Genomic DNA, 144,179 nt, shown 5'->3' on the forward strand with positions numbered 1-144,179 from the left:
CCCCCCTGCACACTGCAGCACACAATTTCATTTCCCCTTTTAGAAAAGAAGGGTTCTGGGTTTGTGGGCCCCATATTCCAATCAGCTGTGAATTTTGAACTTTATTTATAAGTCCATAAGTTTAGTTGTTTCCAGCACTAGGATCACTACAGCTAAAGGCAGGTAGAGAGGACAGGTGAACAGAGAAGATTGGAATATAATAGGAATTTATCTAAAATGAGAAATTATGGGATCCCCCCTTTCTGCTAATTCGGAATCTGGCATTAAAAAAGGTTGGAGAGAAGATGGAAGGAATAATCCAGGGAACCGTCAGGGGGGCAAGAGCTAGACCAGACTAAACATCTATTCCAACACCACAGACTCCCGTGTGCAGGTGCCACACTGGGCCTTGTGGGGACAATGACAAGCTAAACACCTCTTGCTGTTGGATATGGGGGCACCCAGAGGAGGAGATCAGCACTGAACACAAAACAAGCATAATTCCTGATAAAAATAAATAACCAGAAAATGGCAGCTGAGGGCCTGAGCCTGGGCTGACTCAACCACATGAAGTCCTTGCTACCCAGGGTCCTGAAGACAGACAGGCTCAGGTGGTGTCTGAGTCCCTGTGATCACAGGTCCTGCTGGGACAGGTGCTCCTGAGGGACAAGGACAAAGGGACAGAGAGATGACCCCTGAGGAGTGAACACTTCAAAGCCCACGATGCACTGAGCCCAGACTGGACACAGGCCTCGTCCCCCTCGGCTCCTCACAGCCTCTCCTGCACAGACCTAGCACAGGAAACATTGAGATCCTGGATGGTTCTCAGTGCTTCCTTTCATTCTCTAAAAATTTAATATTCTCTTCTTTAACCCAACAGCCCCAACTTGTGACAAGGATTTGAAGAAACAAACATATATACACAGGTTTTTTTTTTTATTGTTGTGCTTTTCCTTTTTAATTAAAGGTCCCTTACTAGTCCTGCCTCCATGAGTGGCCATGACCAGGGGAGGGGGGAGGGGAACCAGGCGGTGTGGGGCGTGGGTCATCTCTACAACATCCCATTTCTACACAGAACCAAACAGACAACGCTATTGTGGTTGAAAGGCGGCAGCACAGAAGGGGAGGAACAGTGAGGGCTTGGGGTATTATTTAAAAAAATATACCCCAATATACCTCTTGCTGCTGGAGATGGGGGCACCCAGAGGAGATCAGAACTGAAAATGAAACAATCATAATTCCCTTGGTGGGGAATGTGATCTGCTTAAACCCAAGAGGGATCAGAAGATCAAAAGTGGTTTGGGCAGGCCAGATCTGTCAGGGATGGAGGGAGGAAGAAGGTCTGGGGTTGGGGGCGCTTTTGGCAACTAGGCAGAGGCATTGTCCTCCCCCTGCTGGGATTCCCTAGCCTCTCTGGTCTGTCAGGAAGGGGGCAGCCTGCAACCCCTGTGGGCAGGTCTGGGGCAGCCAGATGCTTTAGGCATTGTTGGGGGGAAGGGGCTTGCCCTCCAGGGAGATGACAGTTACCCCCAGCTTCTCTGCCAGGGTATAGGCTTTTTTCTCTTTTTTTAAATTATGCATGCAAGAACTAGGGTGCAGGCTAGAGGTGCTGGGTGGGGATTGAGAGGATTCACCAGAGACAGAGTGGGGAGCAGAACAGGTAGATCTACTGAAACATAACTGCTGAGGGGAGCAGCGGGCGAGTCAGGAGAGGTCTGCTGCGCCATGTGGGTCAGCTCCCTGGCCGGGGATGGAACTGCTCTGCAGTGACTGCCGAAAGCTTCATAGTACTGAGACATAACGCCTTATGCCACCAGGGAGGCCCCAGCAGTTCTTAATTCATACTTGATCCAGGTCAGCTTCTCCTTGGAGCTGGCTTAGATGATTTTGCAATTAAGGCTGCACACCCAGGGGCCCAGAAGATAAACATCGGGTCCTCCTCCTTGCTCTCCTTGGTCTCTTAGGCTGCATCATGGAGGGCACAGTGCTTGTCTGGCAGCATCTTGACAAAGGTGGGTAAGGGTTGTTCATAATCTGGCCCACATTGCTCACCAGGATTTCTTTGCCCTCTGGGATGATGTTCTTCCTCTCCTCACTCGGGCAGAAGAGCACCACCTTCTTGCGCTTCTCCACTTCCTGTGGCATTGATGACTTACGGACCTTCATGTCATTGGACACTTTTCTGACACCTTCAGAGACAGCCACACTGGAAGCCATGTTTCCCAAGAAGCGAGGAGAGCCAGAAAAGACAAGAGCTGCTATGGCTGCTGCCAGAATCTGACTGCATGTGGTTTTTTCCAGCCCTTTCTGTTTAGTATCAGATTCTATTTAATAAAGGAGAAGCTGCATCTCAGGGCAACAGAAGTTAAGACAGGGATGAAGATGACCGAGCCGCGCCTCTGCTGGAGCAGGAAAGTCATCAGGGAGAGACACAGGTCCGTGTGGGGAGGGGCCTGGTGGGCAGGGCTGGGCCAGTCTCCCACCTCCCCACATTGTGCTTATAGGAACACAGACAGACACATGCAGATGCCCTTTGCAACAGAGAAGTTGGGTGGTCTTCAAGTCACAAAACCGAAGTTTGAACACATTTTACATCACTCAGTCCTCCACAAGGGCAGGTAGCTCACCACGGGAAAGAATGTCATGAACAAAGCAGTTCACAAAGGTGATGACAAGCTCAACAGCCCACTGCGTGCTCAAAAATGTCCACATTAATCCACTGCCTTACTTGGTCATGTCCTGTCTGCCCCTTCCCTCCCTTCAGGCTTCCAGAGTTTCACTTTAAAAGCTGCTTGGGGCAAAATCAGAAAACAGAATCTGTTTAGAGTACCCAGGAGATGAGACTAAAGGAGCAATTATGGGGTGGGTGAGCTCCCCCATGGATTCCATCTACACTTTTCAAAGGGCCTTCCTACCCCAGACTTAGTATTTCTCTCCTTCTCCACCTATAGGAAGAAAACATTTTGTGAGAGGCCAGGGAGGAGGCAGGAACAAGAAGTCCTGAGAACTGGCCTGTCCTGGGCTCCAGGACAGGATCAGGGAACATGAGGAGAGAGCACGTGTAGGAGCTGCGCCAGCCTCCTCCATCCTTAGCAGGGACATTTCCTTTTGACCTGCCACTGCTCAAGTGAGGTCTCCACGACCAAGTCATCAAGTTGAAATATTTGTCCTTCATTTGTCATACTAAGGAGTCTCATGCGATTTACAAAAAAGTGTCAGCAAACCCGGCTCTCAGCTGAGAAAGTGCATGTGTGTGGGATCATGCCTCGCAGTATCAAGCAGACATTAGAGAAGAAATCTCAGACCTCATATAAGGGTTTCTCTGCCTGAGCGCTTCTTCCTCCAAATCACAGCTCCAGTGAGCACAGCCCCAAGGAGAGCCAGGCCAGCAATGATGCCCACAGTGGCGATGGAGGACTGAGGAGGTGGCTCTGGAAGGGAAAAGAAGGTGAGACACTAACTTTCTGGCCTTAGTCCCCATCTTGCTAAAGGTCTTCAAAGGGCTCCCGATGCCCCTGAGATAAGCCTCTGTACCCATGACCCCCTCCTTACCCCATCTCAGGACTTGGGGCTCCAGCAGCCCCTCATGGTGCACATGGCACGTGTATCTCTGCTCCTCTCCAGAAGGCACCTCCACAGCCGCCCACTTCTGGAAGGTTCTGTCCCCTCCAGGCCTGGTCTCCACCAGCTCTGTGTCCTGGGTCAGGTCTTCCCCATCTCGCTGCCAGGTCAGGGTGATGTTCGTGGGGTAGAAGCCCAGGGCCCAGCACCTCAGGGTGACCTCATGCTCAGAGGTGGGGTGGTGAGTCACAAATGTCTTTGGGGGTTCTGAAAATTTATACTTTGGGTTACTTTCATAGGCCACTGAAGCATCCTCATGTGACCATCCTGAGAATGGACAGGATAATTGCACTGGGTAGACAGAGTGCAAAACTGAGCACTAGCCTGGCCTTGGATCACTGGGATGGTCTCCTAATCCTTGGAAAGTTCTAGAATCAGGGTGCAACAGTTCAGGGTAGCAGGCCGCTGGGCTCTGAGGGAGAGACTAGAAACTTCTCATCTTGACGTGGATAGAGGCCCAAGTGACTCAGGAAAGTTGGAGTCAGAATCTAAGACCTCTGAGAACCAGATGTGAGCAAGAAATACATGACTCACGAGAACACCGCCAGGATCAGAGAGAATCAGTTATTTCAGGACTGTTCCTCACCTGGAGAGAGTGCATTCCTTAACTGATCCCAGGAAAGGCTGGCACTCCAGGGTCACTTTCAGGGATCTGGACACCCAGGCATCTCCTCACCTTCTGGGGCCATAGGAGGGTGGTATCTGGCCTTGAGCCCACTTTGCTTCCCTGTGCGGGACTCTAGCCTTGGCCCAGGGGAGGCCCCGAGGCAACTCTTACTTGTACGCAGAGTCCAGTTCCCTTTCTTCAGTTGTCTTTGGAGCCAGGGGCCACACTCCTGTTCTAGGTGGCGAGTGTTGAATTCAAAGGCAACAACCTTCTCCCACTCATCCTCCAAGGTCTGCACCTCCATGCCCGCTTGGGTCCTGGCACGCAGCTCCTCCATCAGGGTGAGGGAATCAACGCCATCGTAGGCGAATTCATTGAACAGGCTTAGGCTACCGTCCAGGCCCACCTGACAGCCATTCCTTACCTGCAAGGTGTGAGACCCTGGCCAACCCCACCAGGTCAGCAGCGCCCACTTAGCACCTCCCCCATGCCCAGGCAAGCACAGCTGTTGGTGATTTGTAATAAACTAAAACAGAGAGGACCTCCCTGGTGGTGCAAGGGGTTAAGCACGGTACTGTGAAGCAATCTGCAGGCTCTGCAGCATGAGTTTGATGCCCGGCCAGGGAGAAACCCACATGGTGAGGCAGACCTCTCCTGTCTTGCAGGCTGCTCCCCTCAGCAATACATTTCAGTCAGTCTACCTGTTCTGCACCCCACTCTGACTCTGGTGAATCCTCTCACCCCCGCATCTCTCTTGTCTACTCCAGCTCTTGTAAGCATAAATAAATAAATAAATAAATAAATATTTTAAAAAAACCCAAAAAACTGAAACAGAAACAGGGTAAAAGTTCCAAGGCCTCGAGGGAAAGCTTGGCCCCAGAGACTGGAGGGTAACTCCTGCCCGTAGGTGGGGATCACACACCTGTTCCGCTCTGGTTGTAGTACATCCGCAGGTTGTTCAGTCGGAGTGTGGCAATGTGGACGTGGCTCGTGACAATCCGCTTTTGGCTCTCCCAATACTCCGACCTCTCTAGCTGCATCCACGGCACTGTTGCCTCCATTTTTGGACTCGGGTCTTTGTTGTCGAACCGCAGGAACTGCGTGTCGTCCACGTAGGCCACGCAGATGAAGCGGGGCTCCCCGGGGCCGGGCCGGGACATCGCGGTGTGCAAGTACATTACGGAGTGGGAGCCTGGGGGAGGGGAGGGGCTGAGACCCCAACTCTCCTCTGGGGGCCAGTGTCTGGGTCCGAGGATGAAGGGGCCGGGCAGGGGGAGAGGGCGAGGGTGCTAGTGAGACCGAAAAGGGGCAACAGGAGAAGGGCGGGGCATAGGCGTGAGTGGAAGGGAGGAGCAGGATACCCCAGGTGACCAGCCGGTGTTGGGGTTTGGTGCAGGTTGAGGAGAGGACAGTCGAGGGACCCTTCCTGGGTCCTGTGCTGCGGGGCGGCCCTCTCGCTCCTCCTGGCCCAAGCCATCCCCTCCAAAGTTAGCACTCACCTGCCCAGGTCTCAGTCAGGACCAGGGCCCCCGACAGCAGCAGCAGGAAGGTTGGGGGCGGCATAGCCCGGATCCTCCTGGTCTGGGAAGAATCTAAAACCCAGTGCAGACTTTGCACCCGGAACGCCCTGACACTGATTGACTTATCCGGACAGTCGTGTCCTGGAATTAGAACTGGGCGTGTACAGGGTGAAGGACTTGGCACAGCCTGTGATAAGGCAAAGTGGAGATGAATATTCCCTTTGCTTGGCTCCCCACCCACTCACTCACTGGACTGAGGCCAGAAGTCCTGAGAACCAGGCCTGAGAGCTGGAACTGTGTCCAGACCCTCCTGCAGGTGGCTCTTGGCTCTGGCGTTTTTTTGCTTCTGCATTGAGTGGCCTTTCTCACACCGTCTCTCTGAGTCCCAGGGTCTGTTTAAATCAGCGATTCTTGAAATTTTTGTCTTTATGATCTGTACACACTCTCACAGATGAATGAGGATCCTAAAGATAATTTTGTGCGTTATATCTATCATAGCTATCAATTTTTGCCATACTAGAGATCGAAAGTTCAAAAATACCTCTTCATTTAGAATATTAACAACCCTACATGTTAATAGGAATAATATATATATTATTTTATATACATCATTTTTCATTTTTGTACAATGTATGCATTTTCATCTTGGTTATAGTCTCATAAAATTCCCACCACCCTTGTTTTGATGCTACTCTCCCCCCCGCCCCATCTCTGGTTTATAGTTGCTTGTTGATTTTGATTTTTACTCTATTATAATTAGTCTTCTTCCTTATCCCTTATTTAGGTTTTCTAAATTCCTGCTATGAGTGAGACCATCCTGTATATTTCTTTTTCTTTTTGGCTTGTTTCGCTGAGCATGATCCCTTCCAGCTCCATCCATGTTGCTGCAAATGGCATGAGTTTATCTTTTTTGATTGCTGAGTAATAGGAATAAAATATTTTTATGAAAACTATTTTCCAAGAGAAAAAGTATAGTGACAAGAGTGCATCTTTTTATATTTTGTCTTTGCAAGTCATTTTCTTCTCTGTCTCATTAGAAAATGACTGAATTTTCTTATCTGCTTCTGCATTTATTTTAAAGAACTTGAAAAAATTCCAGCTACACAATTCAGCTTCACATTTGTACACAAGGTATAAATAACCTTTCAGATAACTGTGAATGTTCATCTTTGATAATAAACAAACTGTACAATTAGTATCTTCTTTAGCTTAGTTGCAGTGTGGAAGTGAAACCCTATGGTTGGACATTTTAAATTGTTATATTAAAACCCTTAAGCATTTTGAATGAAGCATCATACTAAAGCATGGTGTTTTCAAAGTAATGCACTCAGTTCACTAAGTTTGTAGATCTTTCAGTGTTGACATACTTAATGCAAATAATTTAAAAACACTTTTGTTGTAGTATCACATATCCCATTGGAAAAGTATTAGGACTCTATTAGGATTACAGTTCTGGATACAAGTTTTCCAAAATGCTGTTTTCTCTTGAGAGTTTACATTTTGTCATTGGCAACAAATAGTCAGTTTCTTTTTTTTTTTAAAAGAATTATTTATTTATGCATACAAGAACTGGGGTATAGGCCAGAGGTGTGGGGGGTGAGAGGATTCACCAGAGACAGAGGGGGGAGTAGAACAGGCAGATTGACTAAAATACATGGCTGAGGAGAGCAGTGGGCAAGACAGAAGAGGTCTGCTGTGCCATGTGGGTAGCTTCTTGGTCAGGGATAGAACTCATGCACAGTGGCTGTGGACAGCTTCTTAGTTTTCTTTTCTTTTTCTTTTTTTTTTTTTTAGAGGCATGCTTTATTTATTTATTTTATTTGTTTGTTTTTTGTTTATACATGCACTGGGTACAGTCAGAAGCGCGGGAGGGTGAGAGAATTCACCAGAGCCAGAGCGGGGAGCAGAGCAGGCAGAAGGACCGAAGTACACTGCTGAGGGGAGCAGCGGGCGGCAGGAGAGGTCTGCGTGCCATGTGGGACCCTCCTCCGGTGGCCGGGGAGAAGCCGGGGATCGAACCGGCGCTGCAGAGGCTGTGCGCAGCTTCGTAACCCAGCACTCAACCGCTGCGCCACCGGGGAGGCACCTTAGTTTTCTTTTTAATCCCTTGTGCCACCAGGGATGCTGTCAATTTATTTTCTTGAAGGCTTTAGTTTACTTTTTGAGATAGTATCTACCAAATAACCAACTCAAAATAATAATGGTTTCCCAAACAGCCAAAGGTCTCCTGAAAAAAAAAAGAAGGGAATGGAGGCATCACACTCCCAGACTTCAAACTATACTACAAAGCCATAATCATCAAAACTGCATGGTATTGGAACAAGAACAGACACATGGACCAATGGAACTGAATAGAAAATCCAGAAGTAAACCCACAGATTTATGGTCAACTAATCTTTGACTAAGGAGCAAAGAATATGCACTGGAGCCAAGAAAGTTTGTTCAATAAATGGTGCTGGGAAAACTGGGTTGCGACATGCAAAAGAATGAAACTTGACTACTACCTCACACCATGCACAAAAACCAACTAAAAATGGATTAAAGAACTAGACATAAGACCTGAAACCATAACATATATAGAAGGAAATATAGGCAAAACACTACATGACATGTACCTCAAAGACATCTTTATAGACACCTCACCAAAAGCAGGGATAGTGAAGGCAAAGATAAACAGCTGGGACTACATCAAATTACAGAGCTTCTGCACAGCAAAAGAAACAGTAACCAAAACAAAGAGAAACCCCACCGACTTGGAGAACATTTTTGCATACAACACTAATGATAAAGGACTGATCAAAAAAATCTACAAAGAGCTGATGAGACTCAACAAAACAAAGAAAATAATCCAGTCAAAAAAATGGGCAGAAGAGCTAAAAAGAAATTTCTCTGAAGAGGAAATGCAAAGGGCCAACAGGCATATGAAAAAATATTCAACATCACTTGTAATCAGAGAAATGCAAATCAAAACCACAATGAGATACCATCTTACACCAGTGAGAATGGCACATATTAAAAAAACTAGCAACAACAAATGTTGGCGAGGTTGTGTAGAAAAAGGAAATCTCCTGCACTCTGGTGGGAGTGCAAACTGGTCCAACCACTATGGAGAGCTGTGTGGCGATTTCTTGAGCTACTAAACATAGAGCTTCCATATGATCCAGCAATTCCACTCCTAGGTATTTACCCAAATGACACAGAAACATTAATTCCAAAGGGCATCTGCACCCCTATGTTTATAGCAGCACTATTTACAATCGCTAAGCTATGGAAACAACCCAAATGCCCAAAAATAGATGACTGGATCAAGAAGATGTGTATATATATACAATGGAATATTATTCAGCAATCAAAAAATATAAACTCATACAATTTACGACAACATGGATGGAGCTAGAAGGGATCATGCTCAATGAAGTAAGTCAGAAAGAAAAAGAAAAATACCGGATGGTCTCACTCATAGCAGGAATTTAGAAAACCTAAATAAGAGACCAGGAAAAAGACTACTCAATACTAAGTAAAAATCAAAATCAACAAGCAACTATAAACCAGAGACACAACATGGGGGGGGGGGGGAGGAGCAGGGAGAGGAAGGACTAGGGTCAAAATAAGGGGGGGGGGGTGCAATTGTATGGGGAATATAATCAAAATGAAAATGCATACATTGTGCAAAAGCAAAAAATGATGTAAGAATTATATAAAATAAAATATTAAAAAAATAAAATGATCCAGAAAAGTTTTATAATAAAAGTTAAGGAAAATAAAAAAAAAAAATATGGTTTATATGGTTTGTCATTCATTCTTTTTTTTTTTTTTTTAAAAAAGGTTTTATTGGGCCTCCCTGGTGGCGCAGAGGTTGAGCGCTGGGTTGCGAAGTTGCCCGCAGCCTCTGCAGCGCCGGTTCCATCCCCGGCTGCTCCCCGGCCACCAGAGGAGGGTCCCACATGGCGCGCAGATCTCTCCTGCCGCCCGCTGCTCCCCTCAGCAGTGTACTTCGGTCCTTCTGCCTGCTCTGCTCCCTGCTCTGGCTCTGGTGAGTCCTCTCACCCTCCCGTGCTTCTGACTGTACCCAGTGCTTGTATAAATAAATAAAAATAAATAAATAAAAAAAAGGTTTTATTTATGCATACAGGAACTTGGGTACAGGCCAGAGGTGTATGTGTGGGGGCAGTGAGAGGATTCATCAGAGACAGAGTGGGGAACAGAACAGGCAGATTGACCAAAATACACTGCTGAGGGGTGCAGTGGGCAAGTCAGGAGAGGTCTGCTGTGCCATGTGGGTAGCTCCCTGGCAGGGATCGAACTCGAGCTACAGTGGCTGAGGATCGCTTCATAGGTTGCATCTTAACCCCTTGCGCCACCAGGGAGGCCCCTAAATTGCCTTTTCACCTTTGCCAAAATGATCCACACATATGTGTGGATCTATTTCTCTATTCTGTTCTGTTGATCTATTTCTTTATATTTACAGTAATACTATACTGTCTACTATAGCTCTTTATAAGTCTTGAACTCTATTCTTTTAAATCCTCCAATTTGTTCTTTTCAAAGTTTCATTTTGCAATGAATGTATGACCTTTAGTGTCAAAAAGAAGACCACTGGGATTTACATTAAATCTAGAGAGAAATGTTTCAGAAGAACTGACAGCTTAATGGTATTGAGTCTTCTGATTAATCACCACCATGGAGCTCTCCATTTATTTGGGTCTCACTGTAACTTTCAGTAGCTAGGTCTTTAATAATTTTTGTCAGATTTATCTCTAAACATTTTCCATCATGATGATATTGTACTTGGTATTGGTTTTGAATATTAATTTCCCATTGTGTGTAGAAGTACAATTTCTATTCTATAGAAATACAACTATTTTTTACATACTGATTTTATGTACGTAAACTCTTGCTAAACTCACTTTTTAGTTGTAGCATCTTAGATGTTTTAAGATTTCCTATATAGGGCCTCCCCGGTGGCGCAGCGGTTGAGCGCTGGGTTGTGAAGCTGCCCGCGACCTCTGCAGCACCGGTTGGATCCCCGGCTGCTCCCGGCCACCAGAGGAGGGTACCACATGGCGTGCAGACCTCTCCTGCCGCCCGCTGCTCCTCTCAGCAGTGTACCTCGGTCCTTCTGCCTGTTCTGTTCCCCGCTCTGGCTCTGGTGAATTCTCTCACCCTCCCGCGCTTCTGACTGTACCCAGTGCTTGTATAAATAAATAAATAAATCTTAAAAAAAAAAAAAAAAAGATTTCCTACATAGGGCCTCCCCTGGTGGTGCAGCGGTTGAGCGCTGGCTGCAAAGCTGCCCGCAGCCTCTGCAGCGCTGGTTCGATCCCTGGCCGCCGGGCGAGAGTCCCAAATGGCACGCAGACCTCTCCTGCCACCCGCTGCTCCCCTCAGCAGTGTACTTCGGTCCTTCTGCCTGTTCTGCTCCGTGTTCTGGCTCTGGTGAATTCTCTCACCCTCCCGCGCTTCTAACTGTACCCAGTGCTTGTATAAATAAATAAATAAATAAATCTTAAAAAAAAAAAAAAAAAGATTTCCTACATAGTTGATCACATCCTGCAAATAAAAATAATTCTATTTCTTCCTTTCCAATCTGGATGTCCTTTTTTCTTTGTCTTGTTTAATTGTATTGCCTAACTGCATTGGCTAGTTTAGCTAAATCTAGAAATGGTAAGAGTAGACAGTTTGTCTTTTTCTGAATTTTTGGGGAAAGCATTCAGTTTTCACCATCAAATATGTTGCTAGTTGTAGATTTCTCATAGATGTTCTTTTTTTTTTTTAATAAAGATTTATTTTTGCATACAAGAACTGGGGTACAGGCCAGTGAGAGGATTCACCAGAGACAGGGTGGGGAGCAGAACAGGAGGATCTACTGAAAAACACTGCTGAGGGGAGCAGCAGGCAAGACAAGAGAGATCTGTTGTGCCATGTGTGTAGCTCCCTGGCTGGCTGGGGTTGAACTCATGCTGCAGAGACTGCAGAGAGTTTCACAGTGCTCTGCTGTGCTTAACCTCTTGGGCAGCCAGGGAGGCCCTCAAAGATGTTCTTTTGAGGTTGAGTAAATTTCCATTTATCTCTCATTCACTGAGAGATCTTACTAGGAATGAACATTATAGTTTGTCAAATGCTTTTTCTACATTTATGGAGATTATTATATATGATTTTTTTGTTTATTAATATGATGACTTATCATTCTGTGTAATTTTCCTTTGAAAACCAAAAATATTCCCCGAAATTTACCCTCACTGACTCTTTTTTTAAACAAATTTTTTTTCTTTTTTTTAAAAATTAATTAATTTATTTATACAAGCACTGGGTACAGTCAGAAGCGTGGAAAGGTGAGAGAATTCACCAGAGCCAGAGCAGGGAGCAGAGCAGGCAGAAGGACCGAAGTACATTGCTGAGGGGAGCAGCAGGCGGCAGGAGAGGTCTGTGCGCCATGTGGGACCCTCCTCCGGTGGCCGGGGAACAGCAGGGGATTGAACCAGTGCTGCAGGGGCTGTGGGCAGCTTCACAACCCATCGCTCAACCGCTGTGCCACTGGGGAGGCTCCCCCACTGACTCTTAAATGACTCAGAATCAGGTACTTACAGAAATAAAGAGTTCACTAAAATAAAGACTGCTTGAAGGAATTTATTATTATTTTTAAAGATTTATTTATTTATGCATACAAAAACTGGGGTATAAGCCAGAGGTGTGTGTATGTGGAGGGATGGGGGGTGAGAGGATTCACCAGAGAGTGGGGAGTAGAACAGGCAGACTGACTGCAATACACTGCTGAGGGGAGCAGCAGTGAGACAGGAGAGGTCTACTGTGCCATGTAGGTTGCTCCCTGGCCAGGGATCAAACTCATGCTGCAGTGGCTACTGATAGCTTGATAGTGCTGTCTTTAACCCCTGCGCCACCAGGGAGGCCCTGCTTGAAGGAATTTAATAAACAAATCGATTTTTAGGTCCTATTCCTACTCTAACTACCCTTCCTTCCTTGTAGCAGAAGGAATAAAATCTGAACATTAAAAAAGCAAAGTCCATTACTTGGAATGCCCAGCACTGTTTTTGGGAAATAAGTACTGCTTACAAAATAGGAATTATAGGGGCCTCCCTGGTGGCACAAGGGGTTAAGACGCAGCATTGTGAAGCTATCCTCAGCCACTACAGCACAAGTTAGATTGAGTTTGATCCCCAGCCAGGGAGCTACCCGCATGGTGCAGCAGACCTCTCCTGACTCACCTGCTGCCCCCCTCAGCAGTGTATTTCATTCAGTCTGCCTGTTCTATTCTCCACTCTGTCTCTGGTGAATCCTCTCCTCCACCCCCACACCTCTGCCCTGTACCCCAGTTCTTGCATGCATAAATAAATAAATCTTTAAAAAAAAGAAAATAGGAATTATAGTGACCATATGCATATTGAGCTATGAATGATAATTCCCTTAGAGTTTTTCACCTTTTAATTCATAGATGCTAGCATGTAGAATTCTATCATTCAGGCAAAGATTCAAAAATATTCTTGGGAGGAATGTGCAATTAATTGGTAGGAAAGACCTTATAGTCCCAATATGGGGAAGTCAAATCATCTTATAGTGAAACAGAAAGTTGATGAGCTCCTCTACAATAATTAACACATCAATGATATTCCACTATACCAGTGAATTACAACTGAGAGAATTGCAACACACAAATCTACTTGAAAGTATAAAAGCAAAAGGGGAAAGGAAAAAAGCAATCTAAAGGAAACTGAAGCACTGGCATAGATGGTTTCAGCAAACATTAAACACAACACAAATCTATTCAGATCAAAATAACATTTCACAATAAAAATCCAGATTTCCTTAGTTCCTATTATCTGCTACATCATACTTACCGTTTTTGTTGTGTGCTCCTGGGCCCAATGCAATAGGGTATATGGATGGTTCCCTACATCAACCAGCAATTCTTGGATACCAGCAAGGTGCCTGGAGAATTCAACTCAGTTCTGACGCTATCTCCCTGGAATTAGTGTCAGATTACACAGGTTAAGGGCTTAGTGTTCCAAGACTGCTCTCCACTGCCTGAAAACCATAGGCACACCCAGGCAATTACTGTGCTTCTGACCAACCGGCTATTAGAGATTCCCATGACTCCTTCCTCAGGTTTCAGGTGCCTGTTGTAAGCCCAAATTATTATTTATGCTTCTGACTGATTGGCTATCTATCAGAGATTCTCGTGACCTCCTCCTCAGGCTTTATTAATTTGCTGGAATGGCACAGAGAACTCAGGAAGCCTGTTACTCACCAGATTACCTATTTATTACAAATCACATTATTTGGGAACCGCCAGATGGAAGAGATGATCGATCATGGGCTGGGGAGAAGGCACAGAGCTTCAGGCTCTCTCTAGGAGCACTGTTCTCCCCAGCTCTTCACACACCCACTAACCCAGAAGCTCTGCAATGTCCTTCCTTTTGGGCTTTTGTAGAGGCTTCATTACATAGCACAATTAACACATTGGCCATTGATGACTGAACTCAGCCACCAGTCCTGCTTACCTCCCTGGAGGTAGTGAACTAGAACTACAATACATTCCAACCCTATAATCATGTGGTTGGTTCCCTTGGCAACGAATTCCCATCCTTAGGTGCTTCCACAAAAGTCACCTTGTTGATATAAGAAAAGACAACCTTAATACTCTCAATACTTAGGAAATGCCAAGGCTGTCAGGGGAATTGTGAGACAGGAATTGTGGATGAAGACCAAACACGTATGAAAAATGTATTTTGGTCAGGGCCTGCCTGGTGGTGCAGTGGGTTGAATGCTGCACTGTGAAGCTGTCTGCAGCCTCTGCAGCATGGGTTAGGTTCACGGCCGGCTAGGGATAACCCCACATGGCATGGCAGACCTCTCCTGCCTCATCTCCTGCTGCCCTCAGCAGTGTCTTTGCCTGTCTGCCTGTTCTGCTCCCCGCTCTGTCTCTAGTGAATTCTCTCACCCTCCGGTGCCTCTGACCTGTACCTCAGCTATTGTATAAATAAGAAAATAAATAAAAAAAATAAAACTTTTAATTTATTTACTATGATGATGGAGTTCAATAGATGCAAGTTTGGATTTCATCTACAAAGATGATTTGGCTTGCAAGAACAGGCAGACCAAAAGCACTGCTGAGGGAAGCAGAGGGGAGCAGCGGGTGGACAGGAGAGGTCTGCTGTGCCATGTGGGAATCTCCCTGGCCAGCAGGGGGAATCTGCCTGGTCGCACTTACAAATGCTGCAAACAGCTTCACAGCACTGTGCTCAACCCGCTGCACAACCAAGGAGGCCCCAAATTAAAAAAGTTTCAGAAGGAGGACAAGGACTCTAATCTCTATAGATGAACCTACGTTGATGAAAACATAAAAGAGATGAATAAACCATACTCAAAAGTGAACCATAATCCATTTCATCTGCCTTCTGATTCCAAGGTGTACCACATGTATCACTTAATGATTCAGTCATGAAATAAAAACTCAAAGTCCCCTCACTGGTATCCCACTCTGGGTACAGTCAGTCATGTACAACTATCATCAACTCAAAACAAACTCGGCCAAGAATCGGATTTAGTGTGCAAGTGCCAGTGAACTCAGAACTGAGACTCATGGGGGAGCCAGGAAAAGCGAGCTGAGATGAAAAGGCCTCAGGTCTGCATAGAGTACACTTTCAGGCTATGTTTTTTACTCTGGGCTACTATAGTTGGCGCAGGTAGGCACTATATCCAAAAATAAACTGTCAAAGAATAACTCAGAAACTTAGTTATTTGCACACTGTTTAGTATTTTCCATGCAAATGACTTACTGACATGTGACAGAGTCAGTGGAAAGTCGGACACAGGCATAAGGAGGATGTGGTAGGTGCCGCACTGCTGGCCTCCAGGGAACCAATGACCCTCCCAGCATGTCCACCTCAATGAAGCCCCTTCCACATGGAATGTGAGCTCGTCTCATCATATGTTTTGGTCATGGGGATAATAACACAGGTGACAAGAACAGAGGCTTGATAAGAACTTGTACCTTGCAGCTTGTCCTCTTGGAACATTCTTTATGAAAGCCAGAATCCATGCAAGAGTTCCAAATACCCTGAGACAATCATGCTATGAGCATGTCAAAACCTGTTACATAGTGAGGCCACATGAAGAAGCAATGAGGTGTCAGACATGCAAAAGAAGCTTCATGGGTCTTCCAGACCAGGTACTGACCACCAGCCAAATGCAGCTGACTCCAGCTGAAGCCACATGGAACAGAAGAACCACACAGTCAAGTCCTCTCAGAATCCCTAGCCACAGACCAGGAGTAAATCATTATTTCAAGCTATAATGTTTTAGAGATTTTATGCAGCAATAAGGCTATATACAGTACAAGCCAGAGAAAGGGAAGACAGGAAACTGCACTGGAAAAGTGAATTTTTATACTTTTCGGGAAACTGATAACTAGTATCTAGCAATGAGGTGGGTCTGAAATTCTGTCATTAAATTTTCTTGGGATAGCAAAGAAAACGATTTTCATTGCTTACTGATTCTCAAGAAAATTCTGAGGATTAACCTAGAGCATACTTGAATGTGAGGTCCACTAGCATCCTTTCTTATTTATTTATTTATTTATTTTTAAGATTTATTTATTTATACAAGCACTGGGTACAGTCAGAAGCACGGGAGGGTGAGAGAATTCACCAGAGCCAGAGCAGGGAGCAGAGCAGGCAGAAGGACTGAAGTACACTGCCGAGGGGAGCAGCGGGCAGCAGGAGAGGTCTGCGCGTCATGTGGGACCCTCCTCCGGTGGCCGGGGAGTAGCTGGGGATCGAACCGGCGCTGCAGAGGCTGCGGGCAGCCTCTCAACCCAGCGCTCAACCGCTGCGCCACCAGGGAGGCCCTCTCTAGCATCCTTTCTTAAGCTTCCTTGACCTTATTAGTTCAGGTTTGTATTATTTCCCTTATTACAATTTTATAGATGAAAACTGAGCTTGGGGAAAGATGAACTCTGAGTGGGTCTGGAGGATTTGAAGTCCTTCCCCGCAACTTCTTTTCCTCATTTAAAAACAGCCTAAGTTGCATCGGCCCAGACTCTTAAGTCAACAACTAGAGTTGCCATGTGGTGGAATGCCCTAAGGCAGCTTCCACCATAGGCAGGAAATGTCCCACAGAAGCAGGGAAGAGTATTTGAGTCAGGGTCCTGTAAATGGGAGCTGCCCAGTGAGACCCACTGGTTTATGGTAATCAGTATCTCCCTGAATATGGGAGGATGAGAATGGTAAAGATGAAGAACAAAAAACTAAGGGGACGTTACAGATAGAAACCGAGGAAAATAGAAGAGCTGAAATACTCACAGAACAGAATCATACAAAGCGAACTGGTGATTGGTGCTTTGAGGCTGCACTTCCTCAGGAAGGTGGCCTGGAATGGGGTGGGCTGTGTTCGGCAGAGGCTGTGCTGGTCTGGGATCTAGGTAGACAAGCAGAATTAGAGCTGAAGGCTTTGGCATCTCTCACACCAGCCCAGAACTCGTCTATGCTCTTCAGCTATGTCCCCCATCATCCTTAGCCACTGGGTATATCCCCCATTCTCCTCTACCACCTCTCACCTGCTTGGTTTCCCAGCTGGGCCTCAGGCCGGTCTCCCCAGAGCACATATCCAGGATTGTTAAGGAACCGCTGGCTTCGCCGGCATGTCAGGCAGGTCTGCACTGTCCAGCGCTGTCCCCTGCTGCCTGGAGTGAAGGGCAGGAAAAAAAGAGTGCCAGGAACAAAGCTCTCCTTTTAGGACGAAAAACGGTCTCTACATTCAGTTTTGCCTCCATTGCTTTCCAGCAGGAATTCCATCCCTTCCCTAATGGAAGCAAATTCGATGGGGTTAACCACCCCTCCGTTGTGCCAATTTTGCCAGTTTCTTGGGACTCTTTGAGATAAAGCCCAAACTCCTTCACAAGACTTTTTTTTTTTTTTTTTGATAGAGGCATGTTTTATTTATTTATTTATACAATGGGTACAGTCAGAAGCGCGGGAGGGTGAGAGAATTCACCAGAGCCAGAGCGGGGAGCAGAGCAGGCAGAAGGACTGAAGTACACTCCTGAGGGGAGCAGCGGGAGGCAGGAGAGGTCTGTGCGCCATGTGGGACTCTCCTCCGGTGGCCGGGGAGCAGCCGGGGATCGAACCGGCGCCACAGAAGCCGTTCACAAGTCTTTTTAAGATCGGTCGTTTCCTTCTTCAGCTTCAAGTCTTGCCCCTGCCTACCTCAAACTCCAGCCTCCTGAATTCTTATTTCCTTGTGACAGCCCAAGTTTCTGAGTCTTCACACATTCCTAGAATTTCCATCTCCTACTGCCTTTAGTTAACATGAACCTCACCACCACTAGCATAAAGTAACACAGCATTCTACTCCCCCAACCCCTTAAAGCATTTCCGACACTCTTAATTATTTCTACTTTAGTCTGTCCCCTAAGACTATAATTTCCACGGGAAAAGTGAATCCAGCATAAGATTTGACACATCTTAAAAAAACCCTGTTGAGTGAGTGGGGTGAATGGAGCGCGTGAGGGAATCCTGTCCTCCAAGGGACAAATCACACGCGTCTAGGTGAGCGCGGAGGCAACACCCTGCTCACCTACTCAAGTAGGGAGTAACAGTCAGGCTCCAACCTTAGTCTGTGCGAGGGCAGTTAGCAAAGCTGGAGAAAAGCCTGCTCGCGCAAATCCCTCGCCACCGCCCAGGTGAATCCAGGCCGGGGCCGCTTGGCCGCCCCTGGTCCCCAATCCCGGTGCCCTCTCGGCAGAAGCACTCACGTCTCTGGCGCTGGGTGCAGGTCAGGCCCGGGACGAGCAGGGACGAGCAGCCGCGGCAGAGGGTCCTCTTCACCGAGGGGTCTCTGGGGGTGCAGAGGGAAGGTGTCCCGGCGCCCGCGCCCCCTCGCGCGTTCTCCCCTCCCGCCCGCCCGGTCGGGCCCGCCTCACCGCCGCAGGACGAGCCGCTTCGCGATGGTCCTCTCCGTGTGGCAGTAGAACCTCGCCAGCGCCTGGTTCTCGGGGTCCTGCGCAAGGACGCAGTGGGCGGCCTGGGGGCGGCGAGCAGTCAGCGCGGCCCCGCCGCAGCGACGCCCCTGCGCACCCCACGCGGCTCACCTGGTACAGGAAGCTGAGCCTCTGGAAGGCCTCCCGGTCCTTCACCGGCCCCGCCATGCGCGCCGCTAGGAGGGTCTCAGGCCCCGCCCCTCGGGCGGCCCCGCCCCGGCGCCCACGCAAAGCCTCCCGGGAAGTGTAGTTCCTGGGCCCAGACGCGTTTGAAGGTCTTACTCTGGCGCCACCCCCAGGACAGAGGTCTTTGAGTTTTGGCTCTTTACAGACTTCTAGTTTATACTAGAGAATGGAGCAGCTAGTGAAGCAGGAGAGGATCTTAACCTGGTAAAGTATCTTCAAGACACAAGACTGCTGTCTTTATGCAGGTAGGTTGTTAAGGATGGTTTAGTGGAATTTATATCCAGCTCGATCTTCCACCCTACTCTCCTGAAGCCAAGGGTGCATGCCTGAAAGATCTACAGACAGAAGGAAGAGATTACACACTATAAAAAGTACTGGTACCAGGGGGAGAGAAAAGAAGGATACCGGCCCTCAGAAAGCACAACTTACTTCCACTCTTCTACTTACTAAGAAAAAAAAAAAAAACACTTCCTGTTTTGCAGTGCTGGACACAGTAGTGATCCTCAGATTCCTGATCGCAGGTTCTAGAGCACAGAAACCTCTACTCCTGCCCCTGAAACTACATGCCACCCCAACAATCATAGCCCCCCATTCCCACCCTATGATCAGTGTCTCCCATTTGCTGCATTTGGCACCTGTATTTACCTCTGCTTCCCAGTTAGTGACCACGTTTCTGAGGACAGCAGTAGAGGGATGTGAACTGGAGGGGCAGAACATAAATGAATCCTGAGTCAAGGAGAAGAGGGAAGCATGTCAGAAGCTGAGGCCTGTCCCTGTCCTCAAACCCATCACAATTAGCAGAGAACCAGGCTTGCCACCAGGAAGACATTGTTGGGACCTCCTCTAGGATGGGTTTTATAATGGTCACTAGACTCAAGAGGTTTAAAATGCAGATGCCCAAGCCCCAGACCTATCAGTAACTGAAGGTGAGTACCCCAAAAAATGCATTTTTAATACCCAGTGATCACTACACATCACCAAAAGCCGCTATCAAATTACCACACAACAGAGATCACTTCAGTGGATCCTTTGTTCCATATTATGTTTACCCATCAGAGCTTCTTGCCACAAAGAACCACAGTCAAGGCAAGAGGTAAGAGGAGAGTCTGGACAAAGTCTGTTGAGGTGGCAGGAGGAACTGAAATGTCCTCAAGGAACTACAGTTTATTCAGTTTCTTATCCCAATCTTTTGCGGACCCCTGATTACCCAAATAGCAGATAGTCCAGTCATTTTGATTTGGTTTGGCATGCATCGCTTTACCGTTTTTTGACAACATATGTACCCTACAGGTTGTTTTGGCCTAACATTAAAATGCTTTATATTCTCTGATAGGGGAAATGGCAGAAGGTGAAGTGTGGCAACAAACAAGGGACAGGCTCCCCAAAAGGCTAGTTCCAGGCCGAGTGCACACAGGCAAAAGGAAGCTGCCTCTCTAGCCCTTCCCTATATACACCCCCTCCACTTTCCTGTCTTGAGGGTGAGGAAGACTATTTCCTTTCTCCCTTTCTGGCTTACACACCTTTGCCAGGTAACAAGGCTGACAATTGGGAGTAGCAACTTAGTAACATTCTTTAAGGCCAGGGCTTTGGATAGAAATTTTTCTTTTCCTCTAACACCTGACTTCTCCTTTCCAAGTTTCCTTGGGAAAACTGTGAAGGGAAGACATTTCTTGCAGGATCTCTGATACATTGCTCCCCATTCTGTCCTCCCTGCAGCCTGGGCAGAAAAACGTGGTTACAAGACAGCCAAGGCGGCGCGGAATGACGTGTACAGAGCGGCCAACAGCCTCCTGTGTCTGGCACTGGATGGCCGCCTCAGCCTGTGTTTTCAACCCCTGGGCCACAGTGATCAGAAAGGTCAGGCCTCTGTGTTCTTCCCCAACCCCTGCTGTGATATGGCCCCCCCTCCCCGGGCTTTGTGGCCACTCAGTGAGGGCCAAACCTGGCTTCTGTACTTGTTGGCCAACTCAGTTACTGAGCATCTCTCAGGTGGTTTCCTCATGTGCAAAACCAGGGTGCTAGTTGCCCACTGGCGAGTTAAGGTGTGCAGAGCTTCTGGTCATTGCCCAGCACGCGGGAGCATGGGGGAGCGAATGGATGAATGAATGGACGAACAAATGAATGCCAGCAGCTATAAAAATTATGTTACCCATCATCGTTGCCTTTCCCCTGTTTTTGTCTGTCTTGGTCAGTAGTTCCTTGCTTAAAACCCTTCCATTCCTTCTCTTGTTCTGCTTCCGCAGGCACCTGGGAGTCCCATCCGGAGACCACGGAACTGGTGGTTTTGCAGGGCAGAGTGGGGCCGGCGGGTGATGAGGAGGAGGAGGAAGAGGAAGAGCTGAGCAGCTCCTGTGAGGAGGAGGGAGAGGAGGATCGGGATGCAGGTGAGGAGGGGGAAGGGGATGAGGACACCCCAACCTCAGCTCCCGGGTCCAGCCTGGCAGCCCGAAACCCTTTTGCTCTGCTGGGCGAGGACGAGTGCTGAGGGCCCGCCCCACGCTGTCTTCCCCATCCACTGTCTTTGCTTTTGGACCGACCTGGGGTGTCTCCCCTCTGCGGCCCCAGTTGTGAATAAAGATTGTCTGCTTTGTAGCCCCTTCCCCAGATGGACTGGGAGACAGCGGCTGTTTCAGCCGACCGCTGTGGGAGGCTTCTCTCCTTCTGTTTTCCTGCAGCCGCTTTGCCAAGAAGTTCTGTTTGGAGTTCATGCAGTGGGCGCTGAGACCCGCTTCCCCTGCTCACCTCCCATTGCACCTTAGGAGTCCATATCTCCGCGGGGAGGGGAGATCACCTCAGGCGTTTGCAGCCTTGGTCTAAATCCATCCCCTTTGTGGCATTCCCTCTGGGATTGGAGCAGCCTTGTGCGCCCCCTGCTGCCAGACCTGGGTTATACCAGTAGCTTCTGGAGAAGAAGCAGTGAGGGAAAGTGTCCTAGGTTGGTGTCTCCAAGTGAGATGTTTACAGGATTTATTTAAATTCAACAAACATTTCTGGTGGGTCTCTTGTGTGCCTGGACCTGTGCTAAGCACTGAGCATATAAAGATGTGCGTACAGGGCCTGATGTAAATTTGCATCCTGGCCATGATCACACCGAACTCAGACACCCAGGTTTTGGGATTAAGACGGGTGTGTAATGTTCTCCAAATAGTTGGGGCCCATACTATATAATTCTAGAACTTCCTGTTGATGGGAATATTTACTTTAAGACTAAATGCTTGTAAAAATGATTAAATGTGTACAAGTAGAGTGTTAATTACTGCAAACAGCTAGTGTGCACATTGATGGTTAGAACAGAGCACATGTTAAGTACACTGTAGTGTTTGCATATTTAAAATCCCAAGCACACTAAGGATGTGAGATTCAATCAGGAGGCACAGAGCTAGCTCCTGTGTCCATCTGGCCTGGTTTGGGATGGAGCCAAGGTGACCCAGCACAGGGTCTGACATATTCTAGAGTGTCATGTGCATTTCAGCAGAGATCAGATTTATTTATATATTTATTTTTTAAATTTTATTTTGTGTATAAGAACTGGGATATAGGCCAGAGGTGCCAGGGTGGGGGATGTCATGGTGGGGGTGGTAAAGAATTCACTAGAGACAGAGTGAAGAGCAGAATAGGTGGATCTACTGAAATACACTGCTGAGGGGAGTAGCGGGTGAGGCAGTGGTGTCTGCCATGTGGGTCACCTCTCTGGCCATGGATGGAACTCAGGCCTTAGTAGTGATAGCACTGAGACTTAACCCCTAGGCCAGCAGGGAGGCCCCAGCAGTCATCTTTCTAGTGAGTCGGGTATTTTGCTGTGTTTCTTCCTTGACAAGCAAGCGGCTGCCTTCCAAGATTTAATTTTTGGAGAAAAGGGAGAATGTGGACTTTGTTTTATCAGCTGCCACAGGGTGGACTGGATTAGGTGGTAGCCAAAAGCATTGGATGGGTTGACTAGTAGGTGTGGGAGTGAGGGGAGAGGGAGCACTGGATTCCTTCTCTTCACACTGTAGCATCCCTTTCAGGTCTGGGTCACTGGGCGGTGTCTGTAAGGCCAGCAGAGGTGCTATCCACCCAGGAACAAGGACAGACAGATGTTTGGGCCACACCTTCCCTGAAGCTACTCCCTCTAGGCCCCAGCGAGGACGTGTCTTGCAATTGTCTAAGCCTAAATACTATCAGTGTGTAAGAGAAAAGAGTTCCCGTGGAGAGTAAAACCAACCTGTCTCCCATCTTGGGCTCTTTTGCCCCAGGCTGGGTCTTCTGATGCTGGAAGAAGGGAGACCCCATTCAGCTTTCTCTGAGGGGTCCTGATATTCAGGGAACTCTGGGGGATTTCTCTGCTGCTGGAGGTAGGGTGGATATGTTGGGATCATCTTGAAAGTGGAGAAAAGGGAGAAAAAAATCAGAATTCTGTTGTTCCCTGACTCCTCTGTGTTGCTTCTTTTCATTTCATCTTTTGTTAATCAAATTTTACCAGACTCATTTGGGAGAGTCCAGGGTGGGATAAAGAGATGTGACCTGGAGTTGGAGGTGAAGGTGAAAAGGTGGGATTTTAATTCTGAAGACTTGGAAGGAGCAAATCTTTTTTTTTTTTTAAGATTTTTTTATTTATGCATACAAGAACTGGGGTACAGGCCAGAGGTGTGGGGGGTGAGAGGATTCACCGGAGACAGAGTGGGGAACAGAACAGGCAGATTGACTGAAATACACTGCTCTGGGGAACAGTGGGTAAGACAGGAGAGTTCTGCTATGCCATGTGGGTAGCTCCCTGGCTGGGGATAGAACTCGTGCTGCAGTGGCTGTTAATAGCTTCATAGGTTGCATCTTAACCCCTTCTGCCACCAGAGAGGCCCGGAAGGAGCAATACTAACTAACATCCCCTGGGGCTGGACTGTGAATGATTCTTTCCAGACCCCTGTCAGTGACTCCCTCATTCTGTAGGAAAGTAACACTAGAAAAAACTTCCAGCAAAAAGCAGGTCCAGAAGGGAGGGATAAATAACACTCCAATGCCAGTGTACTTGAGACTGAGCTCGAATCTAAGAGGATCAAAGGAACCCAGGGGTCTAGTCTCTCAGGCTGAAATGCTCAGGACCCCTGCTCTCATGCATCTTTGGGTCAGGTCTACTATGGGAATACTTGACCTAGAGATCTGGGACTCGGACACTGCACAGCTTCTGAACAGGTTTTTTTTTTTTTTTTTTTTAAAGAAAGGGTGACAGGCGGGATGCTTTGAGTGATGATATGAGGAATGAGTGTTTACTGGATTTGGCAATGAGTCTGGGGTGTTGGCCAGAGGTGGGGGGTATGTGAGAAGATTCACCAGAAACAGTGGGGGGCAGAGCAGGTTGATCTCCTGAAATACACTGCTGAGGGGAGCAGCACATGAGACAGGAGAGATCTGCTGTGCCATATGGGTCACCTCCCTGGCTGGGGGTCAAGCTCTGGCTGCAGTGACTGGTGATAGCTTGATAGCACTGAGACTTTAACCCCTGCAACACCGGAGTCTCTCTTCTGACCAGTTTTTTTTTTCTTTTTAATTTAATTTTTTTTAAAGGTTTATTTATTTATTTATACAAGCACTGGGTACAGTCAGAAGCGCGGGATGGTGAGAAAAATTCACCAGAGCCAGAGCGGGGAGCAGAGCAGGCAGAAGGACCGAAGTACACTGCTGAGGGGAGCAGCGGGCGGCAGGAGAGGTCTGTGTGCCATGTGGGACCCTCACCGGTGCCTGGTGATTGAACTGGCACTGCAGAGGCTGCAGGGAGCTTCGCAGCCCAGCACTCAACCGCTGCGCCACCAGGGGAGGCCCGGTATAGAGTTTCTTAATACTAATAATATACAGGTTCTGACTTGGCACCTGGCTGGGTCATGGGGCCATTTCCTGAGGCGGTTTATGTCAGTGCATCTTGGGGAACGGAAGTCATGGCTGCAGGCAGATTCTAGCATCAGCAACATAAGGGCGGGAGGAAAGTAACCGAGATAGTGCACAGAAAGTGTGTAGCATGAGAAGAGAAAGAGGGATGAGGAAAGTGGAGAATGAGTCAAAGGAAGGGCTAAGAAAGCACCGAGGATAAAACCTAAGGAAACGGGATGGGATGAAAGCCCAGGGGGAGAAGGAGGGGACGGGCGGGATGCTCTGAGTGATGATACGAAGAATGAGTGTTCACTGGATCTGGCAACAAGGAGTCCTGGTGATCTTGGGAGCAGTTCCATTGGACAGGTGAGCTCCGAGGCCGCCCAGGTCACAGGGATGGAGGAATAATTTTTTTTAAAGATTTTTTTGTTATTTATACAAGAACTGGGGTACAGGCTAGAGGCGTGGGAGGGTGAGAGGATTCACCAGAGACAGAGCGGGGAGCAGAACAGGCAGACGGACCAAAGACACTGCTGAGGGGAGCAGCCGGTGAGGCGGGAGAGGTCTGCTGTGCCATGTGGGAAGCTCCCTGACTGGCCAGGAATTGGACCTGCGCTGCAGACAGCTTCACAGTGCAGCGCTCAACCTGCTGCGCCACCGGGAAATGGAGGAATATGGAGGAAAGAAATGGAAGTGGTGGAGGAAAGGTTATAGTTTTTAAGAAGTTTAGTTGTGTTTGCAAGGAAAAAAAATTGAGGGAGCAGAGTACATGGAATACAGGGACATTATATTTTTTTTAAGTTTGGGCATTTTAATGTGCTGTTAGGAAAAAATAGATTGGAGACAGGTTGAAAATGCAGGGACCCAGGGATTAGGATGGAGCAAGCTCTGGAGAACCTGAGGCAGTTGGCCTGAGAGTGTCCGGGCAGGGCTGACCCTCCCGCAGGGGAGTGGCGGGTGGCCATAGGAGGAAATAGCACTGACAATCAGCAGCTCAGCCTCCCGGCCCCCGGCACCTCTCCCTGCCATGTACCTGGGAAAATCAATAAAAGCCTGGAAAAGCCAGCAAGGGCTCCAGGACTCCTCCTTTACCCCGTCTGCTCGGGTCACAGAAATCTGCACTGTACCGTCCTGCCTCTGCAACCCCTCAGGGACAAACAACCACATCACACAATAGGAGCACAAATCTCGTGGAAAGGGGCAGGAAAAACTTTAGGTGAACTTTGTTTAGAGTGACCACAGGGCAATATGACCCACGTGGGGTGAGTGATTGCTGTGCAGAGCCCTCTGCAGCTATTGGCTTGGGCGTTTGCCTACTATGGGTCTCCTGAGACCCAGCACTGCACTGGATAAGGGGGTACACGAGCAGGCATCCAGGATGGAGGGTGCTTTGCTGGAGAACTGTAGGGGGGCAACACGGAGCGTGGACTACTGGCTTGAGTGTGAGGCTCTTAGCACAGAGCAGCTGTAGATTGAATCAGGTCAGAGCACACGGATCTCCTTATAGAAGAGGCTAGTACTTGAATTCCAGGCTGAGCTATTCAAAACACCCGCCACTCCCTACCAAGAAATGTTTGAATCAACTACAGCAGGAGCACCTACCAACAGCACAGGATGACTCTAGGCTGGTGAGGAAAAGAGAACAACTCTTAGTCTGTGACCCCATATCAACTGCAATTTGTGCCCAATGCTGCATCTAGCACTTCAAAATAGCCTGGAGTGGAAGTGGGAGGAGACCATGAGAGACACAGACTGAGAAGCTGACCTGGAGAAGTGGTGTAAGGGGCAGGATGGGACTTGAGCAGGTTTACTATGACCCAACGGGGTAAAGGAGAGAGTCCTGGAGCCCTCGGTGGCTTTTGCAGGCTTTTATTGGGATTACCAGGTACACGGCAGGCAGGGATGCTGGGGGGCCAGGAGGCTAGCAGGCCTCCCAGCCCCCAGCGAGTCTTCACTCTTTCTGGGCTCTCCAGCGTTTTCTCGTGGCCTTGCTTCTCTGCTCTCTCGTGGTTCTCTCTCTCTCGGCTTCTTCTCTGCTTCTGCTGGTGTCCCCATGACGCCGTACTTAAAAGCCCAGTCTTAGCCCAAGTGGATCCCATCTACCTAGGCCCACACCCTACTCCAGGTGCCCGCCATCAGGATGCATTCAGGACCGCAGGGTTCCGTCATCTATCCTAATGGTGGGAGGGCAGAAAAGCCTGATACTTTTACCTTACCCTAGAAGGGGTAATTGTGGATCCCATCCCACAAGGGCAAGTTCAAATTCTGCAGTCTCCCAGAGGGGATTATTTGGTGCCCGCTGCCTCAGTGCTTTTATTTTTTAATTTTAATTTATGCACACAAGAACTGGGTGTAAGCCAGAAGTACGGGGGGTGAGAGGTTTCACCTCTGACAGAATGGGGAGCAGAACAGGCAGACTGACTGAAATACACTGCTGAGGGGACCAGCAGGCGAAACAGGAGAGGTCTACTGCACTATGTGGGTAGCTCCCTGGCCGATGACAGGGGAATCGAACTCATGCTGCAATGGCTGGATAGCTTGATAGCGCTGTCTTTAACCCCTGTGCTGCCAAGGAGGCCCTGCCTCAGTGCGCTTTTATACTTACTACTCCTCACTGGTACTGGTTCCCAAATTATTCCAATAGGTGCAAAGACAACAGTTGGAAATCTGTCACTATGGAAACCCATACAGAACTAAAAAGGGGGAGGCAGATGAACTCATCACAAATGCCAGAGCAAAAACCCTGAAAGGAGCCCCGAAGCAGCAAAGCTGTGGAGTATGACAGACGGTGAATGCAGGGCAGCAGTTCTGGTAACACTGATGGCACTTAAAGAAACAATGAAGGATATAAAAACAACAGAATAAAGAAGGAAAATATGGGGCCTCACTGGTGGCACAAGGGGTTGAGACAACCTGTGAAGCTGTCTGTAGCCACTGCAGCATCAGTTCGATCCCTAGCCAGGGAGCTACCCACCTGGGACAGCTACCCTCCTGACTAGCCCACTGCTCCCCTCAGCAGTGTATTTCAGTCAGTGTACCTGTTCTGCTCCCCACTCTGTTTCTGGTGAATCCTCTTACCCCCCACACGTCTGGCCTATACTCCACCTCTGGCCTGTACCCCAGTTCTTTTATGCATAAATAAATAAATCTTAAAAAATATATAATTTTTGCCTGCTTGTGTCTGTGCAAACAACTATCTCCTGGGTAAGTTTGCTGTTTGCCACTAAAAGTGGAACTCTATCAAAACTTGTCTCAGAGGCAACCCAAGGACCCTGTTCACTGAACCACATACCTCATCAAAACATTATATGGCGCCAAACATGGTGCCTTCAAGGCAGCAGTATATTATCTTTTCATTCTGATTGCTTTAGATGTTATTTTTGATATGCTACAGTTCCAAGATGAAGGGTAGTCGGATATTGTAATTGTTGCTGTTGACTCAATGTCTATTTCTATATGTTTAATTTTTTATTACAAATTTAATTTACTTGGAACTTTATCTTTGGCAAATCCTTGATGTTTGAGTTTACAAACCAGAAAACAGAAATGTCTTACCTTTGTTTATCCAGGTGTCTTGGAACACTACCAATTATATTTTTATTTATTTATTTATTTTTTTGGTATTGCTATCTATCTATCTATCTATTTATTTATACATACATACATACATACAAGCACTGGGTATATTCAGAAGCGCGGGAGGGTGAGAGAATTCACCAGAGCCAGAGCGGGGAGCAGAGCAGGCAGAAGGACCGAAGTACACTGCTGAGGGGAGCAGCGGGCGGCAGGAGAGGTCTGCGTGCCATGTGGGACCCTCGCCCAGTGGCCGGGGATCGAACAGGCACTGCAGAGGCTGCGGGCAGCTTCGCAATCCAACCGCTTCACAACCCAGCTCAACCGCTGTGCCACCGGGGAGGCCCAAGAACACTACCAATTTTAGAATACATCATAAAACTTTTGACATGGAAAAAAAGAGAAATCTTGAGGTGTTATTAATAAAGCAACAGAACAACGCCACAAGAGGTTACTATTGGCAACTACATGCCAATAAATGTGATAACCTTAAAAAATGAATAAATTCCTAGATCAACATAGTTTTCCAACCCAGCACGAAACAGATGAACAACCCTGATCACAAGCATGGAAAGGGAAACTAATAAAATCCTTCAAAAAAAAAAAAAAAAAAGCCCAGGACCAGATGACTTTACAAATGAATTTTATCAAACTTTTAAAGAACTAATACCCACCTTGCTCAGATAGTTTTTTTTTTTATAGTCACTCATGCATTTGATTTAAAAAATACAACAACACTGACACGTGGTTCTTGTGTGAATTCCAATTAAGAGACATTACATTCAGAATTATAGCACCCAGGGCCACCCTGGTGGTGCAGCGGTTGAGCACTGGGGTGCGAAGCTGGCCGCAGCCTTGGCAGCGCTGGTTTGATCCCCGGCTCCTGGGCGAGGGTCCCACATGGCGCGACAGACCTCTCCTGCTGCCCGCTGCTCCCCTCAGCAGTGTATTTCTGTCAGTCTGTCTGTTCTCTTCCCCGCTCTGGCTCTGATGAATTCTTTCACCCTCCCACGCTTCTGACTGTACCCAGTGCTTGTATAAATAAATAAATAAATAAATAAATAAATCTTAAAAAAAAAAAAAACAATTTAAAAAAGAATTATAGCACCCAGTGATAATTTTCAGAAGATGCTAACAGCTTCTTTGCCACTTAGGGAGGGTACAGAGGGTGCAGCTGTTTACCTGAATGTATTTTTTTTTAATAATTTTTAAAAAAGATTTATTTATTTATACAAGAACTGGTGTATAGGCCAGATGCCCAGGAGGGTAAGAGGATTCACTAGAGAAAGAGCAGGGAACAGAACAGGCAGACTGACAAAATACACTGCTGAAGGGAGCAGCAGGCGAGACAGGTGAGGTCTGCTTGTCATGTGGGACCCCCCTGGCCTGCCGGGATTGACCAGTGCTGCAGAGGCTGCGGACAGCTTCTAAGCGCTGCGCCCAACTGCCTGCGCCACCAGGGGAGGCCCGACCTGAATGTATTCTTAAATAAGTGACTACAACTGCTCTAATTTTCCTAGATGTAGCTCAGTTACAAATTATTGACCAGCGAGTTTGTGTTCCAGACTTTCTTTGCCAGCACAGATTAATTCCAAGGGCGCCACCTCCAAATCTTAGGGTGAATTGGGAACGGGCCAGTTAAATGAGGAAACAGGCCATTCCTTGGTAAAAGTTTGCAGTTTTCTTTCCCAATACATCTTTTTATTGAGAACTTCCATTTTTATCCTGTGTTCCTCCTCTGCATCTCACACTCGCTCTATCTGCTGGATTTTGGCCACATGCACCTCATTCATTGCATCAGCTGCAGTTGTAAGATGGACATTTGTTGATGGTGTTCTTCCTCATGCATCTTTTTTAAAGCACCTTCCTGAGAGGTTTTGCTCCTGTAGTTTTTACTGGCTGTTATTCTGACAGCTGCACACGAGGGTTCAGGCTGAGAGGGCCCCTCACATACTGGAAAATGTATGGACTCTTTCTCATCATCGCACAGTTCTCTATTTGAAAACAGCAAATGATTCTTGGGCCGCGGGGTCTGGATGGAACTGGGGCTCCTCTTCCCGGGGGCTCTGGAGGAAGTAGAGCTGCTCCCCAGCACGTGGGTGCTCAGGAGGGGGCTGACGCTCCCTTTCACTTTTTCTCTCCCTTCATGGGCCTTAATTTTTTTGGGCCGAGCCTTGGTGTTCTCCAGCACTTCTTCAGCTGCTTGAAATCCCGCAGGGACACGCTGGGCTGAGAGTTGCACCCGTGGGCCAGAGCCCGCCAGGTGCGCTGCATGAGGGCAATCGTTTGGGCATCACTTTTCTTACATTCCAGCACATAATTGTACTTTTCTATGAAAGCAAGCAAGATACTCTTTTCCAATTCTGAGAAGTATTTGGCAGGTTTTATAATTTCGTTGTTTTGCCTTTTCCACTGTGTTTGTCCTGGCCCTAAACAGGCCTGCAGCAGCGGTGCAGCGGTCAAGGCGCTGGGGAGGGGCCGGTGAGGCACGATCCCTGCCATCTCTCACAGCCTGAGGCTGGGCGGCCTGGAGGGCCTCAGGCTCCAGAACTCGAGGTTGGGGCGGCGTACCCCCCCACCCCCCGGGCCGGCCAGGCTCCGTTGCGCGTGATGCGGCCACCTCAAATAGTTTTTAAAATACAAGAAGGAATCCTCTTTTTTATAGTTTATGATGTCATCATCACAGTTTAGCATCAGCACTATGAAGCAATCTGCAGCTACTGCAGCACGAGTTCAATCCCAGTCCAGGAAGTACCTCTCTTGTCTTGCCCGCTGCTCCCCTCAGCAGTGTGTTTCAGTACCTCAGCCTGATCTGCTCCCCACTCCGTCTCTAGAGAATCCTCTCACCCCCCGCACCTCTGGCTTGCACCCTAGTTCTTGTATGCATAAATAAATAAATCTTTAAAAAAAAATGTCACTGTGAGCTGAAGGACTGCTTTGAGCCTTTTGGAAATACTCTTTAAAATCTCCAGTTTAAATATCTTGAATAGATTGCTACCTTTTCTAAATATCTAGCTTCTACTTTGATTTTATTGTGAATACATTGTCATTCTTGTGTCAGTGGTGTTTTTAATCTTTATAAATTCATAATATTTCAATAAAATATTAACGCTGAGTTTGAACAAAGAGACAACAAAGTTTGGAAATCTTTCTTAATGTGTCTTTTGAAATGTAGTGAAATCTTTTGACTTCTCAGGAGAACAAAGAAGTAATAATTTTAATGAACTGCAGCCTGGGATGTATTGTATTTTGCAAAAATCAGAATAATATGGAAATTCAAACTTTATAATTTTGAAAATTGTATAGCATGCAGAAAAACTGGAAAAATAGGATAGTAAAAATCCTAATACTCAACACATAGATTTAACAAATCCTAGCATTTTCCATAGTTGCTTTACTAGCCTCATATCTAATTGATCTAGTTGTCTATTTATCTTTATTCCCCCTGAATCAAGCTGTAAATTGCAGATACCATGATCATTCATCCCTAGATCTTCTGTAGATGTTACACAACCAACCATAGATGTTAATACTTCCTAATATCACCTAACATTAGTCCATATTCAAACTTACCCAATTTAAATGTCTTTTTAAAAAAAGATTTATTTATGCCTACAGGAACTGGGGTGTAGTCAAGAGGATTCACCAGAGACAGAGTGGGAAGCAGAACAGCCAGATCTACTGAAATATACTGTTGAGGTTAGCAGTGGGAGAGATCGGAGAGGTCTGCTGTTCCCTGTGGGTCAGCTCCCTGGCCAAGGATGGAATTCACGCTGCAGTGTTTGTGGATAGCTTCATAGTGCTGTGCTTAACCACTTGTGCCATCAGTTTGCTAGGATTTTTGGAGGACCAGTTTGCTAGGATTTTGCTGAGGATTTTTCTATCTATGTTCATCAGAGATATTGGTCTATAATATTCTAATATTCTTTTTTTTGGTACTGTCTTTGATTTTGGGATCAGGGTAGTGTTGGCCTCTTAGAATATGTTAGGGAGTTTTACCGTCTCCAAATTTTTGGAAGATTTTGCATAAAAGAAGAATTAGATCTTCTTTGAAGGTATGGTAGAGTTCACTGGAGAAACCATCTGGTCCTAGGCTTTTGTTCCTAGGGAGAATTTGTTATTAGTCTTTCAATTTCAGCACCAGTGATTGGACTGTTTAAGCTGCTCATTCCACCCTGATTCAGTCTTGGGAGGTTGCATGGTCTAAACATTTATCCATATCTCCAAGGTTGTCCAGCTTGTTTGCACAGAGACTTTTGTAAAAGGTTCTTATGATGTTACATATTTCTGCCATCTGTTGTAGTTTCATCTCTTTTATTCCTGATTCTATTGATTTGGTTTTTATTTTTCTCTTCTTCATAATCCTAGATAATGACTTGTCAATTTTTTTTCAAACAACCAGCTTTTGGCTTCAGTGATTTTTTTGAAATGTCCTTTTATTTTCTATTTTACTTATTTCTCTTTGAATTTTTATTATTCTTCCCTTTTACTGTTTTTTTTTTTTTGATTCTTTTGTTCTTTTCTAGTTTCTTCAGGTGCAGTTAGGTTGTTTATTTGAAAAAATTTTATTAATGTGTGCCTGTATTACTATAAACTTCCCATATAGTACTACTTTCAGAGCATCCCATAGCAACTTGTTGCTTATCTCGTCTCCATTTTTGTTGTTATTTAGGTAATTTTTGATCTCTTCTTTGACTTTTTCATTGACCCAAGAGTGGTTCAGAAGCATTTTGCTTAGTTCCACATGCTTTGGTTTACATCAGTGTTATTTTTATGGTAAATTCCTAGTTTTACAGCACTATAGTCTTGAAAATGCTTGATATAATTTCTATTTTCATATATTTTCTGAGACATGTTTTATGTCCAAGTGTATGATCTGTTCTTGGAAATGTTCAATATGTACTGGTCAAGAAAGTGTATTCATTTCTTTTGGGATGGAAAGCTCTGTAATGTCCAATAAATCCATCTGTTCTAACACTTCATTTAAGGTCTTTATTTTTTTGTTAATTTTCTGTCTAGATGACCTGTCCCTTAGTGTCAGTGGTGTGTTGAGGTCTCCAACAATGATTGCATTTTTGTCAATATGTTGTTTTAGATCTGTTAATAGTTGATTTTGTAACTAGGCATTCCTGCATTATGTGCTTATTAGTAAGTGATACCTTTTTGGTGAATTGTTCCCTTGATCACTTATACTGTCTAGTTCTGTCTTTGACTACCTTTTTTCAGTTGAAATGAAACAGTAGTAAAACAGGGTCAAAGGACAGTAAAACAGTCCAAGGTGGAGAACTTTGTGGACTCTCAGCCTTGTGCGAACAATTGCAAGAATACTTAGGCTCAGGCTATCTCAGGACAGCACAGGATCCTGGTGTGCTATCTGGCCACGGCCCTCAACAATGGAAGTCCAGGGTTCAGTCCTTGTTACTGGATTTCAATTATCATCAAGACTTTGAAACATCAATTTTTTAAAAAATTTGTTTATTTATTTATCCAAGCACTGGGTACAGTCAGAAGCACGGGAAGGTGAGAGAATTCACCAGAGCCAGAGCAGGGAACAGAACAGGCAGACTGATGAAATACACTGCTGAGAGGAGCAGCTGGCGTGGCAGAGAGGTCTGTTGTGCCATGTGGGACCCTCGCCATTGGCCGGGGATCGAACAGGCGCTGCAGAGGCTGCAGGCAGCTTCACAGCCCAGTGCTGAACTGCTGCGCCACCGGGGAGGCCCAAGACTTTAAACATCATTTTTATAGCATCACCTCTAAGTGCATTTCTCCAATCCACACATTTCTCCCAAACTCCAGACTCACCTGCTCAAGCACCCACACAACTCTCTCTAATAAATATCAACTTTAACAGATTCTAAGCTGAATGCCTGTGATGCTCTCTTCTGAAATATGCTCCTGGAAACTTCTCTGCCTACTAAAGGCAAACCATATCTTAATCTGGACAATTTGAAGAACGTTTTGGTGTTCCCTTTGACTCCTTTTTTTCCCTCTCTTACTCCAAGTTCTACCCATTAGGAAATGCTGTAAAATCATTGAAATAAATCAAGAATCTAATCACTCCTACTACTTTGTTGCCTACATCCCAGGCCAACCAAATCCCAGGCCAAGCAATCAATATCTCTAATCTGGGACACTGAAGTGGTTTCCTGCAGTTCTCCCTACTATATCATTGGCCTAAAACCACTAGATTCTGTTTCCAAAGCAAAGCCAAAGTGATCCTTTTTTTTTTTTTTTAAGATTTATTTAAGCATGCAAGATCTGGGGGGCAGGCCAGAGGTGTTGGGGGTGAGAGGAGTCACCAGAGAAAGAGTGGGGAGCAGATCAGGCATATTGACTGAAGTACACTGCTGAGGGAAGCAGCAGACGAGTCAGGAGAGGTCTGCTGCACCAAGTGGGTTGCTCCCTGGCTGGCTGGGGATCAAATTCATGCTGCAGAGGCTGCGCACAGCTTCACAGGTTGCGGCTTAAGTCGTTGCACCACCAGCGAGGCCCCAAAGTGATCCTTTTAAGAGAAAAGTTATACCACGTCTCTCTTCTCAAAACTTTCTTGTTACTTGATTGCCTGTCTCAGTTAATGAAAGGACAAAATCCTGCTCACAGCCTACCTGGTCTGATCCTGATCCTGTCTTATGACTCTCTGCTCCAGCCACACTGGCCTCCTTACTGCTCCCAGAACACATGGCTGCTCTGGTCTTAGTGCATTTGCACTGCGGTTCCTCTGCCTGGAAAAAAACTTGCCTCAAGCATCTTCATGTAACTCTTGGTGTTCTTGAGATCTTTCCTCAAATATCACCTTTTCAATGATACCTACATGAGTAAAATAGCCATCTTCTCTCTTCCCACACACTCTGCATGGCCTTCCCCACTGCATACTTTCCATGGCACTTACCACATTCTCACATGAGCACATCATTGACTGTGTTTACTAGACCGAATAATGGTCCTCAAAAATGTCCACTTCCTGGCCTCCAGGAAGTATGGTATATTATAGTCTAAAAGGATTTTATACATGTGGTTAAACTTCGGATCTTGATATGGGAAGATTATCCTGGATTAGCTGGGTGAGCCCAATGATATAGTCAAAAGAGAAAGAAGATAAGGTTAGAAGCAGAGTTAAGACAGAAGATTCTAAGTTCTTGACATTGAAGTGGAAGGAAAGGACACAAGCTAAGAAAATGCGGGCATTGTCTAAAAGTTGAAAAAGTTAAGGAAATTAATTCTCCCCCAGAGCTTCCAGAGGAAACACAACTTATGGACACATCTTAGTCTTCTGACCTTCAAAACTGGAAAGATAATAATTTTTTCTTTTACTTTAATCTACCATGATAGTGCTTTATAGCAGGAAACTAACACATTATGCTGAAAAAAAAAAATACTGTGTCTCTCCTCAGTTGGACATACACTCTACAAAGCCAGCAAATTTTGTCTTGTTTTCAGTTCACAGATATTCCTAAATGCAAAAATACTGTGTGCCAAATATCTGACATTTGGCAAATGTTATTTGAATAAATAGTAAATATAGAACACCTCCTTATTCTAAAGACATTATCTTTATTAATTTAGCCTCAGTTCAAATGCAGTTTTGTGGTCACTCTAGCTCATCACCATCTATTTTTCCCGTAAATGCTGCTCTTCTCTCCCTCCTCTCCTCCCACAGCAACCCCCCTGCACACTACAGCACACAATTTCATTTCCCCTTTTAGAAAAGAAGGGTTCTGGGTTTGTGGACCCCATATTTCAAACAACTATGAATTTTGAACTTTATTTATATATCCATAAGTTTAGTTGTTTCTAGCACTGGGATCACTACAGCTAAAGGCAGGTAGAGAGGACAGGTGAGCAGAGAAGATGGAAACATAATAGGAGTTTATCTAAAATGAGAAATTATGGGATCGCTCCTTTCTGCTAATTCAGAATCTGGCATTAAAAAAGTTGGAGAGAAGATGGAAGGAATAATCCAGGAACTGCCAGGGAGGCAAGAGCTAGACTAGACTAAACATCTGCTCCAAACACCACACAAACTCCCATGTGTAGATGCCACCCTGGGCCTTGTGGGGACAATGACAAGCTAAACACCTCTTGCTGTTGGAGATGGGGGCACCCAGAAGAGGAGATAAGCACTGAACACAAAACAAGCATAATTCCTGATAAAAATAAATACCTAGAAGATGGCAGCTGAGGGCCTGAACCTGGGCTGACTCAGCCACATGAAGTCTTTTCTACCCAGGGTCCTGGAGACAGGACAGGCCCAGGTGGGGTCTGACCCTGTGATCACAGGCCCTGCTGGGACAGGTGCTCCTGAAGGACAAGGACCAAGGAGCAGAGAGATGACCCCTGAGGAGTAACCACATCAAAGCCCACGATGCACTGAGCACCGACTGGACACAGGACCTGTCCCCCTCAGCTCCTCACAGGCTCTCCTGCACAGACCTAGCACAGGAAACATTCAGATCCTGGACTGTTCTCAGTGTTTCCTTTCATTTCTCTAAAAATTTATTCTCTCCTTTAACTCAACAGCCCCACCTTGTGACAAGGATTAGAAGAAACAAACAAATAGGACCTCCCCTGGTGGCGCAGCCTTTGAGCTCTGGGTTGTCAGGCTGCCCCCAGCCTCTGCAGCGCCAGTTTGATCCCTGGCCACCGGCGAGGGTCCCACCAAAAAAAAAACAAAACAAAACAACAACAACAAATATACACATTTTTTTTTTATAGTTGTCCTTTTCCTTTTTAATTGAAGGTCCCCTACTGGTCCTGCCTCCATGAGTGGCCACAACCAGGGGAGGGGGGAGGGGAACCAGGCAGTGTGGGGAGTGGGTCATCTCTACAACATCCCATTTCTACACAGAACCAAACAGACAGCACAGGGTCGCTATTGTGGTTGAAAGGCGGCAGGACAGAAGGGGAGGAACAGTGAGGGCTTGGGGTATTATTTAAAAAAATATACCCCAATATACCTCTTGCTGCTGGAGATGGGGGCACCCAGAGGAGATCAGAACCAAACACAAAACAATCATAATTCCCTCTGCTTAAACCCAAGAGGGGTCAGAAGATCAAAAGTGGTTTGGGAAGGCCAGATCTGTCATCGATGGAGGGAGGAAGAAAGTCTGGGGTTGGGGGGCTTTTGGCAACTAGGTAGAAGCATTGTCCTCCCCCTGCTGGGATTCCCTAGCCTCTCTGGTCTGGCAGGAAGGGGGCAGCCCGCAACCCCTGTGGGCAGGTCTGGGGCAGCCAGATGCTTTAGGCATTGTTGGGGGGAAGGGGCTTGCCCTCCAGGGAGATGACCGTTACCCCCAGCTTCTCTGCCAGGGAATAGGATTTTTTTTTCTTTTTTTAATTACGCATGCAAGAAATAGTGTGCAGGCCAGAGGTGCGGGGTGGGGAGTGAGAGGATTCACCAGAGACAGAGTGGGGAGCAGAACAGGTGGATCTACTGAAATACACTGCTGAGGGGAGCAGCGGGCGAGTCAGGAGAGGTCTGCTGTGGCATGTGGGTCAGCTCCCTGGCCGGGGATGGAACTGCTCTGCAGTGACTGCCGAAAGCTTCATAGTACTGAGACATAACGCCTTATGCCACCAGGGAGGCCCCAGCAGTTTTTAATTCATACTTAATCCAGGTCAGCTTCTCCTTGGAGCTGGCATAGATGATTTTGCGATTAAGGCTGCACACCCAGGGGCCCAGAAGATAAGCATCAGGTCCACCTCTTTGCTCTCCTTGGTCTGTTAGGCTGCATCACGGAGGGCACAGTCCTGGTCTGGCAGCATCTTGACAAAGGTGGGTAGGGCTTGTTCATGGTCTGGCCGCCCACATGGCTTACCAGGATTTCTTTGCCCTCTGGGATGATGTTCTTCCTCTCCTCACTCGGGCAGAAGAGCACCACCTTCTTGTGCCTCTCCACTACCTGTGGTGTTGATGACTTACGCACCTTCATGTCCTTGGACACTTTTCTGACACCTTCAGAGACAGCCACGCTGGAAGCCATGTTTCCCAAGAAGCGAGGAGAGCTAGAAAAGACAAGAGCTGCTATGGCTACTGCCAGAATCCGACTGCATGTGGTTTTTTCCAGCCCCTTCTGTTTAGTATCAGATTCTATTTTAATAAAGGAGAAGCTGCAGCTCAGGGCAACAGAAGTTAAGACAGGGATGAAGACGACCGAGCCACGCCTCTGCTGGAGCAGGAAAGTCATCAGGGAGAGACACAGGTCCGTGTGGGGAGGGGCCTGGTGGGCAGGGCTGGGCCAGGCTCCCACCTCCCCACATTGTGCTTATAGGACACAGACAGACACATGCAGATGCCCTTTGCAACAGAGAAGTTAGGTGGTCTTCAAGTCACAAAACCGAAGTTTGAACACATTTTGCATCACTCAGTCCTTCATAAGGGCAGGTAGCTCACCCCGGGAAAGAATGTCATGAACAAAGTACTTCACAAAGGTGATGACAAGCTCAACAGCCCACTGCGTGCTCAAAAATGTCCACATCAATCCACCGCCATACTTGGTCATGTCCTGTCTGCCCCTTCCCTCCCTTCAGGCTTCCAGAGTTTCACTTTAAAAGCTGCTTGGGGCAAAATCAGAAAACAGAACCTGGTTACAGTGCCCAGGAGATGACACTAAAGGGGGATTATGGGGTGCGTGAGCTCCCCCATGGACTCCATCTACATTTTTCTAAGGGCCTTCCTACCCCACTTACATCCAGACTTAGTATTTCTCTCCTTCTTCACCTATAGGAAGAAAACATTTTGTGAGAGGCCAGGGAGGAGGCAGGACCAAGAAGTCCTGAGAACTGGCCTGTCCTGGGCTCCAGGACTGGATCAGGGAACATGAGGAGCGAGCACCTGTGGGAGCTGCGCCAGCCTCCTCCGTCCTTAGCAGGGACATTTCCTTTTGACCTGTCACTGCTCAAGTGAGGTCCCCATGACCAAGTCATCAAGTTGAAATATTTGTCCTTCATTTGTCATAAGAAGGAGTCTCATGCACTTTACAAAAAAGTGTCAGCAAACCTGGCTCTCAGCTGAGAAAGTGCATGTGTGTGGGATCATGCCTCGCAGTATCAAGCAGACATTAGAGAAGAAATCTCAGACCTCATATAAGGTTTTCTCTGCCTGAGCGCTTCTTCCTCCACATCACAGCTCCAGTGAGCACAGCCCCAAGGAGAACCAGGCCAACAATGATGCCCACAGTGGTGATGGAGGACTGAGGAGGTGGCTCTGGAAGGGAAAAGAAAGTGAGACACTAACTTTCTGGCCTTAGTCCCCATCCTGCTAAAGGTCTCCAAAGGGCTCCCGATGCCCCTGAGAAGAGTCTCTGTGCCCATGACCTCTTCCTTACCCCATCTCAGGACTTGGGGCTCCAGCAGCCCCTCATGCTGCACATGGCACGTGTATCTCTGCTCCTCTCCAGAAGGCACAGCCACAGCTGCCCACTTCTGGAAGGTTCCATCCCCTCCAGGCCTGGTCTCCACCAGCTCCAAGTCCTGGGTCAGGTCCTGCCCAACTCGCTGCCAGGTCAGGGTGATGTCCGCAGGGTAGAAGCCCAGGGCCCAGCACCTCAGGATGACTTCATGCTCAGAGGTGGGGTGGTGGGTCACGAGTGTCTTTGGGGGTTCTGAAAATTTATACTTAGGGTTACTTTCATAGGCCACTGAAGCAGCCTCATGTGACCATCCTGAGAATGGACAGATAATTGCACTGGGTGGACAGAGTGCAAAGCTGGAACTCCAGTCTGGTCTTGGATCACTAGGATGGTCTCCTAATCCTTGGAAAGTTCTAGAATCAGGGTGCAACAGTTCAGGGTAGCAGGCCGCTGGGCTCTGAGGGAGAGACTAGAAACTTCTCGTCTTGACGTGGATAGAGGCCCAAGTGACTCAGGAAAGCTGGAGTCAGAATCCAAGACCTCTGAGAACCAGATGTGAGCAAGAAATACACGGTCCCCCAGACCACCACCAGAATCTGAGAGAATCAGTTATTACAGGACTGTCTTCTTTACCTGGAGAGAGTGCATTCCTTATTGCCCCCAGAGAAGTGTTGGCACTCTAGGGGTCACTTTCGAGGATCTGGACACCCAGGCAGACTCCTCACCTTCTGGGGCCATAGAAGGGGGGTATCTGGCCTTGAGCCCACTTTCCTTTCCTGTATTGGACCTGCCAGCCTTGGCCCTAGGGGAGGCCCGAGGCAACTCTTACTTGTATGCAGTGTCTGGTTCCCTTTCTTCAGTTGTCCTTGGAGCCACTCCCCACACTCGAGTTCCAGGTGGCGAGTGTTGAGCTCAGAGGTGAGGACCTCCTCCCACTCATCCTCCAAGGTCTGTACCTCCATGCCCGCTTGGGTCCTGGCACGCAGCTCCTCCATCAGGGTGAGGGAATCAACGCCGTCGTAGGCGAATTCATTGAGCCGGCTAGGTTTACCGTCCAGGCCCACTTGACAGCCATTCCTTACCTGCAAGGTGTGAGACCCTGGCCAACCCCACCATGTCAGCAGTGCCCACTTAGCACCTCCCCCATGCCCAGGCAAGCACAGCTGTTGGTGATTTGTAATAAACTAAAACAGAGGGGTTCCCCCGGTGGCATAAGGGGTTAAGCACCACCCTATGAAGCAATCCGCAGCCTCTGCAGCACGAGTTTGATCCCCGGCCAGGGAGAAACCCACATGGTGAGGCAGACCTCTCCTGTCTTGCAGGCTGCTCCCCTCAGCAATACATTTCAGTCAGTCTATCTTCTGCACCCCACTCTGACTCTGGCGAATCCTCTCACCCCCCCATATCTCTCACTTCTACCCCAGTTCTTGTATGCATAAATAAATAAATCTTTTAAAAAAAAAAAACTAAACTAAAACAGAAACAGGGTAAAAGTTCCAAGGCCTCGAGGGAAAGCTTGGCCCCAGAGACTGGAGGGTAACTCCTGCCCGTAGGTGGGGATCACACACCTGTTCTGCTCTGGTTGTAGTACATCCGCAGGTTGTTCAGTCGGAGTCTGGCAATGTGGACGTGGCTCGCGACAATCCGCTTTTGGCTTTCCCAATATTCCAACCCCTCTAGCTGCATCCACGGCACTGTTGCCTCCATTTTCGGACTCGGGTCGTTGTTGTCGAACCGCAGGAACTGCGTGTTGTCCACGTAGGCCACGCAGATGAAGCGGGGCTCCCCGGGGCCGGGCCGGGACATCGCGGTGTGCAAGTACATTACGGAGTGGGAGCCTGGGGGAGGGGAGGGGCTGAGACCCCAACTCTCCTCTGGGCGCCAGTGTCTGGGTCCGAGGATGAAGGGGCAGGGCAGGGGGAGAGGGCAAGGTGCTAGTGAGACCGAAAAGGGGCGACAGGGAGAAGGGCGGGGCACAGGAGAGGGTGGAAGGGAGGAGCAGGATACCCCAGGTGACCAGCCGGTGTGGGGTTTGGTGCAGGTTGAGGAGAGGACAGTCGAGGGACCCTTCCTGGGTCCTGTGCTGCGGGGCGGCCCTCTCGCTCCTCCAGGCCCAAGCCATTCCCTCCAAACTTCGCACTCACCTGCCCAGGTCTCAGTCAGGACCAGGGCCCCCGACAGCAGCAGCAGGAAGGTTGGGGGCGGCATAGCCCGGATCCTCCTGGTCTGGGAAGAATCTAAAACCCATTGCAGACTTTGCACCCGGAACGCCCTGACGCTGATTTACTTATCCCAACGGTCGTGTCCTGGAATTAGAACTGGGTGTGTATAGGGTGAAGGACTTGGCACAGCCTGTGATAAGGCAAAGTGGAGATGAATATTCCCTTTGCTTGGCTCCCCACCCACTCACTCACTGGACTGAGGCCAGAAGTCCTGAGAACCAGGCCTGAGAGCTAGAACTGTGTCCCGACCGTCCTGCAGGTGGCTGTTGGCTCTGGCGTCTTTGCTTCTGCATTGAGTGGCCTTTCTCACACCGTCTCTCTGAGTCCCAGGGTCTGTTTAATCAGCGATTCTCGAAATTTTTATTTTTATGATCTGTATACACTCTCACAGATGAATGAGGATCCTAAAGATAATTTTGTGGGTTATATCTATCATAGCTATCAATTTTTGCCATACTAGAGATCGAAAGTTCAAAAATACCTCTTCGTTTAGAATGATATTAACAATCCTACATGTCAATAGGAATAGTATATATATATTATTTTATATACATCATTTTTCATTTTTGTACAATGTATGCATTTTCATCTTGGTTATAGTCCCCATACAATTCCCACCCCCCTTGTTTTGATCCTACTCCCTTCTCCCCCAGCCCCCACTGTGTGTCTCTGGTTTATAGTTGCCTGTTGATTTTGATTTTTTACTTTTTTATAATTAGTCTTTTTCCTGATCCCTTATTTTGATTGTTTAAATTCCTGCTATGCGTGATACCATCCGGTATTTTCCTTTTATCTTTCTGGCTTATTTCACTGAGCATGATCCCTTCCAGCTCCATCCATGTTGCTGCAAATGGCATGAGCCTATCTTTTTTGATTGCTGAGTAAAAGGAATAAAATATTTTTATGAGAACTATTTTCCAAAAGAAAAAGTATAGTGACAAGAGTGCATCTTTTTATATTTTGTCTTTGCAAGTCATTTTCTTCTGTCTCATCAGAAAACTACTGAATTTTCTTATCTGCTTCTGCATTTAATTTATTTTAAAGACCTTGAAAAAATTCCAGCTACACAATCCAGCTTCACAGTTGTACACAAGGTATAAATAACCTTTCTGATAATTGTGAATGTTCATCTTTGATAATAAACAAACTGTACAATTAAGTTCTTTAGCTTAGTTGCAGTGTGGAATGGAAACCCTATGGTTGGACATTTTAAATTGTTACATTAAAACCCTTAAGCATTTTGAATGAATCTTATACTAATGCATGATGTTTTCAAAGTAATGCACTCAGTTCACCAAGTTTGTAGATCTTCCAGTGTTGACATACTTAATGTAAATATTTAAAAACACATTTGTTATAGTATCACATATCCCATTGGAAAAGTATGTAAGTATTAGGACACTATTAGGATTACAGTTCTGGATACAAGTTTTCCAAAACCCTGTTTTCTATTGAGAGTTTCCTTTTTGTCATTGGCAACAGTCAGTTTCTTTTTTTTTTTTTGTTTTTAAAGATTTATTTATTTATGCATACAAGAACTGGGGTATAGGCCAGAGGTGTGGGGGGTGAGAGGATTCACCAGAGACAGAGTGGGAAGCAGAACAGGCAGACTGACTAAAATACCCTGCTGAGGAGAGCAGTGGGCAAGACAGGAGAGGTCTGCTGTGCTGTGTGGGTTGCTCCCTGGCAGGGCTCGAACTGCAGCTACAGTGGCTGAGGATTACTTCATAGGTTGCGTCTTAACCCCTTGCGCCACCAGGGAGGTCCCTGAATTGCCTTTTCACCTTTGTCAAAAAGATCCATACATATGTGGATCTCTTTTTCTCTTCTGTTCTGTTGATCTATTGCTTTATATTTACAGTAATACTATACTGTCTACTATAGCTCTTTGTAAGTCTTGAACTCTATTCTTTTAAATCCTCCAGTTTGTTCTTTTCAAAGTTTCATTTTGCAATGAATGTATGACCTTTAGTGTCAAAAAGAAGACCACTGGGATTTACATTAAATCTAGAGAGAAATGTTTCAGAAGAACTGACAGCTTAATGGTATTGAGTCTTCTGACTAATCAGCACCATGGAGCTCTCCATTTATTTGGGTCTCACTGTAACTTTCAGTAGCTAGGTCTTTAATAATTTCTGTCAGATTTATCTCTAAATATTTTCTATCATGATGATATTGTACTTGGTTTTGAATATTAATTTCCCATTGTATATAGGAGTACAATTTCTATTATATAGAAATACAATTGTTTTTTTCATACTGATTTTACATACGTAAACTCTTGCTAAACTCACTCTTTAGTTGTAGCTTCTTAGATGTTTTAAGATTTCCTACATAGTTGATCACATCCTACAAATAAATATAGTTCTATTGCTTCCTTTCCAATCTGGATGTCCTTTTTTCTTTTTCTTGTTTAATTGTATTGCCTAATTGCATTGGCTAGTTTAGCTAAGTCTAGAAGTGGTATGAGTGGACAATTTGTCTTTTTCTGACTTTTTGAGGAAAGCATTCAGTTTTCACTATCAAATATGCTGCTAATTGTAGGTTTCTCATAGATTTTTTAAAGATTTATTTATTTATGCATAAAAGAACTGGAGTACAGGCCAGTGAGAGGATTCACCTGAGACAGAGTGGGGAGCAGAACAGGTGGATCTACAGAAATACACTGCTGAGGGGAACAGAAGGAAAGACAGGAGAGGTCTGCTAATGTGGGTCTTATTGCCATGTGGGTATCTCCCTGGCTGGCTGGGGATTGAACTCGTGCTGCAAAGGCTGCAGATATTTTCACAGTGCTCTGCTGTGCTTAACCCCTTGGGCAATGGCAGACCCTCAAAGATGTTCTTTTGAGCTTGAGGAAGTTTCCATTTATCTCTCATTCACTGAGAGATCTCACTAGGAATGAATGTTATAGTTTGTCAAATGCTTTTTCTACATTTATGGAGATTATATATGATTTTTCTGTTTATTAATATGATGACTTATCATTCTGTGTAATTTTCCTTTGAAAACCTAAAATATTCCCCTGAAATTTACCCCCACTGATTCTTAAATGACTCAGAACCAGGCACTTTCAGAAATAAAGAGTTCACTAAAATAAAGACTGCTTGAAGGAATTTATTTATTTTTAAAGATTTATTTATTTATGCATACAAGACTATATATAAGCCAGAGATGTGTGGGGGGTGGTGGGGTGGGGGGTGGTGAGAGGATTCACCAGAGAGTGGGAAGTAGAACAGGCAGACTGACTGAGATACACTGCTAAGGGGAGCAGCAGGTGAGACGGGAGAGGTCTGCTGTGCCATGTAGGTTCCTCCATAGTGATTTTGTATATTTTTGCGGTAAACTGGTAACTAGTATCTAGCAATGAGGTGGGTCTGAAATTCTGTCATTAAATTTTCTTGGGATAGCAAAGAAAACGATTTTCATTGCTTACTGATTCTCAAGAAAATTCTGAGGATTAACCTAGAGAGCATACTTGAATGTGATGTCCACCAGCATCCTTTCTTTAGCTTCCTTGACCTTATTAGTTCAGGTTTGTATTATTTCCCTTATTAGAATATTATAGATGAAAACTGAGCTTGGGGAAAGATGAACTCTGAGTGGGTCTGGTGGATCTGAAACCCTTCCCCGCAACTTCTTTTCCTCATTTAAAAACAGCCTATGTTGCATCGGCCCAGACTCTTAAGTCAACAACCAGAGTTGCCATGTGGTGGAATGCCCTAAGGCAGCTTCCACCATAGGCAGGAAATGTCCCACAGAAGCATGGAAGAGTATTTGAGTCAGGGTCCAGGAAATGGGAGCTGCCCAGTGAGACCCACTGGTTTATGGTAATCAGTATCTCCCTGAATATGGGAGTATGAGAATGGTAAAGATGAAGAACAAAAACTGAAGAAGAAACAATTAAACTTTATTTGGAAAACAGGGTGACTTCATCACTGGTGATTAGAGCTTTGAGGCTGCACTTTCTCCACAGGAAGGTGGCCTGGAATGGGGTGGGCTGTGTTCGGCAGAGGCTGTGCTGGTCTGGGATCTGGGTAGACAAGCAGAATTAGAGCTGAAGGCTTTGGCATCTCTCACACCAACCCAGAACTCGTCTATGCTCCTCAGCTTCAGCTACGGTCCACCATCATCCCTAGCCACTCGGGGTATGCCCCATTCACCTTTACCACCTCTTACCTGCTTGGTTTCCCAGCTGGGCCTCAGGCCGGTCTCCCCAGAGCACATGTCCAGGATTGTTAAGGAACCGCTGGCTTCGCTGGCATGTCAGGCAGGTCTGCACTGTCCAGCGCTGTCCCCTGCTGCCTGGAGTGAAGGTGCAGGAAAAAAAGAGTGCCAGGAAAAAAGCTCTCCTTTTAGGAGGAAAAAAACGGTCTCTACATTCAGCTTTGCCTCCATTGTTTTCCAGCAGGACTTCGATCCCTTCCCTAATGGAAGCAAATTCGATGGCGTTAACCACCCCTCCGTTGTGCCAATTTTGCCAGTTTCTTGGCACTCTTTGAGATAAAGTCCAAACTCCTTCACAAGACTTTTTAAGATAGGTTGTTTCCTTCTCCAGCTTCAAGTCTTGCCCCTGCCTACCTCAAACTCCAGCCTCCTGAATTATTTCCTTATGACAGCCCAAGTTTCTGAGTCTTCACACATTCCTAGAATTTCCATCAGCTACCGCCTTTAGTTAACATGAACCTCACCACCGCTGGCATTAAGTATCACGGCATTCCACTCCCCCAGACCCTTAAAGCATTTCCGACACTCCTTTAGTTATTTCTACTTTAGTCTGTCCCCTAAGACTATAATTTCCACGGGAAAAGTGAATCCAGCATAAGATTTGACACATCTTAAAAAAACCCTGTTGAGTGAGTGGGGTGAATGGAGCGCGTGAGGGAATCCTGTCCTCCAAGGGACAAATCACACGCGTCTAGGTGAGCGCGGAGGCAACACCCTGCTCACCTACTCAAGTAGGGAGTAACAGTCAGGCTCCAACCTTAGTCTGTGCGAGGGCAGTTAGCAAAGCTGGAGAAAAGCCTGCTCGCGCAAATCCCTCGCCACCGCCCAGGTGAATCCAGGCCGGGCCCTTGGCCGCCCCCTGGTCCCCAATCCCGGTGCCCTCTCGGCAGAAGCACTCACGTCTCTGGCGCTGGGTGCAGGTCAGGCCCGGGACGAGCAGGGACGAGCAGCCGCGGCAGAGAGTCCTCTTCACCGAGGGGTCTCTGGGGGTGCAGAGGGAAGGTGTCCGGGCGCCCGCGCCCCCTCGCGCGTTCTCCCCTCCCGCCCGCCAGGCCGGGCCCGCCTCACCGCCGCAGGACGAGCCGCTTCGCGATGGTCCTCTCCGTGTGGCAGTAGAACCTCGCCAGCGCCTGGTTCTCGGGGTCCTGCGCAAGGACGCAGTGGGCGGCCTGGGGGCGGCGAGCAGTCAGCGCGGCCCCGCCGCAGCGATCGCCCCTGCGCACCCCACGCGGCTCACCTGGTACAGGAAGCTGAGCCTCTGGAAGGCCTCCCGGTCCTTCACCGGCCCCGCCATGCGCGCCGCTAGGAGGGTCTCAGGCCCCGCCCCTCGGGCGGCCCCGCCCCGGCGCCCACGCAAAGCCTCCCGGGAAGTGTAGTTCCTGGGCCCAGACGCGTTTCAAGGTCTTACTCTGGCGCCACCCCCAGGACAGAGGTCTTTGAGTTTTGGCTCTTTATAGACTTCTAGTTTATACTAGAGAATGGAGCAGCTAGTGAAGCAGGGAAAGATCTTAACCTGGTAAAGTATCTTCCAGACACAAGACTGCTGTCTTTATGCAGATAGGTTGTAAGGATGGTTTAGTGGAATTTATATCCAGTTAGATCTTCCACCCTACTCTCCTGAAGTCAAGGGTGCATGCCTGAAAGATCTACAGACAGAAGGAAGAGATTACACACTATAAAAAGTACTGGTACCAGTGGGAGAGAAAAGGAGGATACCAGCCCTCAGAAAGCACAACTTACTTCCACTCTTCCACTTACTAAAAAAAAAAAACACACTTCCTGTTTTGCAGTGCTGGACACAGTAGTGATCCTCAGATTCCTGATCGCAGGTTCTAGAGCACAGAAACCTCTACTCCTGCCCCTGAAACTACATGACACCCCAACAATCATAGCCCCCCATTCCCGCCCTATGATCAGTGTCTCCCATTTGCTGCATTTGGCACCTGTATTTACCTCTGCTTCCCAGTTAGTGACCACATTTCTGAGGACAGCAGTAGAGGGATGTGAACTGGAGGGGCAGAACATAAATGAATCCTGAGTCAAGGAGAAGAGGGAAGCATGTCAGGAGAAGCTGAGGCCTGTCCTGTCCTCAAACCCATCACGATTGGCAGAGAACCAGGCCTTCCACCAGGAAGAAATTGTTGGGACCTCCTCTAGGATGGGTTTTATAATGGTCCCTAGACTCAAGAGGTTTAGATTTAACATGTAGATGCCCAAGACCCAGACCTATCAGTAACTGAAGGTGAGTACCCAAAATATGCATTTTTAATACCCAGTGATCGTTACACATCACCGAAGGCCGCTATCAAATTACCACACAACAGAGATCACTTCAGTGGATCCTTTGTTCCATATTATGTTTACCCATCAGAGCTTCTTGCCACAAAGAACCACAGTCAAGGCACAAAGGTAAGAGGAGAGTCTGGACAAAGTCCTGTTGAGGTGGCAGGAGGAACTGAAATGTCCTCAAGGAACTACAGTTTATGCAGTTTCTTATCCCAATCTTCTGCGGACCCCTGATTACCTAAGCAGCAGATAATCCAGTCATTTTGATTTGGTTTGGCATGCATCGCTTTACCATTTTTTGACAACATATGTACCCTACAGGTTATTTTGGCCTAACATTAAAATGCTTTATATTCTCTGATTGGGGAAATGGCAGAAGGTGAAGTGTGGCAACAAACAAGGGACTGGCTCCTCAAAAGGCTAGTTCCAGGCCGAGTGCACACAGGCAAAAGGAAGCTGCCTCTCTAGCCCTTCCCGACATACACCCCCTCCACTTCCCTGTCTTGAGGGTGAGGAAGACTATTTCCTTTCTCCCTTTCTGGCTTACACACCTTTGCCAGGTAACAAGGCTGACAATTGGGAGTAGCAACTTAGTAACATTCTTTAAGGCCAGGGCTTTGGATAGAAATTTTTCTTTTCCTCTAACACCTGACTTCTCCTTTCCAAGTTCCATGGGGAAAGCTGCGAAGGGAAGACATTTCTTGCAGAATCTCTGGTACCTTGCTGCTGGGGAGAGCAAGGTGACTGACTTCTTGGAGACAATCAACTCTAAGGAGGCAGGTGATAAGCCAGCTCTGCTGAAGGCTGAGGCAGGGGCCTGGGTTCTCCTATCTTCATGCCTCTCTTCCCTATTCCTACCTCTGGCCAACCCTACTCATAATGGCAACCAAAGAAACCCTTCTCCCCTGATGTCTCTAGGAATCTGTTCCTCTAGCTCCCTTCCTTGACCTCTAACCTTCTCGATGCCCAGTCTCTACCCTCAGAAAAACCCCTCAACTTCTAGACCCATAAGAGCAACTGTCACTCATCTTTGTTCAATCTAGAGGTACAAGACCCCTTGAATCTCCCTCAAAAAACAAAGACTATTCTGGGTCAAGGAATGCCCTAACCAGATGTATAGGCGTTTGTTTCCTCCTCCAGTTTGAGCAAGTGAGACCCTCCCACAGACTTTTTGTTTCTGGAAAAGCTCTCCTTCCTTCCCAACCCATCCTTGTGCAATAGGAAACCTGATGGACATCAGAGGAGACCATCCCCTGGGAACCAGCTCCCCACCAAGACAGGAGACACAGCCATTAGGTCCTGCCTACTCCTCCACACAAACCGTTCTAGAAACCAAGGTGTTTCTTCCAGACGGTTCAGGACTGGAACCAGGCAGACACGAAGTCGGTCCAGCAGGTCACAGGAAGGAAGGCCCATAGCTTCTGACCCTGCCTCACCCTGATTATTCCCAGGCCCCTCTTTGTCATTCCCAATCTGTTGGGGGCCTGATGGTAAGTGGCGCAGCATTCTTCCGACCAGCTCGGATGCCTGGGTAGAATAGGGGCCAAAGTTTCTCAGTGAAAGTATCAGTGAAGGTGTAGATATGAGAGCGGTCTGTGACGTTGTAAAAAGACAGCGTGCCAGCCTCATAGTCTAGGAATATGCCCACCCGCTTGGGTTTCACTTTGATGTGCAAAGGGGTGAAGGGTGTGGTGGTGGCTGCATATTTGTCCCCGTTCCATAGCCGCACCCGCCAGTAGCCAGTCTCAGGCAGTGGAGTCAGCTCGCCCTTCCGGCTCACGGAGTCCCGGCACACACCCACTGCCCAGTGGGTCTTGTCGCCCACCTCCACCTCCCAGTAGTGTCGACCTGAGGTGAAACCCTCAGTAGCCAGGACGCAAGGATAGAAGGTGAAGCGCCGTGGTGTATCAGGAAGATCCCGGAGTCTTGTCTCTACGAACTTGACGCTCTTCCGATCTTCCGATAAGACTAGGTTAGGATGAGCAGTCTCGGGGTCCAGGGTCACATCCGCTGGCGGGAGAAGCCAGAGTGGGGAGCTAGATGAGGATGGGAATAGCTAAACGCCCTGCCTTGCTCTTCCAGGCTGCCTTTACAGAACCCATTGCCTTAGGTCCCCAAAACACTGCGGTTTGGTTAACTTTCCCAATCCAGGGTATCACTGAGGGAGGGGAGGGCACAATGGCTTCACTTCTGTCCCTGGCCCTAAAATAAACAGATAATGATCTCTTCACTTTGCAAGGGCTGGCTGTTTAGACTCTTGCCTGGTCCTCTCTCCATTCCCCTCAGGCATCATCATCTATCTCACTGTGCGGAGAAGACAGGGCAGAAAGGGCCTGCCCAAGGGCCAGAAAGAATGGAAAAAGTTGAGAAGGACACAAAGCAGAACAGCATATGGTCTAGGGACAGGGGGACCATGTGTCTCTTTTCCAGGGACAGTCCTGGTTTATGATTATTTTCCCTGAGAAAATATTAGTAACACTTCCATTCACTCTCAAATAATACACAAATTATTTAATGGGTCTCTATTTAGAAAAGTGCAGGCCGAAGGTAGATGATACCTAAGGCTTCTCTGAGTTCTGTGAATCAGAGTGAGCCTGAAAGCCAGGGACAGGGGTGGGTGTGGATGGACATGAGAAGTTACAGATGGGCTAATGGAAAGCCAGATAAAGCAGGACCTAATGATTTCCCTGTCAATTCCCTCTGCTAGTTTCCTTTTAGGAGCAACTCACCAATCAGCTGTTTAAGGATCTTCCTTAGGGCAAAGTACTGTCGGGGGAAATTGCTGAAGTTCTTTTCCAGCTCTATGGATACTGAAGCCACCTCCATGGTCCTCACCTTCTCACATCTAGAAGGGTAGGGAGAGGGGAAAAAGGGTAGCATCAGGGCCGCTCCAGTAAAGTAAGTAATCAGATTGGATCTTTAGGGAGAAACTAAGCTTCTCTATCCTCCTGCTTTTTCCCAACTCCTTGAGGACAATTACTCACTCACTGCTTTCTGTTGCCAGCCAGAGGGCCACTGGTCCCCTGGACAGTTCCTTACCTTAAGAATGACTCTCAGAACTTTGTGGAGGTATTGCTGTATTTCATGCAAATGGATGATCTATCTCCCCATTCACCCAACCCCTTTCCTCTTTTCAACTTGTTTGCACATAATTCCCTCCACAGGCGGAGGTGAATCTGGTTCTACATTATCTTCATATCTTCTTCCTACCAAGGAAGTCCTGACACTCAAGGGGAAAAGGTGAGGCTACTACTGCTGTGACTGGTGCTCTAACTGGCTCCATGGATGCAAAGATTCTTCTCCCACATCCCATGCAGTGGGAGTTCCCTAACTCCCCAACTCTTTACTGTACATAGTCTCTCAGCCAAGCTCTAATTCACAAAGAGATACAAGAATCACTTACTTTTCCAGGGTACTTTTGACATCCTAGAGGGACGGAAAAAAGAAAGCAATATTGGTCTTATTATATTCAAGGGTTGTAAAGGCAAAAAGTCCCCTTCATCCCCAAAGTTCTAGATCTGTAAAATAGGTGTAGGGTAAATTTAGGGTCACAATGTAGGGGGAAGAGCCCCACAGGCATCTGAGTACATCTTTCCCAACCACTGCTTTCAACTGTTGGTCATCATGATCTTGGTAACTGGTCGCACTTCCAATAGCTTCTTGTGTGTCTGTTTTGCTCATCAAGGACAATGAAAACTCATTCAAGGGACAGGGATGGTGTTTGCTCTTTATTCTGCCCCCCAAGTACCAACCTCCACCTGTCTCCTTGAGGATCAGAACAGATAGTTCCAGACTGGTGACATACTTTGGAGTGTGGTGTTGGTTAATAACTGTTCCAATTTTGATTTGCAAATACTTGGGGTCCAGAAAACAAATCTCTGCCCCGCCCCCCAGGATTTCACAATTTAAAATGGAAGACGGAACACATGTACATGAAAGGACATAAGAATAAATACCAAGCAACACAAAACATGCCAATAAAGGTACAACTAGGTCTCACTGAGTCACGTGCTGGGAATTTCATCTCTAAGAAAAATTTTTCCTATAGCCTTTTTAATATCATTCATTTGTTTAAGAAAACAAATTATTTTGAACATCTTGAAAGCATCATTTCCATGACAGTGAATCTATTATTTATCATAATTTCATGTGTGGGATCCCCGGCTCTCCTTGTTCTTAGGGATATTGTCTCGGTGCCCAGAGTTCTTGCTGGTCAAACTAAACATACAGTCAGACAGAGGAACTTTAATAAAGGGCAAAGGTCATGGTATGAGGAACATATAGGACACCAGTATTACTGAAAACAGTAGGCAGATAATATTCTCTGACTAGCAGGAACAATAGAGCCCCCAACAGGCAGTAGCCCCTGGTCACTCCACCCTAGTTTACATCCTCCATAATGCATCCTCCATACTTGTACACTCCCTGTGTGCTTGACCCACCTTTGCTCTGTATTCTAATAAATACAAGACTGCCTGGGGATGGGGGCTGCACATTACTTCTGGTGTAGCCCTTCTAGGCTTCTCACTGCTCTACGTGAACTCTGAGCAATCTTTCCCTTATCCCAAGCAGCTCCCAACGCTGCTGCTTAGAGAGGTGACATTCACGATTCCTTCAAATTATGTTTCTATACTTTTTTTTTAGCAATAGGTAAATCAAACCTCCAGGACTTGAAAGTAATAGTAACTGCATTTGGGCTTCCCCGGTGGCACAACAGGTGGAGCACAGCGCCATGAAGCTGTCTGCAGCCTCTGTAGCGTGGGTTCGATTCCTGGCTGGCCAGGGAGATTCCCACATGGCGCAGCAGACCTCTTCTACTGTGCACGCTGCTCCGCTCAGCAGTGTATTTCGGTCAGTCTGCCTGTTCTGCTCCCCGCTCTGTCTTTGGTGAATCCTCTCACCCTCCCACGCCTCTGGCCTGTACTCCAGCGCTTGTATAAATATAAATAAATCTTTAAAGAAAAAATAGTAACTCCATTCACACAATTTAATGCATACTTTTTTTTCACTTATTCAGACTAGACTTCCCTTCTTTCAAAAGAGGAAATTTTTTCTTTGGTATTAATGAAACACCTAATTTGTTGACAAAACATCAGGACACAGAAATAATAAGAAAGGGTTGCGAGAAATCAGAGAAGACTATATGTAAAGGAAGCTCCTTTGAGTATATCTGGAAGAAGAAGCAGATTTAGGTGGATCTCTCTGGTGGAGCAAGGGGTTAAGTGTCAGCACTACCAAGCTATCCACAGCCATTGCAGCACAAGTTCCATACCCGGCCAGGGAGCTAACCCACATGGTTCAGCAGACCTCTCCTGTTTCATCTGCTGCTCCCCTCAGCAGCATATTTCAGTAGATCTGCCTGTTCTGTTCCCCACTTTGTCTCTGGTGAATCCTCTCACCAATGCCCCCCTCCCACCCACCTCTAGCCTACCCCTAGCTCTTGTATGTATACGTAATTTTTTTTTTTAAACTGGATTTAGAGGAGCAGAGCAAATGAGTGAACATCTTGGGCCCACAGAACGGCCCGTGCAAAGCTAAACTGTGCTGGACCTGAGGGGCTGTGTGGGGGGCAAAGGTCGAACCTTGAGCATCTCGAAGCCTGACTGTAAGCACTTGCCCTCCACCTCCGCAGCCAGGTGGGCCAGGTCCCGGCGCTGGTCTCCAAGGTGAGCAGCATTTTCTCGGAGGCGCTGTAGAATGTCCTGTTCCTCCTCCTCCAGGCGTGAAAGCAACATCTGCTGCTCTTCATCAAGCCGCCTATGAAGCTCTTCAAATTCCTTTAAGATCTGCTGTCGGCGACTCTCCACTAGTCTCTGAGAAAAGACAGAGTGTTGTGTTTAGTAGTGCCAGTGGGGCACAGGGCACCTTTCCTCCCCACAGGTGTATGAATTAACACAAACTTCCAATGGCCTGGAAACAGTTCAACAGGGCACTCGTTTTCCTCGGCTGAAATGTCCTCTATAAAGAATGGCTCCTTGGTCACCCCCACGCATGACTTTGAGTGATGAGCATTGGAGAGATTAAAAAAAAAAGGGAAGACATGATGACACCTACTATTATAGATATCAGAGATACCTCTTCTATCCCTACCCCAAAAGTTCTAGCTAATGCAAGGTGTCAAGAAAAGGAAAGTACAAATACCGGAAAGTTAGAGATAAGATGTCATTATTTGTATATTGCAAGACATCCACCAGGTTGGTAAAAACCAGAGAACCAACTGTAAAAGTCCCAGATTCAGTAAGATTTTAGTAATGGGTTGTTATAAAATAGAAACTTAGATTTCAGGTCTGAGCTTAGCAAATAGTTTCAAGTCTTTTCAGAGAACTGACAGTTCGCACACCAGCAACAGGTTCCAGAAGTTTGCTAGTAACTAGTTGCTGAAAATTTGAAACATGCTTTCTCTCAGGCAGTACATTAGACTTAAACCTCTAATATTCCTGACATTTGATAATATGAGATTCAAATCAGCCATAGCACTTTTATAAGGTTGTCAGGGTCACCTCCCCAAGGAAAGATTCTCCATGTGTTCTGTGACCGATTGGAGGAATCAACCCAAGAGGAAGGCAGAGTGGGAGAGCAGCTGGGAGGTGGGGATGCAAAACTGTGGGGCTTTACCAAGCTGGTATTTGTGAAGTCCAGTCCAGAAGAGGCTGACTAGCTCCAGCTGAACAGCAACTGCTGCTTCTCTTTCCACTGCTGCCTTCTTGGGCACACACTGAAGCAACATCTATTCTCATACTCACCCTTCAGTGAAATACAACCTTTTCCCCTCCATGTGTGTGTGAGTTTAGGGGTGACATAAGAGTAGAATTTAGGATTCACTGCTGTGCTAAATAGGAGGCAAAAGGGGTCTCTTTCATATAATCCAAGAATCCCTTCTGTTTTTTCACCCTGTATTTATAGAGCAGTTGTTTTTTTTAACTTGAGAGAACACTGATTTACAACACCGTATATGGGTTCACACTTGGGGTTCACATCCCTGCCATCAAAGCACTGACGGACCAGGGCAGTAGTTTGTATTGAGGGTGTCACCTTTCCCTGGGGATATTTTGGAGATGGGGGACAGTCTTCTGTTTGCTGTGATTGGCAGGACTGGCGGTGCCCCTGGCAAGGATGGCAGTCAGCACTCCTCAGTGTGTGAGAGGACCCTGCGAGGTGAACTGTCCTGCACAATTTTCTATGTTTTGTGGATACTGAAAAACAGGTCTGAACTTGAATGCCATTTTTTATATAAACAAAACTAATTCTAGCATGGTTTTAATAAATAGTCGACCCTCAAACAACACAGAGTTAGGGGAGTTGACCTCCTCTGCAGTAAAAAAAATCTGCATGTAACTTTTGGCTTCCCCAAAACTTAACTACTAATAGCCTATTATAGACCAGAAATCTTACTGATAACAGCCAATTAACATATACCTTCTGTGTTGTATGTATTATATACTATACTCTTACAACACAGTAAGCTAGAGCAAAGGTTATTAAGAAAACCATAAGGAGGGCCTCCCTGGTGGCACAAGGGGTTAGGCACAACACTGTGAAGCTATCCACAGCTTCTGCAGCACATGTTCAATCCCTGTGGGCCAGGGGAGCAACTGACATGGCACAGCAGACCTCTCCTGTCTCGCCCGCTGCGCCCCCTAAGAAGTGTGTTTCAGTCAGTCTGCCTGTTCCCTGGTGGTTCCTCTAACACCCTGCACCTCTGGCCTGTACCCCAGTTCTTGTATGCATAAATAAATCTTAAAAAAAAAAAAGAAAACCATAAGGAAGAACAAATACATTTACACATTTTTGAAAAAAATATGCTATTAGTGGAGCCTCACTGTTCAAATTTGTGCCGTTCAGGGTCAACTGTACCTGAATTTTTAAGGAATGGCTGAATAAAACTAATCAAGAATGTATTTTTTTCTTAGAATGTCACCAAAAGTTATTTATCATTTTGAAGAATTATGTCACTAAGAGCTAAATGGCTTGTGGAGTCCTAGTCATACTACCACACAATGGCCTCAGTCTGAACTTGTGTTGGTGGCACTGTGGCTGGGGTCACATCCAGGTGCAAGGATAAACTACACTGTCATCTCTTTCAGGGAAGTCTGCCCTAAATAACCCCATATATCACTATACATTACTTTTCTATATGTATGTTGTATTATATTATACTGTATTTGGGTAAGGATAGTTTCTTTTTAAAATTATGTAGATAGGTTATTTTACCTATAATTTTCATTTCAATGTGGCTAATTACAAATCACTTATTTTAAAACAGGCATTGGGTCTGATTCTGCAGGCAGGGATGAGGGTAAGGGAGAAAGAATTCAAATGTTTCGGACACCACTGAAATGATAATTAACATTTTAAAAACACTTCTTTTCAAACATTTAGAAGGTTTTAAAAATTTTTATTCACTTCTCCATCTTCTACCTTTAAGAAGGTGATCAATAGGAAAAGAAAGTTAATGACTGGGGATATTTCATTTTGACTAATTTTAAGTTTCTTAGGAGCCCTCTAAAAGAACAAAGAACTTTTTTTTAAAAAAAAAAAATTCACTTTTGCAATCAAAGTTTCTTAAAATTAAAAAAAAAAATTGAAATGCCTGCTTTGTTCAAATCTATAAAGGAATAAGGTAATACCTGTTTTCTGTTGAAATGTTATTTAATCTTTCATCATCTCTAAATCTCAAGTCAGAAAACTCACTACTTCTTCCGGGAGGCTTTAATGAGGTCAAATTTTTATGTTGCCTTCTTCTGAACTTGTAACTGTGTTTTTTGTGCCATGTCATTATCTATTTTCTCTACTCGACTGTACATTCATGGAGGGCAGGGACTATTTTTTTCTTATCGTCTGCTAGTGTCAAATACAGGGCTTAGCCCATATTTAATAATATTCCTGGATTCATGAAAAACTAGTACCCCTGATTTTGCCACATACAGTCTGATCTTGGCTTATGGACTTGATACTTACCCAAGTTCCATTTCTCCTGTGTAAACTAAGGGTAATAATGCCTACCTTACAAAGTTTCTATGTTCACCCTTGCCAAAGATGACTTCCAGGACTTCTTTCCCTTTCTCTCTTGTAGCTTCTCTATGTTCACCTTCTCCAACTTTGGCCTGAACTCCTAAAACTCCAACCTGGGAAGCCTAACACCTAACATAACCCTGTAAGTTGGTGTTGTCATGGACACCCAATGAATTAATGCATAGAAGGAATAAATATTATCCCTACTAGTACTAATCACTGTTCAATAGATAAAATATGACATATGCCAAGATATGCTATGAAAGAGATGTAAAATTATATGAAAAATAACAAAGTTAATTTCTACAGGGTGAGGAAAGGCTGCATAGGAAGTGGTTTTCATCTTGTCTGAAGGGTGGACAGGATCCCAAAGGTAGAGGATGTGGAGGGGAACGTTTAAGGGGTACCAGTATCACCAAGCATACTTGAACTTATTTGAGTGAAGAGAATGCGGTCTTAATGTCACTGGGCAGTTCTTCTGGGAGGTCTTGATCAATTCTCTTTTCCTCTTCCCCAGCGCAATTTCCACATTCTCTACTCCTCAATCCCTCTATGAAACTCATATCCTTGCACTCAGCAGAGAGCCTCCATCAAGACCAACAGGCATGGGTCCCTTAATTTACCAGAGGTGAGATGTTCTGTCTTGTCCTTCACCTTGTGTTTCCTTCTCCTCAGTACTTAATTCACATCAAGTAATTTAAATATGTTTAATGACAAGTCTAATAAAATGCCATAATTTTGGAGAGAACAGTACATTTCTTATGAATCAGAACATAATGCGTGATTAATTGCCTGCAGAGCAGTCCACAGGGGATTGCCTGCTTTACCTTGAGCTCACCAGGCTTCTTCTCCTCAGAGGACTTGCAGCGGTTGATCTCTTGCAGTTTCTGCTCCAGGGGCTCCAGGCACTTCTGTAGTTTTTCCTGAGGGGTGCAAAGTGGGAAAGGTGGTACCTGAGGTTGGCTGGCACATCCTACATTTGTTATCAATCATTGTTTGCTTCCTTATCCATCTCATCATCTCAATCCAAGTCTCCTCCCTGCCTGCTATCCAGGATGTGAACTCCCTTTAGCGCCCCCCCCTCCAGCCACCAGAATGCCCCATCACCTACTCTCTCACCAAACTTTTCTGTCACCGAGTCTCACAGCTGTCCAGCTGTCACTGTGTCCTTCCCCTACCTCATTCATTTTCTTACTCTAGTCTTTTATCATCAAGGTGACTTACTATACCCATATCCTTCTTTAAACTTGCCCTCCCATCCACCTATAACCACCCAGAGAGAATAAAACTTGATTACTTATAAGCTGCTTTAAATCTTATTTCCAAGATTTTATGAACATAATTAAGCAAAGTACTTGATAAGGTGTTAAGACATTAAAATCTCTATAGTTTCTTTTACTCAAACATATATCCTGTGTCCCAGCAGTAAGTTAAACCAGCTGCCATGTTGTCTGTTATCTGGGGAAGATGTAAACAGCAGACTGGTTCAGCTTAGTCTGGAAGGAACTGATTAGATAAAATGATGCTGCCTATTCCCAGTAACAACAGGGGTATTCTGAGCAGGGGATTGGAATAAAGAAACCAGACTAATTTTCAGTGCTTCCTAAATTTGATCTTCTCCATGTGGTTTCATTCATTTATAAAAAATATTATACATTCGTGCTTGAGGGTAACTGATGAGAGGTTCTAATGTGTGCCCAGTGTTTTGAAGGACCAGATAGAGTCTTGCTCTCAGGAGTTTCTAATCTAGCCCCTCTCCTCACCTCCCGCTCTGTGCTCTTCCCTCTTGGCCCACATTTGCATCATGTATTGGGTTACCCACCTTGTACTCCTGCGTGGCATCATCCAGTGGCACAACGGTGTGGGCCCGGTGGGTGTGGGATATTGCACATATCAAACATACAGCTTCCTGGTCCTCATAGCAGAAAAGACTGAGGGCTTCGTGATGCTGGGGGCAGAGGCTCTCATCCCGGATTTTCCGCTTGACAGCCTGGAGCTGCTTGGCAATTTCCACCATACTGCCCAGTTGTCGATTAGGCCGAAGACTGCGGTAGCGGGAGGTCTTTCGACAGACAGGACAAGGGAAGTCCCTCTCTAGGTCCTCCCACCAACGGGTGATACAAGCTTTGCAGAAGTTGTGCCCACACTCAATGATGACAGGCTCCTTCAGATACTCCAGGCACACAGAGCAACTTGCCTCCACCTGTAAGTTCTCTAGAGCTGCGGCTGTGGAGGCTGCAGAGGCCCCAGCCTCTAACAGACTTGTCTCTGCCATTATATAACTTAGGGATGGGAAGAGGGCAGAGAAAAGAAAAATGTTAGTTAGAGGTTTAATTTTTTGGCATCCCTGGTCTAACAGTTATACCCATGTTAAATCCTAACTCCCAGTTGAGTTTTTTACATCTCAGTATTTTACATCTTCTCTTCCACTAGATTCAACCTCTTTTGTTTCTCCATTTCCAAAACTTGTGACTCCCAGCCATCAAGCTATTTTTTTTCTTCAGTTAACTGACATACAACCCCTGGGCCTCCCCTGGTGGTGCAGCTTCTGCAGTGCTGGTTTGATCTCGGGCCAGCTGGGTGGCCGGCCGGTGAGGGTCCCACATGGTGCAGCGGACCTCTCCTGTCGCGCCCACTGCTCCCCTTGGCAGTGTATTTCATCAGTCTGCCTGTTCTGTTCCCCGCTCTGTCTCTGGTGAATCCTCTCACCCTCCCATGCATCTGGCCTGTACCCTGGTTCTTGTATAAAATAAATAAATAAATCTTTAAAAAAAACAAAACTGACATACAACCCCCAACCTCTTCTTTTAACTCTGCTTTCTCTTGTGAGAAACAGATTTCCTTCAATTCTAGCTCATTGAACTTTTCCTGAGCTAGGCTCATTCTATTTGAACCAAGAATTTTAGACCAATGTATTCCTAATTTGACATAATTTTTTCATAAAGGAGAATGGATCTGTAAAAGTGAGAAGTGCCATAACTCAAAGTATTAAGACTTCTTAAGTTACGTACATTTCAAAGGTTAGTGTCACAGAAGTTTTATTACAGTAGTAATAAAAGCTTGATTGCTAAGCTTGATTACCACTGTTATCTTGCTCTTTCAAAATGTAATAAATGGAATGAGTTATGCAAAGGAAACAACCTTTTTTTCCCTGGAAAGTCTGAAATTATTCTTCCTTTTATCAGAATATTCTATAGGAAGTGTGCCCTCTTCTTGGAATGGAATGATTCATACAACATCCCATTTCTATTTGTGTGCAATTCTATATTTGGCAATTCTATATTTGGAACTACTGAAAAGTGATAAATTAATGAAAACAATAATAAAGAACGTATTACTCAGTCCAGGCCATTAACCTCTTGAAAAGAGGACTGGCAATTTTTTAAAATACTCAGCAGTGATTAGAGACTTTCAAAATAGCTACTGATAACTAATACTTTGGACATCCTGTGCCTCTAACCGAAAGGTTGTGGAGCGGTTGGGAATTAAATGAAGGAAAGAGGCAATCAAAATCTCACTAGTGAAGCCTCAAAAGATTGGAAATGCAGCAGAGATTTGTGAAGCAGAAGGCTGGTACCCCACTCCATCTTTAAAACATCACCTTTTTATCCATAAATAACTGACTTCTCTTTTCTGATAACCCCTTCGGTCCACCTTCTCCATCAAGGGATCCAACAACAGGAAAGAAATTTAGGTCTAGGTCCTGCAAACTAGACCTAATGAGTTGGGTTAACAGTGATTACTCCCATATATATTCATGGCACATATGAAAAGTGTTTACTTTGGCATAGGAGCTGATAACTTACTTGCACCTGAATTTCTTCTTGCAACTAGGAAACAAGTTCAGCCAGGTGATTTTTCTCTACCTACAGGAATCCACCTTTGACTAGTAACCCTGCCACTTCCCCAATCTTCTAGAAATCAGCTGGCCTCGTAACCTGGGGTGAGTTGAATTGTATGCAGAATTAGGGACCAGGATGGATGTAAACTGGCAAAGAAGTGGTGTGAAATGGAAATGGAGAAAAGGTTAGGGAAATAGGAAAACTTGGAGCTACAACCACAGTGAGGCCTCAGGTGCCTCTGGGTAGGTCATTTCTTTTCCTCTATTCTTGGTGTCTCAGTAGAAAGGTAAACTTCAGGGACATACTCATTTTGTTTCTACCACTGTCCAAGTCCCACCTTAACACCCTCTCCTGAACGTGGTCCACAACTCGATCCCACCCGTCTCCATCTCCTGCCAGATCTGGCCGGGGGACTGGAGACGGAGAGAGGAAACGTGGTTGGCAGGGAGGGAGGGATGCGAGTCCAGGTGAGAGATGTGACGTGAAGGTGGGATGCCCGCCGCTATGACGCAGCCGGGGCCCGCGGTGACGGCGTCAGTTTCACCCGGGCAGGCGAGCGGCAGCGGGACGGGGAACGGCGGGGTAGCCAAGCAACGCCGGACGCGCTGACGTCGCCGGGGCGGCAAAACGTCCGCCCGGGCCCGAGGCGGGCGGAGGCAGCGGTGGTTACGTGCGGGGGGCCGGTGACGCAGTCGCGGGGCGGTGGGACGCGGCGTGCGGAGCCGGCAGGCTGGGCCGGCCCCGGGGCCCGGCGCGGCGTCGGGACGGCACCTACCTTCCCGGCTTCGGGTCCGGGAGTGCGGGGCGCGGACCGCCGGCGCGCTGCCTCCCTCCTTCCTCCTCCCCCCGCCCCCGCCCCGCGGCGCGACACACAATACTCGCCGGAAGCGGAAGCCGCGCCGGGGGGCTCGCGTCTGTGGAAGCCGCGGTGTCGGCGGCGGCCGCGGGAGGGCCCGACGGTGCCGGCGGAGGATGGAGATGGCGAGGCGGCCGGGGGTGAGAGCCAGCAGCCGAGGAGTCCAGGGCGGGAAGGGGCCCGGAGGGGCAGGTGGCTGAAACGCGGTCGTCTAGGTGACCCGAGGAAGCCTCTGGAGAAAGGGGGCCGCGCATGCGCGCGTGTGAGCGCTGAAGCCCATAGCCCGCAGGGCGCGTATGGGCGCGGGGCCGGCCCGGCGGCGGGCGGGAGGCTGCGGGGGTTCCGCTGCCCGGGTGGGGTTGGAGCCGCCGGGGCAGGGCGCTGGACTTGCAGCCGAGCTTCTCTCTGCAGGCCAGTCCAGCGGGAAGGTGGCTGGCCGAGGTGGCGGCCAAGTACGTGGCGGACCTGCCGGCACGTCACTTCCGACTGGTTGACTTTTAGTCTTTTAATATTCAAAGATTAGGTACGTTGTCCTTGCCGCGGGCCTAAATGCTCCTCGCCCCAGCCCTGCTACGCGGGCTTTCATATTCTGCCCCTGCCGCGGGAGTGGGGAGAGCTGGTACCGCGGCTGCTGCTCACTCTGTGCTGTCAGCGCCAGGTCCGGGCCGGGTCCGGCGAGCGCGCGGTGAGTGCCGGTTATCTGGCCGCGGCTTCTTTCCCCTTGGGGGCCGAGACTTGGCTTACCCCGAAAGCCAGTGGTGCTAGTGTGGGCCCTTCAGACTTTTGCGTTATAGCCTCCCTGCTCTGCTCTCCTGCTGCTGGAGTTTTCGCAGCCCAGTGACTTTGGAGGAAGAGGGTGAGATAATGAGGCTGGGGAAGAGCCTGCTGGTACTTGTGTGGTGGGACTGGGGAGGTGTTACAGACTCGGGGTGCTGGAGCTGGGGAGGACTAAGTGCTGGGTCGCGGTGTGTGGGGTTGGGGAGGACTTAGTGCTAGGGGCGTGTGATTCTGTTGGGAGAAAAGATGGCTTCTCCCACCTTGCCGCCCCTAACACTTGGCATGCAGAATGCTAACTGAAAAAGAAGAGCAAATTTTGGTGTATTCTAAGAAAGAAAGTAGCTCAGCTTGTTTCCCTCTAAGTTGGGTTACTGTTTACAAACACTCTGCAGTATTTAGTTTCTCATACTGGGAACAAGGAACTGTATACCTGGAGAAAAGATCAAATATTGGAGGTAGAAAGATTTAGGAGCACACATGCTAAATACCAGTGGTCCATGTTTTCTTTACTGTTCCATTGATTTTTGTTCACTTTTTTCCAGTAGCTAATTATTTAAATATGATTGAATTTGAGGAAATTACATTTATGAACTGTTTGGTCTTCATTACTATTTAGCTGTTAGGGATTTTTAGCAGTAATACTCATTCTAGGTCACAAAACGCCTCAGTGCTCAGGAAGGGTACTTTGAAGCCTTTAGCTGGGCTGTCAGCCTCTTAGCCTTGCTTTCAAGGGCAGTGTTGAGTGTTGTAATGTTGATTTATACGAGGAGATTTCCAACACAGGAATATGCCAAAACAAATGACAGTAATGAGATTTTTAAAAATGAGATTAATTTTTTTTAAGATTCATTTATTTATACAAGCATTGGGTACAGTCAGAAGCGTGGGAGGGTGAGAGAATTCACCAGAGCCAGAGCGGGGAGCAGAACAGGCAGACTGACGAAGTACACTGCTGAGGGGAGCAGAGGGTGGCAGGAAAGATCTGTGCGCTGAGATTAATTTTTCAAGTGTGCATTATAAATATTGTTTTTATACTAGGAAAGGAAAACAAGATACCTTGAACCTACCCAGTCATGTAGGCAATAGATGTATTAGCAGTGCAGGTAGAAAACTGGCAGAGGTCTCATTGGATGGGTTGGGGAGGGAGAGGGCTCATTTGTTCAGACAGCTGAGATTCTTACTCAGAAAAAGGCAAGATTCTTTCTCAGAAAAAGGCAAAACTTACTTTTCCCCATCTTTTTTTATTTTTTATTTAATTTATTTTTTAAAAGATTATTTATACAAGCACTGGGTACAGTCAGAAGCACGGGAGGGCAAGAGAACTCACCAGAGCCAGAGTGGGGAGCAGAACAGGCAGACTGATGAAGTACATCGCTGAGGGGAGCAGCGGGAGCAGCAGGAGAGGTCTGCGCGCCATGTGGGACCCTCCCTGGCGGCCAGGGATCGAACCAGCGCTGCAGAGGCTGCAGGCAGCCTTGCAGCCCAGCGCTCAACCACTGCACCACTGGGGAGGCACCATCTTTTTTTAATTATGAAAATTTGCAAACATTTGAAAAAGTGTGCAGTTTGTATTTTAGACTTTATACTTGGCTATCTTTTATCTTTTCTGTTCAATGATATAGAGCTACGTCATTCTTTTTTAAGCCTGTGGTAGTACTTCATTCTATAGACATATAATTTATTAAGCTATTTAGAATGGTAGACATTTAGGTTTTTCCAAGTCTTACTGATAAAGGATATAGTGAACATCTTTGCACATGACTCTTTTCCCATAGTTTTATTGAGCTATAATTGACATACAACATTGTATTAATTAAGGTACCTTTACACATTTACACATTAGCTTTAGATTTTCATGCTGTATATTAGTATGACAAATTCCTGGAAGTTGAGCTGCTGGGTCAAAGGACATGGACATTTAAAATTCTAATACAGTTGTGTCTGCATTCATAATTAGCATGTGATAAGATAGTCTTTCCATTCAATGGAGTGCTAATATTTTCATATTTTAAAAATTTAGTTGATAATTTTCATTTAAAAACATTAATGATTGCATAACAGATCTTGTTTTATCAGCAGATGGCTATTTAGTTTCCTATTAGTTTCTGTTTTTGCCTTAACATCCTTCTTTTACTTTCTTTTTTTTTTTTTTTTCCTTGGACTGCTATACAGTGTTTTCGTAATGATTCTCAGAAAATATGTCCTTATTACTGTGAGAGAGATTCCTGGGTGAAGGATATGTATTGATTTTAGTGGCTATAGATGTATTGCTTTTTCAGAAGGCTGTTTTTACATTTCCCTTGGCAGCACTATATGAACTTGCCTGTTTTCACATGGCCAGCAGAAAAATTATGTTTTATTTATGATCTTATTTCTGTTTTTTTAAATCTGTTTCAATCTGTCCTTTGCTCTTGTTTCATGTTGTGTAGTTTGTCTTTTTTTTTTTATTTTCTACCTACACACGCACATGCCCACGAGTTAGGCAAGGGTAACAATATCTTCATTCCTGGAAAGTTGAAATTATTCTTTTGCTACAGAGCAGGGAGAGGGGCACCCCAGAACCCCCAAACCGGCCTGTTGTAAATAAGTTCTGCCATCCCCTGTATCAAGAAAAACATTTAAGACCTTTAACGGAAAGGAACTTTAACACAACTAGTGTACAACAAAGAAAAGACAAAGAATATGGTTTCCAAATCCAGAACCCGAAATTACCATCCCTTTGTGCGTAAAAGTCCAGCCAAACAGAATTGGCCCAGAGGAAGGCCTGAAAACCTGCCACAAGTCTAAACTCCTTCAGGTGGGGGACCCATAAAAAAGGGTATGAAACAAATAAGTCTGGAAGGAAATGAGCAAAATCAAAATCAAGATAAACGCTGCCACTGTTAACCTCCCCACGGTCTCTCACCCCATCTTTTTCAACTAGTCCAAGACTAAGAAGCAAGTGCAGCTTCTTCACGTGTCTCTCTGCTCCATGTGTCTCCTCCAGGTGTCCTTCTGGCTTTCTCTCCTTCCTTCTCTCCAGTCTCCTGGAGAGACTGGAGCTGCTGCTTCTCTAGCTGCTGCTTCTCCCTGCTTAGCTCCGCACTTCCTTGGGTGGGGCCAGAAACTGGAACCTCCCCTTTCCCTTAGGACCACCCTCTTACACTTTTATTAGACTAGCCTATAGAAGGTGTGTCCTCTTATTGGAATGAAGTGTTCACACAATATCTAATTTCTGTTTGTGTGTATTTGGAACTGCTGAAAAGTGATAAATTCATCACTCTCTGGCCTCATTAAGAAATCCATTTTGACCCTCAGACTTTAATTTACTATCTTAGGTTTTCTTACAGTGTTTTTTAGTTTTTCACATTTAATTTCTTGTCTTTAAAATTATCTTAAAAATATGATGGAAATGAATGAAGCCGATGTGCGCTGTTAATTTAGCCCTTGACCCACCACAGGTTGTTGTCCCACGAAACTGTAAAAAGGAATTCCCAAATTCGACTAAGCAGAGAAAAGCAAAGTTTATTTTAAAGTTTATTAGAGGGTAAAGAACAAAAGCAAGGACTTCTAGGCAGGCAGCAATGCCAAGGAGGGGCAAAAGATGCTGAATGGGCCTATGTCTAGGGGATATTTAAACCTTTTTTCTCTATTCTAAAATCTCCTAATCCTCTTTGTAATTGGCTGGCTTTCTGTGGCTGCACTTCCCTGGGCAGCTGCGTCCAGCTTTATTAAGTAAGCTCTTAACTTGTCTTTCGTTCACTGGCCCTGTGCATGGCCTCTTAAGTTGACTCTCCTTTTTAGCCTTAAAATTTACTGCCCTCATTAGCCCCCCTGGATTTCTCTGTCCTTATCTCAGAAGCTTTTTTAACTCTCCCAAAGTCCTTGCCTGCACTGTCCCTGAAGCTGCTTAATTAATCCTAACTTTCCCTGGGACTCATTAGTGGGAAGATCTTTATATTTCGTTATTTATGTAATACTAAGTTTTATAATTGTAACTTCATTTAAAAAGTAAAGGGAAATTAATCATTTATTTCCTCAGTATAACCCATTATATCAAAATACATGCAATCATTTAAAACAATTATTTCTCTAGAATTTTTTTAATTTTTTAAAAAGATTTATTTATGCATACAAGAGCTGGGGTACAGGCCAGAGATGGGGGGGGGGTGAGGGGAATCACCAGAAACAGAGTGGGGAACAGAACAGGCAGACTGACTGAAATACACTGCTGAGGGGAGCAGCAGGCGAAACAGGAGAGGTCTGCTTTACCATGTGGGTTTCTCCCTGGCCGGCCGGGGATTGAACTCGTGCTGCAGACGCTGCGGATTGCTTCATAGTGTGGTGCTTAACCCCTTGTGCCACCAGGGAGGCCCTTAAAACAATTATTAAATGAGATATTCTGTGTTCCTTTTACATACCAAGTCTTTGAAACCCAGCATATATTTTACAATTACATCACCTCTCAATTCAGACTTGCACATTTTAGGAGCTCAATTTCCAGATGTGGCTAGTTGCTACTCTGTTGATTAGTGTGCATTGGATGAACTAGATGGGTAACTAGTGCTATCTCCACTTATTAAATAATCATTTTTTAAATTGAATTGATCTGCCAAACTTGTTATATGTGAAATTCTTTCATAATGAGATTTGCTTCTGGATTTCTGATTCTGTGTTCTAATCATCTGTTTCTCTTACATCAATACCACAGATTTTATTTCATTGACTTCATAGTATTTTATAAAATGTAGAAAGAAATCCCCTTACTGTTTATTTTTATACTTTACTTAGATGTTCTTGGCTGTATGTTCCCTGTAAACTTTTTTTTTTAAAGATTTATTTATTTATTTATACAAGCACTGGGTACAGTCAGAAGCGTGGGAGGGTGAGAGAATCCACCAGAGCCAGAGCAGGGAGCAGAACAGGCAAAAGGACTGAAGTACACTGCTGAGGGGAGCAACGGGTGGCAGGAGAGGTCTGCACACCATGTGGGACCCTTGCTGGCAGCCGGGGAATGAACCAGCACTGCAGAGGCTGCGGGCAGCTTCACAACCCAGAGCTCAACCGCTGCGCCAGCAGGGAGGCCCTCCATGTAAACTTTCATAGAAAAAGACCTATTGTGATTCTAAGTGGAAAAGCATTAAATACATATTTGATTTGGGGAAAGTTGGCATTTTTTGTAATGTCTACCCATCCAAGAATGTGATTTACTTTCCATTTGTACAGGTCTCATTTTTGTTCTTAAATAAAATCGTGCTTTGTGTGCTTACATGTCTTTCATATAGCTCCTTTGGTATAGAGTGTATAGGTACTTCATTTATTTTTTATTGGGATGTTTGTTGAGTTCTCTTTGGAAGTGTTACGGGGCAGGGGAAGGGGCACCCCAGAACCCCCAAACCTGCGTGCTTTAAATAGGTCCTGCCATCTGCCGCATCAACAACAAAACATGTAAGTCCTTTAATGGAAAGGAACTTTAATACAATTAGTGTGCAATACAGAAAAGACAAAGAATATAGTATCCAAATCAAGCCCCCAGAGCTAGCCATCCACTCGTGGGTAAAAGTCCCCCCAAACAGGGTTGGCCCACAGTAAGGCCTGAAAGCCTGCCCCAAGTCTAAAGCACCTTCCCACGGGGACCCACCTAAAAGGGTCAGAAACAACCAGACAAGTCTGGGAGGAAAAGAGCAAAATCAATATCAAGATAAAAGCTGCCATTCTCACCTCCCCATGGGTCTCTCACCCACATCTGTTTCAACCAGTCCACAACCAACAGGCAAGCACAGTTTCTTCACATGTCTCTTGCTTCCATGTGTCTCCTCCAGGTCTCCTGGCTCTCCATCCTGCTTCCTTCCTTCTTCAGTCTCTTCTCCAGCTTCTTTTCTCTTTAGCTCCACCCTCCCTTGGGTGGGGCAGGGAACCTGGAACTACCCCTTTGCCTGGGGACCACTTTGTTACAATTCCAGAACTTACACCATTATGTTATTCTGCTGAGCGTGGGATTTTGACATCTTATGTAATATCCTGAATTGTTCTCTTATTTCCCTCTCCCCACTGGACACATGTAGTTTTTAATTAACTCATTAGAGTTGTAAATCACTAATTTAAAAAATCTTAATCTCTTTTATGATTCTAACTATAGATAGTATAGGTCCTCAATGCAGATTTTTTTTTTAAAGATTTATTTATTTATACAAGAACTGGGGTACAGTCCAGATGCATGGGAGGGTGAGAGATTCACCAGAGACACAGTGGGGAACAGAACAGGCAGACTGACAAAATACACTGCTGAGGGGAGCAGCGGGCGAGACAGGAGAGGTCTACTGCGCCATGTGGGACCCTTGCTGGCTGGCAGAACTGGCGCTGCCAGAGGCTGCGGACAGCTTCACAACGCGGCGCTCAACCGCCTGCGCCACCAGGGGAGGCCCATTTGTTGCTTCTTAATCAAAGGTTGAATTATTTGTGGGAGGTTATCTCCTGGTTGTCAGTGGAATTGTAACAAAGTGGTCCCCAGGCAAAGGGGTAGTTCCAGGTTCCCTGCCCCACCCAAGGGAGGGTGGAGCTAAAGAGAAAGGAAAATAGTGAACTTTTTTCTCTTGTGCTAGGGGAAAAAAATCACTTACTTGTTATTTCTTGTTGCAATTTTATCTTTAAAAAATACTTATTGGGCCTCCCTGGTGGCACAGTGGTTTAGCGCTGGGCTGCAAAGCTACCTGCGGCTTCTGCAGCACCGGTTCGATCCCCAGCCGCCTGGCGAGGGTCCCACATGGCCCGCAGACCTCTCCTGCTGTGCCCGCTGCCCCCCTCAGCAGTGTGTTTCATCAGTCTGCCTGTTCTGCTCCCTGCTCTGGCTCTGATGGGTTCTCTCACCCTCTTGCGCTTGTGACTGTACCCAGTGTTTGTATAAATAAATCTTTAAAAAAAATACTTATTTTGTAGAAGAACTGGGTGTAGGCTGAAGGTGTGGGAGGTGAGAGGATTGATTCACCAGACAGAGTGGGGAGCAGAAAAGGAAGACTGACTGAAATACACTGCTGAGGGGAGCAGTGGTTAAGACAGGAGAGGTCTGCTGTGCCATATGTGAGTTAGTTCCCTGGCTGGGGATCGAAATCAGGCCTTTGTGGTGATAGCACTGAGACTTAACCCCTAGGCCACCAGCGAGGTCCTCTTGTTGCAATTTTAGGGCTAAATAAATAATATCCTCTTCTCCTGCCAGTTTCAGAGCAAGAGGGAGAGACATTGAGAGACTAGAACCCCACCTTTATTAGTTTTATTAAACTGTAATTTGAGAGACTAGCTCAGAAATAACAAAGTTGCTTACTCCCTAGAGTTGAATTTGTCACCCAATCCTTGAGGCCACCCCTTCCCCTTCCTTAGCCCATTCCACTCTTCCCTAACAGAACTTGCCTGCTAAGCTTCATGTTCCTGGAGTACAGGTACCTGCTGAAGCTAAGACAACAGTGGCGCCCCCTGGAGGAGGGTGCTGGTGAGAATTGATACGCAAAAAACGAAGAAAGTATGGGTGGAGTGGATTCTGATAAGAAAGAATAAGGGACTGCAGAAGCATCCCCTGGGATTCAGCATTCAGGATTTCAGTGTTTTCAGATCTTCAGTGAGTCTGTGTTGAGCCATTTCTGCCCCCACCATTCTGATCTTCCAGAAGGCTGTTGCCAGCCTCTGAAGGACATGGAGAGGCTTCAGCAGCCAGCCTCAGAGAAGAAAAGTTTGGAGGCTTTGCGGGTTGCAGCAGGCTGTGCCTCCCATGCTGTCTCTTGACATGGTCTGGGCATTGGGGGAGACTCCCGAGAAGCGGGGAGTTCCTGTGCTCCCCCGAAGAGGGAAAGTTGTACTTCCCAGAAGAGGGGAGTTCTTGCACTTTCAAAGAAGATCTGAACTAGGGAGTCTCCATGGCAACGTCTGCCAATGCTCTCCTCTTTGTTCTTGGTTAATGCAAATGTAAGTTAGTTATAAATTGGCTTGTGAAAACCTAATTCAGACCCAGGTGACAATTGGCTTATTGTTCTTACGCATGAACTATCACAAAAGAAGTAAAAATTGTTAAAGATATAGTTAGGAAAGAAATGTTTCGGCCCTGAGAACTGTGGAGAACAAGCTGCCCTGAACCAGCTGTGCTTGGAAACCATAGCCTAACCTGGGGGGTACCTGTTTGTGGCAACAGTACATCTCCTGTGTATGCAAAAGGCCAACAGTTCCCAGGTTGTGTGGCAGTTAGGTATTTCTAGTTAAAAGTTAGATTTCTGTAGAACTAAAACAGTATTGATGAGTTACTTTAGATCACTTTGAAGTAATTGATAATAGGCTAGATTAATTGAGTACTAGGGAATGGGTTGATTTTAGTAATATAGCATAACAATGGACTTTCATGTCCACCCCAAAATTAGGAAGGCTTGACAGCGTGATTGATTGTTACTGAACATTTGATTATGTTAGAAAAAGAGTTTTACCTAGGGGAGTAATTGTCCCTTTAATCTTAATCAGATTAAAGAGGTGTCCTTTTGTAGTATGAGATCAAGAGGGTCTTTGTATATTCATGAGAAAATATGTAATGATTGTCTCTGTTCTGCTTTGATGCTTATGCTGATGTTATCTCACCGCTCACCTTAAGGTATAAATAAAGACCTGCTGAGACCCTCAGTAGGAGATACTTGCACGAAATAAGGTGTCTGTATCTACCTCACTCCTACCTCACTCCACTTCCCCTCAGTCCTCCGAGAGAACTTGGCCGATGCTGTCCTCTCCTCTCTGAGACCCCTGACACAACTTCTAGCTGGAGCTGGTCTCTAGCAGCGGGTAGCTGAGCAACTGAAACTGTTCCCAACTTTGCTGCTGCTATAGCTTGGAAGAAAAAGGTGAAGACCGGGAGCTGGGTGCCTCGCTGAGCTGTATGAGTGTGGGCCATTTGTTGGGTCTTTCTGTGACAGGGTGGTCCTGAGGAAAAGGTGAGGTTCCAGGTTCCTTGCCCACCCAAGGAAGGGTGGAGCTGAGCAGGGAGGAGAGAAGAAGCTGGAAAGGAGACTGGAGAAGAAAGGAGAAAAGGAAGAAGGACTGGAGAGACAGGAGACCTGGAGGAGGCACATGGAGCAGTCATGTGAAGAAACTGCACTTGCTTCTCAGTCCTGGAGTGGTTGAAACAGACATGTGTGAGAGACCCATGGGGAGATTAACAATGGCAGCATTTATCTTGGTTTTGCTCTTTTTGTCCCAGATGTGCTGGGCCCCTTCTGCCCCTTATCTATGGGTCCCCACCCAAAGGTGCATAAGATTTGTGACAGGCTTTCGGGCCATAGTAGCCCTGCTTTGGGTCAACCCTGTTTGGCTGGGCATTTACCCACAAGTACTTGATTTGGAAATTATATTTTTCTGTCTTGTCTTTGCTACACACTAATTGTATTAAAGTTCCTTCCTATTAAAGTTCTTACGCACTAGAGTATGTTTGTCTTGATGTGGCAGATGGCAGAACCTATTTAGAGCGGGCAGGTTTGGGGTTCTGGGGTTCCCTTCTCCTTGCCCTGTAACAATTTGGCTGCTGTGGCTGCTGTTTTGAGTGTCGATTGTTTGGTGCTGCTCTGGGGTATTTTGGCAGCTCCAGTGAACATCTCCTGTTGTGTCTTCTGCTGTCATCGTGAGTTGGATCGGGCCTATAGTCTGGCTGCCATGTGCTCTAGGCCCTCTTGGCAGGAAGATGCCATCTTGGGAGCTTTTGTGTTTGGGACTTTGAAACACTGCACACTGCTTCAGATGAGGTAAACAGCCTTTTGTGGCCTTAGTGACTCTTTCTTTTCCCTTCTTTGTTAATCCCATTATTGTTCCACGAACCTGAATAATTTTGCAGTTGTGTGTGCAGGTGAAGAACTCAGACAGTGACCAGTAAACTATTTGGGCACTGTCCTTGACCAATTTTAGTGCCCCTTGCTGCCCTGTATCAGTTGCAGGTGAAAAGTCATCGCCTCTTCATGAGGCTTTGAAGACGAAAAGGGCAAGAAGTTGGGATAAGCATGCTCAGCTTCCAAACCTGTGGTTAGGTCAGTCCTCAAGATGCCAGGGGTCAGGAATGGGGGATGCTTTGGGGAAATCTCAAGGAAAACATGAAAATGAAGAATGATTATTTCCCCTAATTACTTTAGAAGTAGATAGGTACTAGATAGCTGCTTTTTTAAATTGTGAAATTAACACATTTAGAAAAGTCAAAACTGAAAGGTGGAACAATGATATTTCAATGAAATATCACCATGTAAGTTCAAGAAGTAGAACATTCTGGTTCAAGAAGTAGAACACTGCCAACCCTGCAGAGTGTTCCTTCCCTGGGGAACCTTTTCTTCACTACTCACTCCTGTACAGCAGCCCTCACCTCTGTCATATTTATGGTCATGCTTTATAGCTTTGTGAACACCTACGTATGCAAATACTATGTCATTTTGTTTTATTTTCTGTCTTTATATAAAAATCTCATCTTGAATTCTTTTGTATGTATTGCTTCATTTGCTCACATTACATTTCTTGTTCCCCTGTTGGGGTCACTTTTCACTGCTGTGTCTCATTCCATTTTATCGATTTATTCACATTGTTAAGAGACTCTGGGGCATTCTTTGACAGTTTTGGCTGCAACAAATATTCATGTGGGTAGCTTACATGTGCATGCTTTCAGATGTAAGTAATTCTAAGAGCAGGATTGCTCTCACTGGTTAAGTGTATGTTCAGATTTAGTAGGTAGGTAATTCCACACCCTTTTCCAGACAGGCTTACCATTTTACAGCAGGCCTGCCATCAGTGCCACGTCCCCACTGCTTCTAGTTCTCATCCATACTTGATACCTTCACTCTTGAATTTTAGTCATTTTTACTGGGTGTTGTGGTTTCACTTTTTAATTTGTATTTAATTACAAATGACGTGAAATCTTTTCCTATGTTTACAGACCTTTTCCTATTGAGTAGTTGGTCTTTTTCTTACAAAGGAGTTCTTTTTCCTCCAAGTTTTATTGAGCCATTATCTGATGTACAACTGTCGGGTAAGTAAAGTGTCAGGCTTTTCTGCCCTCCTGTCATTAGGATTGATGATGGATCCCTGTGGTCCTGAATGCATGCCTGATGGCGGGCACCTGGAGTGGGGTGTGGGCATATGTAAATGGGTACACCTGGGCTGAGAGACAGCTTATAAAGGTGGCGTCACGGGGATACCAGTAGTATGAAAGAGCAGAGAAGCAGAGGCCATGAGAGAATGCTGGAGAGCCCAGAAAAAGTGAAGATTTGCTGGGGGCTGGGAGGCCTGCCAGACTTCTGCCTCCCTCCCCCTCAACCTCCTGGCACCCCTGCCTGCTATGTACCTGGTAAAAAACCAATAAAAGCCTGCAGAAGTTAGGGAGGGCTCCAGGACTCCTTCACTTGTCTGCTCCAATCATAGAGAACTTGCCCTGTGCTCTTCCTGCTGTTACAACACTTGCCATGTTCAGGTGTAGAGCATAATGTCTTTGACATATATGGTGAAATGATATCCATAAGTTTAGTTAACATCTAACATCTCATTTATCCCCCAAAGAAGAAAATTATTTTTTCCTTGTGATGAGAACTCTAAGATTTACTTTTGGGCCTCCCCTGGTGGTGCAGGCGGTTGAGAGCCACGCTGTGAAGCTGTCCGCAGCCTCTGCAGCGCCAGTTCGATTCCTGGCCAGCCAGGGAGATAACCCATATGGCACGGCAGACCTCTCCTATTTTGCCCACTGCTCCCCTCAGCAGTGTGTTTCATCAGTCTGCCTGTTCGGTTCCCTGCTCTGTCTCTGGTGAATCTCTCACCCTCCTGCGCATCTGGCTTGTACCCCAATTCCTGTGTAAAAAAATTTACTCTCTTAGCTTTCAAATATAGCATACATAATGTTAACTGTAGTTGTCATGTTGTACATTACATCCCCAGTGTACTTATTACTGGAAATTTAAAACTTTTGATCACCTTTATTCAATACCCTACTCCTTACCTCTGCCTTTGGTACCACCACTCAAATCCCTTTTTCTTTTTTCCGTGAAATTGAATGATTTCACGACAATGGATAATATGCAAATGTCATTCCCATCTGTGATTTTATCTGTGTAGGGTAAGGAAAAATGTCAGGCTTTTCTGCCCTCCCGCCATCAGGATAGATGATGGATCCTTGTGGTCCCGAATGCATGCCTGATGGCGGGCACCTGGAGTAGGGTGTGGGCATAGGTAGATGGGATTCACCTGGGCTAAGACTGGGCTTTTAAGGGCGGTGTCACAGGGACGCCAGTTGAAGCCGAAAGAGGGAGGGAGGGAGAAGAGAGAGAGAGAGAGAGAGAGAGAGAGAGAGAGAGAGAGAGAACACGAAAGAGAGGGAGGGAGGGAGAGGAGTGAGAGAGAGAGAGAGAACACACCAGAGAGCCCAGATAGTCAGATAGTGAAAACTTGCTGGGGGCTGGGAGGCCTGCCAGCCTACTGGCCCCCCCAGCGCCCCTGCCTGGCGTATACCCGGTAATCCCAGTAAAAACCTGCAAAACCACTGAGGTCTCTGACTTCTCATTTACCCGGTCTGCTAGATCATAGAAAACCTGCTCAGTGATCGTTCCTGCCCTTACAATCTGGTACCATAATTCAGTTTTTTAATGATTGCCAACAATCATTAATAACCAAATAAACTCCATGAGTCTGCTTGGGTGACCCTTTTAATGGTGAACTCCAAGTTACAACACAGTAACTATCACTTCAAATACACCAAGATTTCTGATAACAATGGCTTCTCTGCTCAAGCAGTTTATAAATTTCAGATAAAATCTCTGTAGCAGCAGGAAGGGCACAATGCAGGTTTTCTATGATCTTATGCAGAACAGGGTAAAGCAAGGAGTCCTGGAGCCCTCGGTGGCTTTTTCACGCTTTTATTGGGATTCTACCAGGTACATGGCAGGCAGGGGTGCCAGAGGGCCAGGAGGCTGGCAGGCTTCCCAGCCCCGCAGCGAGTCTTCACTCTTTCTAGGCTCTCTGGCATTCTCTCGTGGCCTCTGCTTCTCTGCTGGTGGTTCTGCTCTGCTCTGCTGTTCCGCTCTCTGCTGGTGTCCCCGCAACACCACCCTTATAGGCCCAGTCTCAGCCCAGGCGTACCCACTTACATATGCCCACACCCTACTCCAGGTGCCCACTATCAGGCATGCATTCAGGACTGCAGGGATCCATCATCAATCCTAATGGCGGGAGGGCAGAAAAGCCTGATGTTTTTTATTTACCCTACAACCTGGCATCACCCTGAAGGAATTGTAACTTCACACTGTTGGGATAGTTTACCAATATGGCTTCAGAGTAGACTAACTTTGCACAGCCCATTTAAAAAAACATTTATTGGACTATTATATTTAGGAATTGTAGCGGCAGGAAGGGACAGAGTACAGGATGTTTATGATTCAAGCAGACAGCTGAAAGAGGAGTCCTGGAGCCCTCAGTGGCTTTTGCAGGCTTTTATTTTACATTTTACCAGGTATACGGCTGGCTGGGGTGCCTGGGGGCTGGGAGGCTGGCAGGCTGGTGGGCTTCCCAGCCCCCAGCAAGTCTTCACTCTTCCTGGGCTCTCCAGCGTTCTCTCGTGGTCTCTTGTTTCTCTTTTGCTCTGCTGGTGTCCTCGTGACACTGCCCTGATAAGCCCAGTCTCTCAACCCAGGTGTACCCATCTATGTATGCCCACACCCTACTCCAGGTGTCCTCCATCAGGCATGCATTCAGGACCACAGGGTTCCATCATCAATCTTAATGGCAGAGGGCAGAAAAGCCTGACAGGAATCAATAGTAGTGTTGTTGTTAAAGAAAAACAAAAAAAACACCTGCATTAAAACCTTTTTTTGGAATGTTTGACACTTTCCACAGAACAGAAATTAAAATTACCTGTTACATAATTAGTCACATATAGTGACAAATTTTTTGCTTGTACACATAAGTATTTTTTAAAACATGTATTCTTTGCAGCAGCTAGGCCCTACCACCCATGTGCTTGGCTGAGTTCACAGATCTGCTGTAACCTATAGCTTCCCTGTCACTTCTGGCTCTCCTTTCCTGTTGAGCTGTGTTCGTGGCATTTAATTACAATAAAACCTTCTGCCACTGCTGCTGTCAGAACCACTTGGTTTTGTGGTTTGGCAAGTATTGGCCTCCCTCACCAGAGCTTCTGCCTCCAAAGTTTTCTTCTTTCAAGGGTCTTTTCTTTCTTTCTATGTCTAGCTTATTCCACATAGCATAATGTGGAAAATGGTAAAATCTTCTTCATCATGGGTTAACTATCCATAGATCACATCTTTTTTAATCCATTCATCCATGGATGGACACTTAGGGCTGTTTCCATGTGTTGCTGCTGTGAACATGAGGGTGGTGATAACTCTTCAGAATGGTATTTCAAGCAAGATTGCTGGATCATATGGTAGGTCAATATTTTGAGGAACTCTGGTTCTGTTTTCCACAGTGGTTGCGACAACTAACATTCCTACCAACAGTATATAACGGTTCCCTTTTCTCTACATCCTCACCACTTGTTTCTTGTCTCCTTAATGGCCATTCTAACAAGTGTGAGGTGGTATCTCATTGTGGTTTTGATTTGCGCTTCCCTGATCGTTAGTGATATCGAGTAACTTTTCATGTTCATTTTGGCCTTTTGTATTTGTTTTTAGACATTTGGGAAAATGTCCAGGTCCCTTGCCCATTTTTAAATCAGATTTGTGGTGTTTTTTTAAGTTGTTTGAATTTGATACCTTTGTAAATTAAGATCAGAATCACTAGAACATCAGTTGTTTGATGCAGAGAGAGGTTTATTGCATGTCAAACAAGCTCTTAATTGGAGGTTGAGCAACCAGTAGAGTCTGAGAAGTGCTTCTGAGCAATGGGGAACACTCCTAGATTGTATTATAATGCGAGATCCAAACACCAAGTGATCCAGAAGCTTTGGGCTTGTCACTTATGTCACAGTGGAGGTGGATGCAGCCGTGAATGGAAGGCCACAGGTAGGTGGAAGAGCTGGAACCAGAGCTGTGTCAGAACATTCTCAATAAGCAAGGAAACTGGGAAAATGCACTTAAATCTGCCTTCCTAGTTAAGAAAGGAAATCGGGTGGTATAAGTTTAGCGACCAGGGTTGAGAAAACAGGAATTGCATTTTATTGGCTGGAAAGCAGGTTAGGGCAAAGAAATGTGGGCTTGGCTGAAGTTCATCATAGGGCACTTTACACATGAGGGATGAAGAGGTTTGAATTTGTCTTGCTGGACCCTGCCTCTGAGTAGCCTTCTCAGAGCTCAGCTCAAAGTTGTTTTTCCTTCCTTGGTGTAGGGTAAGTGAAAAATTATCAGGCTTTTCCGCCCTCCTGCCATTAGCATTAATGATGGGTCCCTATGGTCCTGCATGCATGCCTGATGGCAGGCATCTGGAGTGGGTTGTGGGCATGTATAGATGGGCACACCTGGGCTGAGACTGGGCTTATAAGGGTGGCGGCACGGGGAAGCCAAAGGAGAGAAGAAAAGAAGAGAATGTGAAAGCAGCAGAGCAGAGAGAATGCCAGAGATTCCAGAAAGAGTGAAGACTTGCTGGGGGCTGGGAGGCCTGCCACCCTCTTGGCCCCCTGCCCCCACTGCCTGCCGTGTATCTGATGTAAGCCTGAAAAAAGCCACCGAGTGCTCTAGGACTCTCCTTTACCTGTCTGCTTGGATTATAGAGATCCTGCTCTGTGCCTTGTTGGCACTACACTTGGGATGTCAGATAATCTGCAGCTGTTCAGTACAGGCTTCAAAGAGAAAAGTTTATCTTCAGTTAGAACCTGTTTTATTTCTCCTTTTCCAATTTGGTGCTTTTAAATTATTTTTCTTGCATGATCCACTGACTAGTACTGTGTTGAATAGGCCTGTTGAGATTGACCATTCTCATCTTGTTCAACCTGATCTTAGAGGAACCTGATCTTAGCAGTGAACCCTGACCATTGAGTATGTAACTGTGGGCTTGTCATGTGCAGTATGGTCTTCATATGTTGAAGTACATTCTTTCTATACCCAACATGTTCAAGTTTTTGTGAATGAATGTTGAATTTGTCAAGTGCTTTTTCAGCATTTATTGATGTGATGTGATTTTATTATTCTGTTAATATGGTGTGTCACATTTATTGATTTGTGTATATTCAATTAATCTTTGTATCCCAAGGATAAATCCCACGTGATTATGGGCACTGATACTTTTAATGTGCTGCTGAATTCCTTTTGCTACTATTTTATTGAGAGTTTTTGCATCTATATTCATCAGGGATATTGTAGGTTTTTTTTTTCCTTTAAAAATCACTCATGGGGAGGGGCCTCCCTGGTGGCGCACCAGGTTGAGCACAGTGCTGCAAAGCTGCCTGCAGCCTCTGCAGGGTGGGTTCGATTCCCATGGTGCAGCAGACCTCTATCTTGCCCGCTGCTCCCCTCACCTGTGTATTTCAGTCAGTCTGCTTGTTCTGCTCCCTGCTCTGTCTCTGGTGAATCCTCTCACTCTCCTGTGCCTCTGGTCTGTACCCCAGCTCTTGTATAAAAATAAATGAATCTTAAAATAATCACTCGTGGGGAAACTTTGTGGAAAGTATCATGTTACTCTTTGAGAAATGAAATATTACAGCATGTCCACCAAAATTAAAAAATGAAATGGCTATTAAGGTGTAGGGACAGGAAGACCATAGTGTAGGTTTTCTGATCCAGCAGACTGGGTAAAGGAGGAGTCAGAGTCCTCAGTGGTTTTTTGCAGGCTTTTATTGGGATTTACCCGGTACATAGCAGGCAGGGATGCTGGGGAGCTGGGAAGCTGGCAGGCCTCCCAGCCACCAGCAAGTCTTCATTCTATCTGGGCTCTCCGATGTTCTCTGCTTCTCTCTCTGCTTCTGCTTGTTCTTGGCTTCTACTGGTGTCCCCGCCACCCTTAAAAACTCAGTCTCTCAGCCCAGGTGTACCCATTTCAGGTGCCTGCCATCAGGCATGCATTCAGTACCACAGGGTTCCCTCATCTATCCTAATGGCGGGAACTCCTACCATTTACTATTTGTGTGATTTTTTAAAGAAATTACTTAATTTTTTTCTGAACTTCAGTATTTTTTTTAAAGATTTATTTATTTATGCATACAAGAACTGGGGTACAGGCCAGAGGTGCAGGGGGTGAGAGGATTCACCAGAGACAGAGTGGGGAACAGAACAGGCTGATTGACTGAAATATACTGCTGAGGGGAGAAATGGGCGAGTCAGGAGAGGTCTGCTGCGCCATGTGGGTAGCTCCCTGGCCGGGGATTGATCCTCAGTGGCTGAGGATAGCTTCATAGGTTGTGTCTTATAACCCCTTGCGCCACCAGGCCCTGAACTTCAGTATTTTTCAACTGTAAATAGTGTCTAATACTAGAGTGTCATCAAGGTTATTTTCTGTAAAGGAATAGCTTAGTTGATGCTAGGTTTATAATGTGAAAGTTGAAGTATACTGTCACTTCATATGTTTGTTTTTTATTTTATTCAGACTATCTGAAATATCCAAGATGCCATAATGAAGTTGCAATTTGATAGTGTCTGCATATCTGCTGGAAAAAAGTTTGAAGGCAAAGGCAGAACCAAACTAATCTGGATCCAAGATCCTCTACAAGTATTGGGTTGTTGGAAAAGTCATGACGCATTTTTTGTGACAGATGGCATGTTTGGAAGTACTGGAGTCATTTACGTCTATGTTATTGCCAGTCACTTGACAGTTGGCAGTTCTAGCTTCATTCTAAAAACAAATTGAGCGATTTGGTTGAGTTTTGGAGATTTTACAATAAGTTGAAGATGGAAGACCAGACTCTGCATTTTTGCCATGTTTTAGTGTTTTACTTCTGTAAAGGGAAGAACGCAAGTCAAGCTTGTGAAAAGTTGCATAAAGTTTACGGGTACAGTGCTCTACACCAGAGTCAGTGCCAATGATGGTTCTCGAGACTCTGTGCTGGTGATTTTGATCTCAATGATGCTTTTCAGGGAGGCCCACTGAGGTTGATGACAACAAAATAAAGGCATTGATCAAATCAATCCACCTTACATGACATTAGAGATTATAGAAACATTGACCATCCATCATTCAAGTGTTTCCGGCCACCTAAAAAAGCTGGGATACATACACAAGCTTGATTTTTGGGTTCCTCATGAACTTAAAGCAGTTCATTGGACAGCGTGTATAAATGTCTGCAATATGCTCCTTAAGCATGAAGGAATCAATCCTTTTTTGAAGCTATTGATAACTGGTGATGAGACATGGGTTGTGTACAATGAGGTGCGCAGTCTTGGTCCCAACATGATGGTTCACATCAAATGACATCGAAAGCAGTCATTCATCAGAGGAAGGCTGTGCTCTCAGTGTGGTGGGATTTTAAAGGTGTCATGTTTTTCGAGCTCCTACCAAGGAACCAAACAATCAATTTGAATGTGTACTGTCGGCAATTGGACAGTTTGAATGAATCCAATGTCCAGAAATGTCCAGAGCTTTTTAATTGTAAAGGAGTTGTGTTCCATCACAACCTGAGACCACATACAAGTTTGATCACCTGTCAGAAATTATTGGAGCTTGGATGGGATGTGTTGCCACATCCACCATACTCGCCTGACCTTGCGCCATCAGACTTCCACTTGTTTCACTCTCTTCAAAACTCCTTGTGTGGTATAATGTTCAATTCAGATGAGGCTGTAAATCAGCACCTTGTTCAGTTTTTTGCTCATAAAGAGAGGTCCTTCTATGAACGAAGAATTTTGAAGCTCACTAAAAGATCGCAAAAAGTTATTGAACAAAATGGGCAATATATCATTGACTGATCTTTGTTCTTTTTTTTCTTAAGATTTATTTATGAATATAAGAACTGAGGTACAGGCTGGAGGTGCAGGGGGTGAGAGGATTCGCCAGAGACAGCGTGGGGAGCAGAACAGGCAGATCAACTGAAATACTCTGCTGAGGGGAGTAGCGGGCGAGACAAGAAGTTTGCTGTGCTATGTGGGTAGCTTCCTGGGCGGGGATCAAACTCGTGCTGCAGTGGCTGCAGATAGCTTCATAGTGCTGAGACTTAACCCCTTGCGCCACCAGAGAGGCCCCTGATCATGTTCTTGATATAAATAAATGACCTTTGAAAAACAGAAAAAACATGTCATGACTTTTCTGACAACCCAATAGTTTAACAAATTATTTTCAGGCACAAGGTGAAGTATTTGAAGGATTTTAGCGGAAGCCCTGTCTTTGGAATTTTTCCTGATTTTTGTGCTGAAAATGCTTCACTGGATTTAGTCAAATGGATGGTGTAATTGGATTTGTGATGTTGCTGCCTGCCTTTGGGCAGTTGATATATTACTCCTTTAACATATTACTCAGGTGAAAAATTCAGTAATTTTCTGGGGCAGACATTCTGATACATACTTCCTCAAATATGTGTCAGCCTCCCTCTGACAATGATTTATTGCAATCTCCAACTCCATCTGTATGGGAATGGGAGATATATAGCAAGTCAGATGGCCTCTTGGGAGTTTTGTTTTCAAGTTCTGGATTGGCACTTTCACTTCTGCCACGTTGGACTGCTGCTGTTTGGGAAAAAACGGAAGGGACTGGTGGCAGAGATTGCTGGTTATCTCTCGTTATCTTTTTTTTAAAAGATTTTTAATTTAATTTTAATTTTTTTTTTTAAAGATTGATTTATGCATACAAGAGCTGGGGTACAGGCTAGAGGTGCGGGGAGTGGGAGGATTCACCAGAGACAGAGAACAGGCAGACTGACTGAAATACACTGCTGAGGGAGCAGTAGGTGAGACAGGAGAGACCTGCTGTGCCATGTGGTTTGCTCCCTGGCCGGCCAGGGATCGAATTTGTGATGCAGAGGCTGTGGATTGCTTCATAGTGCTGTGCTTAACCCCTGGAGCCATCAGGGAGTTCCTGTTCTCCTTTAAGAAAATATTTGTAGCTGTAATCGAAAAAGATAAACTCATGCCATTCGCAGCAACGTGGATGGAGCTAGAAGGAATTATGCTCAGCGAAATAAGCCAGAAGGAAAAAGAAAAATAACAGATGGTTTCACTTATAACAGGAATATAGGGGAACCAAATAAGATATCAGTGTAAAAAAAAAAATAACAGCAAAAAACAACAAAGCAAAACAGACAATTATAAATCAGAGACATACTGCAGGGGAGGAGGAGGGAGAGGGATCAGAGGGAGGGAGGGAGGACAGGAGACTGTGGTGATAGTGCACGGGTGCCTTGGGGAAGGAAATTCTATGGGGACTCAATCTGAGGGGGTGAGGGGAAGCAAATATTTAAAAAATTAAAAAATGATAAATGTTAAAAAATAATTAAAAAATATTTGTAGCTGGGCACATGACTGGCTGAAATATTCTTTTTTAGCATTCATACAATGTGGTATGATTGTGTTATTGAGCCAGTGAGATATGAGCAGAAATGATGTGTGTAGCTTGTGATCACAACCCATCCTCTGTCTGCCCCGTTTGGAATGCATGTGTTGTGCTAAGTCATCTTGGACTATGGGGATACCAACAGTTCCTTAGGGCAGTAATTCCTAAACTTTGCTGCACGTTAGAATGATCTAGGGAAATTAAAAAAGTCCAAGTGCCTAGGATACATGGTAGGCCCACTAAGAATTATGGGAGAGGAGGTGTAGATATCAGTGTTTTGAAAAATCTCCAAGTGATTCCAATGTGCAGCAGAATTTAGGAAGAACTGCCTGAACGATTCCAGCACAGGACACTGGAGGGGCCTGTGTTGCTGGAAGCACTCCCGGACCACCTACAAGAGGCCATCAAATGTCAGAGCAGGTGTCCCGTTTGTTTAAGTCTGTTATTTGAAATTACAGCCACTGGCCCTATCTACTGACTAATAAAGGTGAGTTACTGTCTTTAAAACGGACTATTTCATAGAATAATCTTGTTTCCTTGTTGGATTTTGCTTATTTATGCCATTCATGTATCAGGAAAATTTTATTGAGACAACCAGGAGTGTCACTTAGCATCATGTAACTGAGGCCCATCGTGCTGCACGTGTGCATGGTCACTCCTTTTATTGCTGGGGGGTGTCCACTGCTGGTTCCACTGCAGTGCTCATTGCTGGGGGAATGTTTGGGTTGTTTCCAGTTTGGGGCTGTGATGAATAAAGTCATTGTTAGCAGTGATTTACAACTTTGGGGGTAAATACAAGTTTTTAGTTCTCTTGAGGAATACCTAGGTGTGGGCTTGCCAGGCTACATGGTTAAGTGTATGTTTACTGTGTAAGAAACTGCTCCATGCTCTGAAGTGTCTGTGACCTTTGCATTCCTTCCAGCAGAGTGTGGCAGTTCTAGTGGCTTAGCATCTGGGCCAGCACTTGGTACTGTCCGTTCCCTTTTTGGTTTTCTGTGTTGTGTGCTCAGTTATAAGTCATATAATTTTCTTTGATGAAGTGTCATTTCAGATCTTTTGTCTTTCATTAATTTTTCATGGAGTTTCCTTATTTACTGAGTTTCAAGAGTGCTATATACCTGGAACTGGTGCTTTGTCAGATAAGTTTTATGCAAATAGTTTCTCCCAGGCTGTGCTTGTCCTTTTTTTTTTTTTTTTTAAAGTATTTGTGAAGATCAGTTTTAATTTTGATGAAATCCAGTTCATCATTTCTTCATTTGCAGGTCCTGCTTTGGTATAGTCTCTAAGAAATCTTTATCTAAATTTGGTAGGATCTAGTTTTGAAAGTTATTATTTCATGCACACATGTTGCATGAGCAACACTGCAGTGATAAACAGGAGTGGTGGAGCAGGCTGTAGGATGCAGGATGCTCCTCAAGAGCAAGGTCCTGGCCTTTTCATTGACAGACGGGTGGGTCAAACTGAACATTGGATTTTGGACTTTAGGGAGGGTGAGTCCAATGATATACACGTGACTCCCACCCATGGTCCCAATCTTATTAACAAGGTGTTCCACTGATCAGTCTCTGGGGCGCAAAGTACATTAGTCAACAGCTCTCCTGGTCATACCTCAGATGTGTATCTTTTGTCCCAGGGTGATCAAGTGTCCTGCCCTTGTCTAACTTGAAAGGAGCCTTGTACACCCACCCACACAGAAGAAAATTTTACATAGATAAATGTTCACCCCCCCCCCACCCATAACTCTCCTGTGAGCCAGGTCATTTGCTTATATCTAGTCATTAGTGTCTACTGTCATAAATACAGAGTTTAAAACACAGAGTGGGAGAAAAGATTTGAAAATCAAATAATGTATCTGATAAAGGACTTGTATCTAGAATTTATAAATGGAACCCTTACAACTCAACAATATGAAAAGAAATAGACAAAAGACTTTACCAGTGAAGAGAGATAGATGCCAAATAACTATATGAATGGTTCTCATTCAGTGATTTCCCATTATTAGGAAAAGACAGATTAAAAATAACAGTGATATACCATTATGTACTTAACAGAAGGCAAAAATCCAAAAAAAAAAAAAAGGGTAATACTGACTCAGCAACAGGACCCCTCATTCAATGCTGGTACGAAATGAGATGACACAGAGACAGATAAATGCAGAACGGTGTCACTAATATGTGGAATATAAAATAAGTAATAGATAAATATAAGCTGAAAAACTAACCCTTGAGAGCTGACTACAGAACTGACACAACAGGCGGGGGGAGGCTGGGGCAGGAAAACAAAGAGGGAAAGAAGTATGATGGTTTGTGGTGGTGGAATATGGGTGAGTTGGCGGTGCATACACCATGCTGGTAATACCTGATGGGGGTACCTTAATATTACTGTTGAAAAAATAAATTTAAAAAAATGGCAGAGTCACTAGAGGAGATATTTGACAGTCTAATTTTTTTAAAGATTTATTTATGCATACAAGAACTGCAAGTAGGCTAGAGTGAGTGTGTGTGTGTGTGTGTGTGTGTGTGTATTCACCAGAGTCAGAGCGGGGCAGATCAGGCAGATTTGGCAGATCTACTGAAATACACTGATGAAGGGAGCAGAGGGTGAGACAGGAGAGGTCTGCTGCACTATATGAGTTAGTTCCGGCCCCCAGTGACTGGTAATAGTACTGAGACCTTAACCCCTGTGCCACCAGGGAGGCCCTTGACAGTTTATTTAGAAACCAAACACACACTGAACATACAACCCAGTGATCACTATCCTATTTACCCAACTAATTTGAAAACTTATATTTGTAAAAAATAAACAAAAAACCAACCCTGCATGGAAGTAAATGCTTATAGCAGAACACATGTTACTGTTTGAGCTGCCCATAGTGACTTCCTTCCAAAGACAACAGTAACTAAAGAAATGAAAAATAAAAGTGGGTATTTGTACACTTGATGCGTGAAGGGAGAACAACACTTAACCCTCTGTGGTCTTTTCCCCCCAGACCCATCACCCATTGCAAAAGACCTCAAACTGAGGCTATTACTCCTGAGCAGCTCCTCACAGATGTCAGTGCCATCAAAGCAGGAAAGTCTGAGAAACCGTCAGCCAGAGGCACCTTAAAGACACATGGTTGGGACTTGCTGTGGGGTCCTGGGTAGGGTGTCAGAACATAAAGAGGATATTAGAAATAATTAATGAAACCCAAATAAAGTGCGGAGTTTAGCAAAAGTGCATCAGTATTGCTTCCTTAACTGTACAAATGACTGTAGTCATATGAGATGTCAACAGTTTGGAAATGATGTGGGCTATATAGACATTACTATTACCTTTGCAACTCTTCTAACAGTATTTATGAACATGTTATTCTAAAAAATAGCCCTCAAAAAAGTTACAGGTTAGAAGGAAAAAATGAGGCCTCAATTTTCCAAAATAGTGCTATCAAGGGACTGGAGAGAGGGGTTCTGGGAGAAAAGCTGGAAACCTCACACACAGGGCAGGCTCCGGAGTCTCCTCTCCTCTGAGCCCTGCTTCTCTGACTCCTCACAGAGCATCTCAGCCCCAGGACACCGCCCTCCAGGACCCCCAACTCTGCCCACCTCAGCCCCCGCCCCGTCCTGGCGGCGCCACCAGAATCCGGAACAGCGCGGCAGCGCCCCCGTGTGGCCACAGGGCTGAGCACAGGAGCCCAGAGCTGCCCTTTCTCCTGCTCAGCCAGGCCCTCCCCAGGCTCCCTGGGCCCCCAGCGGCAGGACAAGGTCCACTGTCAGGTTAGGGGTCCTTAAACTTCCTCCCAAGTGAGAAACTATGGGTACAGGCCTCAGGGAAGAGCCACGTGTCCAGGTCATAACAGCTGCCTCCCAGTTTCTAGGTGGGTCCCCCAAACAGTTTTCCCTAATCTCTTTGGATGGAACATTGGACTCCAGAGCTGCTGTTACTTGTTCCTGCCTCCCGGGATGAAGTGCTGCCTCCTGGGAGTCAACTCTAAATTCTCCATCCCTAGGGTGAGGGGAGGGGCTGAATAATAGAATCTTAGGTTAGGTTCTATTCTTGACTTTGAGTCTTTATGAGCATCCAGGTGATTCCTGAGCTCACTGAAGTGGGGGCTCCCTGGTCTCCATGTCTTCACATGGTGTCAGTTGGCTCTGGGGTGGTCTGCTCATATGGCCCAAAATGCCGGGGGTGGGGGCAGAGCTTGGTCCTGCTCCTTTCTCCTCCTTAGTCATCACTCTAGGGGAACATTCCATACTCAAGACTTAAAATATTTACATCACATCATCTCTCAGATATAGTTCCAGCTCAGACATTTCACCTGTGCTCTAGACTTGTTTGTCCAATTGCCATGACTGCTTCATTTCCAATAAATCTCAGCTTCAACTTTCCTAAATTGAATATCTAGGATGCTATTTCCTCAGATATGGCTCTTCTGGGGGCTTCCCCATGTCACTGCAGGCTCCACCTCTGCCTGCATATTCTGAAATACTGGGTGTCATCTCTGACCCCTTTCTCACAACCCAGCAGTAGGAAACACTGTAAAGTCCATCTCTAAATATACAGAGATCCAATCACTTCCTATTGTTTTCCTGCTCACCTCCCCTTGCCCCAACAAAGGCACCAACTTGTCTGTCCTGGAGCCTGCGCTGGTTTCTGACATTTATCTTTCCACCTCTCACCCTTTGATTCTGCAGAGCAGCCAGACAGTCTTCTAAAGAGAAGTCCCACATTTCTGTTCAGAAAGGTCTTGACAACCCACATCTTACTCAGAAAGTCAAGCCCTCTCAACATCCTGAAGGCCTGAATGACCTGGGTGCACACAGAACTCATCTCAGTAGCCCTCTGCTCCAGCCAGCCAGGCAGCCTCCTTGCTCATCTCAGCCACACAGACTCATTCCTGCTTCGTGCATCTGCCCTGAAGGTTGTCCTGCCTGGACAGAACTTCCCTGGACATCCTTGTGGGCAACGTGTCCATCAAACTTTTTCTCAAAGGTCACCTTAGTGAGGCCCAAACTGACCACGCTGGGAAGACAGCCATCCTGTCCCCACACACTGACTCTGGGTCACCTTCCTTCAACCTTACCCACTTCTAGCCAGACATGTCCCTTATTTACTGTCACAGTCTCCAGTGTCCCCTTCCCACTAGGACACATTCTCACCAGGCCAGCAAGTTGGGCCTGTTTTTAGTTCATTGAGTTTTCCTAGATGCAAAAATAGCCTGTCACTCATAATGCCACACACAACAATTATCAGTTCATGAATGATCAGTGTAGAGCACCTCCCTGATCTAGAGACAGTGTCTTTACTAATGTGGCCTCAGGCTACATGCTACACACACCTCCACTCACAGAGACATCAGTGCCCCCCTCCCTCCGCTGTCCCAAGTGCTGCACCCTCCCCCACCAACCCTCCTGCACACCACAGCACATGAGCACATTTATCACTTTAGAAAAGGGGGTCCTAAGTTTATGGGTACCATTTTTCAGCCAACTGTGAATGTTCCCATGATGCTATTTTATCAAACCCTGGGTTCGGATCAAAGCAGCAGTGGGGTTGCTACACTTCAGGGCAGGACTAGAGGGACAAGCTACAGAAAAAAACAGAAATGCAACATGAGCATTTAAGATGAGAAATTATCTAATCTTCTCCTCCACTAATATCAGAATTTGGTCTTTTAAAAGGATGTGGAAAAGAGGGCCTGCCTGGTGGAGCAGGGGTTAAAGACAGCACTATCAAGCTATCAACAGCCACTATAAGCATGAGTTCGATCCCTGCCGGCCAGGGAGCTACCCACATGGAGCAGCAGATCCCTCCTGCCTTGCCTGCTGCGCCCCTCAGCAGTGTGTTTCAGTAGATCTACCTGTTCTGCTCTCTGTTCTCTCTGGTGAATCCTCTCACTCCCCTGCACCTCTGGCTTACACCCCAGTTCTTGTATGCATAAATAAATCTTTAAAGAAAAACATCTGGAAAAGACAGAAATAATCCAGAAAATGGTCCTGAAATGAGGCCAAAAAGTAATGAGTCTGGAAATTAGTCTCTAACACCAGATACTACTGTAAGCAGGGGCCACCCTGAACTTTGTGGGAACAATGACAGATGCCTTAGGCACTGTCAGAGACAGGGACACCCAGAGGACATGACGCCTGGTGTCTAAACATGAAAATGAACAGGCATGAAGCAATAAAAACCAAAGAAACAAAGTACAAACATGCAAATTGTGAAGACTGAGGGCCCAGCCCTGATGTGAGCTTAGGCTGACCCGGCAATGCATGTTCCTGGAGACAGGACAGGCCCAGGTGATGTCTGAGTCCCTGTGATCACAGGTCCTGCTGGGGCAGGTGCTACTGAAGGACAAGGACAAAGGAGCAGAGAGATGACCAGTTGAACAGTGACCACAGAAAGCCCACAATGCACTGACTGGACACAGGCCCCATCCCCCTCGGCTCCTCCCAGCCTCTCCTGCCCACACATGCACAGACTCAGCACAGTAAACACGGATTCTAGAACACTGTCCACTTATTTACTAAGAACCTTTTTTTGTAACCCATCAAACCAACATGACAAGATTAGAAAAAAATAATTTCAAACATGGATTATTATTTCATCAGGGAAGTAGATGTTATTCTTCAGGAAAACACAAAGACTAGTAGAGAAAGCCTAGGCTGCCTCTGCTGGAGCAGGAAAGTCATAAGGGAGAAAACACAGGTCAGTGTGGGGAGGGGCCTGGTGGGCAGGGCTGGGCCAGTCTCCCTACCTCCTCAAGTTATGCTAATATTGTTACAGGGCGGGGAGAGGGGCACCCCAGACCCTGCAAACCTGCCTGCTTTATATAGGTTCTGCCATCCACCGCATCAACACAAAACAAATGAGACTTTAATGGGAAAGAGCTTTAATACAATTAGGAAACAATACAGGAAAGGCAAAGAATCTAGTTTCTAAATCAAGCACCCCAAGTTACCCGTCCCCTCGTGGGTAAAAGTCCACCCAAGCAGATTGGCTCAGAATAAGGCCCCAAAGCCTGCCCCAAGTCTAAAGCATCTTCCAGTGGGGACCCACAGAAAAGGATCAGAAACTACCAGACAAGTCTGGAAGAAAAAGAGCAAAATCAAAATCAAGAGAAAAACCGCCATTGCCACCTCCCCACGGGTCTCTCACCCACATCTGTGTCACCCAGGCCACGACCAAAAGGCAAGCGCAGGTTCTTCACGTGTCTCTCTGCTCCACGTGCCTCCTCCAGGTCTCCTTCTGCCTCCATCCTGCTGCCTTCCTTCCTCAGTCTCCTCTGCAGCTTCTCTCCCTGCTCAGCTCCACCCTCCCTTGGGTGGGGCAGGAAACCTGGAACCTCCCCCTTTCCTGGGGACCACCCTGCTACAATATGACCCCAGATACATGAGGACGCCCTTTGCAGCAAGAGAGATGGGGGATCTTGAAGTCACAAAGTGGGGGTGAGAAGTAACCCTGCATCACTCAGGCCCCACAAGGCAGCTGGCTCACACTGTGAAGGAAAATAATCAGGAACAAAGTCAGGGAATCATGTAAGTGTTGACATTCTCTATAGTCCACTGCATCCTCAGCATGTCCCCCTCACAGCTTCCTCATAACCTGGTCCCATCTTCTCTGCCTCACTCCTCCCACCGCAGGCCTCCAGGGTCTCACCTTTAGCAGCTGTGACATCAGAGCTCTGAGTACTCTCACTGCCTGGGGGAGAACAAAACAGAATTTGGTCAGAGCCACAGAGATGAGACCACAGGAAGGACTGACTCGCCCAGGGGCTTCATCCTCACTGTCCCCAGGGGCTCAGGAATCCAATCCCTGATCCACACTTACCTGCTGCCTGAGTATAGCTTCCTCCTTTTCACCTTTGGGAAGAAACACCATGTGAGACCAGAGATGAGTCAGCCCATGAAGTCCTAAAGGAAGCCCTGAATCCTGGACCATAGGGAAGTTTCCAGAACTGTGACTGAAGACCAAGGGCAGGACCAGGAGATATGAAGAAAGGAGTCTGACAATTGCAGGGAGTCAGGTCCCATCACCAAAATTATGAAGGTGAACAATGTGTGATTTACTTTCCTAAGTGTTTTACAAAGGAGAGCGGGAGTAGCAATCAGCTCCACACTGGGCAACACACACATACGTGGATGGTACTTCCCATTAACCAGGCAGGGCAAATTCTCCCTGGGACTTAAAAGACCCCAGCAGACAATCCCCCCCACTCCCTTCCCTACCTGAACTTCTTCCTCCTCATCACAGCTGCAGCCACCACAGCTCCGGTGAGCACAGCCCCAAGGAGAACCAGGCCAGCAATGATGCCAATAGTGGGGATGGAGGACTGAGGAGGTGCATAGGGAAGGGAAGGTGAGACTCTGAACCCCAGGTCTCCAACCTAAACCTTTGTAGGTCTCCAGACGGGCTCCTGATTACCCTGAGCAGAGCCTCTATGTCCAGGTCCCCATCTCAGGACTCCAGGCTCCAGCAGCCCTTCATGCTGCACGTGACACGTGTATCTCTGCTCCTTTTCAGAAGGCACCACCACAGTAGCCCACTTCTGGAAGGTTCCATCCCCCAGGCCAGTCTCCACCAGCTTAGTGACATGGGTCAAGTTGTTAGGGGGAAAGGATGTCCTGAGCAAACTCCATACAGGCTTTGTAAACTCCACCCCCACTCCAAAGCCATCAAGATACTGGAAATGACAAATCCCATTATCACCAAAGGGAGGGTTGCTGGGACCTGAGGGCAGAGTTAAGCAGCCAAGTTTGGTATAAAACCAGACACGTGGGCTTTGGGGGGGGTCCCCTTTTGGCTCTCCACCAGCTCATGGCTCTCTGCCAGCTCTCAGCGTGCCATTGGAATTCCAGGTCCGCAGAGATGGGTAGGACGTATTTAAGACTTTATCTCCCTCTTTTCTCCCTGAGTTGTACATTTTCTCATTTCCCCTTTCCCTTTGTAAATAAACCTTTATCAACCTTTGTGTGTGCCTGCAGTTGAGTATTAATAAGTCCCTTTTAAGCGTGTGAATGAGGACCCACAGTCAGGCAACCCATTTTATATCGCGGTTGCCCTGTAATAAAGTCAGCCAGTGAGGGAGGTAGGAGGCCTCACAGTCCCTATTATGTATGCGCTGCAGCTTCTTGCCATTCTCCAGGTATCTGCGCAGCCCCTCAATGCACTCCCCCTCCAGGTGGTTGCTATGGTACTGGACGTCTCCGGCCGCCTCCCACCTGCGCCGGGAGATGTGAGCTGCCGTGTCCGCCGCGGTCCAGGAGCGCAGGTGCCGGTTCAGGGCCAGGTAATCCTCACCGTCGTAGGCGACCTGACTGTACCCGCGGAGGAGGCGCCCGTCGGGCCCCACGTCGCAGCCATAAATCCTCTGGAGGGTGTGAGACCCTGAGCCCCACCCCACGGTCACCCTCCTGCACCCCGACCTCCCACCCGCCCCGCCCCGCCCCAAACCGAAACCGCAACCGCTAGGAAGAAAGTCACCCGGGCTCTTTTCGGGTCAAGGGTCTGGGCGGGTCCACCAGCCTCAGCGGGACACAAGGACCCGGACCCCGAGTCTGGGGTGCGGGTCATGACTGCGCCCAGGGCCCGCCCCGCTCACCGACCTCGCTCTGGTTGTAGCGGCCGGGCAGGACACTCAGGTTCACTCGGCAGGTCTGTGCGGTGTCCTTCGCGGTCCGCGTCTCCCTCTCCCAGTACCCCGCCCCTCCCGCCCCGCCCAGGGCGCTCGCGGCTCCATCCTCGGACCCGGGGAGTCCCCGTCTAACCCCACGAACTGCGTGTCGTCCACGTAGCCCACCTCCATGTACCGGGGCTCCCCGGGGCCGGGCCGGGACATGGCGGTGGAGAAAATCCTCAGGGAGTGGGAGCCTGGGGGCGGGAGGGGAGACCCGGGCTGGGGAGACGGGGCGGAAGGGGGGGCGAGGGGGCTCCTGAGAGTGTTAAGGGGCGGCGGGACGAGAAGGCCGGGAATCTGGGGGCAAGAGGAGGAGGGAGGCCCGGAAGTTCAGAAAGGTACCAGGACAGGGAGGGGCCCAGGGAGCTCAATAGGGTTAATGGCCGCTAATCACGACTTTCCCTAAGTCCTACACCTCGGTCTGGGATCTCCTTGCCCTGACTCCAGAGCTACGGTTTCCCTCCAGCGCCTCACTCACCGGCCCAGGTGTCTTTCAGGATCAGAGTCCCCAAGAGCAGCAGAAGGAGGAGTGGTGGCCTCATGATCCCCATCTACCGGGGCTGGGGGGACTCTGAGTGTAGACGGGTTGTGGGAGCCCAGAGACGCAGATTGGCCTGCCCTGGAAACCTCCAGGCAATGGGGACTGAGAACTGGGCTTGAATCTCCAGTGTCCGGGAAGAAGAACCCCACACAAGTTGTGAGAGGAAGATGGGGAACCCCCAGCTGTAACCTTCTGGTCCATGACATAGCCCTAGGCACGGAGTCCCTGAGAGCTACACCCCTGGGACTCTGCCTGCCCCCTCCCCTCCTGCTTCAACACCTTCGCACACCCACTCCCCCAGGCCACGCCGCCCAGGGACTGAATCACCAATTCTCAAATATTTCCATTTCAAAATGGCTGTAGTCCTACAAATTAGCAAGGACCCAGTATAAGTTTATAAAGTTATACTGTAGCTATCAATATTTACCACACAAGGAATAAAAACATTTTAAAGATTTTTTATAACACTTAGAATAATATTAATAACCCACTGCAGGTTAACAAAGTGTTTTAAAGAAAAATAGTTATATCTGAAAATAATCAGGTTAGAACAAAGACAACACAAAAAAAGAAAACTACAGACCAATCTCTCTAATGAACACTGATGCAAAAATCCTCAAAATTTTAGCTATCAGAATCCAACAATGTATCCATAAGATAATTCACCACTACCAAACAGGATTCATTCCCGGGACACATCCGAAAATCAATCATTGTCATCTAACACATCAACAAAAGGAAATATAAAAACCATATGATAATATCAATAGATGCTGAGAAAGCTTTCGACAGTGCAACACCCATTCATGATAAAAGCCCTTGAAATTCTTGGGATACAAGGAACATACCTCAACATCATAAAGGCCATATATGACATCATAAAGGCCATCATAAAAGCCAGTGCCGGGGACCAGCCTCTGGCAAAATGTCGTGTCAGGGGTTCCTGAAAGGATGAGACGGCGTCGGCGAAAACGAAAGGACTAAGGGGAAGGGGATGAGGTAGAATGAGAGACACTGACACTTGGTGAGGTGCTAGTATCTTCTGCCGAGAGGCTCAGCAGGTTCTTTATTTATACATTTTTTTGCAAGCAGTGAGATTACATCATCATGTGCATAGAAACAAAGCAGAAACAATCAGTGCATCTCTTTTTCCATGGGCTTTTGGCCACTACGTGCTCTCAGTAAGAAGGCAACCTTCAAGGTTAATAAAAAACTAAGTCTTACACTAGAACTCATTGTTTCAGCTAAACAATACCCTAAGACAGTAGATAGCCGCCAGTACATCCCTATCAGCCAAAGCCTAAGTAAGAAAAGACTCCTCTTATTCGCATGGCCTTCAGCTGGGGACCAGCTGCTACTCAGCTATCAGAACTTTTTCTATTTAGAAACTCCTAACTCAAATAGCTTCATTTAAAAACTTTCCCAAGAAACTTCAAAAGAAGGCAAAAGAAAGACCCACTACAACTATTGTGCTGGATTGCTTGTCAGGCATGCACAACAAACTGCCTCCCATTGTCAAGTGGGCCAAACTGCCCAACAACTAATTTCTAAACAAACAATTTTCTGTGCTATTTACTTACAGTATGCTGATACATATAATTTATTGCCTAATATACTTTCTGATAAATTTTTCTCTATAACCAAGAACAAAAAGCAAAGGATGCCAGATCTTCAGCCCCATGGTGTGAGGCCCCCTCTCTTAGCTGCTTGTCAGTATCCTATCTGGCTGGGGCAGCAAGGCTCCCTGCAGCAAGCCAGTATCATTCTCAATTGTGAAAAGCTGAAAGCATTTCCATTAAGATCTGGAACAAGACAAGGATGTCCACTCTCACCACTGCTTTTCAATATAATACTGGAAGTCCTAGCCAGAGCAATAAGACAAGAGAAAGATATACAAGGAATCAAAATAAGAAAAGAAGTTAAACTATCACTATTTACAGAGGATATGATAATATACATAGAGAACCCCAAAAACTCCACAGAAAAACTAATTCAACTAATTAATCAGTTTAGTAAAGTGGCAGGATACAAAATCAACACACAAAAATCAGTAGCCTTTCTATACACAATAAATCTGAAGAAGAAGAAATTAAAAAAACCATCCCTTTTATTATCGAAACAAAAAAATCAAATATTTGGGAATAAATCAAACAAAAAAGGTAAAGGACCTATACAAAGAAAACTATAAAACACTGTTAAAAGAAATAGAAGACGACACAGGAAATGGAAAGACATCCCCTGCTCATGGATTGGAAGAATTAACATCATCAAAATGGCCATCCTACCAAAAGCAATATACAGATTCAATGCTATTCCAATAAAAATTTCAATGTCATTCTTCAAAGAAATAGAACAATTATTGATGAAATTCATATGGAATCACAAAAAAACCCAAATAGCCAAAGCTCTTCTGAAAAAAAAAAGAAGGGAATGGAGGCATCACCCTCCCAGACTTCAAACTATACTACAAAGCCATAATCATCAAAGCTGCATGGTATTGGAACAAGAACAGACACACAGACCAATGGAACCAAATAGAAAATCCAGAAACAAACCCACAGATTTATGTCAACTAATATTTGGCAAAGGAGCAAAGAATACACTGGAGCAAAGAAAGTTTGTTCAATAAATGGTGCTGGGAAAACTGGGTTGCTACATGCAAAAGAATGAAGCTTGACCACTACCTCACACCATGCACAAAATCCAACTCAAAATGGATTAAGGAACTAGACATAAGACCTGAAACCATACAATACATAGAAGGAAATATAGGCAAAACACTACGTGATATGCACCTCAAAGACATCTTTACAGACACATCACCTAAAGCAGTGATAGTGAAGGCAAAGATAAACATCTGGGACTACATCAAATTAAAGAGCTTCTGCACAGCAAAAGAGACAATAACAAAAACAAAGAGAAACCCCACCGACTGGGAGAACATTTTGCACACAACACTAATGATAAAGGACTGATCACAAAAATCTACAGAGAGCTGATGAGACTCAACAAAAACAAAGAAAATAATCCAGTCAAAAAATGGGCAGAAGAGCTAAAAAAAAAATTTCTCTGAAGAAGAAATGCAAATGGCCAATAGGCATATAAAAAAATGTTCAACATCACTTGCAATCAGGGAAATACAAATCAAAACTACAATGAGATACCATCTTACACCAGTGAGAATGGCACATATTAAAAAAACTGGCAACAACAAATGTTGGCGAGGGTGTGGAGAAAAAGGAACTCTCCTGCACTGCTGGTGAGAGTGCAAACTGGTCCAACCACGATGGAGAGCTGTGTGGAGATTTCTTGAACTACTAAACATAGAGCTTCCATATGATCCAGCAATTCCACTCCTAGGTATTTACCCAAAGGACACAGAAACAGTAATTCCAAAGGGCACTTGCACCCCTATGTTTATAGCAGCACTGTTTACAATAGCTAAGCTATGGAAGCAACCCAAATGCCCAGAAATAGATGACTGGATCAAGAAGATGTGGTACATATACACCATGGAATATTACTCAGCATTCAAAAAAGATAACACATGCAGTTTGCAGCAACATGTATGGCGCTAGAAGGGATCATGCTCAGCAAAATAAGTCAGAAAGAAAAAGAAAAATACCAGATGGTCTCACTCATAGCAGGAATTTAGAAAACCTAAATAAGAGACCAGGAAAAAGACTAATCAATACAAAGTAAAAATCAAAATCAACAAGCAACTATAAACCAGAGACACACTATGGGGTGGGGGTGGGGGAGAGAGGGGTGGGGAAAGGAAGGACTAGAGTCAAAATAAGGGGGGGGGTGCAATTGTATGGGGAATATAACCAAAATGACAATGCATACATTGTGCAAAAATGAAAAAAGATGTAAGAATTATATAAAATAAAATATTTAAATAAAAAAATAATCAGGTTAATGAAAAGAGTGTAAAATTTTACATTTTATATTTTTGCAAGTGTTGTTTCTGTCTCATGAGAACATTGGATTGTCTTATTTTCTTCTGCATTTAGTCTGTTGTTTTGATTGGTCAATGAAAAAATATTTGGTCCGGCAGAAATATGTAGGAATAGCATTTTAATACCCTTTTCAGATAATTGTTAGCATTCAATTTTGTTACTGATTCAGGGTAGCAAGGGGCACTAAAAGTGGCCAAAGACACTGCCCAAATAGATTATCAGTCACTGAGTACTTCACCTGTGTGCATAATCACAAGACTACTCAGGTTCAGAGAACAACAATGATGGGACTTATTTAACAAACCAGGGAAAAACAGAGTTACTGAGGCCAAAAATGACCATTTATCTCACCTGAAGCAGTGTCAGTGTTTTAAAGTCCTGAACACAAATACTCCAAAGGTGGCCGTCTTCCTGCCACTGTGGACCTGGAGCACGGGGCAGCCTGACTATATATAGGCCTGGTTCTAACTCACAAAGGCAACTGGAGATGCTCCCTGGAGCTGCTGAGATGCCCCAACGCAGCACCAGACAGGGGACACTCAAAACAGCTGCTGCAGCAGCTGAATGACCCTCACAGCTCAGTGAGGCTCCTGCTTCAGGTCTTTGCCTTCTCTGCCAGGCCCAGAATCGCTGAATTCTGAAAACGCTGAATCCTAAGCATTGAATGCTGAGGGCTGTTTCTGCAGTCCCTTGTATTTCTCATCAGACTTTTTTCACATTTTCACATTGTCCTCACCAGCACCCCCTTTGAGGGGGCAACACCTGTAACAGTCTTTGTCTTCAGCCACCGGTTACATTACCACTTTGATAAAAATTGAAACTATATTTATGGTAGTTATTCAAATGTTATTTGCAATGTGAAATCTGAAATACTATCATTGAATATTTTCTATTTTGTTGCATTCATTAATTCCATAAGCCTCTCTTACATATTAATGGATCTTCAATAAGAGATGATTTTTAAAAATAATGCATTGTTTCACTAGGTTATATATGATCACTAGTGTTAATTTTTCTAGAATCAAAGTTTATAAATCATACTCGTTTTATGTTTCAAAGATTCCAAAAGAAAAGCTAGTGGAAGTTACCAAGTTTATAGTATTTTTCTATTATCTGGTTTCCCCCCAGAGTTTGCATGTTATAAGACAATTACTCTCAGTGGCCAACTGTTAGTAGGTTTTCTTTCATTTTTTTTTTTAAAGATTTATTTATTTATTTATACAAGCACTGGGTACAGTCAGAAGCGCGCAGGAGGGCTAGAGAATTCACCAGAGTCAGAGGGGAGAGCAGAGCAGGCATACTGACGAAGTACACTGCTGAGGGGAGCAGCGGGCAGCAGGAGAGGTCTGCGGGCCATGTGGGACCCTCACCTGGTGGCCAGGGATTGAGGTGGCACTGCTGCTGCCTGCTGAGGCTGCGGGCAGCTTTGCAACCCAGCAATCAATCGCTGTGCTTTAGCAGATTTTCTTAAAGGGACTGACACATTCATTTTCTAGAAAGTGTGTACGAGTTCACGAGATGTACATAATAGTATTTTTGTCATCCAATCCTTCACGTAAAGATGTATCCTTAAAAAAAAGTCTAATTCACCTCATACAAAGTAGTTTCCTTTGGATTGTGGTAGAAGTGACTTACATGTGCTCTATGTCATCAGAGACTGGGTTTACTTTGTCTCCAGATTCTTTCTCTCAGGCCTGAGGAGATGCTACCTGCTTTCCTGAGCCTCCCTGTCCAGGGCCCCACAGCTCTTCACACTGGACAGGGTGGTCTCTGTCCACGTCCCTGCTCCCTCCCTCCTGCTCCCTCCTGTGCAGCTCTTCTCCTCTGGGCTCAGGTGCTGGACCTGCCTGGGGAAGGTTGACAGTGATGGGTCATCCCCAAAGTTGTGGCCTCATTCCAGTCAATATTTGCTGTGTCTCGTTAACAATAGCTGACAGTGTTTTTCACTCTCTTGGTCTGAAAATGCTTTCCTCCTCTGGTGACTGAGACATATTCTCAGTTGTGTTTAAATGATGGTCCATTTTTTTTTTTTAAGATTTATTTATTTATGCATACAAGAACTGGGGCACAGGCCAGAGGTGTGGGGGGTGAGAGGATTCACCAGAGACAGTGTGGAAAAGAACAGCAGATCTACTGAAATGCACTGCTGAGGGGATCAGCAGGCGAGACAGGAGAGGTCTGCTGCGCCATGTGGGTAGCTCCCTGGTGGCCTGGAATCAAACTTGTGTTGCAGAGGCTTCACGTGCTGTGCTTAACCCCTTGCGCCACCAGGGTGGCCCTGATGGTCCGTTTCTGATGATGAAATTAAATCATAATGTGATCTGAAAAAAAGAATGCAGACATACACACTGAGATAATCAAAATTATAATATTATTATGTTGGGAGAATGGGGTTGGGTAAAAGAAGAGCCAAATCACTAAAGATGAGAAATAAAAGTAAAAAACCAAAGAATTAGCATGAGATTTGCAGGCAAAGATGTAACAACTAGTGAATCAGTTAAAAGAAATAACTTGTCACTGAGATTCAGGGAGGTGGAGACCAAGGAAGATGGAGACCTAACAAGTCTTCTTAACAAGTCTTATAGAAGTGTGGACTTTTAAAACTATGTGCATACGTTTATTTGCAAAAATAAAATGACAGTCCAGTAGGTGAGAGAATGGACTCACTGAGGATCTGCTACCTGAGGAGTGTAATTGACACCGGGCAGTAAAGGAGGAAGACATGGGTTCCAGTGGTACATTTTATGGGAGGAGTTCATATTAGTTTAATTGTATTTTTTTTTTTTTGACTAGAGATATGACAGCAGGTGTGTGTGGAGGAAAGGATGAACCGCAAGTGAGAGGGAAACTGATGATCCAGGGAACAGAGGGGCCTGATCCTGTCCCAAGCTGAGGGGTGATCTTAGATAGCAGGGGACCTTCTACTATCACTGGGGTGAGGGCAGAGGATCCAGGGGCAGGTGTGGGGGTGATGGTGCAGGTCTCACCTGAGTGCTTCATACTTCATGAATGAAAAAAGAAATCAGCTCATCAGCTTAGACTGGAGAGTGGTGAGGAGATGAAGGGCTGAGTAGGGGGAGGAAGTGAGAAAGAGCCCTCTCAGGAGGGGTGAGAGTGAGCTGAACAGGGAAACGGCATCTGGAGTTTGCAGGGCTGAAGGTACTGTGCTCTGTGCTTGAGAGAGAGACAGAGAGAGACAGAGTCAGAGAGAGAGAGAGAGAGAGAGAGAGAGAGAGAGAGAGAGAGAGAAAGAGAGAGATTACCACACTCAAGCAGCAGAGGATATGCAATACATTAGAGAAATGCAACCAGTGTGTGGATTATTTTCGCTTCATCATTTGTAACATTTTCTATTTTGATAGGTTACGACCCAGGTGTGACTCACGCTCTTCAGCTCACAAGAGGCTTCACCTTGGAGTCCTGGTGCTTGTTCCTGCTGCTGAAACTGCTCCCAGATTTTCCTTCCTGGATTTTACCGTGGAGGGAGATTGACTTAAAAGAAGGAGAAGGGACAGAAACCTGCCCTCAGTGACCCAGCCTTTAGGTGGCCCCATTACGGCAGCTTCCTACTTCCAGATCATGAAGTTGACAGATGTTTGTTGTCCTTGTGGGATCATTTTGAAAATCTGTAGAGTATGATGCTGCAAAGAGCAAGATTCATAAAAACTTCCTTTGTAGAGCATATTGAGGGCACAGCTATGGGACTAGAAATTGCATCCCCTTCCACCTGAGGGAAAGAAAGGTCAGTGATTGGTGACCCCTACACACCTCCTCTCAGCGTCAGAGGGTCCCCAAGCCTGAGAAACCCTCCCCCTTCCCTGACAAGCTGAGGAAAGAGGATGAGGGAGACCGGAGACTGGGATCATTCTAGAACTGACAGCAGGACACTGAGGGCAGGGCTGAGAGCAGAGCCAAATGGCTTCTTGCTACTGACCCAGAACTAGCCCCCATCAGGGCTGTGCTGGCCCAGGACAGTCCTCCCTGGACAGGCTGGTCCCGGCGTCCAGCAGGAGCAGCAGGGGCCACGGGCTCTGTGCAGGGGCGCCACAACCCTGCTTTGCCTTGTTTGGTTAGTAAGTGAGTGAATCCCCACTTTGACAAGACTGAGTTAGAGTTTGCCATTTTCACTCAAAAAATGGCCTGCCAGGGAGATTCCCACATCACCTGGCAGACCTCTCCTGTCTCGCCTGCTGCTCCCCTCAGCAGTGTATTTCGGTCCTTCTGCCTGTTCTGCTCCCAGCTCTGTCTCTGGTGAATCCTCTCACCCTCCTGCTCCTCTGGCCTGTACCCCAGTTCTTGTATAAAAATAAATAAATCTTTATTTATTTTTTATTTTTTTAAAAAAGATTTATTTGTTTATACATGCACTGGGTACAGTCAGAAGTGCGGGAGGGTGAGAGAATTCACCAGAGCCAGAGCGGGGAGCAGAGCAGGCAGAAGGACTGAAGTACACTGCTGAGGGGAGCAGCGGGCGGCAGGAGAGGTCTGTGCGCCATGTGGGACCCTCCTCCGGTGGCCGGGGAGCAGCCGGGGATCAGCTGGGGATCAGACCCGTGCTGCAGAAGCTGCGGGAAGCTTCGCAACCCAGAGCTCAACCGCTGCGCCACCGGGGAGGCCCGATAAATAAATCTTTTAAAAAAAAGCCTGATGAACATATCAAGGTTACACTTTTTCTAGAAATAACACAGTGCTATTATTTGCCCACACAGCCCACCTCACATTAAACCCTATCTCATCAGGGCTATTGTGTCCTTTCCTTATCCATCCAATGGTGCGTCCTTCACCCCCAGAAATCTCAAGAGGATCTTGGGGTGTGTGTGACATCTTAGAGCAACCCTGAAGCTCCTCTGTCCTGCAGGTGGAGCAATTGTGATGCTTCTGCTTCTGAGAGTTTTAGCAGGGAAGTCGCTCTGCATCCACCAGTCATTTTTACCAACATGATGCAACACCAGAGATGCTGGTGTTGCTTGCAGTAGTGGGTTGAAAATGCGGGAGCTCATCTCTCTAGAATAGTGTTAAGTTAATAACAGAGCAAGTCATCAAAGATTTGTCCTAAATTTAGACAAGACAGTAAAAGACTTTACATATCTCCTAAGACCTAGAATGTTCAGCTTTGTAGCACTGGGTGACATTTATGTTTGAGATCTTTGCAAAACACTCTCAGGAATTACTGGTCCTCCTGGAAATAGAAAAATAACCTTTCCTGTGCTGCTCACAAAACCACAAAACTAGGCGCCTCCTTGGTGGCACAGGGGTTAAACATAGTGCTGTCAAGTTATCACCAGCCACTGGAGCATGAGTTTGATCCCCAGCTGGCCAGGGAGCAACCCAGATGTCTCAGAGACTATTCCTACCTTGCCTGCTGCTCCCCTCAGCAGTGTATTTCAGTCACTCTGCCTGTTCTGTTCCCTGCTCTGTCTCTGGTGAATCCTCTCACTCCTCGGACCTCTGGCCTGTACCCCAGTTCTTGTATGCATAAATAAATAAATCTTTTTTAAAAAAACCCACAAAACTGACCAGAACCCAAAGGAGCTGCTGTGTCCTCTTGCAGTGGCTCCTGGCAGCATGGACAGCATGTGGCCCCTCGGTGGGTCTGAGAGTGACTCGGCTGTGACAGGCCTAGCAGAAGCTGTGGCCACAGGAGGTGCTCCCCAGCCCGTCTCCAGGCAGATGCTGCAGGTCCCCTCTGCCAGGAGCGTCCAGTTGTGGCCCCAAGGTCATGATTGTCCCGCAAGGGTCAGGGAGGAAGGGGAACAAACGGAGGACAGAGGAGATGCTCAGGGAGGATGTGACCACACCTGCCCTGGTCAGGCCGCAGGAGCCTCCTCCCTGCTCCACACACTCTCACCCTCTCCAGTCTCTGCTCCCCACGGCGCCCCAGGCCTTTCCCAACATGGACCCTCACCTGCCTTCTCTGCTCCATCTCTCCCTCCCTTCCTGGACTGTGGGCAAAGGCTCAGCTCAGGAACTGGGGTGACCTGGGCTAATCCTGCCCCTGGGCCAGGCCAGCAGGGCACACACTCCTCCCTCCCCCTGTGGGACTCCCTCCAGCTCTGGTCTAGAGAGAAAGTAGCTGCAGCCCATGGAGGCAGTGACCCCCTGGGAAACAGAGGGACTGGCAGGCTGGAGCTCCCTGACCCCAAAGAAGATGAGCCTGGAGTGAGCATTAGAGGAGAGAGGGAGCTGTGAAGGAGGTGGGGGGGAGGGGGCTGCCACCACAGCCCAGCAGGGGCCCACCCAGGCTCCTTACATCTAACCATGGGAATAGTCCCCAACCCCTTCCTGTCTCCAGATCCTCTGCTGCCTCAAGTCCTGCTCCAAACCTTCTCCACGGAACTGTGCTTATTGGGGTGTTGCCTGACACTCTTCACTCTGTGAGATTTGAATTCATTTATGCTGGAGCTTGATGTGCAATTGTCCTCCCATTGCCTTATGCTGTGTGCCCTGTCTCTCCTGTCACACACACACACACACACACACACACACACACACACACACACACACACACAGTCCCACCCCTTGGGAACCAGACCCTCACTCAACACTGTGGGTTACTCTAACCCTCTGTCTCTGGTCCCCTCAGAGCCGCCCTCTCTGCAGTGTCTCTACTCAGTGGTGTCTGAGCAGCCCCAGGAGTCCCTGCACCTCCTGCCTCTGCCCTAGTGGGAAACCAGCCCCTCAGCCTGCTTGACAGTGAGGAGGCGAAGGCAAAGTCTTGAGGTCAGTGATTGATGGAGAGGATAAGGTATTTTTTTTCTTGGTTTAAAATAGTTTTTTTATTACTGTATTTTTGAGGTAACACGCGTTTACACACTGCACATGACTCAAAGTCGAAGACGCACCTCCTCAGATGCAGGTTCCCTCACCCCCCACCTCCAATGCATCTGGAGTCCTCCCCTATGTTCCTCTGTGCCTTTTTACTCCTTTTACTCCCCACCCTCAACCCCCTCTGGTGCCTCAGTTCTGCAGCCAGACTCCAAGGTCTTCATTTGGTTTTCTCTGTTCCTTTGCTGGGTTTCTGTATATTGCACATATGAGTCATGTCATCTGGTATTTGTGGTTCTCCTGATTTATTTCACTTAGCATACTTTTACCCATTTCCATCCATGTCGTTGTAAATTCAGGATTTCATGTACCTGCCACAATAGCTCCCATCATTTATTTTATGCACATAGACTGTTTCCATAATTTGGCGATTGTAAATATTGTCGCAATGATCACAAGAGTGCACATATCCCTTGAAATGAGTTTGCATTCTTTCGGTAAATCCCAAGGAGTGGATGCTGGGGCCTCTGGCAGATCTATTTTTAATATTTTGAGGAAACTCCATACTGTTTTCCATAGGGGCTGGACCAGTTCCCACGATAGTGCATGAAGGTTCCTTTCCCCCCACACCTTGCCCACACTTGTCTCTGGTCTTTTAATATGAGCCACCTCACAGGTGTGCGGTGGTGTCTCACTGTGGTTCTAATGTGCATCCCCTGATGACGTGAGATGGGAGCATTTTCCATGTGCCTGTGGCCATCTGCATCGTCGTCTTCTTTTTTTTTTTTAAAGATTTATTTATTTATTTATACAAGCACTGGGTACAGTCAGAAGCATGGGAGGGTGACAGAATTCACCAGAGCCAGAGGGGAGAGCAGAGCAGGCAGACTGACAAAGTACACTGCTGAGGGGAGCAGCGGGTGCGGCAGGAGAGGTCTGCGCGCCTTGTGGGACCCTCGCCTGGTGGCCGGGGATTGAACTGGCGCTGCAGAGCTGTGGGCAGCTTCGCAACCCAGTGGCTCAACCGCTGCGCCACCAGGGAGGCCCCATCTGCATCTTCTTTGGAGAAAAGTCCAATTAGCTCCTCTCCCCATTTTTGATTGGGTTGTTTTCTGGTTGTTGAGTTATATATATTGTTCATATATCTTGGATGTATGATGTGCAAATTATTTCTCCCACCCCATAGGATGTCTTTACATTTAATGACAGAGTCCTTTGCTGGGCAGGACCTTGCAGTTTAATTTGTCTCAACTGGTCTGTCTTTGCTTCTGTTTCTTTGGAGCACAGAAGATATCAAGGCAGTGAGTCTACTGTGTAGCACACACTATGGTGTCCACATCATTGTACATTTGTCTAAAACCCACAGCATGGGGGCCTCCCCGGTGGCGCAGCGGTTGAGCGCTGGGTTGCGAAGCTGCCCGTGGCCTCTGCGGTGCCGGTTCAATCCCCGGCTGCTCCCCAGCCACCAGAGGAGGGTCCCACATGGCTCGCAGACCTCTCCTGCCGCCCGCTGCTCCCCTCAGCAGTGTACTTCGGTCCTTCTGCCTGCTCTGCTCCCTGCTCTGGCTCTGGTGAATTCTCTCACCCTCCCGCGCTTCTGACTGTACCCAGTGCATGTATAAACAAACAAACAAACAAACAAATAAATAAAACATGCCTCTATAAAAAAATATATAAATAAAACCCACAGCATGGAGACCGCCAAGAGTGACCCCAGTGTGCAGCCACGGGCCATGAGATATGATGAGCAGGTTCATCATGTGACAGACGTGCCACTCTGGGTTTAGCATGTGACTAGGACATGATCTGTGAAGTGTTATACAGTTGAAGGGATTTTAGCAGGATTTAATTTTCAAAGTATTATTTCATGAGCACAGAAGAAAATTTTATACTCAAGAATTTATGTAGCTAAATAAATAACACCCCCTTCCTACCACAGCCCTCCAGTGAGTCAGATCATCTTCTCAAAACCAGTAAGCATTTTATCATTTCTCTTTCCAGAAAAATATATCTAGGTCTATATCTAGTCACTAGTGTATACTACTGTATAAGTACAAGAGTTTAAGACACAGAGTGGGAGAGATGATTGCAAATCAAGTCATGTATCTGATAAAGGACTTATATTTAGAATTAATATTATAAATGAAGTGACCCCTCATCACTGCTGGCAGGATAGGATGATCCAGTCACCAGGGAGGGTCTGACATTTCTTTTAAAGCCAAACACAGACCGACCATACAGTCCAGCGAGTACTGCCCCTGCTATTTACCCAACTAATCTGAAAACTTATATTTGTAAAACAACAAAGAAAACCAAACCAAAAACCCTGCATGGAAGTAAATGTTTATAGCAGAACACCTCTAAGTGTGAACTTCCCATAGTGACTCCTTCCAAAGACAACAATAACAATAACTAAAGAAAGGAAAACTGAAAGTGGATGTGTGTGCACCTGATGTGCTGCTGGAGATAGGCCTGAAATGGAGGCCACTGTGCCTGAGCAGCTCTGCTCACAGGTGTCATCAGCAGGGGAAGTTTGAGAAACTGTCAGCCTGGAGGCACTACGGAGACGTGGTTGGAACTTCATGTGGTGTCCTGGGTGGGATGTGGGAGCATGAAAAGATCATTAGGAAAATTAATGAAATCCAAATACAGCGCAGTTTAGTGAAAGTGCATCAAATATTGCTTCCTTAGCTGCTCAAATGCACTGTGGTCACGTGAGATGTTAACATTTTGGAAATGATGTGGTTATATAGGAACTTTGCTACCTTTGCCACTTTTCTGTAAATCTAAGAGTATTTTTCAAAATGTTATTTAAAATTAAAATTTAAATAACATTTTAACAAATAGCCCTCAACAAATTTATAGGTTGTAGAGGGAAAAATGATGAACTTCCCAGTTCTTCCAGGTATTGCTTTCAAGGGACTAGAAAGTGGAATTCTGCGGAGAAAAGCTGGAAACCTCAGACACCAGGCAGGCTCCGGAGTCTCCTCTCCTCTGAGCCCTGCTGCTCTGACTCCTCACAGAGCATCTCACCCCAGGACGCCGCCCTCCAGCACCCCCAACTCTGCCCACCTCAGGCCCCACCCCGTCCTGGCGGCTCCACCAGAATCCGGAGCAGCGCGGCAGCGCCCCCGTGTGGCCACAGGGCTGAGCACAGGAGCCCAGAGCTGCCCTTTCTCCTGCTCAGCCAGGCCCTCCCCAGGCTCCCTGGGCTCCCAGCGGCAGGACAAGGTCCACTGTCACGTTAGGGGTCCTCAAATTGGCCCCCTAGTGAGAAACTATGGGTACAGACCTCAGGGAAGAGCCAGGTGTCTAGGTCATAACAGTTGCTTCCCCAGTTCTGGGTCCCCAAATTATAGCAGTTCCCTCAATCTCCTTGGATGGGAACTTGGACTCGAGAGTCCCTGTTATCTGTTCCTGCTTCCAGGGATGAAAGTGCCTCTTCCTGAGCCTCAACCCCAAATTCTCCATCCTAGGGTGAGGAGAGGGGCCTGTTCTAGAACTTCTCAGTTTTCATGAGTGTCCAGGGGACTCCTGTGCTCACTGAAGTGGGGGCTTCCTGGTCTCTGTGTCTTCTCCATGTGGGGTCAGACTGTGCAGTCGGCTCTGGGGGTGTCTTCTCAGATTGCTCATCTACTGTGCAATCTTGGGTTTAATTCTGCTCCTTTCTTTTGCTTAGTCATCACTTTCTGGGTGACCCTTACATGCTCATGACTTTAAATATCATTGACATCACATCACCTCCTAAATCAGTTTCCTACCTCAGACATTTCACCTAGACTTGTCTGTCCAATTGCCAACATCACTTTCAATTCTAATAGATGATTCAGTTTTCCTAAAGTGAATGCCTGGGATGCCCACATATGGGTCTTCTGGCATCTTCCCCATGTCACTGAGGCTGCACCTCTCTGCCTGCACAGTCTGAGACACTGAGTGTCATCCTTGACCCCTTTCTCACAGCCCAGCAGTAGGAAACACTGTAAAGTCCATGTCTAAATACGCACAGTCCTGTCACTGCCTGTTATTTCCCTGCTCACCCCCAACGAACCCCCATCCTCTCTGTCCTGGGACCTGCACTGGTTTCCTCCATTTCTCTTCCAACCTCTCCCCCTTCCATGCTGCACAGCAGCCAGACTGAGGCTACCAGAGGGAAGTCCCACAGGTGTGTATCTGTTCAGGTCTTGTCACCCCACATCTTACTCACAGAGTCAAACCCTCCCAACATCCTCAAGGCCTGAATGACCTGGGTACACACAGATCCCATCTCAAATGGCTTCTGCTGCAGCAGCGGGCCTCAGTGCTCATGTCAGTCACACAGACACATTCCTGCTCGGGCATCTGCACTGGAGGTTGTCCTACCTAGACTGAACTTCCCTGCACATCACATCCCTGTGGGCAACGTGTCCATCAAACTTTTTCTCAAAGGTCACTTTGGTGAGAGCCACACTGACCACGCTGGGAAGAAAAACAAACTGTCACCTTCTCACATCCCTTACCCACTTTTAACCAGACACACGTGGTTGACTGATCTGCTGTCACACAGTCCCCAGCCTCCCCTCCCCACTAGGACACACTCTCCACAGGCCTCAAGTTGTGCATGTTTTTAGTTAATTGAGGTTTCCTAGTTGCAGAAACAGTCAGTCACACATCTGGTGCAACAGATATCAGTTGTGCCATCAGTGTAGAGCACCTCCCTGTGCTAGAGACAATGTCTTTACTAATGGGCACACTACACAGTTCTTTTGAAAAGAGGTTCCTAGGGGTTATTTTTTTGGTAAGATTTATTTTTGTGTAGAACTTAGGTGTAGGTCAGAAGTGCGGGGGTGGGAGGGTGAGAGGATTCACCAGAGACAGAATGGGGAGCAGAACAGGCAGATTTACTGAAATATACTAAGGGGAGCAGCAGGTGAAATAGAAGAGGTCTGCTGGGACATATGTGGGTTATTTCCCCAGCTAGGGATTGAACTTGGGGTGTAGAGGTGATAGCACTGAGACTTACCCCTGGGCCACCAGGGGGGGTCCGGGTTCCTAGGCTTATGGGTCCTATTTTTCAGCCAACTATGAAGGTAACTGATTCCATCAACCCATGGGTCTCGATTAGCACCAGCACTGGGGTTACTACATTTAAGGGCAGGATTACAGGGAGATATTGTAGGGAAAAACATAAATCTATTAGGAACTTCTCTAAATCCATTAGGAAATTATCATATCCTCCTCTCTAGTAATACCACGATTTTGTTCTTCCAAAGAGTTGGAAAAGGTGGAACTAATAATTCAGAAAATATTCCTAAAATGAGGCCAAAAATTAGATGAGTCTGGAAATTCATCTCTCACCAGACTCCTGTGTGCAGGGGCTACCCTGGGACTTGTGGGGACAATGACAGATGCTCCTGCTGCTTTCAGAGATGGGGACTAAGAGCACATGAGGCCTGGTCTGTAAACATGAAAATGAAAATTTTGCATAAAGCAAAATAAAAACCAAAGACTCAAAATAGAAATACAAAGAAATTTGAGGATAGACCCTGAGCTGAGCCTAGGCTGACCCGGCCACACAAGCACTCCCTGCCCAGACATGACAGCACAAGGCCAGGTGGGGTCTGAGTCCCTGTGATCACAGGCCCTGCTGGGACAGGTGCTCCTGAAGGACAAGGACAAAGGGGCAGAGAGATGACCCCTGAGGAGTGACCATGTCAAAGCCCATGACGCACTGAGCACCGACTGGACACAGGCCCTGTCCCCCTTGGCTCCTCACAGCCTCTCCTGCTCCCACCTACACAGACTCAGCAGAGCAAACATGTGATTCTGGAAGGTTTCCCATTTATTTCATCTCAAATTTTAGGAATCATTTTTATTAGCCCTCAAACCCATCAGACAAGTTCACAGAAAGTAATTTCAGAACTGAATTATTATTTCAAGGAGGACATAGTTACTGTTCTTGAGGAGAAGACAAAGTCGGGGTGGATGCAGACCAAGCTGCCTCTGCTGGAGCAGGAAAAGCATCAGGGAGAGACACAGGTCAGTGTGGGGAGGGGCCTGGTGGGCAGGGCTGGGCCAGTCTCCCACCTCCTCACTTTATCTCATAAGAACAGACATATTCCCATGTCTTTTGCAGCAAAAGAAACCGGCAGATCTTAAAGTTACAAAGTGGGGATGAGAAGAAATCCTGCATCACTCAGCCCCCACAAGGCAGCTGGCTCACACTGTGAAGGAAAAGGATCATAAAAAAATACAAAGAAACACATAAATGTTGACATTCTCCATAGTCCACCTCATCCTCAGAATGTCCCCCTCACAGCTTCCCCATCACCTGGTCCCATCCTCTTTGGCCCAGCCCCTCCCACTGCAGGCCTCCAGGGTCTCACCTTTAGGGGCTGAGAGAGACACATCAGAGCCCTGGGAACTGTCGCTGCCTGGGGGAGAACAAAACAGAACCTGGTCAGAGCCATGAGAGATGAGACCACAGGAGGGACTGTGGCGGGGCACTCCCCCATGGGCTCCATCTACACTGTCCCCAGGGGCTCAGGGATAAAACCCTGATCCACACTTACCTGCTGCCTGAGTGTAGCTTCCTCCTTTACCACCTGTGGGAAGAAACATTACATAAGACCAGAGAGAAGTAAGCCATTAAGTCCTAAAGGAATCTCCTAGTCCTGGGCCACAGGCAAGTTTCCAGAACTGTGACTGGACACTCAGGGCAGGACCAGGATATATGGAGAGTGGAGATGAGGGGGGACTGGACCAAGTGCTTCTTGGGGTTTGCCCTCAACAGGGACCTTCCCTTCTGCTAGTTGCTGGAATCAGGGTCCCATGCCCAGAATTACCAAGGTGAACAACCTGCGATTCATTTTCAAAAATACTTTATAAAAGAGGTTTAGCAATCAGGTCCAGACTGGGCAACACAAGTGTGTGGATGATACACTTCCCATTACCAGGTAGGGCAAGTTCTCCCTGGGACATGAAAGTCCCCAGTGGAAAAGATCCCCCACTCCCTTCCCTACCTGAGCGCTTCTTCCTCCACATCACAGCTGCAGCCACCGCAGCTCCAGTGAGCACAGCTCCCAGGAGAACCACGCCAGCAATTATGCCAATGGTGAGGATGGAGGACTGAGAAGGGGGCACTGGAAGGGAGGGAAAGTGAGACCCTGAGCCTCAGGCCTCCATTTGATGCTCTGAAGGTCTCCAGAAGGGCTCTTGATGCCCCTGAGAAGCTCTGTGCCCACATTCCCTACTTACCCCAAGTCAGGACTCGGGGCTCCTTCAGCCCCTCATGCTGCACATGGCATGTGTATCTCTGCTCCTCTCCAGAAGGCACCACCACAGCCACCCACTTCTGGAAGGTTCCATCCCCTCCAGGCCTGGTCTCCACCAGCTCCGTCTCCTGGGTCAGGTCCTCCCCATCTCGCTGCCAGGTCAGGGTGATGTCCACAGGGTAGAAGCCAAGGGCCCAGCACCTCAGGGTGACCTCATGCTCAGAGGTGGGGTGGTGGGTCACTTGTGTCTTTGGGGCCTCTGAGGAGAAGGGTGAGAACTTTCACACTTTGGGTTTTTCTCTAATGGACCCTGAAAAAGCCTCCTGAGATCATCCTCAGAATGGACAGGGCAGTGGGTTTGGAAAGAGGAAGCACAAAATCTAGAAAACAGCCTGGTCTGGGATAATCTCTTATTTCTTAGAAAGACCCAGAATTAGGGCAATGGCTCTGGACAGGAGAGAGCAGTTCTCTAAGGAGGAGAGCACAGACTTTTAGGGACAGATCTAGACACGGAGAAAAGCAGGAGTCAGATTCCCCGCTCTGTCTCTAGTGAATCCTCTTGTTCCCTGCACCTCTGACCTGTACCCCAGTTCTCGTATGCATGAATAAATAAATCTTAAAAAAAAAAAAGAAAAAAGAAAAACGTTCTCTGACCAATACCAAGACCCTGAAAGAAACACTGATGGTGCCCAAGAGGGCTGCCGGGTCAAAAGGATCCGGTGAAGGGAGATTCCAGGGCTGGTCTCCCCTCAGGCTCAGGAGGGACTGGATTCCCTAACTGTTCTGAGGAAAAGTGGGGTCCTCTGGGGAGTCAGGAAACCCGGGGGGGGGGGGGGCTCCTCCTCCCCTGCCCAGAGAGGGGGCGCTGCTGTGACCCTGACTCCACCCTCCCCGCGGTGCCGGCCTGAGGGGGGTGGGAGATCTCGCGGCCCCTCTTACCTGAGCGCTGCAGCCTCTCCTTCCCGTGCTCCAGGTACCTGCGCAGCCCCTCCACGCACAGGCCCTCCAGGTAGTTCCTGAATTGCTCCGCGTATCCCGCCGCCTCCCACTTGCGCCGGGTGATCTGAGCGGCCGTGTCCGCCGCGGTCCAGGAGCGCAGGTCCTCGTTCAGGGCGATGTAATCGGCGCCGTCGTAGGCCCACTGAGTGTACCCGCGGAGGAGGCGCCCGTCGGGCCCCACGTCGCAGCCGTACATCCTCTGGAGGGTGTGAGAGCCTGTCCCCGCCCCGTCACCCCGCGTCACCCCGCGGTCACCCCGCCCGCCCCCGCCGGGAATAAACCGAAACCGACGCGGGAACCTCGCGGGGAACGTCCCGGGGCGCGTCCCGGGTCGAGGGTCCGGCGGGTCCCCCTGCCTCGGGGGACGCTCGGGCCCGGGGTCTGGGGTCCCCGCCCGCCCGCGGGGGTGGGGTCGTGAGCGCCCCGGGCCCGCCCGCTCACCCGACTCGTTCTGGTGGTAGTAGCCGCGCAGGTTGTTCAGGCTGCCCCGGTACACCGCCATGGCGTTCCTGGAGATCTGCGTCTGCCGCGCCCAGTACTCCGGCCCCTCCAGCTCCACCCAGGGCGCCCGCGGCTCCATCCTCTGGTCCAGGGAGTCGCTGTCGAACCGCACGAACCGCGTGTCGTCCACGTAGCCCACCGAGATGAAGCTGAAGCGGGGCTCCCCGGGGCCGGGCCGGGACATCGCGGTGTAGAAATACCTCAGGGAGTGGGAGCCTGGGGGCGGGAGGGAGACCCGGGCTGAGCCTCCTCCCCGCGCGGATCCCCCCGGGGAGATGGGGCGGGATGGGAGGGGGCGAGGGGGCTCCTGAGATTGAATTATGGCGGCCGACGTGAAGGGTCGATACTCAGAAAAGTAAGAGGAGGCGGAGGGGGGCGCGGGGGGCGCTGGGAGGGGCAGAGCGGGGTCAGGACAGGTTGGGGGTCAAGGGGGAACAAAAGGGCCAGAGGCGGGGGAGACTTGCTTTTTCCGGGGTCTTAAGCCCCGCGCCGGGGTTCCTCCCTCCTCCGTGGCCTTTTCCCTCCCGGCCCGCACTCACCGGCCCAGGTCTCCGTCAGGGCCAGCGCCCCTGAGAGCAGCAGCAGGAGGGTTGGGGGCCTCATCACCTGAACTCTTTGGGCAAGAATCTGAGTCCGGATTGGTCGGGGGAGACTTTATAACTGGACCCGGAGCTGCTGATTGGCTGCTCTGGAGACCTCCAGGCAATGGGGAGTGAGAACTGGGGTGAATCACCAGTATCCAGGAAGGAGGACCCAATATAGGTTGTGAGAAGAAGTGAAACTGGGAAGGTGGGGAATCCCCAACAGTCACCTTCCTCGCCCCAGACAGTACCCTGGGGACTGAGACCCTGAGAGCCACACCCGAGACCTGGGACTTTGCCCTCCCCCAGACTTTGTCCCACCGTGTCTCTGAGTCCAGGCCCAGGGACTGGGTCAGCGATTTTCAAGCATTTTCCTTTCAGGATCTCTGCACAGTTTAACAAATTAGCGAGGACCCAGTATAATTTTAAAAGTTTATAGCTCTCAGTATTTACTAAACGAGAAATAAAACCAATTTAAAGTTGTTTTTATTTAATTTAAAGTAATATTAATAGCCATTGCATGTTCGAAAGGTCTTAATGAAATATAGATATTTATGAAAATAATCACAGCAATAAGTGGATCTTTTACAGCTTATATTTTTGCAATTGTCTTTTTTCTCTGTCTCATTAGAAGCATGTTGGATGTCATATTTTCCCCTGCATTGACTCTGCTGTTTTGGTTGGTCAATGACAAATTATACAGCCTCACTGAAATATGTGACAAAAGCATTTTAATTACCTTTCAGATAATTGTGAATATTCAACTTTGTTACACATCGACAAAAAATTGAAACTGTATAGATTCACTTGTAAAAGTGGTTTCAAATGTTATTTGAAAAGTGAAACAATATTGAATATTTTCTTTTCTGTTATTTTAATTCTGTAGCCCTCCCTCTCTTTTTTAAAAAGATTTATTTATTTATACAAGCACCGGGGTACAGGCCAGATGCTTGGGAGGGTGAGAGGATTCACCAAAGACAGAGCAGGGAACAAAACAGGCAGACTGATGAAACACACTGCTGAGGGCAGCAGTGAGCAAGACAGGAGAGGTTTGCTTGCCATGTGGGTTTCTCCCCTGCCTGCAGGGATAGAACTTGCACTGCAGAGGCTGCAGACAGCTTCACAGTGCTGTGCTCAACTGCCTGCGCCACCAGGGAGGCCCACCATAGGCCTCTCTTGATTATTAATCTAGAACTACTACATGATTTTAAAAAATGATGCTTGTTTTATTAGGTTATATAATCTTTGTTAATTATTCAAAAGTTGAAAATCATATATTTTTTTTATGTTCCAAATTTCCCAAAAGAAAAGTGAGTGGCTACTGGAAGTTGTCAAGTATATAGTGATGGGACGCAATTTTCCAATACCTGGTTTTCACTTGGAGCTTGTATCTTATCCAGGCAGTTAATTACTATCAGTTGCCAACTGTCAGTGGATTTTCTTAAAGGGACAGACATTCATTTTCTAGAAAGTGTGTACGGGTTGACCAAATATAAATACTGATAGTGTTTGTCATTCATCCCTTCAAGTAAAGATGGTAGTGCCCCTCCCTCCCCCAAAAAAAACCAGTCTATTCACCTCATTCAAATTAGTTTCCTTGGGAAATAGTACTTTGGATTGTGACAGAAGTGACTTTTATGTACTTTATATTATCAGAAATCAGATTTATTTTGTCTCCAGATTCTTTCTCTCAGGCCTGAGGAGATGCTCCCTGCTTTCCTAAGCCTCCCTGGCTAGGACCCCACAGCTCTTCACATTGGACAGGGTGGTCTCTGTCCACATCCTGCTCCCTCCCTCCTGCTCCCTCCTGGGCAGCCCTTCTCTGGGCTCAGGTGCTGGCCCTGCCTGGGGAAGGTTGACAATGATGGTCATCACCAAAGTTGTGACCTTATTTCATTCAACACTTTGCTATTTCTTATTGTTAACAACAGTTGACAGTGCTTTCACTCTCTCCTAGTCTGAACAACAGTTGACAGTGCTTTCACTCTCTCCTAGTCTGAAAATGCTTTCCTTCTCTGGCTCCTGAGAGGTATCCGTTTTCTTTAAAGGTTGGTACATTTTGAGGAAGAACTAAAATCATAAAATGACCTGACAAAAAAAGATGCACACATCACACATTGAGCTAACCATAACTATAATGTTATTATATTGGGAGGACGTATCAATAGTGAATCAGTTAAAAAGAAAAACATCTTGTCCCTGAGATTCAAGAAGTGAGGCCCATAGAAGGTGGGGACATCTATCTCCTTAAAAAGTCTTGTAGAAGTGTGGGCTTTTAAAACTATGTACATTGTCTAGTTGCAAAAAATTAAAAGACAATCTAGTAGGTGAGATAATGGACTCACTGAGGATCTGACTGAGTGCCATAAACATGGAACAGTGGTGGAGGAAGACATGGGGTTGGGTAGTGGATTTTATGGGGGGAGTTTGAACTGGTTTAATTGTATTTTTTGAATGGGAGCTATTATGGCATGTGTGTGTGGCAGAGAGCATGACCCACAGGAGAGAGGGATATGATGACCCGGGGGACAGAGGGGCCTGATCCTGCACCCAAGCTGAGGGGTGATCTAGACAGGAGGGGTCTTCTACTATCACTGGGGTGAGGGCAGAGGATCCAGGTGCAGAGGATCCATGGTGCTGTTCTCATCTGAGTGCTTCATATTTTAAGAATGAAAAAGAAATAAACTGATAATATAAAAGTGGAGGGAGGGAGGAGCTCTGAGGGGCTGAGTAGGGGGAGGAAGTGAGAAATAGCCATCTCAGGAGGGGTGCAAGTGAGCTGACCTGGGTAATGGCATTTGGAGGTGACAGGGCTGAGGCTACTGGGCTCTGCTCATTGAGAGAGAGAGAGAGAGAGAGAGAAAGAGAGACTGACTCAGGTAGCAGCAGCAGGATCTTCAACAGACAAGGAAAGAATGAAACATAGTTTCTCCAAGTGTAAGAACAACAGTTATTTTTACTGTACCATTTGTAACATTATATATATATATACATATATATAAGGATTTATTTTTATTTATGTATATAAGAACTGGGGTGCAAGCCAGAGGTGGTAAGGGTGAGAGGATTCACCAGAGACACAGTGGACAACAGAAGGAGTATCTACTGAAATACACTGCTGAGGGGAGCAGCAGGTGAGATAGGAGATGTTTGCTGCGCCATGTGGATAGCTCCCTGGTTGGGGATCTAACTCGGTGGTGATAACCCTGAGATAACCTCTACACCATCAGGGAGGCCCCACATTTTTATTTTTTTACAATGAATGTACATTATAGCACAAAAATTCTGCATTATACATATAAATCTAATCAGAATAAAACATCTCTTCCTAAATTTTAAAAAGGAAGGTGGATGTCGGTTGTCCCACTCAGCGCAGAGCTGAAGGGCTGGGCTCCGAGTCTGCTCTGGGCAGGGCCCTTACAGCCCTTCCTCCCTCCTCAGGGTGCTGTTCTCTGTGGGGCCCATACAGGGTCTCCCCCTTGTCTTCTGGGTAAGGCCATTATTACTCTACTGTCAGTTCTGATACTTTAAGTAAGTGGCATTTTTAGCTATTTTCAGCGGGAAGGGATGTCTGTCCATTCAGCCCAAATTTGTCAGGTGGAAATTCTAAGGCAAAACAGTTCAGTGACAAGATGGCGGGTCCTAGAGTAGAGGGTCAGAGTCTGAGAACACGCCACTGAGCGATCTGTGGAGTCATGGTGTCAGGGATTGTCATCTAATTAATTTTTGATAAATGATTTTGATAATAACTAACATTTATTATTTGTGACACACAGAGGGTTCATAAATATTCAAGAACATACACAAATACGTAAGTCACATCATCCTGTCATCAACCAAGTCCCTCTACTCTGAACCCCTGCAGTCAGCAATTCCTCATTTCTCTTCCCAGAAAATTCTGTGCATTGATGTGAGTGTTAGGTCTGTAAAAGAGCTGGGGCCACAGACTGGGAGAAAGTATTTGCAAAACAAGGCTCTGATATAATACATGTTTCAGAATATGCATGGAACCCTTAAAATTCAACAAGAAACAAAAAACATTTAAATTGAACCAAACTCTGAACGATTTCCAAGGAAGCTATATTGATGGCAAGCAGGCAAATGAACAGATACTCACCATTATATATAAATGATTTGCTTATATATGCATATATAAGTACAAATGCAAATTAACACAAAGACATGCAATACACACCTTTAATTTGCCCTAAATCCAAATACTCGTACTGTAGCCCCTCTTTACCCATGTGGGATGTATTCCAAGACCCCCAGTGGATGCCTGAACCACCTATAGTATGGAGCCGTGTATACAGATTTCCCTGCACAAACATACCTATGATAGGTTTACTTTATAAATTAGGCACGGTGTGATTAACAACAATTCATTTTAGTTAGTGTCTCTTTTGTTGTACAGAAACTTTTAGTTTGATGTACTCCAAGCTGTTTCTCTTCTTTGTTTTCCTTGCTTTCAGAGATGAGTCCTCAAAGGTGTTTCTAAAGTTTATGTCACAGAGTGTTTTGACTATGTTTTCTTCTGTATAGTTTATGGTTTCAGTCTTACATTCAGGTCTCATCCATTTTGAGTTGATTTTTTTGTGTATGGTGTGAGGTAGTAGTCTAGTTTCATTCCCTTGCACGTGGCAGTCCAGTTTTCCCAGAAACATTTATTGAAGAGACTTTACTTATTCCAGTGTGTATTTGTCCTTTGTCATAAATTAGTTGACCATATATGTGTGGTTTTATTTCTGGGCTTTCATTTCAATTCCATTGGTCTGTGTGTCTGTTTTTGTTTCGATACTGCACGTTTTATTATAACACTTTGTATATATAGTTTGGAATCTGGGAGAGTAATGCCTCTATTCTCCCCACTTCGAGTCAGAAGAGCTTTCGCTATTTGGAGTTTTTTGTGGTTCTATATGAATTTCATCAATATTTGTTCCATTTCTTTGAAGAATGTCATTGAGATTTTTATTGGAATTGCATTGAACTTGTAAATTGCTTTTGGTAGAGTGGCCACTTTAATGTCTTCTCCTATTTCTTTAAACGCATTTTGTAGTTTTCCTTGTATAGGTCTTCACCTTCTTTGTTAGGTTTATTCCCAGGTATTTAATTTTGGGGGGTTCAGTTGTAGATGAGATGATTTTCTTAATTTTGTCCTCTTGACATTGATTGATTGCATCTAGGAAGGCTACTGATTTTTTTATGCTAATTTTGTAACCTGCTACCTTACTATACTGGTTTATTGTTTTCATTAGTTTTTCTGTGGAATTTTCAGAATTCTTTCTATATATTGCATATTGTGATAGTTTCATTTCCTCTTTCACTATTTGGACTCCTTTTATGTCTTCCTCTTGCCTAATTGCCCTAGGTAGGACTTCTAGTATTACACTGAAAAGCAGTGGTGAGAGTGGAAATCCTTGACTTGTTCCAGATCTTAATAGGAAGACTTTAAATTTTTCAACATTGAGAATGATGTTAGCTGTCGGTTTGTCATATATGGCTTTTATTATGTTAAGATCTGTCCCTTTTAAGCTGAGTTTTTTGAGGGCCTTCATCATAAATGGATGTTGGACTTTATGAAAAGCTTTCTCCACATTTATTGATATGATCATATGGTTTTTGTTTTTCTTTTTGTTGATGTGGTGAGTGAAGTACATTAACTGATTTTTGTATGTTGAGTCATCCTTGTGTCTCTGGGATACATCCCACTTAATCATGATGTACAATCCTTTTGATGCATTTTTTCCCTTTTGTTGCATTTTTGGATTCAGTTTGCTAGATTTTATTGAGGATTTTGTATTTGTGTTCATTAGGGAGATTGGTCTGTAGTTTTCTATTTTTGTGTTGTCTTTGTTTGGTTTTGGTATTAGTGTAATGTTGGCCTTGTAAAATGAATTTGGTAGTTTTCTTCTTTTCTGATTTTTTGTAGGATAAACATTAATTCATCTTTGAATGTTTGGCAGAACTTGTTTGTGAAACCATCTGATTCTGGGCTTTTGAGTTTTGGGAGGGTTTTCATTACTATTTCAATTTCGCTGCTTGTCATTTTTAAAATTTTTTTTTTTTAGGTTTTCATAGTCTTTGTTCAGCTTTGGGTGATTTATAGTTCTAAGAATTTGTCCATCTCATCTACAGTGCTGAACTTGCTTGCATATCAATGTTCATAGTAACCTCTATTTTCTGGATTTCTACTGTGTTTGTTGTAATTTCTCCTCTTTCATTTATAATCCTACTTATTTGGGTTTTCTTCTTTTTTTTCTTTTGCACCTTGCTAGGGGTTTGTCTGTTTTAGTAATTATTTTTGAAGAACCAGCTTTTGGTTTTATTGAGCTTTTGGACTATCTTTTTAATTTTTATTGCATTTATTTCTGCTTGAAATTTTATTATTTCATTTTTTTTCTGGCTTTTGGATATATATTTTTTTCTTTCTTTAGTTCCTCAAGATAGAAGATTAGATTGTTTGTTTGGGTTATTTCTTACTTCTTGATATGGGCTTGTACTGCTATGTACTTTCTTTTTTTTTTTTTTAATTTTTTTTTCTTTTTTCTTTTTTAATAGAGGCATGTTTTTATTTATTTGTTTGTTTGTTTTGTTTATACATGCACTAGGTACAGTCAGAAGCGCGGGAGGGTGAGAGAATTCACCAGAGCCAAAGCGGGGAGCAGAGCAGGCAGAAGGACCGAAGTACACTGCTGAGGGGAGCAGCAGGCGGCAGGAGAGGTCTGCGCGCCATGTGGGACCCTCCTCTGGTGGCCAGGGAGCAGCCGGGGATCGAACCGGTGCTGCAGAGGCCGCGGGCAGCTTCGCAACCCAGCGCTCAACCGCTGCGCCACCGGGAAGGCCCTCCTTTAATACCAATTTTGCTGAATCCATTCATTCTGGAACATTGTGTTGTCTTTGTCATTTGTCTCAAGGTACTTTTTAATTTCTTCTTTGATTTCCTCTTTAACCCAATGGTCTCTCAGTAGCACATTGTTCAGTCTCCATGTAGTGGGCAATTTCCTTGATTTCTTTCATAGTTTATTTCTAATTTGATGCTTTTATCATCTGAGAAGAGATTTGGTATGATTTCAGTTTTCATGTATTTGTTGATGTTTGTGTTGTGACCCAGTATGTGGTTGTAGTGCCACAAAGACACTAAAATTGGCATAGTCGGAAGGATGATCTGATGTAGATGGGTGTGGAACCCTCTGAAGACCTCAGGAGGGACTGATGAGTGGCAGGCCATGAGCCTGTGACAACACTGAAGGCACCATGGCAGCACAGGAGACGACCAGAGTCCAGGAGCTGCGGAAAGAGCTGAAGACGCTGCAGGAGCACAGGAGGTGGACAAGGTCCAGGAGATGCGGGACAAGACCTCGAGTGGAGGAGGAGACGGCCCGTGAGGACCAGCCCATGGCCCCTGAGGCAACAAAATGGTAGGAAAGAAAGAGGACCACGATTCATCATCCAGAGCTCACCCAGTGCTGACGCAGGGAGAAAAGCCAATGGACGGACTTGGACTGACAATCCTGCCAGAAGGCGGAGGAAACTTGGCAGGTTAATGTTATGTTTTGGGGACCCTGGGGGTGGAGGGTATTGTTTGTACACCCCAGGAGATGAAAATCAAGGTGTGACCAGTGGCCAAAAGCAGCCTGTTGCTAGAAAAGAAGCTTTTCCTTGAGCTCTGTAGTGCCTAACACAGTGCCTGGCACATGGTAGATGTTTAATTAATGCTCATTCAAGCATGAAGCATGAGAATGCCCTTCAAACTGTGTTTCAAGTCTGTGTGTGAAACATGTTCTGCAGAAATGTTTGATACGGTTAACATGGACTCATGAGGGTGCCTGCCTGGGTTCCAGTTCTGACGGGTTATAGGGGCAATGCTTGTCAGGCTTTTTTGCCCTCCCTCCATTAGGATTGATGATGTATCCCTGCCATCCTGAATGCATGATGGCAGGCACCTGGATTTTGTTACATTGTTATATTCAGTTGTGTTATTTACTCTTGTGGGCCATGGCTGCAGTATTTGTAGTCACCAAGGAACACTTGTAAATGCGGGAGAGAGCCAAGTGAAGAGTAGCCTGGGGTGGGAGGCCTGCCAGCCTCCTGCCACCCAACCCCTGGCACTCCTGCCTGCTGTGTACCTGGTTGCCACGGTAAATGTAAAACCGCAATAAAAACCTGAAAAAGTCATCGAGGGCTCCAGGACTCTCCTTTACCCATGTGCTCAGATCATAGAGAACCAGCTCTGTGCCTTCTTGGCACTACAGTGGTTGATCTTGGAGAACGATCCATTTATACTTGAGAGAAATGTGTATTTTTTTTGTGTCTTGTAAATGTTTATTAGTTCCATGTGGTCTAGATCTTCATTTAGGGCTATTGTGTCCTTGTTTATTTTCTGTCTTGTTGCTCAGTTCCTTGGTGAGAGTGCAGTATTGAAATCTCCTACCACGTAATGTATTTTCTCCAATGTCTATTTTCAGAGCTGATAGTAATTGTCTAATGTATTTTGGTGCTCCCTCATTTGGTGAGTCTATACTGATGAGTGTTATGTCTTTCTGGTGCATTGTCCCTTCATTATATAGTGTCCTTTGGTGTCTCTTGCCACCATTTTTAGTTTGATCTAAAATCAAACTAATCTCCTATAAGTATGGCTACCGCTGCCTTCTTTTTGGACCATTTGTTTTAGAATTGTTTTCCAATCCTTTACTATCAATCTATGCTTATCTTTAGAGCTTAGGTATGTTTTCTGGAAACAGCAGAGGTTTGGGTTTTGTTCTTTAGTCCTGCATGCTACCATGTCTTTCTATTGGTGAGTTTAGTCCATTAACACTTAGGGTAATTATTGACACATGGAGTCTGTTATTGCCATTTTGGTGATCATTTTGTGGTTCTATTCACTACCTTGTTCTGTTCTTCCTGTTCATTCTACTGTTGGTTTAGATTTATGGCTTTGCTGCAGGAGGCCTTGATGCCCCAGCCAGATAAGACACTGGCAAGCAGCGAAGCTAAAGGGTCTCACACTGTGGGGCTGAAGATTCTTGTGCCTCACACCGTGGGGCTGAAGATCTAACATTCCTTCATTTTTTGTTCTTGGTCATAAAGAGAGACAAAATTTCCCAAAAAGTACATTAGGCTATAAATTATATGTATCAGCAGACTGCAAACAATTGGCACGGAAAATTACCTGTTTAGAAATTAGTTACTAAACAATTTGGCCCACTTGACAATGGGAGATGATTTATTGTACATATCTGACAAGCAAACCAGCACAACTAGTATAGTAAGTCCTTCTTTTGCTTTTTTAGAAGTTCCTTTTTATTTAGAAGTTTCTTAGGAAAGTTTTTAAATGAAGTTGACTGTATTAAGAAGTTTGTAGGTAGAAAAAGTTCTGATAGCTGAGCAGCAGCTGGTCTCTGGCTGAAGGCCATGTGAATAAAATAGTCTTTTGATGCTGAGGCTTTAACTGATAGGGATGCACTGGCGGCTATCCACTGTCTTAGGTAATTGTCTAGCTAAAAAAATAAGTTTTAGTGTTAGGTCTGGTTTTTTATCTATTAACCTTGAAGGCTACCGTCTAGCTGGGACCCGTAGGAGCCAGTAGTCCATGGGAATAAAATACACTAATTGTTTCTGCTTTACACATGACAATGTATTTTTTTTCTGCTTACTAAAAATGAATAAATAAAGACCTGCTGAGTCTCTCGGCAGAAGATACTTGCACCTCATCCAAGTGTTAGTGTCACCTCACTACCTCATCCCCTTCCCCTCAGCCCTTAAGTTTCAGCCCTTTACAGGTCGCCTAGGCCGTCTCATCCTTTCAGGAACCCCTGACACGACATTTTGCCGGAGGCTGGTCCCCGGCATGGCTTCTTGTGACATTTCTTGGAGTGGGGAGTTTAATCGTAGTACATTTCTACAGATTGTGTTTGTATAAGAAGCTTCTTTTTTTCCCTCATAAAGGAAGGAGAGCTTTGCAGGATAAAGTATTCTTGGCTAGAATCTGTTGCCTTGGATTTTTTTTTTTTGATTCTGTTGTTCCATTCTCTCTTGCCTGTACTGTTTCTTCAAAGAAGTCTGATGTCAGCCTTATTGGTCTTCCTTTATATTACACTATATTCTCGTCTCGTCTCGTCTCGTCTCGTCTCTTCTCTTCTCTGTTCCTTTTCCCTCATCAGTTTCATTTTTTTCTTTGTCTTGTACTCTTGGAAGCTTTCCTATTATGTGTCTTGCTATAATTTTCTTTTCATTTTGGTAGTTTGGGTTCTTCTAGCTTCCTGTATGTCTATTTTCCTTTCCTTCTTCAGGTTTGGGAAGTTCTCTTCCATTGTTTCCTTGAGTAGTTCTCAGTCCCCTCATCTCTCTCTTCTCCTTCTGGGATTCCTATAATTCTTATATTTCCTTTTCAGATGGTGTCAAGTAATTCTTGGAGTGTTTCTTTATTCTTTGTCCTTTTTAGTTCTTTTTATATCAGTTCAATAGTATTGATTCATTCTTCCATTTCATCTGTTCTATTTTATGTGGCTTTTCCCAGAATTTTTTAGCTCCTCCATTCATCTTTTAACCTCCTCAGTTCCTTCACTGTCATATAAAGATTCAACCTCATTCTTCTGTTCATTTATTATGTTCTTCATAACATTCTGTTCCTTTTCTGCTTTAGTTTTTTTTTTTTTTTTTTCATTAAGATGATTCTGAATTCTTTGTCAGGTAGAGGAATTCTTCCATGTCAGTGTTGGGTTCTGGAAGCTGATTTTCTTTCCATGGTGTATTGTTCCCAGGAGGGCTTGCTTAACCACTTGTATGTTTCCTTTTCCTCGTTGTTTGCTTCCATGTTTGTTCTTGGGGTAGGGCCATGTGGCCACTGGTGCCCGCTGATATGATCTCCCTGTGCTTTTACCAGGGTACATATGGATCTGCCTGGGGCTTGGGCTACTTTGGGTGGCAGGTAGGTGCAGGTGCTCCTGCTGCCCTGCCTTCAGCTCCCACTTACTGGGCCTTTTCTGATGGCCAGTGGATGGGTCTACACGCTGCCTGGGCTGCTGCTGCAGCTGGGCAGGTTTGAGGTAGGGTTCCTGTGGTATTGTTGACCAGACTGCTACTGCTGCTGCTGGAGAGTGGGATGTCCCAGCTCTCTCACCTTGATTTGGGCGGATCTACACACAGTCTGGGCCTCTTTGGCAACTGGGCAGGGGTGGCAGATCCTGGGGCTTCCTTTGACCAGACCGCTTGGGGTATCCAAAGGCCCCTGATGTCGGGCCCATTGTTGTGTCTCAGCTGTGGCTCTGTCTGCTGGCGGGTGCACTTCTTGGTGTAGCTGGGGAAACTGAGAGGCCCTGATGCAGGGCAAGACAACCACAAGGTTTGGGCCTGTTCCACTTGGAAGATTGGGCTGGTTGAATGGTGTAACTGGTGCTTGGTCTTTCAAGATTGCGGCTCAGTGCTCAATAGGCACTGGTGTCTGGTTTTTGGCCTGTTTGTTAGGTGGTGCCAGAGGGTTGATGGGATGTGCCTCCCAGCAGGTGTTTACTTCTTAGTTGAGTCACAGGGACAAGAAGAAAAAATTAAGTTCTGACCACTCCCATGGAGCTGATGACTTCCTGAGACCTGGGTTGCTCACCTTTGGGTGTCTGAGGGTTCTAGCTGTAGTAGGGTGGGATACTGGAGGTTCCAGGCTGGTACCCAGTCCAGGCTTTAAGATGTGGGCTTGTTAGGAGGGCGGGGCTGCCCATTGGGCCAGATGCCTGTGGAGAATGGGCTGCCTCATTTTTTGTCCCCTTTTTGGTTCTTGGGTATCCTGGGTAATTGCTGCTGTCATACTGCTGGTTCAGTGCACCTGGGTTTTGCTGAAGGCTCAGTATCAGTCCTTTTTGTAGGTATTTTTAGGAGAGAGGTTGATCCCAGCCTCTTTGATCTACCGTATTGTTGACGTCATTCTCCCAAACTAATAAATTTGAAAGGACATAAATAATATAAAATATGTTCAATGACAGGGCAGGAAATTCAATAACAAAAGAACTATGGGAAACTCACTAATATGTGGAAAATGCATTTCTATATAACCAAGAGATCAACAGAAAATTAGAAAATACTTTGAGAATAATGAAAATGAGGAAACAGCATGTCCAGATTTATTGGATGTCACTAAAATAGGGCTTAGAGGGAAGTTTATAGCTGTGACTACATTAATAAAGAAAATCTTTTCAAAGTTCAATGAAACTAACATATTTTCAAACGCACACTAAAAAAAGAAAGAAAAAGACTCAAATTTCTCAAATCTGTAGTGAAGAGGGACCTTATTGGATCATACAAAACAGAGAATTATAAAAGAACTCTGTGAAAAATGATATGCCAAGAATTGTAGAACTTAGATGAAAAGGCAGAATCATAGGAAAATATGAACTACTAATGTAGTTCAAGATGAAACAGGCAATCTGAACATACCTATAATAACTTAGAAGATTGATCAGTTATTAAAAACTATCCACATATAAATCTCTGGCCCAGGGACCTCCCTGGTGGCAGAAGGGGTTGAGATGCAACTTATGAGGCTGTCCGCAGATTCTGCAGCACGAGTTTGATCCCCAGCTGGCCAGGGAGCTGCCACATGGCGTAGCAGACCTCTCCTGGCTCGCCCTCTGCTTCCCTCAGCAGTGTACTTCGGTCAGTCTGCCTGTTCTGTTCCCCGCTCTGTCTCTAGTGAATCCTCTCACCCCACCCCCACACCTCTGCACCTCTGGCCTGTACCCCCAGCTCTTGTATAACATAAATAAATAAATTAAAAAAAAAAGCTCTGGCCCAAATGTCGAACTGGTGACCAAATGTTTAAAGAATAAATTGTGATTCTTTACAAATACTTCCACAGAGTAGAGGAGGTAACACTACCCAATTCATTATCTATGAAGTCAATATTATTCAGATACTAGAACAGATCAAGTTATCTCAAGAAAAGAAAACTGCAGGCCAGTATCTCTTTGGATATAGGCTCAAGAAATACTCAACAAAAGATAGCAAATCCAAGCCAGCAACATATAAAAAGGATTATGCAGAATAGGTAGAATTTATTCCAATAAATCATGCCTGAGTTAACATACTATTCAGTTACTTCAATATACCAAACTAATATGATAAAAACAAAAAACTCAAGTTTATCTCAGAATGTGTTGTAAAGGATCTGACAAGAAGAGCCTGGCAAGTTGGCAGCAGAGTGAAGACACTAGGCTCACCTCCTTCATATGTTCACACTAAATTATAGCTGAACAAAATTTATAATCCGTGAAAGATAAACTGACATCTGTAGCATGCAACAGGAACAAAAGTCCAGCAGAATGGGGTGGGTGGGTGGGGGAAATCTTTAATAGAACTGTGTGCAGTGATACAGGGAATACATCTCATGGGGGGGGGGTGGCTGCTGTACAGAGACCCTCCAGAGGGCCTTGACCACACTGGGGACTCTGGAAATCCAGCATTGGGGACTTTGGAGGGAGTGCACAGAGTTGCCCCCCAGGACAGGGGATGCACTGTTGGAGAACCACAGGGGCAGGGTGCAGAGTGATGACTGATGACACCAGATCAAGTTATGACTGATCACCTGTCTCTCCTATAGAGGCTATTATTTGCAGTGAGAGGTTGTGATACTCTAAACAGCAGCCATCACACAATCTCCTTACTCTCCCTACCCTCCCACTCCCCACCTTCCCATGGCCCCACCTTCCACAGCTGCCCCCACCTTCCCCAGATAGGGTCAAAGCACAACTAAATACGTCTGCTAACTGGTATTTAATATCAACTGATTTTAACCTCAGGAGAAAGCAACCCAGGAGAAAGCTGTGCACTGGAAAGCTCAGTTTGTGTCTAGCACTGAATTAAGTTCACAAACTTAGCCTAGAGGTTGAGGTTAGCATAAGCCTCATGAGATATTTAGGGTGAGGAAGTGACCTAGAGGAGGGGGTCACTGTGGACCCCTCCCCGCAACTCTGGTACCTACAGCACAGGAGGAAGCATGAGTGCCTGACACTCACTGGAGCTGATTCTTCAGGCCTCCTGCCCTGGGTCCTTTCCCCTATTACTCCTTGTCAGTGACAGTTCTCCTGTCACCCGAACAGGTACAAGGGGGCAGCCTGCAGTTTAGCCCTGGTCCCTGCTATAAACACCACAATGAAGAGACAGAAGAACAAATCACAAATGGAGCAAACAACCCTGAGAGAAGCCTCAGTCCAGCAGAGCCGTGGCACCTGCCCCAAGAGAAGTTCAAGGGAACAGTTATCACAAAGCCACTCAACTAAATAAAATAAAATAAAATAAAATAAAATAAAATGGATGATGTGAAACAGGAACAGAATAAAGACTGAGGAAATATGAGACTGTTACAGTTAGCACCAGTGACTCAAAATATTGCTACCAAATTAAAAATATAACAAGGGGCTTCAATAACAGACAAACACGAGTAATGGAGAGAATCAGTGAATTCTAAAGCAAAATGTCAGAGAATACACAAATAAAACAAAGAAAATAATGTAAGAGCCCTTGGGAGAACCTACAGAGAATTAAAATCCATCTTATGAGGATCCCAGGAGAAAAAGAGAAAGAAAAGTTATAGAAAATTTATTTAAAGAAATAATTGCAGAGAACATTCTCAGTTTGGAAAACATGTTCTGATGAGACAAAATACTGAGGGCAGAGCTTCTGCAGTCCAGAAATGCAAAAAAATGTCCATTTAAGCTGCCTGCCTGTGAACTGAGGGAGCAGACAGTGCTAATTTCTTCCACGCGGAGCCAAGAAAATGGCTCATTCTTTCCTGATTTGGATTAAGCAGAGGACTGATCATCAGTGAGGCCAAAAAATTTTATGCTGAAGCTCAGCAGATATAACAGGGGCTCAGGGGCACAGGGGCTCAGCAATCTACCCTGAGGAAACACCCAATGAGTGCAAAGGGGAAAAGCTTTGTGTATCATAGGCAATGGAACTGGGGAAGACTAGCAAGGTCAGGTCTGGTGACCCCCTCAGTGTCAGGATGTCCTCACAGAAGGCGCCTGGTCCCTAGAGGGTCTATGGGCACCCAAACTCCCAAGTGAAAACGGGCGTGTGAGCATGTTGTGCAGGGAAAGGGTCTTCCCTGCTCATAGAGCCAAGAACAGGTGACAATCCTGAGCTAGGGACAAGGGTTAAGTCAGTTGGAGGATAAGCTAAGGAAACCACCAGATAAAATTTGAGTCAGCTTAGTCTGAGAGTTACCAAATCCATCTCCAGAGAGTTAGAGCAGGGACTTCCAGCAGAGGCAGCTGAGTACTGATTTTGTGTTTTTATTTTGAATTATGTTTCAAGTTCTTTCCCAGGAAACTGGGAGCCTTCAGCTTCAAGTGTGCCTTGGTGCTTGGTCCTGCTGTCTGCACATGTGCTCAGGTGTTCACTTACCAGGAGGGAAGACGTGACAGCGCAGGTCTCCCTCTTCCTTTGCTCACTTAGAGGAGGCAGCAGAGGCCGCTGAGGAGACACTCGGGGACTTTCCTTGGAACTGGGCTGTGGGGGAAGGGCCTGCATGGACACCACCGCCTTTCCTCTGACACTTTGCCTTCAGTCACTTAAAACACAGCAGAAAATAACTCAAATCTAGTTATTCAGAAAATAATTCCAAAAAAGTAAAAACCTATGTTTTCAATGCAGTGTGTTCTCAGATATTCTGGGTTGACTTGAACTGCTGGAGAAGCTAACAAAAGGTCCACCTCGAAGATCAATAGCCCATCTCCCTGAGGAAGGCCCCTCTATTCTTAGTGGCTGGAGGTACACTGAGAGGTGGAGAGGACAGAAGAACCCTGAGGTCACTTATAAATTCTTCATTAACAAGGCATTTTCACGAATGCTGTCTATCCAAATAAATGAACCCAAGTCCCCCAAGGTGGTGCTGCCTGTCAGGGCATAGCCTGATTCCCGACCTTGCTTGTCTATGTTTCAAGGTGAGTTCCCAGACAGGGTTCAGATTCAGAAATCCCGGGTCACATAAGGGTCCACTCATATTATGAAGCATTTTTTATTTTACTTATTTATATATATTTTACATCATTGTTCATTTTTGTACCATGTTTGCTTTCTCCTCTCAAGTGTTGTCCCCCCAGAATTCCCACCACCAGTTCACCTGTGCACCATCGCCATAGTCCCTTGTGCTCTTCCCTCCCCTGTCCTGATCCCTCTCCCTCCTCCTCCCCTGCAGAATGTCTCTGATTTATAGTTGTCTGTTAATTTTGACTTTTTATTTATTGTTATTTTTCCTGATGTCTTATTTGGTTCCCCTATATTCCTCCTATAAATGAAACCATCCAATATTTTTCTTTTCCCTTCTGGCTTATTTCACTGATCATATCCCTTCTTGCTCCATCCATGTTGCTGTGAATGGCATGACTTTATCCTTATTGATTGCTGAATGGTATTGCATTGTGTATATATGCCACATCTTCTTGATCCAGTCATCTATTTTTGGGCATTTGGGTTGTTTCCATAGCTTACCTATTGTAAATAGTGCTGCAATAAACATAGGGGCACAGGTATTCTTTTGAATTAATATTTTTGTGTCCTTTGGGAAGATTCCTAGGAGTGGAATTGCTGGGTCATATGGAAGTTCCATTTTACTACAATAAAACATTTTATAAGCGAGGAGTCACTTAGACAAAGACACCACAGATGATCTTTTTCAGAAAAGTCTCACACTGATCACCTTGAGTGTGAGCTCTTCCCCAGTGATCATTGGGATGAGGACAAATATTGCCCGGGAATGTTCATCTGGTGCTTCTAAGCTGTGAGTATCTCCTCTAGTCATCTGACGACAGCGTGGGGATGTTGCCTCCAGGCATCAGGTAGGAACCATTCTGGCCATTTAAACCTATTGACTTAAGTGAGTAGAGAAAAGCAAAAATTAGGTGTGCTCATTTAAGAATCAAGACTGAGGACTTGATTCTGGCCACAGCCTCCAGAGAGCTCAGGGAAAGCTGTCCAAACCCTGAGCCTCCCAGTGAGAATGCAAGGAAGACATTTTCCTTTTATTTTTCTTTATTTAAGAACCCAAAATATTTTGACCGGGATATGGTTGTGGCAGAAGGGTGAGGGGTGGTGATAGAAGCTTATTTAGATCTGCAGGCAAGAGTTCATTAAGGAGTCACTAAACCATCTATGAAAAATCCATTATCACAGACTGCCTGGAGAATACACAGCCTTTTTTATTTAAAAGGGCAGGTTTATTAGGGAAAACAGGAAGGAAAAGGGGTGTGTCGAGGCAGGAATGGACACAGTGCAGGTTTTCTGATCCCATGCAGACTGGGTAAAGGAGGAGTCACAATCCTCAGTGGTTTTTTGCAGGTCTTTTATTGGGGTTACCAAGTACACAGCAGGCAGGGGTGCTGGGGGGCTGGGAGGCTGGCAGTCCTCCCAGCCCCCAGCAAGTCTTCACTCTATCTGGGCTGTCTGGCCTTCTCTGCTTCTGCTGCTTCTTCTCTGTTTCTCTCTTGGCTTCTCTTTTGGCTTCTGCTGCTTCTGCTGGCATCCCCGTGACACCACCCTTAAAAAGCACAGTCTTAGCGCAGGTGTACCCACTCCAGGTGCCCGCCATCAGGCATGCATTCAGGATCACAGGGTTCCCTCATCTATCCTGATGGCGGGAGGGCAGAAAAGCCTGATTTTTTACCTTACCTTACAAGGACCCAGGCAGCAGGGTTTAATGACTCAGCATTGCCTGCAATGACTCAGCATTGCTCTTATATGGTGTTATTTGGCAGGGGGCGTTCATTCCTTCTTGGAATTTTATCTGTTGTAGAATTGAAAGCTGATATGCACAGACTATACTTGGGGCAAAACTCACTCTTTCCTGCTGCCTAGACAGTGGGCTGTGCTGTGTTGTTGGTGCTACTGCATTGTCCTTCCCTGTCCTCCACCACCACCATCACCCCCAGCTCCCTATACTCCTGTGGCCAGGCATGGGTGGGAGTTCCCACCTGCAGCTGCAGCTGCTCCCTGTGGGCAGCCCCTCCCTCTGTGAAAGCTGGGTTGGCTCCACTGGCAGCAGCAGGAGCTCCCCCTGGTCACCTGAAAGTGCTGTCTCTGGGAAGCATCCAGGCCACCCTGCAGTGGGCCACATGGAGGCTTCCTGGAAGCTCACATACCTGAAAGCCCACCTAGAGGGCTGGGCTTGACAGCTGGCCCTAGTACTTACTCTTAGCCAGGTTTGAGCACCAGAGCCCACAGCAAGACCTGCAGCCCCTGGTTCAGGGCTGCAAGAAGGAGCATGGGAGCCCACTGGGCCAGCTCCAGCACTGGAGACCCTAGAGCTGCAGGCAGTAGAGGTCTGTGGAGCCCCAGGTCAACATAGCAGGCTCCCAGCACACCCCACCCTGCAGCAGCGGGACTACTGGCCAGTGCTGTCCAGCTCTGTCCACAGGTAACTGACACTCTGTGTCGGGTCACCTCTGAGAACTGTCCACTGCTACTGATCATCTGGCACCGCCTCCTGGTGCTGTCACCTCTGTTGTTCTCTGGTCAGCATCTGCTGCTGTCCAGCCCAGCCTTCAGATGGCTGCTGTGGTTGCTGCAGAGACATGTCAGTAGCCCCACTGGTGAGCTGCCACGGTGGGATCCTGGCCCACTGATGTTGGGGTGCCACGAGCTCCAGACCCTCGCTGATGCGATAGCACCATCTTGCATGACACTTATTTTGTTTGGGACTTCTGGACACTGTGGACACTATCTCAGCCGGTCACTTGTGGCCTCAGCAACTCTTTGTTTCCTCTGTTTGTTAAGTAGAGCCCATTGTTGTGCCCTGAGCCTGAGCGGTCTTGCAATTGTATGAGAGTGAGAACCCATAGGCAGTGCCCTGTCTTCTACCTTGGCAATGTCCTTTGATCTGCTATACACCAGTTTTAGAATCACTTTTAAAACTTGGTTGGGTCTTTCTAAAAGGATTGCTCTTTCTTTTTGATGATCATTCTCCATATTCCTATCTTCAGTTTGTGCTTATGGATTTTTCATAGTCGGTTTAATGACTCAGCATTGCCTGCAGATCTAAATAAGCTTCCATCACTGTCCCCTCACCCTCCTGGCCCCAGCCATATTGGGTCAAAATCTTTTGGGGAGTGGAAGGGGAAAGGTCAGTGTTCCTTAACCGCGCAGGCTGGAGTGGGATGTAGAGCTGTCTCATCAAGGGGCCCAGTGCTAGCTCCGGAACTAATGAGTGCTGCTGACTGTGGAAGGAGGTGTAGATGGAGTCCAGGGTGGGGTGTCCGTGCTGGTTGTTCACCTTAAAGGAAGACTTGGAGCTTGATGGTTCCTAAGTAGGAGGAAACAGATTGGACAATGAGATGGAGTATGCAGGGTCCGTGAAGGAGAATGAGAGCTGTAGCAGGTAAAGGGTCCAGGCAGGGCAGTGTCCATGACGAAGCCCCACTGAGAATTCCTCCCCAGGGAGAGACTTTTCTCTCTAAGTCTGTTGGGTAACACTTGAAGTTTTCTTATGTTGGACATTGCTTGTCTGCTCTGGTGTGCACAGGAACAATGCTCCTCCAGATAAATGCATGTTCCCCTTGGGTAGCAGTAAGTAGATCCAGTGTCCTGTGATTTTTAAAACCATTCATCCTAGGAAATCAAGCTATTGTTGAACTCTGCCCATGGAGTCAGGTATATTGTTCGTGGCCTGAGTGGGCTCTTTGGGGAGTTCTGCATTTAAGGCCTAGCTTGTGGTTCCGGTGGCCACACCCGCTGAGATGCCCAGGGCTGCAGGGAGGGGCCCTAGAGTCACCTCCCTATGTTTATGGGAGAGAAGGATGTGGGATGGGTTAGGGGAATAGGCAGGGACTCACTCTCTTCTCCGACTGCCTATAGGGTGTGATGAACCCTAAAGAGTAGAGGCCTGTCAGTGCTGGAGGAAGAGTTCAGTCAGCTGAGGTGTTGCAGAGGAAATAAAGGCAACTTTTGGGGCAGGAGGGGGAGAGTGGCAAAAAGTTCTACAACTGTCAGGATAGTTGGTTCATCAGCCAGCACACCCTACCCCCAATTCTGTTGACATGTTTTGAAACGTGTGGAAGGCTTCTATTGGCTGACAGTCATGGCCAGTGTCATCAGGAGGGCTGTGTAATTATGATTTCTCTGTGCTGAATTTTGAGTTGCATTTTCTAGAAAGTGTTTTGGGCTATATCAAAGAAGAACCTTGTTTTGTTGGGGGATGAAGAGAATTTTAGGCTTTGGTATGGCCCATGAGGGCCAAACACCCCAGTCTGCAGCACAGAACTGATAACTTGTTGGATTTAGGTTCTGACTAAGGGGCATTAAATTTTAAGGACTGTTTATACTGGTAAGCTAATGCTGATTCAGGGAATTATTGAGCTCTTGGGTCGTAAGTTCCCATCCAGCAGATGGAGGGTCGTTACAGGAATTGACCTAAAGTGTATGTTCCCATAGAGATGGTGTGAGGTTTCCCACTGGGGACCATGGTTCCATCGGAGAGGATACCGATGGGGTAGGACCTTTTGGGAGCAAGTGCAATACTAGTAAATAGAGATCCTTCAACTGTAAGGTGTTTACGCCTGAGGAGGCTGGGTGGGAAAAGAAATTTTAGGCCTTGGACAAATCTGGCCCCAGAGTCATGTTTTCGTGGTGGCGTCTGTGGTAGGTTTGCCTGTGGAAGCCTGCTGGGTGGTCACGCACATGTGGGCAGGAGCTGGAGTTGTCGTTCCCATGGCTCTGCAGTTTATGCATATCCAGCAGTTAGTCTTGTAAGACACTCTGTGTTATCTTAGCCAGGGTGAATCCTGAGTGTAGAATCACTTGCCCCAGGGGTCAGGTGAGGTGAGGACTTGAAGGATTAGGAGGCCTTTCCAGATAGAACCTATGAAGGGACCTATTGATGTGGGAGGGGAGAGGAGCAGGCAAAATGGGAGGAAAATGGAAGAATTGGCCTGGTGATCCAGGTAGGGCCGGGATTGCCCTGCACTCATTTGTGGTGCTTTCATCACAGTCCGCAGTCCTCCTCCGCTGTCTGTTGAGGAGGTATGTTAGGTTCTGAGTTGCTTCACAGCAACTCTGTCTTAGGTGCCTGTGAAGGACCCAGAGAAGACACTGTTGTTGGAGGCAGGTGATGCAGCCAGAATGTCCACCCAGTTTGGCTGCTGTGGAGGACTCAGAATGTCCACTTTGGACTTGACTGTCTCCCCATCATCGTTCCAAGTTTTAAGGTAGACCTGTTGCCTGGGTGACAATGTCAAGGGATTGGAGTCTCCACGGTGAGCTTGAGGAAGTGCCCTGTTTCCATACCCAACCAGAGACTTGTTGAGTTAAATGGTGTGAGTTGAAAGAGTGGTATTTGGGGTCACAGATGAAACCTGAGGGTAACAAAGGTCTTCCATATGTCATTTCTGAAGGATTTAGCTGTAAATCTTTCTCAGGGCTTTGCTAGTTCTCAGGAGATCCACAGGGAGTAATGTTTGCCACCTCTCCTTGGTTTCTCACAAAGTTTGGCCAGATGCCTCTTTGTAGTGTGATTTGCTTTTTCCATCTTTCCAGAGGATGGGGGAGCTAGGCTGAATGTAAATAGTATTTTATGGTTAAAGTTTTGGTCACCTGCTGAGTTACTGAGCAGTGAATAATGGTCCATTATCACTTTTCAGGGATTGGAAAGCACAAACCCGGTGATTATTTCCTTCAGAAGGGCCTGTACCTAGGAGGCTTTTTCTGTTCCAGCAGGAAAGTCTTAGATCCACCCTGTGAAGGCGCCTGTGACTACAGGAGACATTTGTACTTGGGGCAGGGAGGCATTGGGTAAAGTCCAACTGCCAGGCCTCTCCTGGGCATGTCTCCCTCCAAGTCACTGGTTGGAACAGAAGGGATGGACACAGTGTCCTCAGGATTGTTCTTAACACGAAGGTCCCAGGCCCCACAGGCTTCCTCGATTGCCTGATGAAGACTCACTCCCATAAAATTGGATGTTATCAGGGTCCACAGGCATTATGTCGCAAATGTGTGTCCTGGTAGAACCCTGGTACTAATTTCCCCTGCAAGCCTTTGGGGACAAGATACCGGCCCTTTGGCCCAACAACCAGTTTTCTGAAGTTAGCATGATCCCCTTGGCACTGGTTTTTCTCTTTCTTCCTCCCGATAGTGAGCACCCCTTTCTGAGTGCAGCAGAGTTTAGGATCCTTAGTGATTCCAGCTCAGGACACTGGAGGGGCCCGTGTTGCTGGAAGCACAGCAGTCCAGCACCACCTACAAGAGGCCATCGCGTGTCAGAGCAGTACGTGTCCTCTTGTTTAAGTCTGTTATCTGGAGTTACACCCACTGGCCCTATCTACTGACTAATAAAAGTGAGTCACTGCCATTAAAACTGACTGTATTTCATAGAATAATCTTGTTTCTATGTCACATTTTGCTTATTTACCACATTTACTATGGGGGAATACATTTTTGAGGACCCCCGCAGGAGTGTCACTTAGCGTCGTGTAACTGAGGCCCATCATGCTGCACATGTGCGTGTTCACTCCTGTCATTGCTGGGGGGTGTCCACTGCCCGCTCCACCGCAGGCTCATCGCTGCGGAGATGTCTGGGCTGTTTCCAGTTTGGGGCTGTGATGAATAAAGTCATTATTAACATTAACTTACAAGTTTTGGGGTAAATGCAAGTTTTTTAGTGCTCTTGAGAAATTCCTAGGCGTGGGCCTGCCAGGCTACATGGTAAGTGTGTGTTTACTGTGTAAGAAACTGCTCCACTGCTCTGAAGTGTCTGTGACCTTTGCATTCCTCCCAGCAGTGGGTGGCAGTTCTAGTGGCTTAGCATCTGGGCCAGCACTGGGCATTGTCCGTTCCTAACAAAAAATAATGTTTTTTGTTATTCTGTGTGGTGTGCTCCTTTACAATTCATGTATTTTCTTTGATGGAGTGTCAGTTCAGATCTTGTGGCTTTCATTTTTTTTTTAAAGATTTATTTATTTTTTTATACAAGCACTGGGTGCAGTTAGAAGCACCGGAGAGTGAGAGAATTCACCAGAGCCAGAGTGGGGAACAGAACAGACAGATTGACGAAATACACTGCTGAGGGGAGCAGCGGGCACGGCAGGAGAGGTCTATTGCGCCATACGGGACCCTCACCGGCAGCTGGGGATCGAACCGGTGCTGCAGAGGCTGCGGGCAGCTTTGCAGCCCAGCGCTCAACCACTGCACCACCAGGGGAGGCCGCTTTCATTATTTTTTCATGGAGTTTTCTTATTTACTACGTTTTGCAAGTGCTGTATGTCTAGCACTGGTGCTTTGTCAGATAAGTTTTATGCAAATACTGTCTCCCAGGCTGTGCTTGTCCTTTTATTCTTTTTTTTTTTTTAAAGATGTTATTTATTTATTTGTTTGTTTATTTATTTATTTACGCATACAAGAACTGGGTTGTAGGCTGGAGGTATGGGGGGTTGTGAGAGGATTCACCAGAGTGGAGAATAGAACAGGCAGACTGGCTGAAATACACTGCTGAGAGGAGCTGCAGGTGCGACAGGAGAGGTCTGCTGCGCTATGTGGGTCACCTCCTGGCCAGGAATTGAACGCAGGCAGCAGTGGCTGGCAATATCTTGATAGTGCTGAGACTTAACCCCTGTACCACCGGGAGATCCCTCCTTTTATTCTTTTAATAGAAATTGTGAAGACCAGACAATTTCATTCATTTTGATGAAATTCAGTTCATCATTTCTTCATTTGCAGATCATGCTTTTGGTGTGGTATCTAAGATCTTTAATCCTGTGTCATAAAGATTTTTATTTTTTTCCTGCAAGTTTTATAGTTTTAATTTTACATGTACGTCTACCCTGCATCTTGAGTGACTCTTTTGTTTAAGGGGTGAGATATTCAGGGAGTACTGTTGGAGTTCCTTGTTTATTCATTTTTTTGGCACATGTTTCAGCACCATGTATTCAAGAGATTATCTTTTCTCTATAATCACTTTTATATTTGGAATCTTTGTTCCCTTCCATGGATCAATGTGTTTATCCTTTTGCCAATAGCACATGGTGTGGTTACTATAGTTGTATAGTAATTTTGAAATTAGCTAGTGTGAATTCTGTAACTTTATATTTTTCAAAATTTATCACATATCCTAATTCCATTGCCTTCCCACGTAAACTTTAGAATCTGCTGTCTGAATTCCACAAAGAAATCCTACACAGAATCTATAGATATATTTGGAGGAAATGATACTTAAGAATATTAAATCTTCCCATTGAGGAACATAGTATGTATATTGCCATTTATTTAGAATTTCTTTGACTTATTTCCCCATAATTTTTGGTTAATTTTAGTCTACAGATCCTGCACATATTTTGTTACATTTACTGATATGTATTTCATGTTTTTGATGCTATAGTAATACCTCAAAAACATGTTTTGTAATTGTTAAGATATGGAAAAGCGGGCCTCCCAGGAGGCACAGCGGTTGAGCGCTGGGTTGTGAAGCTGCCCACAGCCTCTGCAGCACCAGTTCTATCCCTGGCTGCTCCCCGGCCACCAGAGGAGGGTCCCACATGGCGTGCAGACCTCTCCTGCCGCCCGCTGCTCCCCTCAGCAGTGTACTTCGGTCCTTCTGCCTGCTCTGCTCCCCGCTCTGGCTCTGGTGAATTTTCTCACCCTCTCGCGCTTCTGACTATACCCAGTGCTTGTATAAATAAACAAATAAATAAATAAATAAATAAATAAATAAATAAATATTTAAAAAAAGATATGGAAAAGCAATTGAGTTTTGTTTATTTAGGACCTTTGCCCTACAACCTTGATAGATTCTCTGAGTTTTTCTGTGTAGCATCACACTCTCTGCCAATAGAGACAAGTCTTATTTCTTCCATTCCAGGCTGGATGACTCGTTTCTTTTTCTTGCCTTTCTGCACTAGGTATGTTACTGTTTAGATCAGGGGTACCCCTAAAGGGGTTCAGCAATCTGCTACCTAAAGCAAAGTAAACTCTTAATGTGAAGTTCTTTACCAGGAGAAAAGAGGAGAGGATATTAATTTTTCAATAAAACACCCAAAGTTAGCCATCCCCTCATGAGTAAATGCCCAGGAAAATAGGGTTGGCCCAAAGTGGGATGCCTGAGACCCAAAAGTTTGCCATAAGTCCTAGGGCACCTTCGGGTGGGGAATCATAGGAAGGGGCAGAAGGGTCAGACTAGTCTGGGATAAAAGGAGCAAAATCAAAGCACAAATCAAGGTAACCATTGTCATTGTCAGCCTCCCTTTGAGTCTCACCCATGTCTCTTCCAAGTGTCTCTGTAGGTTTTCACTCCATGTGTCTCCTCCCATGTCCCCCATGTCCCTGGTGCAAGCCCAAAGTCGAGAAGCAAGGGGATATCTTCACCTGTCCCTCTGCCCCATGCAATCTATTATTGTTATGAGTTATATGGACTGATTTTCAAATATTGAACCTTTGGACATTGAAACCTATTCAATGGTGATCTACTATACTTTTGTAATTGCTGTATTCTACTTGCTGTGTTTTTGTTGAGAATTTTGTGTCGTTGTTCATGAAGGAAGTTCATCTGTAGAATTTTCTTATAATGTTCTTGTCTAACTTTTTATTATTTTTTTTTGTCTGATTTTGAATCAGGATAATACTGGCCTCATAATTGCAGTCTTCTCTGCAGCACCCAATGCCACTTTGTCCCAGAGCACTATTGGGCTCACTCCTGTCTGCTTAATCTCTCCCTACTCCTCACCTTGTGTCTATCATGAACTGTAATAAAATCTTCCTCAACCTTCCCCTTACACTCGCAAGTTAGCTGAGTCAAATTCTGAAGTATGAAGAAAGTTTTGAGTATTATGTGCATTTCATTTGTGCATTTTGCTCATTAATGTTTTCTGGGTTTTTTTGTGGTATAAAATGTTAGACTACATTAGCTTGGAACTTACCCCTGTATATTCTGAACACATTTATTCGTTTTGCTCTTTCCATTCAGTAAATATTTATTCATTACTTACTTTGTGCAAAGATAGTTCTGTGGGAGAGACCCTTTTTCTTTTTTTAAGTATTTATTAATTTATGCACACAAGAGCTGGGGTACAAGTCAGAGGATAGAGGGGTGAGAGGATTCACCAGAAACAGAGTGGGGCACAGAACAGGTGGATCTACTGAAATACACTGTTGAGGGGTGCAGCGGGGGAGACAGGATAGGAAAAATTATGAATATATGGAGATTAAGTAATATGTTACTCAGTGGCTAATGGATAAAAGAGAGAGTTAAAACAGAAAAAAAAAAAAACTTCGAAATGAACAAAAAAGGGAATAGAAGCAACTAGAATCTATATGATGCAGCAAAGTTTGCATCTTCTGAGAGAAGGTAGTTGCATTACAGGCCCATGTTGGGAAGCAAGAAATAACTCTAAATAAGCAACCTAATAGCACACCCAAAGCAACTTGAAAAAGAGAAACAAACATGCTCAAATTAGTAGAACTCTTAATCCCTTTATGATTTGGAATAAGAGTGGAAATAAGTGACACAGAAATAAAAAAGACTATTAAAAATCAGTGAAACTAGAAGTTGCTTTTTGAGGAGGTAAACAAAATAGAAAAGCCTCTAGCTAATAAAGAAGAGAGGAAATAAAAAGTATCACATGAAAGCAGAAATTCCCACAGCACAGAAATACAAGGATCATAGTTATGAACAACTATATACCAATAAATTCAACAACCTTGAAGAGATGGATAAATTCCTAAATCAGTGTGGTCCACCTGCACTAACCCAGGAGAAATAGATGAGCTGAACTAACTGCCTACACATATGGACACTGAATCAGCCATAAAAAAATCTCCCAAAAGGAAAAGTGCAAGAGCAGATGGCTTACAAGTAATTTTTATCAAACCTTTAAAGAATAGCTAATGCCTGTCTTGTTCACATTTTTCTTTAAAACTGTAAGAAAAGGGTGTTCCCTAATAATACTTTATGATACAAGCATTACCCTACTACCAAACCCCGCTAAAAACAGCACAAGATAATTATAAGCCAATATCCTTGATAAACATCAACACAAAAATTTTGAACAAAATATTAGCAAATTGATTTCAACAGTGTGCCATAAGGACTATACATCATGATCAACTAGGATTTATCCCAGAGATGCATGGATGGTTTAATATACATAAAGCAATCTATATAATATACTATATCAACAAAAGTAAAGATAAAAATATGCTAAAATCAATAGACACAGAAAAAGCAGTAAAATTCAGCACCCACTTATGATCAAAACAATAAATAGATGGGAATAGAAGGAACCTACCTCATCATAACAAAGATTGGATATTACAAACCAATAGCCAATGTGATAGTGGCAAAAAATTAAAAACTTTTCCCTTAAGATTAGGAACAACACAAGGATGCCCACTGTCACCACTTCTGTTTAACTTAGTATTAAGTTTTGTCCAGCGTTATCAACAAAAATAGGAAATAAGAGGAGTTCAAGTTAGAAAAGAAATGAAACTGTTACTATTTGAAAATGATATTAGATATAGCAAACTCTAAAGACTCCACCAAAAAGTTATTAAAACAAATGCATACAATAGAATGGCAAGTTACAAAATCAACATACAAAAATCTAGTCTTTTTATATACGAATAGTACACAAGAAACAATCAAGAAAGTGAGTTTTTATAATCGCTCTAAAATGAATTAAATACATCAGAATTGACCATACTAAAGAAGTAAAGGACCTATGCAATGAGAACTACAAAGTGTTATTAAAGGACTTAGACAGCAACGTAAGGAGATGGAAGCATGTCCCACACTCATGATAGGGAGAATCAATATAATCAACATTACTATTTTGTCTTAAAAGACCTATTACTCTGGGGCCTCCCCAGTGGCACAGCGGTTGAACGCTGGGCTGCGAAGCTGCCTGCAGCCTCTGCAGCGCTGGTTCAATCCCCGGCCACCGGCGAGGGTCTCACTTGGTGTGCAGACCTCTCCTGCTGCGCCCACTGCTCCCCTCAGCAGTATACTTCATCAGTCTGCCTGTTCTGCTCCCCGCTCTGGCTCTGGTGAATTCAGTTACCCTCCGGCGCTTCTGACTGTACCCAGTGTTTGTATAAATAAATAAATAAATCATTTTTAAAAAAGACCTGTAACTCTAATGCAATCCCCATCAAAATACCAGCAATATGGGAAAACTGGGTCGCTACATGCAAAAGAATGAAGCTTGACTACTACCTAACACCATGCACAAAAACCAACTCAAAATGGATTAAAAAACTAGACATAAGACCTGAAACCATAAAATACATAGAAGGAAATATAGGTGAAACACTACATGATATGCACATCAAAGACATCTTTACAGACACATCACTCAAAGCAGTGATAGTGAAGGCAAAGATAAACAGCTGGGACTACATCAAATTAAAGAGCTTCTGCACAGCAAAAGAGACAGTAACAAAAACAAAGAGAAACCCCACCAACTGGGAGAAAATTTTTGCACACAACACTAATGATAAAGGACTAATCACAAAAATCTGCAAAGAGCTGATGAGACTCAACACAAACAAAGAAAATAATCCAGTCAAAAAATGGGCAGAAGAGCTAAAAAGAAACTTCTCTGAAGAGGAAATGCAAATGGCCAACAGGCATATGAAAAAATGTTCAGCATCACTTGTAATCAGGGAAATGCAAATCAAAACTACCATGAAATACCATCTTACACCAGTGAGAATGACACATATTAAAAAAACTAGCAACAACAAATGTTGGCGAGGGTGTGGAGAAAAAGGAACTCTCCTGCACTGCTGGTGGGAGTGCAAACTGGTCCAACCACTATGGAGAGCTGTGTGGAGATTTCTGGACCTACTAAACATAGAGCTTCCATATGATCCAGCAATTCCACTCCTAGGTATTTACCCAAAGGACACAGAAACATCAATTCCAAAGAGCTGCTATGTTTATAGCAGCACTGTTTCCAATAGCTAAGATTTGGAAACAACCCAAATGCCCAAAAATAGATGAGTGGATCAAGAAGATGTGGTACATATACACCATGGAATATTACTCAGCATTCAAAAAAGATAAACACATGCAATTTACAGCAACATGGATGGCGCTGGAAGGGATCATGCTCAGCGAAATAAACCAGAAAGAAAAAGAAAAATACCCGATGGTCTCACTCATAGCAGGAATCTAGAAAACTTAAATAAGGGACCAGGAAAAAGAATAACTATAAGAAAGAAAATATCAAAACCAACAAATAACTATGAACAAGAGACACTCTATGGGGGGTGGGGATGGGGAAAGGAGGGTTTGGGGTAAAAATAAGGGGGTTGTAATTGTATGGGGAATATAAAAATAAAATTTAAATTAAAAAAAAAATTAAGGGCCTCCCCGGTGTTGTAGCGGTTGAGTGCTGGGTTGTGAAGCTGCCCGCAGCCTCTGCGGTGCCGGTTCGATCCCCAGTTGCTCCTCGGCCACTGGAGGAGGGTCCCACATGGCGTGCAGACCTCTCCTGCCGCCTGCTGCTCTCCTCAGCAGTGTACTTCTTCATTCTGCCTGCTCTGCTCTCCACTCTGGCTCTGGTGAATTCTCTCACCCTCCCGCGCTTCTAACTGTACCCAGTGCATGTATAAACAAACAAACAAACAAACAAACAAATAAATAAATAAAATAAAAAACATGCCTCTATAAAAAAATTAAATAAAATTAAAAAAAACAACCAACCAAAAAAAAATACCAGCAATATTTTTTAAAGTTATTGAACAAAAAATATTAAAATTTATATGCAACCCAGAAGACCTTGAATTGCAGAAGCAATGCTGAGTAAAATAAAGCTGGAAACAAAGATAACACTATCTGACTTCAAACTTTACTACAAAGCAACAGTGTAGGGTAAATGGTTTTCAGGCTTTTCGGTCCTTCCACCATTAGGATTGCCCTGCCTGATGGGGGTACATGCAGCTATTACATTGTTGTAAGCTATGTTGTTTACTTCTGTGGGCCATAGCTCTGTATTGAGATACTTACCAAGAGAAGCAGAGACAGGAGGAAGAAGGGGAGAAAGAAGCTAGAGAAGCCCAGAGTGAAGACTTGCTTGGTGCTTGAAGGCCTCCTGGCCCCCTGGTACTCCTGCCTACCATGTATCTGGTTGCTGCACTACAATTAAAAGCTCAATAAAAGCTGAGAAACTCACTGAGGGCTCCAGGACTCTCCTTTACCCATCTGCCGGATCAGAGAATACCTGCTCTGTGCCTATCCTGATGCTATAAAAACAGTATTTTGGAAAAGAAAAAGTTATGTTTTGGTGAAAAAAATGGATACATGGTAGTTTAATAAAGTTTAGATATTACTGCTTGTGTCATATGCCTAAAAAAAAATAGATACATGCATCACTGGAATAGAATTCAAAGCCCAGAATAAACCCATGTACATGTCAGTATTTAATCTATGATAAAGCAGCTGTGACTTTGATTGGGAAAACTACAGTCTCTACAATAAATGGTGCTGGAAAATTGGAAAGTCAAACATAAAAGAATGACCATGGGTCACTCTAACTCCATATGCAAAAACTCCAAATGGTTGAAATACTTAGATATAAGTCTGCAACAATAAAATACATAGAAGAAAACATAACATAGGCAATACATGGTCCATGACATCACCATATAGTTGTTTTTGGAGACTTTACCACTACAGCAAGGAAAACAAACTGTT

General features: G+C 45.8%; 3 protein-coding genes and 1 pseudogene across 6 annotated transcripts; all 4 read right to left on the bottom strand.

Annotated features, from left to right (window-relative positions):
- Positions 1-17,041: 17,041 nt before the first annotated feature.
- Positions 17,042-18,904, bottom strand: RPP21 (ribonuclease P subunit p21; the record flags this gene model as incomplete). The annotated part of the gene is made up of 5 exons (XM_084259382.1): positions 18,833-18,904; positions 18,665-18,765; positions 18,493-18,579; positions 17,300-17,421; positions 17,042-17,160 (listed from the first exon to the last, which is right to left on the bottom strand). Exons 1-5 carry the CDS (start codon positions 18,887-18,889, stop codon positions 17,042-17,044), a joined length of 486 nt encoding a protein of 161 aa, XP_084115508.1. The 5' UTR covers positions 18,890-18,904.
- An 11,030-nt stretch (positions 18,905-29,934) lies between these two features.
- LOC311188235 (myb/SANT-like DNA-binding domain-containing protein 3) lies at positions 29,935-30,823 on the bottom strand (annotated as a pseudogene). Its single transcript has one exon. The product of its transcript is annotated as a myb/SANT-like DNA-binding domain-containing protein 3 (transcript).
- A 14,996-nt stretch (positions 30,824-45,819) lies between these two features.
- On the bottom strand, positions 45,820-59,691 carry LOC311167843 (E3 ubiquitin-protein ligase TRIM39; the record flags this gene model as incomplete). Of its 3 annotated transcripts, XM_084228974.1 has the most annotated exons (10): positions 45,820-45,924; positions 46,071-46,192; positions 47,015-47,101; positions 47,187-47,287; positions 50,230-50,414; positions 51,134-51,249; positions 51,808-51,830; positions 53,987-54,217; positions 58,244-58,339; positions 59,239-59,691. In XM_084228974.1, 10 exons carry the CDS (start codon positions 59,689-59,691, stop codon positions 45,827-45,829), a joined length of 1,512 nt encoding a protein of 503 aa, XP_084085100.1. The 3 variants fall into 3 exon arrangements, with proteins under 3 accessions (XP_084085100.1, XP_084085101.1, XP_084085099.1); XM_084228973.1 differs by lacking the exons at positions 45,820-45,924; positions 46,071-46,192; positions 47,015-47,101; positions 47,187-47,287 and having other exon boundaries at positions 49,867-50,414; positions 51,134-51,321; XM_084228975.1 differs by lacking the exons at positions 50,230-50,414; positions 51,134-51,249; positions 51,808-51,830; ... (1 more) ...; positions 58,244-58,339; positions 59,239-59,691 and adding an exon at positions 47,356-47,427.
- Positions 59,692-61,596: 1,905 nt separating this feature from the next.
- LOC311188236 (HLA class I histocompatibility antigen, B alpha chain-like) lies at positions 61,597-113,543 on the bottom strand (the record flags this gene model as incomplete). The annotated part of the gene is made up of 11 exons (XM_084259383.1): positions 61,597-62,325; positions 90,838-90,947; positions 92,349-92,467; positions 93,014-93,116; positions 110,553-110,600; positions 110,739-110,771; positions 111,189-111,308; positions 111,424-111,699; positions 112,380-112,655; positions 112,881-113,156; positions 113,480-113,543. The coding sequence occupies 11 exons, from the start codon at positions 113,541-113,543 to the stop codon at positions 61,597-61,599; spliced, it is 2,154 nt and encodes a 717-aa protein (XP_084115509.1).
- Between the last annotated feature and the right edge of the window lie 30,636 nt (positions 113,544-144,179).

The sequence above is a fragment of the Talpa europaea genome (assembly GCF_964194135.1).
Source record: "Talpa europaea genome assembly, chromosome: 2".
NCBI classification, from domain to species: domain Eukaryota; kingdom Metazoa; phylum Chordata; class Mammalia; order Eulipotyphla; family Talpidae; genus Talpa; species Talpa europaea.